Source organism: Tachypleus tridentatus, chromosome 6, assembly GCF_004210375.1.
Source record: "Tachypleus tridentatus isolate NWPU-2018 chromosome 6, ASM421037v1, whole genome shotgun sequence".
Taxonomy (NCBI): Eukaryota; Metazoa; Arthropoda; class Merostomata; order Xiphosura; family Limulidae; genus Tachypleus; species Tachypleus tridentatus.
Window position 1 is genome coordinate 74,118,961 of NC_134830.1, and position 110,413 is coordinate 74,229,373.

The 110,413-nt window shown below is 31.8% G+C and overlaps 1 protein-coding gene across 2 annotated transcripts; it reads right to left on the minus strand.

Moving 5' to 3' along the window:
• Positions 1 to 8,003: 8,003 nt before the first annotated feature.
• On the minus strand, positions 8,004 to 61,241 carry LOC143252811 (voltage-gated inwardly rectifying potassium channel KCNH6-like). 2 transcript variants are annotated; one of them, XM_076505532.1, is made up of 13 exons: positions 60,698 to 61,241; positions 47,164 to 47,583; positions 42,706 to 43,099; positions 39,022 to 39,221; positions 26,811 to 27,063; positions 26,030 to 26,223; positions 25,702 to 25,777; positions 23,526 to 23,765; positions 22,442 to 22,612; positions 19,554 to 19,908; positions 15,213 to 15,521; positions 13,605 to 13,764; positions 8,004 to 12,181 (listed from the first exon to the last, which is right to left on the minus strand). In XM_076505532.1, the coding sequence occupies exons 1-13, from the start codon at positions 60,785 to 60,787 to the stop codon at positions 11,981 to 11,983; spliced, it is 3,063 nt and encodes a 1,020-aa protein (XP_076361647.1). In that variant the 5' UTR covers positions 60,788 to 61,241; the 3' UTR covers positions 8,004 to 11,980. The 2 variants fall into 2 exon arrangements, with proteins under 2 accessions (XP_076361647.1, XP_076361648.1); XM_076505533.1 differs by having other exon boundaries at positions 22,442 to 22,606; positions 60,698 to 61,240.
• Positions 61,242 to 110,413: the final 49,172 nt, after the last annotated feature.

Sequence of the window (110,413 nt, forward strand, 5' to 3'; positions counted from 1 at the left end):
TTGCCATGATAGAAAAATATTTTTTCCAGTGCAATTAGCAGCGATAAAATTACCAAGAGCATCGGGTAAATAGAGTCAACAACCTTGGATGTCTTGCATATGATACTGAGGCTGTTTCTTTACAGAATATAGATCACTTATGAACTGTGCTAGCAGTATGCGTACACGAGCGACTATACTTCTGGGTCAACAGTATTTAGCTTGACAAGATCTTATGGACTGATGGGGCTCACTTTTCTCTTCAGCTGCCAGTCACATTTTCTCATGCATGCAAGCAATGGTGAACATAGTAGGTGATCACAGTGAATAGCACAGTGGATATGCACTTTTCACAATCAACAACCCCTGGTTACAATTATTTTCACACTCAAATCAGTTATTCCATAGTCTAACAAATATTGTAGTTCTTAGATAAGATGATACATTGTATAATAACTAAAAACAAATAGAATACGTTTTCCTTTTTTAACAACTACGAAGAAAAAGAAACCATCATAACATATATTATGATATATTCAAATAGACATTTGATCCATATGCTTATTTTTGTAGTTGGGAATCCTTTCTTCGTGCAATGTGACGATAGCCCACTTTTAGGTTTTGTACTGATAAGTAACACCTACTCACAATATTTTGAAATACAGTATCAGGGCAACTACCTGTATTGATAAATAAAGACACTGTCAAGCTAAATATTTTAACAATATTATTAAGTTTTCGCATATTAAAAATATCTACAAAACGACATTTATATTGGCAAAAAGGACATTATAACATTTTTTGTTGCTTTATAATATTATTTTTTCTCTCAAGAGGTGTTGTTATCATATTTTTCAGAGTTAAAAGCACACAGAAAAGTCAAATATTGGATTGGAACACACATGATGTATCACTAAAGTTTTAATAACGGTCTCCCGCTAGTACGGCATTGAGTCTACGGATTTACAACGTTAAAATCAAGGGTTCGATTCTACTCGGAGGACTCAGCAGATAGCCTTATGTGGCTTTGCTATAAGAAAACTCACACACTTTTACTAACGACCCCGGCATGGCCAGGTAGTTAGAGCGTTCGACTTATAATCTGAGGATCACGGGCTCGAATCACTGTCACACCAAAAATGCTCAACCTTTTAGCTGTGGAGTAATTAAAATGTTACAGTCAATTCGCTGGTAAAAGAATAGCCCAAGAGTTGGCGGTGAGAAGTGATTATTGGCTACCTTCCTTCTAGTCTTATACAGCTAAATTAAGGACAGCTAACATAGACAAACTTTATTAACGATAGTCTACGTATTCTCTAAGTACGTGATATGATAGATCTCTGAATAACGACTGAAATAGTGATTTTTGCAAACACTATCAAGAAGATCAGGTAGTTTGTTCTTGTAGCTATGAGAAGTTTCTCTATAGCAGCAGTTGATAATCTGGATCATAACCCGTGTTCAAGTACAGCCTTTGGGGCACGTTTCATTGATGCTGTGCGACTGCAAGGCACGTTCAGCTTGTATTTTAGAGCTGTGAAAGCTCAGATGTGGGAGTTTGATAAAGAACACATAAGTACTTTTTCAGAGGTCTGCGAGATGCTGTAAAGTGATATTAAAGATGAACGGCTGGTTAGAGAGTCAGTGTGATCTCAGTAAACATGGCCGGCGTAACAGGGGAAGACAAATTTTCAAGCTTTTAATATAAACGGTGAGACGAAAATCAACGTAATTCGCCAAACATTACGTAAACTGAAGAAAAATATTAACTTATATTATATGTCACAAGGAAAAATTTATCAAATCACAATATTAAACGTATTTGTTATATTAATTTAACTATGAAAGAGGGTCACGGGTTCGAATCTCCGTCACACCAAACATGCTCGCGCCTTCATCCGTGGGGGCATTATAACGTAACTGTTAATCCAACTATTCTTTGTTAAAAGAGTAGCCCAAGAGTTGGCGGTGGGTGGTGATGACTAGCTGCCTTCCCTCTAGTCTTTCATTGCTAAACTAGGGACGGCTAGCGCAGATAGCTCTCGTGCAGGTTTACGCGAAATTCAAATCAAACAAAACCACGGAAGAGGGAGTGTAAAAACAACACTACTGTTACAGCAAGAACAACAACTATTGTAACAATAAAAAAAACACTAAACTATGGGGGTACTGTGACAAATACAATGTTTTCTTTTTTTTTAAATTTGATACAGTTCTACACCTATGCTTAATAATGGTGGATCTTATACTTAATTTCAGCAAATTCTCATTTTCTCTGCAACATTCGTTCTTCTCGTTGTTAATGTTGTTTGCTAGAGGTTTCGTCTTCCCCAGCTAACGGAATGCTCTTCAAAAGTTAGTATTGTTGTGCAACTGTGACCTAACGAGCAAATCATAGATTTAAGTGAAATGACTAAATATTTCGCTTTTTTCTTTGAACTTCGCACAAGGCTACAAGAGGGCTATCTGCTCTAACTCTCCATAAGTTACCAGTGTAATACTAGAGGGAAGACAGCTAGTCATCACCACCAACAGCCAACTCTTGGGCTACTCATTTACTAACGAATAGTGGGATTGACTGAACCTCAGCTAAAAGGACGAGTATGTTTGGTGTGAACGGATCCGAACCGCGACCCTCGGATTACAAGTTGAGTGCCCTAACGACCTGGCCATGCTGGGCCTGTTCCAAGGATAAAAAAAGTGCTACGCGCACTTTGGTGTTACATAACACTCTTTTACGTTAGAAAAGTCCCCCCCTCCTGGTACAGCGGTAAGTCTACAGATTTACAACGCTAAAATCAGGGTTCGATTCCCCTCGGTGGACTCAGCAGACAGCCTGATGTGGCTTTGCTGTGAGAAAAAACACATACACGTTAGAAAAGTAAACAAATGTAACAATAAATGAGATGTGAAATATATGTCTAGATGTACCTGTAATTAGTGAACATTTAACACCTTATTCTTATTATTTTGAAAAGTTGTAAATCAAAAATAATCTAATCGCAAAGATGATTTTTGCATAACTGAAATTCTTGGTAATACGAAAGTGGGTTGGGTTAAGACTTTCCAGTCTATTATAACAGAAGTTTAAAGGAATTTAGTTTAGATAACTGTTTTGAAGTTAAGCAGAAAACTACACAATAGACTATCTCTGTTCTGCCCACCACAGGTATCTAAGCCCAGTTTCTAGTGTTGTAAGTCTGAAGATATACCGCTATGCAGCTTAGGGGGGGGCATTTAGATAATTTTCACAAAAAAAACTAATCTTTACCTAGTCCAGAACTAAACACGTGCCTGTTATTCAGATCCAATTTGCCCAGTCAGTAGAAGCTAATTTTGTAGACGCCAAATTATCTCATTTTTTATTTGAGCTGAGGTGTAGCAGTTTCCAGATTTCAAGATAACACTGAAGTCAGTATCAGTGGTTGTCACAAGGTGAACTCTAAGAGTACAATTAACTAATCTGAAAATATACAATTATAATTTAACTTATTCATTCACTTTCGAAAACAGAAGTATTATGATTGTTTTTTCCATTTTTAAATAAAGAAAATTCAGCTTTTTCTTATTGGTTATATATGATATTGGAATGACTACATTTTTTTAACATTGAAATAATTCTAACTTTCAATTTTTATGAATTCCTTAAATAGCTTTATTTCCGATTTTCCCATATTATTCTATTACTATATCTGTTAAAGTACTGTCTATAAATCATATAAACATACCTGACAATATTACAGAAATGAGCATGTGATATATTGCTTTTCAAATTTCAGTCTAGAATAGCTGCGACCTAAACAAAACATATTTCATATACTTTAAATTTACATTTTTATGTGTGTTTTTTTCAGAATAACATTTTTCCATATTTATTTTGCTCAGTAATACAGTTCCTGTAAGTTCAACAAAGCCTCTGAAGTTTCGATTGCAAGTCTCTTCGTTGTAAAGTTGTTAAGTTTAAAACATTTCATTCTCTCTGCTGCGTATTATAAGGCATCTGATGTATGAAAATGGCGGCTTCCAAACATCTATTTGAACACTTTGTAGAATGGACGGCAACTGCCTGTTGTGGAGATACAAGTGTAGAGGAAGACGTTTCAAAAGTCTTCCACCCTTCGTCTTGAATACCGTCAATTCTATATAGTTTTATCACGAATACTCTGCCTAAACAATCTATTAAAGAATATCTGTTTGAACAGTTGAAATGCAAAGAAATTCATAGGTATGCCGCCGAACGGAAGAACAAAAATACCGGTTTCTTTATTCAACCGTTTGAGATATATGTAAGATGACAAATATGTTGTGACTCTTATCACAATTCTACATGAAGATCTTTTTTTTTTATTATTATGTTATGTACTGTTGCCTGGGTAACAGCGACAGATTCTCCCCTTTATTTTGAGATCGTGGTTTCTATACGTCACAAGACACCGCATTTCGTTCACTACAGCAGGTCTCTTTCTGGATGGTTCTGATATCTTAAATCTTAAGTTTATCGATATTTTTTCTTTTTTATATTAAAAAAATAAAAGAGGTGTTCCAATTTTAAAAGTAATGGATCTCCGATCTAAGCACATCTTTACGATCTGATTAAACTTCTCCAAAGCGATCTGTTTTCGGTTACATCATCATAAGTACGTAAGCCAAATAATGTGAAAATGTAATTTTAAGGCTATGACATTAAATTGTTTGTAGTTATCAATTGACTTGTTGGTTTGGAAATTCAACATTGTGTTAATATAACGTACTCATACTGACTAACACATGAACTAAATGTATTTTAGAATATATTTAGTACTGCAATTAATTTGGAACTAATAGGAATATAAAAGGCACATATTTTGAAAACGTTCCCATTATGTTAAATTAAAAATAGTATAATCATTTCTTGATAGTTCGGTTTGTAATTAGTTATCGTCATTCAAACAATCAAATAGTAAAACGCCTGTCTATTGCCTATAAAAATGACTGCAATAATACTAATCCCAGCAGTAGTGTGGTAAATGTACAGATACGTCACTTGACAAACATTTAAAATCAAAGTTTTACCTGATGATGGATGCTTCAAGCAAAACGTTGAGGACATTTCTAATTTCATCGAGGGCTGTATGGAAATGTAGTACTGTTGATAGCTAAATTAAAATTTTCAAATGGGCATCCATAATATAATTATCAACACTCGATGTGTGTTTTCTTTCTTAAATTTGAATCTAAGATAAAAATTATATTGTAACACCCAACAATATCGAGTTCGAAGACAGTGAGGAGACGGTATTGAGGTTAAAGTATATCAACTATATAATAAGTTAGGAAAGTAGGAGTTCAGTGGTAAGCTTTAGGAATTATAATGGTAAAATTTGATCGTCAATTCTCGTGGCGAGCGTAACATATATGGCCTGGCATGGGCAAGTGGTTAGGGGCGCTCGACTCGTAATCTGATGGTCGCAGATTCGAATTTCCGTTGACACCAAACATGCTCGCCCTTTCAATCGCGAGGTCATTATAACATGACGGTCAATCCCATTATTCGTTGGTGAAAAGTAATCTAAGGGTTGGCGGTGGGTGATGATTATTATCTGCTAAATTAGGGACAGTTAACGCAGATAGCCTTTATGTTGCTTTGAGAGAAACTCGAAAACAAACAAACGTAACACATATAGTCGATTGCGTAGTTTTATGTTTAACAAAACAAGTAAACCTATAATTTATGTAGATATAATAAATTATTTTTATTTTCATGTAAGTGATATGTTAATAATATACAAACACACACATACACAGACACAGCAAGTGAAAGATCATGTACGTGAAACTAGCGGATGATTTTGGTACAAGACCATAGCACTTATTACATAGAATGCTTTAGCTACAGAAGAAATCAACTGCATAAGAAAATAATGGTTCATATTTTCTTTTTCAGAAATTCGTCCTATTATTACATCATCTCTTACTGGGAGAGCTAATACAATCGTGGACTACATCTCAGTCAATGATGTTTGATGTTAACACAAGAATGCTGATTTTTAATCATCATGCCATTTCCCCTTGGAAAGAGGCTGGTTGGGGAGGCATGAAGCATATCTGGTGAAACAATACCTGGAGATAAAAGGGGAAGATGTAATACTCGCAGGACTTTCTCCAAGAAAAGTTTCGATATAAACAGTAAAAAGGATCTATGGGTTTATGTGGTACCTGAGATGGTCAAACAATAGCTTAAATTATGGGGATTAGTACAAAACATTTGAAGTATTTTGTTATGTTTTGATAAATTGATGGTGTCATAAGAACAAAGTTGTACTGTTTTGTTTAAAACAAATACAACTTCTTAATCTTTTGTGTTTTCGGTAATAATGTAATGCGCTAATACTAACTTGACCATTTAGTTGCAATAATTCACTGTTTGTGACTACTTTATTTGAATCATCTGTGTGTTTCCATTACTGTTTCCATACATATATGCCAATATATATTGAACAGGAGTAAAAATCCTTTTGCAAAATGTTCCTTTTCTCTTCAGGAATAAACAAAAGAACGTTTATATTAAGTTGAGTCATTGATTTGAAATGTTTGTCTTCCTAAAATTCCAAAAAAAACAACAACAAATGCAAACATAACAAAATAAGAAACTAAAAAAACACAAGTAATCTCTAATTTGGAACTGGTAGATTACAGGAGACAGTTTGTCAAAATACCCACTGCCGACTTTTGGGAGAGATTAGAAAATTTAAATATGTAATATAAATCTTCAAAATACAATGTAAAAAAACAGTGTTAAACTTATCTAGTGTAGTTTTTCAATGTTATTTTAGAAATAATGATTTGTATCTATTATTAAGATACAAACCAGAAGGAAACAGCCTGTTCAGTGAATTTCGTACAAAGCTACATAAGGGTCTTCTGTGTTAGCTGTTCATAATTTGAAGTGATAGAGATAATTAAAACCACCAACCAACTACATATCTTTAAGGTAAAACATGTTCAGTGAAGGGTTACAAACCTGTAGGCCGCGAATCGATTGTTCTAACAACCAGGCTATGCCATGTCTGAAGAGAGGAAGAAAAACATAGTTAACCTTATGAAAGTATAATTTTTTTGGAAATAAGTTCGATAACAGTGACTCGAAAAGTTATGTGATAGCAGGTAGTTGTAACATTACAAAATAAGCCTAAAAAATAACACTTTTAAATCAAATACAATAAATTATGGAGTTAAAAAATCATAATTTACAGTTATACTTATTTACTTGCGTTTTTGTTGTTAAGAACTAATTTTCCCAAAAGGTTAACTGTACTATGCCCACTTCGGTTATTGAAACCTGATTTTTAGCGTTATAAGTCTTCAAATTACATACAAATTTACCTTTTCTGTTTAAACAGATAAAGAAGTTATCTAAGGAAGTGATATACAATGTTCCAGTAAGCTAAAACCCAAACCGTTTATTCACCCACTTGTTTTCTTAAGATAAAATAGTTTTTATCTACACTATTCTTAATATGTAATTTTGTGCAGATAAATTTCGCATTTCTAAAATATACATTATTAAATATATTAACTACATGTCTAGAAAGAAGTTAGATATGAACAATTTGCTATATAACAGCTTGTGTTTTCACTCACAACTTTATTTTTGACTTTATGAAATCTAAAGGAAAAATATCAGAAATGTACCAAACGTTATCACTAATAAAAACCACAACTCGGACAAATTCAACTGATACAGTTTACGTAAGCAAGCCTGTAAAAAGAGCAAATAGATTAGAAGAGTTGATGCCTTTAATATATTTTAACCTATTACATGTGAAGTTAAAACAGAAAGTGACAATATTAAAGAACTATTCTACATTTTATTATTATTAAATTAATTCAGACATGAAAAATTATTTTCACATGAAACAATAAATCTTACACATAGATATTTATTTCAACATTTATTTTCAAATTTACATTTAGTTCAAATATTTTTAAATAATATTTATTAAATTTATTGGTATTTCTAAGTTTTGTCTCAAATGGTTATAAAATGAAAACTTAAAATTTCAGTATTGAAAAGTTTCTTTTAATAAAATTTAATTCATACTTTAACTATGGTTATCACTGAACACGTTTCTTTTTAAAAGTTGATGTATCAAAATTATTTAAATTATCATATTCAAGAGAGTTTAAAACTTTTTAAAATAACTGTTTAAAGTTTCATTAAATATAGTCCCAGTTTTATGTACACTATCGTACATAAACAAGTTTGATAAATGTATGATTTACGCTAATTATTCCTCTATTTCTTAAGGATATTTGGAGAAAATTCAGTTTATATTAACTCGTTTCAAAATACTAATTAACACTTCATGTTGAAATGATAGTTGCTGTTAAATATCTTAAATTAAAAAATTGTTTATTTAGTTTATTTTCAATGTATATTAAATAACTTGTATGTTAATCTATAGCATATATAAAAAAAACGTGTTAGAGTTTTTATATTGTATTATGAAAAACAAACTAAATAAGTTTTGCAACATGTTGCTTACCAAGAAAAAAAATGATACTGCGCATCGGCAGTTATTTGAATGAAGATATATTATCAAAAACGAATACTTCGTTTGAAACTTATGATGATAGCTACCCTTTATTACAAAAGGTTGATGTTTGTTTTATAAAGAGTTTGTATTTTAACTTGAACAAACTTCGTTGTAAAGGTGGATATTTAATTAGAATTTGGCATTAGCTATATTAAACTTATGCATTACAATATATATATTACTACAGCAATATAATAACAAATTTTCAGAATAAGATATACTTCTTTATGTTACTTCTCAAATTACTAACATGCTTGAATATCGTTTACTATTAGTGAGATCTACTTATTGCATTATACGAGTAAAGAACGTACCAAAACGATCAGTTGAAATCATTCATTTTATATGTAAAATGCATTAATTGGATCTATTGCAACGTTAACGTTATAAATATTTTGAGTGACTCATATGATTTTATAAACCATTCAGCCCACAAATATATGGACTCACAAACAATTTAGTGTATAAATATTTCAGAAACGTGTTTCAAAAACAGTCGGGTTCCCTATGTACTCCATCGTAATTCTGGTGTTAAACAAATATTTTACCTAATTTTATCTCTTATATTTCAATGTTTCAAAGCATACTATGACATGTTTCAAGACGGATTAAAGACATATAACACTACTGAATTACGATTATAAAAATTGGTTTTAAATAAATTGTTTTAAATAAGAACATTTTCGTTTTAAAAATCAAACAATAAATATGTATTAATAGCTTGCTACTCAGTCCTGTTTTCCAGTGGTAGTATAATTTAATATATATAAATTTATATTTAAAACGCGTCATTGCTGCTGAAGAAAACATTTCATAATTCACAACAATTTAAAGATGGATTGTAAGAAGATAGGACATATATATATATGTATATATTAGAGTAAACTGTTTATACAAACAATATTATTGTATGAAAACTTAACCTTTCATTTATCAGTGTTTCGCAAAAGGTAGTTCTAAATGGATAATATAAATCAAGGTACTCACCCTCTAACAGCTACAACCTCGCTAAATATCAGTTAAACTTTCTAAATCTGGTTATATCGCTGAAAAACAATGTTTCATATACAATAATATAGGTGGAACAAAACTTCCATCCACAAGTAGTTACAAGACGAAATTATTTAACAAAATTATCAAAACGTGCAGAAAGAAGTAAACAGCTGTTTTGGTATAAAAGACAGTTATTTGTGATTAAGCTTCAATATAAGGATCACTATTTTTCGTATACAATCCAACCAAACCACAGTTTTAGGAGAGATAATTTCAAATGAATGTGGAAAACAATTTTTTTTCCTTACATGTTCCTTAACAATTTGATTTAGTGATGTATCTAAAGCATGTTAGTAGCATTAAGAAAATAAAGAAACTTTCAGTTTAGGTGCCTATTGACTGAGACCTTTACAGAAATAAACTCTGTCTCTAAGGTGATTAAGTGCATATTGTTGTAATATTAAGACAAATGTTTCTTTCCCTTTTTTTGTTAAAAAAAAGTATTTATAATACGTAAGAAGCGTCGTCTAGGACAGTGTTTTTCAAAGTTTGGGTCGTGAAGCTTTTCATATGGTGACGCCAAAAATGGGCCGAAAACAAAGATGCTGAATTAACTTTAATTCTAAATAAATAATAAGTCGACAAAATTATATTGAATTAACTAAAGGATGCAGTGATATTTTTCAATCACTATGCTAGAGTTATAGGTTGAGGGCCTCAAACATTTTTATTGACATTAAGGGAACTTCAGATTAAAAGAGTCTGAGAACCAGTCTTTCTTGACAGATTACAACGAAAAGAGTATTTGTACGCTCATTTAAAAACAGTGAACCTTCTAATTTCTAATGGCTCGGCATGGGCAGGTGGGTTAAGGCGTTCTACTCGTAATTCGAGGGTCGTAGGTTCGAATCCCAGTCGCACCAAACATGCTCGCCCTTTCAGCCGTGGGGGTGTTATAATGTGACGGTCAATCCCACTATTCGTTGGTAAAAGAGTATCCCAAGAGTTGGCGGTCGATAGTGATGACTAACCGCCTTCCCTATAGTCTTACAATGCTAATTTTGGGACGGCTAGCGTAGATAGCTTTCGAGTAGCTTTGCACGAAATTGAAATTGAATTTCTAATTTAAACATCTAAGTATGCTGTTTATTTGTATAAATTAAAGCAATTAAGAAAATTAAAGATTATTTCACAGGTGAACAACTAATACAAAGTCATAATTTTTAAGTTTGAAATAATTAGTATTCTACTTCGTCAAAAAAAGTGTTCGTTCCCCTGAGAAAATAGTAAGTATATTAAACAATGGAAAAAATAAAATAAGCAGAAAATTTCAAAACCGTACTTACGTATTGATAGAAATATCAAATTCTTTGTGCACGTGAATAATATAGTTATTGAGCTATTCAATTGAACTAGTAATTTTACAAGGATACGTTCAGTTTAATTACACATTTATAAAACCATCTTGAGAAGACTAGTTAAACATCTAATATTGTATATTTTCATTATCTGATATGTTTATACAACACTATTATTGAAACGTTTTGATCGACTTCAGTCTGTTGATAATAATAATACTTTTTAAATCATACTTCTAATGCGATTTCTTGTCTTGATTTCCATTATATTTGGTCACTTGTGGTGATCCAAACGAGCTTCATGTCACTTTTCAAAGAATATTTCTATTGTATAAGTTAGCCTTAATTTTTATTATACTTGCTATAACCTGAAGATACAGGATGCTTCTTTTCAAAAATAATTTTTAGTTCATAAACTAACCTTTATTTTTATTACATTTGCTATTACCTGAAAGAGTCACAGGCCATTCTTTAAACGTCCTCCTAGTACACAAGCTAACATTAATTTTATTTACATTTACTAATATACGTGAAGGAGATTCATGCCACTTTTTGAAAAGTACTTCTAATGCTTATTTCATACGCTAGCCTTCCTTCACGTGTGAGTTCCTGTTATTATTTGGTGGGGGCTTCATAGCCTAATGTTTGATATTTGACTGTGCGGCTGTTCTGCTAAACATCAATCTATCGCTGTCCACCATAATCACCTGTTTTCTTTCAATCTGAATTGTAACTCTAACAGTGTAAAGGATTTTAATTTATACAAATAATATTAATAAATATGAAGAGTGTTTTTATGACGTAAATCCATTCCTCTATTTTTTATATTTGATCTTATAATTAAAATGTAGTCGACAGTAAATTGAGAATAATGTTTTGCTAGTAGATAACCACTGTAGTTTTCATATCCCGTAATCACTAAATATTCTCGTAAGTGGTTATGGATAAGACACGTGACTTTTGTCTTCAGTTTTAGAGAATGTACACATTATTTCATGTTAAAAAATCAATGATAAATTAGTGGTACATTGGATAGTATAAAAATAGATTGAGAGGTAAACGAGCTACACATTTTTATACGTTTGAAGTTTTATAATCTCTTTCATGTTTCTGCATCATAAATGATTGCCTATCAACCATCTTACAATCTCTTCTAGAAGGTCTTCGGTTCATTCTTCTATCTGAAGATAAAGTGACATGAGCGTTTTCTTCCTGTTTTGTTATCCAGTTATCACTCTGACTCCTTGAAGTACGAACTGGCAGAATCATCCTTGACTGTTCAAAGAGAAAGGGAATAAAAGATGTTAATGCTTTTTAAATTTCAAACTTATTCATTATCTTCAATTTTTTATTCATTCTTAAGATCCCAAAATGCAACATCCTTGAAACCTTAATCAAACAGTAACAAATTTCAAGTCTTCGCATATTTGTTTCATTTACTGTAGTTTTTACTAACTGCTACATACTATATCGTGTTATTTTATGACTATAAAAATAAGCTCTTTATCTTACTTCAAGCCCTTAAAGTTAACAATGGCTACGTTGTTCTTAAATCTTTAAAAAGTTTTCAATCTTTTAGCGAAATTCTAAACAAACAATCAAATAAAGTAAATTCCTATAAGTTTTTTCAGAATTCAAGAACAATGATAAGCGTCAAAAACTCTGCAATACTGATCTACCTACAGCCCATAGTAGTAGAAAAGAAAGTCACACATAAATTGGAATAAGGTTAAAATGATGGGACACAACTCATACACTAAAAAGAAAATGGTACAAGGAGCATTTTACATCCAACTAAATGACAACATTTTCAGCCTGTCGAGTTTAGATGTCATCGAAAACTGGACACCCTTCTTGATTCCATGAAAATAGTTTATTGATTCTGATATTGTCACAGTATATAGACTCGATGTTGAAAGCACAGTTTAATAATTTTACTTGTTATGAATAAGCATTTTATCTTATAATATCTTCATTGCTATTATATAATATAAAGCTGTAATCATGTTGAACTGAACACTTGCTCCAATTTTTCTTAATACATTTTTGGAACATCTCACAGAGCTCTGCATTAATATTAAATGCACTATTCTTTTGTGCCTGTTAAGATTGCTTAAAGAGAAACTTCTTTAGTAATTTAAGAAAGAAAATATCAAACTCTGTACTTTGAAACAAATTAAATTTCAATTTATATTTTAATGTAACAATATTTGCTAGCGATAATAAATAAAACTGAAACTTGAAATTACACTCGTGCGGTATAATTCAACTGATGTTTTTGAAATTTTTAGTTGTACAGTTTCTTAAAATCTTCACAACTGTGTTATGCTTTTGAAACGATAAGATATCGTTTCTACTTTTGAATACCTATCTGTGCTTTCCTTCTATTTTATTTTGTATTAAATAAATTCATTTTCTTATCTGAAGAGTAAATATTAAATGTTATTGATGAAGTGACAGAGTTATCAAGTGAATATCTCCAAATAAAATATCAGGTACTACTGATGAAAGGGGAAGAGTTATCAAGTAAATATCTAAATTTGTAATATGCCCAACAACTGAGCGAATACTTTTTCAAGGTATAAAAGAAGACACAAAGACTTCATGACACCAGTATTTTAATTACCTCTAAAAATGTGAAAAACTACAACCAAGAAATATGTTAAAAGGTAATTAAGCTGGACAAAAATTAAATAACCTGGATTAGATCGGCAGGTTGTGATTGGCTACGCACAGGTATATGAGAGTCTTCATGCACAGAAGAGGACGCTATAAGGCGTTGTTCAACGCTATGAGCATTTAGTAACCCAGGAAAATCCAGGATAGGCTGATCTTCAAATACCGGGTTCGCTAAAGATCTAAGTAAAATAGATAAATATGATACCTAAGTTAATATCATGAAATGCATTTTCTAATTTATAATACAAAGATTATTACGATGTTTAAGTGTATCAGATGAAAACCTGGTTGTGAGATGTGCTTGTTTGTAATGTAAAGCTACGATGAACGAACTGTTCATTATCACAAGCTTGCATTTGGAAACTTTTTTCCTGCTGATTTAGTTTTAACACCTGATTATAGTTAATTCGATAACCCTGAATTCTGAAAACACTTCCTTTTTTCTCTATCAGGTCTGAGTATTTTACTAATTACATTTAAAAAAATTCACTAGCATAGTAATTTTCTATTGTACCTGAATGCACGATGACTGATTACCTCTGCTACAAGCCGGTTAGAATATTAAGAGATGAAGAAATAAAGGTGCATATTTGTAAGTGAAACCATGTACAAAGAAACATTTCGACGGTATATACTATACTATATGACTGTGTCTGCACTTTCTACAATGCATTATACCACTATACTTATTGCAGATAAATTTCAAAATTCAATCTGAAAAAACAGAAAACAAACTAGTTATTACTAGAAGTATAATTAATATGAAAGCATAATTATTATCAAAATATAATTAATATGTTGAAAGTATGAATATAGTATAATTAATTATAAAAATAAATGAAATTTGTCATTTCGTTTTCCGGCTTTTGTGGGAAAAACTTGATCTGACACTAAAAAAATAAAGTCATTTTTGGATACAGCGTACAATTTTCCTGTATAAACAACTGTTACTTTCAAGTCAACAAAAACTATGTAGGGCGGTGTTAACTATTGGAAGTGAATCTGTTAATTTCTGACACTATAAAGCGCACAATATGTATGAAAACATAACTTAGACCTCATATGGAAGTACAGAGAGACAATCTATAAAGAAAAATATGGGAACTGGTCAGAAGACATATGCTCATTGCGAGGATGAGATGTACTAGGGTAGATGTTTTTATGATCACAACCAAACGTGCAATTCAAACTTAGGTTGTTAAATTAAATTAAACATTCTTTAAGATCATGGATTTAGAAGTGTTTCACAAAATGTACTTAAGCTGTCTTACCTGTTTTCAGTAGTGAATAAACCAAATCTTAACGTCGGATACTGAAAGTTTCGCTGGTTTAGTGGTTTATTTTTCGCTTGCTATGTGAAACTTACTGTAAAATTATGTGTGTTTTTATAACCTTATGTGAATTTTTCTACATAATGATAAACTTTCGCATAAGTCCTACTTAAAATAAAATAGTGGAAAACAGAAACGATTTAAACGAGAAAATAATATAGAAATCGCGTTAGATTTATTTGGATCTTATAATACGACATATTATTAAATAAACTACCAGTATTAGTGTTGAATGAAATAAAAAAGCTGACTTTTATAAGCATGTTTCTCTGAAATGTTTCACAATTTTTACTAACCTTCCTAAATCTATACTCTGCGAGAAATATTTTACTCTATGCTTTCCCGAAGAGGAAGGAGTACATTGCAAGCTATTGACTCTCCTGCAGGGTTTACTTCTTACTCTGTCTGAAGCTAGACGGTTTTTAAAAGATTTTTGTTTTGGTATAAATTGAGATGTCGTCGCTTCTTTAACAGGCCGAACATTAGAAGAACCAACTGATGGTACTGTTATGTAAGAAATGTCAGAAGTTTGGAGCAGCTGTGACAAATGTTGCATTATTATCTTCATATCGTTCGTGACATGATCCTCTAAATTTTCAACATGCCTAAAAATAAGAGCGAAAAATTGTCAGTTTAGATAAGAGAATTACAGTGAAGTTTAAATAAAAGCAGTTTTAAACACATAGGAAACCAGTAGCAAGAAATGTTTTTTTTTTGTGTATCTAACGAATTTTATCATTTAAAAAGAACCTCTAACCATAAATTTATCAGTTAGTTTTATGAGTGCGATACAATAACATGAATTTTAAAATAGTTGGTTTGTTTGTTTTTGAATTTTGCGCAAAGCTATACGAGGGCTATCTGCGCTAGCCGTCTCTAATTTAGCAGTATAGAGCTAGAGGGAAGGCAGCTAGTCATCACTACCCACCGCTAACTATTGGGTTACTCATTTACCAAAGAAGAGTGGGATTGTCCGTCACTTTATAATGTCCTCACAGATGAAAGGGCGAGCATGTTTGGTGTGACTGGAATTCGAATCCGCGACCTTCGGGTTACTAAAAATTCAGGAAAAGTTTAATATTATTATTTGGGCAGTAGAAGACACTTTCATTATAAATTACACTGTATTCGCAGAACTGAAATGAATTAGTTAGTGAATGTATAATAAAATAAAACCAAACGTAATAAATATTAAACTATTTTTTCTATGGATAAAATGACTTAATATATTCAGTAATCAACAGCTTAAAATCCATTTGAATTTAAATGACTTTGTAACTAGAATATTTTAATCTAATTCTGCCTTCTGGCGGCTCACTGGTAAGTCTATGAGTTCGTCACACTAAAAATCGAGTTTTGATATCCTTGGTGGGCAGAGCACATATAACCCATTGTGTATAGTTATGTTTTATAAGAAACAAACAAATAAAGAACAATCTAACCCTTTCAGATTTAACAGAATGTTTCAAACATTACGTATTCAAGAAAATAAAGGATTGCATTAAGTCATGGAAAGTGTTAGTGATGGTTCGCCTAAATAAGTAGGGTTGCACATGACTCAGACTATTGCATAAAGTACGTCAGAATAAATCAGGATCTCGTACCTTTTGCCTACTTAAAATGGAATAGTGTTTCAGATACATGCCTACTAATTGCTTAAACGTAAAGGTTAAGTCTATATTATTAATTTAAACTCTGGATTAGTTGTAATGGTTGTCATTGTAGTGCAGTATATATTACTACTGCAGAAAGATATTAACTAGTACAATTTTGTGTTGCTTAATCTGTCACAAATTGTTATAGTATACCTCTTTCATTTTTTAGCAATTGTGGCCTTAAGCATGCAAATTTCAGTCATAATTATTAATTTTGGTGAATATTAATCACAGATGTAAGCTATTAGGCTCCAGAAAACGATATTATGGTATTCATGAAATTTTTTTTTCATTTGTATATAAGGATTGAGCATGGTTTAATCTTTAGAGTGTCAAATTGTGAATCTGATAATCTTAATTCGCGTGAAGATACCATTACCACAAGATCTCGTTCTTCATTCTGGGGCCTTTATTGTATTATAAGAATAAGTGTTGAATTCCACTATTCGAAAATGTAGCCTACCAATTGGTGTGACTAGGTATTGTTAACTGGCTGCCCTCCCTTTAGTCTGTCAGTTCAAAATTAGAATGACTAAATCATATAACCCTTGCGTCGCTTTGCATGGTATCAAAAATAAACTTTTTATAGATGAAGATTACACAAAGTAAATAAAATGACTTTCTTGTTAACAAACACACAAATCACAAAATGGTTCTAAAACCCACAAGAGTTACTTCTGAAAAAAATTAAGTTAGATTGTACTTTTTGGTCTAGAATAGCTATTGTAATAGAAATGCCGCTGCATTGTATTTCTTTCACAGTCATTTCTAAATAAAAAAGTTATCTGTGCCTTTTTTGTTTCTGATATCGTAACCAGAAAACAATTTTTCTGCTACTGTGAATCTTTCATAAGTATTGTTTTTAACAATAGCACGTCTAAACTTTATATTTCGCTAATGAATCGTTTTATTATGAAAACGAGTGTGGCATGCAGCTACTCTAATTTTTATTTAAGTATTAGTATTTCTTTATAATATTTCTTTACTTACATATGTACGAAATTGGTCTGGACAGAGGAAAAGGAAAACATTATATACAAGCAAGGAACATCCAGATATAATTTAAAGTATGTTATAAAAAGAAATAATCTTATTCATGCAAGAGAAGATTTGAAATGAGCTTTGTTTGGCAAAAAGTGGTACTACATTTCACACGTTATATAATATGTCGTAATATAGATGTAAAGCGAAGATGTTACATAACACACGTTATGTTTTCTGTCACCAGTTCAACAAGACGTAGCTGTTACATCAAAGTATTTAAACCACATCTATATAAAATTAATCCAAAACATTATTTACTGTATCAATAGATTGGCAGAAAATAAAAGTACAATGTTTAAAATATATCACTATAAAACAAGTCCACACAACTTACATAAGATGAAAATATTTCAGTAAGATTTATTTCAATATTTGGACTATCGTAAGATGTAAAAAAATGTCAGAAAGTATATTTTTATTGTAGCCTATTCATCACTTGTTTGTTCGTTCTTAAAGAAAAAGCTACACAGGCATCAAATTCAGATTTTTAGTATTATAAGTCTTAAAAATACCGCTGACTGGTTCAAATATTTCTGCAGAAACGAATGTGAATTTCTAATTTATCCGAAATACACTTTGAAAACGATTGATATTTAGTGATTATGTCTGTCAAAAAATACATTTAAATGTAGTGTATTATGTTTTCATGTAATTCCAGGCAATACGAGCATGATATATTTCTTCATAATTGTTTCAGAGAAGCTTTTTTGTGAAGGAAATCGTTACCTGACTGCTATTTTAAGAATCGATAAATTTTGAAACGGTCTCAATGCGGTTCCAATTTACATATTTTCTTAGTATTGTCTTTCTCTGTTCATTATCAGTAATTTTTGGCCATAGTTTTCGACTGCACTATTTCTAATAACGTAGTTTGATATAAGAATATATATTGCTTTTTGCAAGGACCCGGCATGGCCAAGCGCGTAAGACGTGCGACTTGTAATCCGAGGGTCGCGGGTTCACGCACGCGTCGCGCCAAACATGCTCGCCCTCCCAGCCGTGGGGGCGTTATAATGTTACAGTCAATCCCACTATTCTTTGATAAAAGAGTAGCCCAAGAGTTGGCGGTGGGTGGTGATGACTAGCTGCCTTCCCTCTAGTCTTACACTTCAAAATTAGGGACGGCTAGCACAGATAGCCCTCGAGTAGCTTTATGCGAAATTCAAAAACAAATAAAATGCTTTTGCAAGAATAGGTGTATCGCGAAAAAAAATAAAGATTATGCTATAAACGCCATATCGACACATTGTTTATTTCCTATTGTGCTGTGTTTATCAAATATTCTGTATTTTATTTTATACAAGTAAAATGAACTATATAATTTTAAACCAAAAATACAAAAGGCAGTACTAGGAAAATAACTGTCTTGACTCATATTAGGGTTTCTGTTGACAAACATTTGATCTCGTATTAAAGTACTTTTAGGAAATTCGAATAACTAGTGAATTATAAAAGTATTATTACATTTTTAACAAAAATGAATTTTGAGTAAATACCATACATATAGGGGTTTTCGTTATATATTGTTTGAGCTAAATCCTTCATTAAACGTGATAAAAAAGATTTAAGATGTAATATGAAGTAGAAACCCATTGCATGAAATTTAGTTTAATTTCCTAAATTGTATTACTTTTTTCAAAATATTATTTAAAGCAAAGAAGTTTGGGTGGAACTTGTACATAAAGAAAAGAATGTGGTAGCACATGTTATGATGTACTGATCTGTCTGACAGTCGTTCTTAAATGAAATTGACGCCTTAAATTATTTGCATAAACGATTAAGGTTTTGTAATGTGTTTTTTTTTTCTAAATTATACTATATTAAATTTAGTACATTATAATTTGCATTTTTATGGTTCTTTACTTAAATAACCAAATATTTAAAACTACGCTTCAGGATAAGTTTCTTAAGATCACAATTGACAACACAACTACCTACCTACTAAGAGTATCTATTCTTGACTCCAGAGTTCCTAAGTGACTCGAATATGGAAGATAAGGAGTAGGACTTTCGTCTTCGTGTGAATGAGAACAGTATGGAGTTGAGAATGTCATAGGAACGGTTAAACTGGAGCTCAACTTTGGACTATTAATCGTTGTCTGTTTGACGGCGCTGGTATTGTTAGAAGCGAGGAGGCCTGGTCCAGACCTGCATCTCTGAGTTGAAGGTTTTCCCGTAACTGAGGACGATAGAGGTGAGATAATGGAGTTTGTTGAAACAGCTAGTCTCGGAGCTCTACCTAATGGCATAGATGATGATCTTTTTATGGAAGTGAGGGCAGCTCTTCCTGAAACTGTAACACCAAGTGGAACTGATAGCAGTAATGATTATAGTTGAAAAAAATAAAACATTCTAAACAAAGAAAAGAGAAAATTAAAATACAGGACAGTATGTTGTTTCAATGGGCAATAAATTATTAGAAGATTTTGCAGGTTATCAGAAATAGTTAATATCCTGTTAGAAAAAAACAACACAACAACAGATTACTTTAATATTATAATGGGTATTGATCAATAAATATTTTTTTTAAGTTTAAAGTTAAATGATGCAATTCATTAATTACACCTATTGATAAAACTTATAATTCACGGCAAAAGGCTACCCCTGTATAATTGTTGGTTCATAACCTCCTAATTTACCTCAGCGATATGCACTATCGCTAAAGTATTGTTACTTTAAATCTTCGCTTTTTACGTTGGAGTTAGTGTTACTAAAATAGAAAAGTAATACAGTAAAATGACAAGAGCAAGATACAATTTTACCTTTCACAGCAATGCGCTTAACTGATAGTAACATAATGAAAATATTTTGGAATAAACAAAATGTGGTAACATGAAAACAGGAAGAGAGCGTTAGCAACAGCATGTTCCTGCATTCGTTAATATTCTACTTATGTGAGAGATGTATGAGCGTACGGATGAAAACAATGCTTTTAAACAACAACTCTGAATACAAAATTTCAGGTTCATTAAAGCTTGCGCTTATGTGTGAAAAAGGAGAAAGAAAACTAAAGCCTATATTTTGGTCCCTGGCAAGTGAGATGCAATGATATTTTAGAAAAAAAAATTCTGGAAACAAAACATAAAAAAATAAAAAATCAAGAAACAAAATAAAAAAATCAAGAAATAAATTATGTTTTTCTCCATCACGCGAAGTGTAATAAAGATGTAGAATGAGTTTTTAAATATATTTTTATAAGGACATCGAAGACAACATACGATCCAGTTACTAAGTGAAAGCTCGAAAGACATGTAGAACAAGATAGAAAACTTCAAAAATAATTCATAAAAAAGTTCATTTTTTTCTGCTAATACTTTAAACACGAATATTTTCATGAAAAGTTTAAGAGTGTTGTGATTACCTAAAATGTTTTTGAATAAACACTGTTATTTATATGAAATACTGTTATCTATTAGTGGACGAAAATAGAATGATTTTCATAAAACATGAAACCTAACTGTATTTTTTAAACAGATAACTCTATACGATTCGTGATAACGAGAAACCCAATTGAAGTAACAATATATCTGAAGACGGTTGGTATGAGTTTTAAAACTTTTCTTACAATTAAGTAGAGAATAACGTTTCGACTTTTTTAGTCACCTGAATAACTTTTGTAAACCTGAAGATGACCTAAGAAATTCAAAACGTTGTTCTCTGTTTTATTTTGATAATAAAAGTTTTAATATTCACACCAGCCGTCTTGAGATACGTAGCTCTCTTGGTTGTTGACTATTTAAAAAGTTCCTAAGATCTCTTATTATTGTAAACACTGCGCGTGTTTTTATCGACACTCTGAGGAAGGTTATAGAAAAGTTATATTACAAAAAAGTATGACGTGTGCTATCCCATTAAAAAAAATTCAGTGAAAAAATGAAAATTACGGCACATTCCAAGATAAATTATTGTAAAACTTGGAGGTGCTTAGTCATTTTCTTCAAATTATTTGCATACTTCTGAGGTATTTTAGGTGTTTGCCTTGCACTTTAAGCTGCGAGTGTTTTGCAAGAGTGACAGTTAACTTTTTAGCATGGGTGGCAAAGGATAGGGGGTCTGCAAAGCGCTTGCCTTTCCTCTGGTTAGTAGTTTGAAATTATGGTATACGGTATATAGTTTTAATAGCTTTGCCATACATACCAAAAATACAGATACAAACATTTATGCACATTTCACAAAGAGTCTCATGGGTATACATCATAGTCCGTTTTAATGTGGACTAAAATACTGCTTGAAAATAGCAGTCATCTTAAAATGTCTAGTTATTCCAAAGTCGAAGAATGTATAACATTCTACAACTATATATAATAGAACTAAAACAACACCAAAGTGGTAAAAAGTTACAAAGAGAACTAATTATAAAAAAATTAATATAATTATAAAAAATTATATTGCAAGAAATAGAAAGTCGGCAGATTTATTGAATAATCAAATAAAAAAGACGGATAAAATACAGACACAACAAATGATAATTCGAATAATTATAATTTTAGATGATGGCTAACTATTTTGCAGGTTTTTTTCTACATATTTTATACTAAAATGTATTTATGTTTACAGCTACGACTGTAGTAATATAATAAATAAAACATTAATTTATTAAATATTTTAATCACTGAATTTATTGAACACTATAAACATTTGAATTTATTCTACTATTTTAAGAAGAATTATTAAGTAATCTGTCCAAGAATAACTTGCTCTACTGAAATATAATTACTTAAATGCTTAATGCACAGACAATCTAAATAACATTTCCTCCTACGAAACTGAATAACAGTTTATTTAGATCCATGTATATTACGGTTAACTACAGTTCAGATACATACTTTGTTCAGAACCTGATACTGCAATCGTATTGTTGTCGATTTCTTTAATTGAACCAGTTCTTGACTCTAGTCTAAAGGCAGGGTTTATATTCTTTGTTCTTTCTTCTAATTTCATGGTGAGACTTCCAGAGGAAGACCGGTCATCGATTGTCTCATGAGCACCTCCTAAAACTACACTAGTTAGATTTATTACGCTACTTGACATAGCATCAGCTAAAAAAAAGCCTAAAATTTAAAGAAGAAAATTTTCACTGATAAGATAAATTATTACACGTTTTCGAAGTTTGATAAGAATCACAAATCTAGACAAATCTTCGAGTCTACTTATGTATTAATGAGCAAGTTTTCATGTTTGCCGATTTCTGTTCAGTTAATGTTTTATGAAATATTTAATGTATGAATCAGCATGATTGAACAAATGCAAACAATTATTTCTAAGTTTTGTAAAAACATTTAATACATCTTACAGAATTTTTTTTGCGTTTATAAAAAAAAGCCTCAACACTAAACGCAGAAACTATAAAATGCCATAAATATTATTAACTTTTAATCACAGCATGTGATTTACTTCTAGCAAAACTAAAGAACTTGCCAATCAGCTGAGTTAATTACATATACTTTTCTTTACTTGTGAAGATTAGAATGCTTTGTTTCATCAGTTGAGTCCCCTCATTTTTAAAGATATTTTTGAAAATAATCCAAATTATGTGTCTCGGGGCTCAGCCACGGTCCGTACTACAAACTTTTATGATCATACCATACACTTCCTATTTTTTAAAGTGCAACTTTAGATATGTAAATTACATACAACAATTGGTAAGTAAAAAAAGGGACTCTTTTTCTGTTTATTAGTTTTGTAAAGTAAATTGGTATATTGGTGATATAGTTTTAATTTATAAGAATAAGCTGTGCAATTTGAAATTTGTTTCGATGGTAAATTTCAAATAGCAACAAGATATACCATCGAATTTCATGATAATGGGAGTCCCACAGTTGCTTAAAAGTTTCATTCAGGAGCCGATTTCACACTATAAAAGAAAGGAAATTACACAGACAAATTGGTTGAAAAATTATTACTACCTACCGAAAAGTGATTGAAGTGTATTACGTTGCTTATTAGACCGATTATCAAACTCTAGATTTGCAGAAGTTATGTTTTGATTTGCTTTATATGTCGAAACCTCTAAGATCCCCATTCCACAGTATTTCCTATCATGTTCTTCATCAATTAGTTCTGTGATACATTCAGGTGATTGAGTTTGAGAAGCTTTTTTCCGCTTTCTGGGTCGGGGATATTGGTAAGCCTCAACACGTGGATCCTCCACTAGGAATAAAACACGTCAGCAGTCACATTCAAATAATGAAAACGTAATATTTTTAAATTTCATAATGAACATACACAATAGAGCATCAAACACATATTCAATTACTTCTGTCTGATATCAAGAATTTTACGATAATTATGTACTTCTACAGATGGTCATAACTCTTCATGTTATCAAAATATTATTAACATCTGAAAATAAACGCAATTTAATATTTTTGTGTGTTTAGGACAGTTTAACTGAATAAAATTGTGGCTAATTAATATTGAATAATGCGTTAATTTTTTGAAGTAATACTGAATTTTATAAATGTTGAGGGGTAAAATTTACGAATAGATTGTTTAAAGAGAATAAAAGCACATTCAAAATAAATGACATGCTGAACAAAGATACGAATTAATGTCGAAATTGCATTTAATTTGTCAACATCAGCCATAAACTACAAAAACTAACTTCAAATTTTATCCATTACGGCTTTTTTATTTTAGTTAGATAATTTTCAATATTACTTGCTACATAAAAATGAGAAAAGTGTTCCTTTAAATAGAGATATGTAGGCATCAAAGCGACTTATTTTAACAAAATAATGTAATTATATTATGTTATACAATAAGTACAGTAATTAAATGTAAAAGTGTATTATGTGTGACTTGTTTATAATAACTATGACATGTACCCGACAAACTTACTTTGTTAACCTGAAGATAACCTAAGAAGGTCAAAACGTTGTCTACACTTTATATTAATTAAAGTTTTAATACCCATACCAGCCGTCTTTAGAAAATAAAATAAACATAAATAATAACTGTGCAGTAAGACAGGGTACAGTACAAAATTGCTGACAGAACAAGTCAGGGAAAAGCATTGCTGTAACGGTTAAAATCATGAATTGGCAAAGTGAGAAATCTTTTGTGTTGAGACCCATTTAAAAAGATATTTATTTTAGATCCAGATTAATAATTTCAGAAAAATGTTTATTCTTAGAGTTAATCGTACTTTATAAGAACGACGTTCGAGGTTCTTTCCAGCTTTGGTTTTTTTTTTCTACATTGTCGGTCGTCTAATTCTAATAAACGTAATTATGTATTACCACTCGACAACTGAATATCGACTTCAAAGACCACTTCTAAGTATATTGGATGCGCAAAAGTCACTTGTAACTGTATAGCTGCACTTTATAGTTAGATACCGAATGGAAGTACTGTGATTATACTGTTTGTTGAACATATTTCACCTAAAAACTCGGAAGTATGTTTATTTTCACTGTTATAGATATTAAGTCGGAGGATACTCTTTCGCGTAATTTGCGGGTGAGATGTTGCTCTGAATTGGGATGACTGTGGTTTTGAAGCCAGTTGTTGCTACTGTGTTACAGTTTCCATTACCATAAATTTTGAACAGTCAATTTCACTTGCCTAATATTGCCATTACTTTATCATCTCTTAAAATTTCTATTGTTCCCCTTGCGATGAAATGAAGCGTTACCAGAACATCTCCACGATATGCTAGCATGGCACTATTTTGTTTTTTGTGGCATACTTACTGTGGATAAAGTATCGTGGCAGCATTACACTGTTAAATGATGAGAGAATTACCATAGATATATGTATATATATATAAAAAAGTTGCTAAAATGTCACTTATGGTGTCACAGATAGCATTAATTAAGCAAATCGTTTTTATAATCTTAAAGTGTAATTAACCTGCTGTTTATGCAAAAAGTTACGAGTATTCATGATCATGAATTCACACATAACTGTAAAATGATAAATAGAGGCTTTATTTAAGACTAAATTTCTAAAACGATCCTAAAAATGTTCATCAAACACGGTGTTTTTTTTCTAGTTTACTCTGTAGCGCTTTGTAAAATTTCATCTTTGATATCAGTAAACACGTACAGTAATAATTAAAAACAATAAATATATGAAAATACACCTTTATTAGTCGTTTTTACTTGGCCATAAGCAAATTCTCCTCTAAAAATATCTGGGTCAACTGCAACTTGTTCATCCTGAAAATACACAATTAATGACATTTAGGTTTCCTAAAGGCTGTCTATAAATTATACAAGTTAAATATATAGCAATCATTAACAGTTAATAGCAGTTTAGCACTTTCGTATTTATAATCAGTAGAATGTTATTGCAGATTTTAATGAGACAAAAACAGTACTATTTTGTTTTCTTAATACAAAAAGTGGAAGTATTATGTGAACACACAAGTCCGAGTATATTTCATTGAATTACCTACATTATCTACTTACATCTCGGAGGTTGAACGTGATATCCATGTTGTTTTTAATGGAATCGTAGAATTCTGGATAGAGCTCCAGAACGTCCAAAAGATCATCGCGGAGGATTTTATGAAGGTCACAATAGGTCAAAGCACGGACATTACAACTAGACTTTCCAACTGTTTGATAGATGCAAGGATTCTCTCCAAACACATCATTTTTCCCTATAATGCCAGATCAGATGAAATAATTAATTTAAAGAAAACTCTATCATTTCAATGTTTATAGTTTGACAGATATAATTGTTTTTTAGTATCATTTTATGTTATCTTTATCATCACTTTTTGTTCTTAGTTTGAAAGATATACTAGGGAAATTACCCCAAAAGGTATGATTTGGATTTCGTGCAAAGCTATACGAGGGTTATCTGCCTAGCTATTCCTAATTTAGCAGTAAAAAACTAGATGGAGGGCAGCTAGTCATCACCGCTCACTACCAGCTCTTGGGCTACTCTTTTACCAATGAATAGGGGGATTGCTTATCTCGTTATAAAACTCACGTAGTTGAAAGAACTAGCATGTTTGGGGAATAGAGATTTGGACTCGCTACCTCAAACTGTATGTGAAATGTCATAACTACTTGGACATGCCTAATATACTTGGTAAAGAAGAAATCATTATATTCTTCAACGAAACATTTTAGAAACAGTATACACAAATTATAGAACAAAAAGTAAAAACATATTTCTTTAAAGTAAGAAACATTATAGTTGATAATTTGCTAGAAATTTTGAACAGTCAATTTGACTTACCTAATATCGCCATAACTATATCATCTTTTAAAATTTCTATTGTCCCTCTTGCGATGAAATAAAGCGCTACCAGAACATCTCCACGATGTATTAGCGTGTCACCAGGTGGAGCATGTGTTGTTTTGAATTTCATAGAGAACGCTCTCAAACATCCAGGACTTACACTATTAAATGGTGGAGTATTTGCTAAGAGCTCTCTATTCAAGTGAAGGCATATGTCAGCTTGAAGACAGTCCGGAAACCCTTTCAGCACCTTAAACAAAAAGGTGTCCAAATATTATTTTAACTTATAAGATAGCATTTGTACCACTCTTTAGGATATCTGAAACAACGTTCAAAGCCCATTCTTTCGGTTAATTGTTTGGTATTTCATAGCGCAAAGCAACTAGGCTATCTGCGCCAAACAACCGGTAAAGAAATTAAAATAAAGTAAAATTATTTGTAAAAATTTGTAAACTTTGTAAAAAGAAATCATGTTAAGCCAAGACAAAGTCCATTTTTTGAATTAAAAACTTAAGTAGCGTTGCAAAAGCTAATGGCCCATAAATTAATTTAAAATATTTGTAAGGTGTACAATGTCACCATCATCAATGGCTATGGTTTCCCTAGATAGTAAATAGGGACAGTGGAAATCTCGTTAACCCATTCGGTTCCAAATGTCGGAGGTGTAGAGGGAGTTCATGAGACTCAATGTACAAACTCTGGTCTGTAGAAGTGCAGAAATCTCCTTTGCAGAGCCGAAGCCCCTGATGATGAATGAGGTCCAGCATCTTCAAAGCTGAGGTCCTGGCAGAGCCATAGATCAAAAACCCACAGTTTAGTTTTGATCGAATGAGAACACGAAATATCTTTAGCATAGAACATCGATCCGCTTCCCAAAAGGTGGAAGAGAGGACACTGAGAATGTTCAGTGTCCTTGTACACTTGACTCGTAGCTGCTTGATGTGTGATATAAGGGTCAGCTGACGGTTAAAGATAAGCCACAAAAGCTTTGCCCTAGAAACCATGGGAAGTACAGCTTCACCGACACGGAGTTCAGGATCGGAGTAAGAACCCCGTTGGTGGTAAAAGTACATGCAAATGGTTTTAGAAAGATAAAGGTTATAAGCGTTTGCTGTGGTGTACTTCAATAAGCGAATTGAAGGCAGTCTGTAGCTGCCACTCAATAAACCTTATGATTGATAACTGACACGAGATGTGGAAGTCGTCGACACGGAGCTCATTTGCAACACTAAGAGGGAGATGTTTAGTGATGGCATTAATCTTTATACTGAAATCGTAAGAGATTCCAAGTTTCTGAAGAAAAGAATTGGAAAGCGTCTAACCCACACGAACTTGGAATCGCGTACCCATTAAAATTGTTTTGGCTACGTAACCCATATAAATAGAGGTCTCGCAAAATGCTTTTCCTCCATGTGGTATTATAAGCCTTCTCAAAGTCAAAGAATACTGACACAAGATGTTGTTGCTTGAGAAAGGCTTCTCTGATCGACGTTTTAAGTCAAATCAGGTGGTCCACAGTGGAGCGTTGTCGTCAGAACTCACACTGGGTGGGCGAGAAGAGGTTGTTTCATTCGAGGAACCCAACAAGACGAGCATTAATCTTCCTCTCTAAGGTCTTATAGTGACAACTCGTCAAAGCAATTGGACGATAGTTTGAAGGAATCTTCGGATTCCTCCCAGGCTTAGAGAAACATAGGACAATAGCCTGGAGCCACGCATCAGGAAAACAGTCTCTTACCAGATCCGGTTAAAAACAACCTGAAGAATTGCAAGAGAAGCAAGAGATAGATGGCGCAACATCTCGTAGTGTATGTCATCAGGTTCGACCGATGTACTGCCAGACTGATGAAGAGCAAGCTTGAGTTCCATCAGTGTAAAGGGATGATTATAGTTATAGAAACGATCAGCTTGAAAGGAAACAGGCAATCGCTTTTCCTGAGTCTTGATGGCTGAAGGTGGAGGATGAAGCCAAAGTGCTAGTTATCTGGCAAAAGATTTCACCGAGAGTATAGGCGAAGCTCTGGGCATCAGCAACTTTCTGGCTAATAGTAGTCAATCACTATATTTTAATCCTTACGAGATCAAATTTTGTATCGAATTACTTAATCATAAGTGACATTTTGTTACATTTAGATATATTAGAAGGTCCGTGGGATTTTCGAACAAACCACAACCCACAGCCGCGGGTAAACGAACCGCAGACTTTAACGTTACAAGCTCGTAAACTTACTGCTATCCCACCAGATTACGTATATGAGAAGGCACTGTGATTATGTAAACAAACTCCATGTGTAGCAGCGGTTGGGCTTTTGATAGATTTTACTTGTCGGTCTTCAGATATCTTAACTCGTAGTATTCATAATTTTTAAAAAAATATTTAAAAAATCAAAATCTTCACGATGTTCATTTTGGAGGTGTTTGCTACACACTATTTTTAAAGATTCGTATTGCCAATATCAAGCTGTGTAAATACTATAAACAAATGCCTTAACTCTTAATAGTTAATAAGGTAGAACATTTCAGTTAGTTGTCACAAGCTCAAATAATTTTTTATAAGCATCGTGTCATGAACGTAAATAAAACGTGTCAGGCAGTTTAATGTAAATTTTATCTTAGTTCATAAAATTCATAATACACTGTGTTAAATTGACGTTACAGTCAAAGCTATAACAAATAACTAACCTAACCTGTTCGAAATTGTATGATAGTAACTATAAAAAGAAACAATTGTAGATATATAATATCAGGGACGTAATCATCATAAAACAATGAATAAAACCTGCTGAAAACAGCTAATTTTCTACCACTACCTTCACAGCTTAAAATACTGTTAAAATATAAACGTTGTAAAGGTTTCTACTAAGTGAGTTTTGTGAGGATTAAGGTTGTAAATTATTTTCATCATACTGTTTTACATCATCAAAATAATTCAATTTTTTATCTAAGTAGGCAATATACAAAATAATAATAAATACTTCATGCTCATGGCTAGATTTCAAATGAAATGTATCAGATTTAATGTAACCTTTATTATTTAAGATCAACATGTGGTGTATTAAAAAATATTATCCCGTCTAAAAATAAGTTCAACGCTTTTGATATACTCGCTAACACTTATTTAGCGAATGTTGCATATAATAAAGCAAAATCCCTCCGTTCACTTAGAATTTGAAAAGCGAGATAACTCTAAATAGTTCTATAAAAGCAATGAATATATTACGTTAAAAAAGGAACGTAGTTTGAGTAAATGGGCATAGACAAAAGTATGTAAATGTAAGTACACTGGTAAAAATGTTATTTATATATAACACACATATATAAAACTGGAATACTATAATATGCTAAACACTAAATTGATAATCCGTTAATCTATTAATCTTAAATAGTGAATAGGCCTAATACTAACGGTTGTCCTACTCAGATAACATTTTGAATCTGGTTAACACAAGAAACTATAAAGGCGATTATTTTAAACCGAAATTTTACGGAAAATATTTTAATACAGGACGTGTCCCTGTGATTAGCATGTTAATTGAGGATCAGATCTAAGGTGAGACCTCGAGATATTTCATTCAGGATGCTCCCAGTATGCAACTGGTAATAGTCATGTATAGCATAATATATATATATGTATAAGAAACCATGAGAAACAGTCAAACTATATTATAATTCTCAATGCCAAATATTTGTAATAAACAATATAGTTAAAGGTTTTTATATCTATATAAAAGAAATACACTACATGCAAAGCATATACCCATTATTTTATGTTTATCTTTACATCTAACTTGTTATTCTGTTTAAGTGCAAAGGAGCCCCCAATAGCATAGCGGAATGTCTACGGATTCACGCCTCTAAAAACCGGGTTTCGATACCTGTGACTGGCAAAGCGCACACAGCCCTTTGTGTGGTTTTGCACTTAACTAAAAACAAACAAACAAACTTGGCACAAGAAGAAGTGTTACTATGATATGCATTCAGATAGTTTGCAAGTAAACCTTCAGAGGGTGATGTATATCAATTAATACTTATGGTTGGCAGAGCACATATAGTCCATTATGTAGCATTGGGCTAAATTACCAACAAACACAAACAGTCTTGAAATCAATATTTTGTCTCATTTACATATTGTTGTGCTTATGCTTATTAGCACTGAAAGTTTTTATCACAACTAAATTTATGTTTCGTAATATTAAATATGTTTTAAAAATGTGGACATTGTTTCTAGAGGTTGATGATATTACTTGGCAAACTGTTTTATTAAGGTTAGTTCTACTGGGGTGGATGATGTTTCTATAAATGGATAGTTCTATAAAATGATGAGCTCATGATAGGATGTCTAAACACATAATTGCATTATCCATGTCTACATTTAATTATGATCCTTAAAAGTTACGAGTAAAACCATTATATCAATGAGACAACTATTATGACACTTATATATTATCTAGATTTATCCATTATTTAATGAATGTAAATATTATATCCAATAATTTACCTTACATACTTTTACAAATACCAACTGCTTTCTGTATAAAGTACTTTACTGATTTATTAGTTATTTAGTTTTCACTTCTATACTTAATGTTCTTGACATACGTTTTGCATTTGCTGATATTTTATTTGTATATTTATACTATGTATTCTCTGTTTGTACAGAAAAGGATACATACTTAAAATCACATATTTAGCTTTTCAAGTTGGTTTGTTCTACTGAACCTTAATAGATCTATGTTTAACCATTATTATTTTTATATTTAACAAATTTGGTTTCTTTAATGAATTAGGCATAATAATGAATGTATTTTACTAAAACTTGGCTGAACGGATATAAACGATTTTTCTTCTGTAATGGAAGCTTAGGACACAATACAAAGTCTGAGTCTTCCTCACATGCTTGCCTGACTGAATATAGTTGGCATACTCAATGAACTTTTATTTTAACAAATACGAAGGGTAAGCAAGAACGTCACTTAACCATGCCCATTTTAAAACTTCCCTGGAATTTGATAGTTTTGTAGCACACACATAGATATGCATGCGTAATATATACATATATACTACTAATTTGTAATGATATAGAGGAGACTAAAGTTATGGCACTTTCAAACACATATATTTCTAAACAAATAAGATATTCTATTCCTGTATCTTTTAAAATTTTAAAAGCAGTTCGTGTACATTATAATGATCAAACGTTTTAGTTCAATAATATACACTTTCATACACGAATGAACTTAATTTATAAATGATAATGTGCAGTTTTATATTTCAACTTCACTTTCCTAAAAAACAATTTATATACGCAGGTCATATACCGTATGAGCCTTGCATTCTTCATTATTCATATAAGTGTTTATACATAGCACTATTTCAATTCCTTTTAACTTATGAAAGTCAATTTGCTTTTTCATGTTAGATATTGACTTTTCAAAGTCTATTTTTTTTCTATGTTAGAAAACTTCCAATCCCATGTTATAACAGTTAATGAACATGTATTTTGAAACAGTTTTGCAATGGCTTAAATTATTTTTTACTTAACAATTATACAGATTGTTATTTTCAAGTTAGTTATCATATATCAAATAAAATCTAGTATTTCAGATACAACTTGTTAATGACTCTCAACTTATGACACATCATAAAGGTCAGTCTTGCGTTGACCAAATATATTTCATAATATACATGAAGTGGCCAAACATTGGCCTCTCATCTATATATAAACTAAAATCAAATTAGTCTGTAATCAGTTTGAATTTCAACATTCAAGCAATTACTTTATATTGTAGTTTTAATAAGGATAATTATCTGCTGTAAGTAATATTCCATATTTTTAAATATATTCCTGAATTAAATGAAACATAGAGCTATTTAGATACTGATAATACGTAATCAAGATACAATACATACAACTGTATACTTATGCATGATATAATCTCACTATACGCTAGCTGTTACAGGTGAGTTCCAAAAATGTCCCTACAATTAGACAGCCTCTAACTGTTGAAGATACTGCATATTTAGAGGTACTGAATATTATAAGTTGTCTTCATATTTGTTTATGAAATTATATTGCATAATACAATTTTCTACACTGATATAAAATTATCACTTTTACTTCTTTGTTATATAGACACCATATGATGAAGGTACTAGCAAATGCAAAGTTATCGAGGTGTCAAACAGTCATCTAGCAAAGAAGAAGATTTAAGTTTTCAATGTTTGTTTGAGCATAAATATTTACATATCTGAATAATGTAAATTTGTTTAACTTTCGTTGCAAAAAATATTTAGTAATACGTTTTTTTATACTTATAGTCATTTTTTCTGTCTTTTATAGGTATCTTTAATTAAATGTCTTTATAAGGAAGAAGGAAAAAATATTGTTAAAATATGAAATAAGAGTGTTAAAAATATAATACAGTTGCTGTAACAAACAACATATCATTTAATTCCAAACCTTTTGACATCCACTTACAAGCATTATAAAAATTACAAACACCCAATAAGAATAATCAGAACCTAGCACATGAGACAAGTCTTTTAAACAACAGAGGTAAAGTTAGGGTTTATGATTATTTTAATAACTTGGATAAACCAATAAGTACTTGTTTACAAAATAAGGAGTTGTTTTCACCTAATATGATCATAACTAATGCTGAAAAAGTAAATCAAAGTAAAAATGATATATCTATATTCTAGGCCGCTGCATTGGAATTCCCTGTTTGTTGTAGTAATTTTAAGTTATAAAAATATTTAGTCTTGATTAGGTAAAGAAAACAATCTTTTTTATGTAGAACAATAATTACCTTTGCTGTAGTAATAGCTTTTGCATCCCTTTGAAAAAAATCCCCAATATAGATTTATCATGTAATAACATTCAGCAAAGAATACTACTCAACTGCATGACTAAAAACTTACATGATTCATATATTTCTTTTTCAAGAAAAAACCTTGCAGAATAGAAAAAAATTTCAAAATGTGAAGATTACTTTAGGTAATTTGAAACGCATTATCCATAAAAGTCTTTCATATTTTAGAAAGGTTTTCCTTGATATCATGACAATGATTTTGATATTATAACTTCAATGACGAGATTCCTCGGGGTAAATTATTATTGTTGTGATTGCAACACAGCATTTGAAGGTGTAAATGAACATTATTATTTAGGTTATTATAATTTTTATTACAGTAATGAATGTACAATACGTCAACTCATGGTTTGTGCTCGTTTTTTAAATTGGAAGATTTTTACAACAGGCAAGGGCAAAGAATGGAAAACAAATGATATCTTCAACTGTATACTTACATGTCCCAAGTTGTTTTGTCTTTATAAGGAAGAAGGAAAAAATATTGTTAAAATATGAAATAAGAGTGTTAAAAATATAATATAGTTGCTGTAACAAACAACATATCATTTAATTCCAAACTTATAATGATAAGTTTACATGATTATTTGTAAATAATTTTTACAAATGATTGTAAAAGATTGTAAAGTTTTAATTGTAGATTCTGTTAAATGTATGGTGTTTACATTTTTACTGCAAAACAGTAAAACGCTAGCTCTAAACAGTAAAACAAATGATATCTTCATGTGAGAATTTTCACCAATGCAAAAAAAAAAACTTTCTCTTACTTTAGGTATTCTTAGTCAGATATAGATATACTTTGACGATAATATGTTTAATTAATTAAAGAGTTTTTCACAACATGTGTTCGTTTGTTTGCTTGTTTATAACTGAGCACAAAATACATTTTGGGCTATCTATCTTTGCTTTTCACGAGTATCGAAACCCTATTTCTAGCGGTGTGAGTCCGCAGACATAAAGACATATCACTGTGCTACTGGGGGTTTTACAACGTGTAACACAGACTCCTCCATTGTTTCTGTGTGCATGGCTGTATAAGAAAGCAGGTTTACTCCACCATGATAGATAGTTACAATTTTGATTCAGTTAGTTGTCCCAGAGCTAATAAATTTCATAAATTAACTGTCCAATTCATTATGACGAAAAAAACTTATCATTCGAGTGATAAAGAAGTCTCTATTATATCAAATATATCGTAAATATTATTAATAATTATATGTGTAACTAAATAAATGTATATGTTGTTCGCTTACACTGTTTTTGTCATTTATTCATCATGACACCTAGAGTTAAGCAAATCCAGGATTTGCTCTAAGCATTAATAAAGCTGCACATAAACAAGTTAAATATATGATTATTGGAACTAATAGTAATTTTATAACTTGCATTTACAAAAGTGCTTTAGGGATTTTAAAGAGTAATGTTTCTGTAATAAACATACAAAAACAGAAACTTAGAAACCTATCTAGACTAGAAGGAAAGAACTTGCAAGACAATAATCAAATATGAATATCTCACACGATGCTGTTGGAAATGTATAAAAAATGGATGTATATGAACAAAGAAAACTTGGAGGTGTGTTTGCTGGTGATCAATACCTGACCATGCAGCAAAAACAAATGTACTTTTTCTATGACGATTTGCGTCATAAGACTGGTAGTCATTGGGTCTGCATTTACTTTAGTTGAGATGAGAAACCAGAATATTTTGATTTATTAAGACTGCCTCCACATAACTTTAACATAAGAAAATTCATCAAAGAAAATTATTAAATGTGTACTTAAAACTTAAAAGTACTGTGAGGACAATATTGTATGTGATTCTTATCGTTGTCGACGTATGTCAAAATGAAAAGTGTTATCCAAATTTGGATCACAGAAACATATTAGTGAAATTTGTTTGCAATTTTATTTGCAAAACATTTTCATGTAAATACGTCTTTAATAGGAAGATTTTTTTCATGTAGATCCGACTGCAAAATCTTTATTGCGAGAAAATAATAATGTTAAAATGAATAAAGGACAAATAATACTAATACATCTAATCAAATACAGATATTAATCGCAAGTTGAGAAATTTATGACAAGCTCATCATCCTTGTGAAACACCCGCCTATACACATACTATCCTCTAAAAATGGAGATTAAAACAGTAAATTGTTTTACTGCAAAACTGTAATTTTGACCATTGTAGAAATTGTGTTATGTAATTTAGTTAAAATATATATTTTAAGTCTTTGATTTTTACTATAAGTTTGATTACACATTGAACTAGATCAGTCTCTTATGATTCGCTCATAAACTGTCTGTGCGCTCATCATATCAACACGCCCTCTGGTGCTACTTTGTGGCCCTAGCAACAAAACTCTAATTTGTGTAACACTAGAAGTATGGTGTTTTTTGGCATCTCTTCGCAACATGCTATCTGATAACAGACATCTTCTTTCGTCAAATATCATGGTAGCATGACAGCTTCCGCTCCTCAAGTAGTGCTTTTACTACTAACATTATGCCACTTAATAAACTTGTGGGCTGGCATGGTCAGGTGGCGCTTGAGTCATAATTTAAGGGTCGCAGGCTCGTATCCCCATCACACCAAACATATTCGCCCTTTCAGTCATCGGTTAAATGACGGTTAATCCCACTATTTGTTGTTCAAAGAGTAGCCCAAGAATGACGGCGAGTGGTGGTGACTAGCTGCATTCTCTCTACTCTTACACTGTTAAATTAAGGACGACCCGCGCAGATAGATGTCGTGTAGCTTTACACGAAATTCAAAACAAATAAACTTGTTGTACCAGTTTTGTTATATTAGACATAATTTACTTAAGGTGTTCTAATTTTAAATTTTGATAAAATATGTTAACATGAAAATCAAAAAGTTTCTTTTTGAATTTCGCGTAAAGCTACTCGAGGGCTATCTGCGTTAGCCATCCTTAATTTAGCAGTATAAGACTAGAGGGAAGGCAGCTAGTCATCACCGCCAACTCTTGGGCTACTCTTTTACCAACGAATAGTGGGAATGAACGTCAACTTATATCGCTCCTATAGCTGAAAGGGCGAGCATGTTTGGAGTGACGGGATTCGAACCCGCGACTCTCAGATTACGAGTCAAACGCCTTATTCCATCTGGCCATGACGGGTCGTTAAATGGAAGAACTAACAACGCAAAAAGTTGTGGTTTGATTTCCTACAGTGTATACAGCAAATAGACCAATGTGGCTTTGCCCTAAGACAAATAAACTGTTTAAATAATAGTTATTACTATTTGACTTGCTATTTAACTTTCAAATCACATTACTTGAAACACTAACCTAACACAGTGATAGAACACAACTTTTATTTATTTTTTAACAAAGTTTACTGATGCTAAATATTTTATTCACTTTTTTATTTTTAAAAATTACTTTTTTGATAATGTATGAACAAGCATACTACCTATACAAATTATAATACAAGAGTGTATTATTAGAAATACTAGCTAACTACCTGTAGTGCCAGTGCATTAAATCCGCGAGTGACGTATTCATGACATCATATCTGCACCATGAGAATGGAGTAAAATAAAGTTCGCACTCACAGTAAACAGAGGCGAAACGGGAAAATAGTGACCCTTATTTCTACTCTGCATGAACACAGGATAAAAAAAATTCGAAGTTGGGGTTTGCGTATTGCGTAATAAAAGTTTTTCCACTAACATATAAGCAAGAGTTCAATTATGATATGATATCGACTCGCAATGTTTAAAAATAGTTATTTGATTATATGATACATGTTGGTTTTGTGAATTATTGTAATGCTTTTTAAGTATAAAAGGTATATAAGTTATACAGTTTAGAACTAGATACTAAGAGGGCTGTAAATATTAGCTACACTGGCCATGTTTGACCAAATAATTACCAGAAACAGATACATTTATATTTGAATACTTGCAAATAAGTAATTTATATTGTACCAAAATAGAGAATGTTCTTTTAAAAACTTAAACGAGATTTTAGGGCAACTGTTTCTTGCTAAATGTTTTTTTTTCAATATATTATTTCACATTTCACTCAAATATACTCAAATACAATACATTCAGCCTTAACGTCCATATTTTGAAAAAAAAATTCTTCAAAGACTGTCAAATAATTCAGAAAAGTATTGTATCGGACCATCATATTCAGCATCACGTGTTTAAATGGCCAATAACTTATACATACAAACTGATCCCGTACTATTCTTAAAATTGAAAAGTTTGCACACAAATAAATTATATATGCATGATGAGCACTTCATTGTATTTTATTCGCGGCTATAAAAACATATATTTTAATATAATTTTGAACAAAAACAGTCCTTTTCATTGAAAATAAAAGTTTGACTATTGTAATAGAACCTTTATGATTTTTATCACTACACTTTTATGTAAAAGAATATTTTACATAAATACATATTTGTATTTTTCAACTCATTTATACTTTCACGTCAATATTAAAATAATAAATTTCACTTTAATATTTTTTATGTAAAAATTATTTCATTAAATCCATTTACCCTCTTTGATTTTATTCCGATAATTTACTTTCACCAAATACTTACGAATATTTCAGTTGAATTCCCTTAGTAAACCAAATCATGTACATACAAGCATTCGTTTCGTACTCATCCATTCAATTTATTTTTCTAGAATTAAATGACTTTTTTCAAATTAAAAGGAACAGTATTATTTGTTATAAGCAAATATATACTAAAACCTATAATATAGTATTCTTATTAACTTCCGTTTAATAGACTATATTTTATTTTCATTTGCAAGACTGGCAAAGTAAGATCTAAGTCGTATCTCTGTACTCTTTATGAAACCAAAAAACAAATCTGCTAAATAAACAACTGTGAAAAAACACTGGGTCTAAAAATATATTTACATTTGAAAAATCTTTTTAAAATATGACAAATATTACCAAAAACAGTGTGTTAATTATAACAGAGTTTTCCCTTATGAAGATAAAATACAAAGTACAATCGAATTATGCATACCACTGATATGATAAAGATATAATTTACAATTAAAATACAAGGATAAAGAGTGGAAAAGAAACAACTATAATGAAAAATTAATTAACCGATCGCAGTAAGTTAGAATTATGCCACTAATAGAGGCATTAAATGCAACTGTTTTTGTTTCATATGAAATCAAACCGTTCTTTAAAATAATTATAAACGAGTTTTATAATGGTATTTGTATCGAGGTTTTACTACAGATGAGGTAAAAAATTGGCATGAAATTAATTATATAATGCCAACCTGACTAGCTGCCATGTTCATATTAATTATAATATCATCTAACTAACAACATACCATATTCATGTCGATACCATTAGAGTAAGTCCAAGCGTGCTGAAAGTATTCTTCCAACCTCTGCCGAAGCGGGTTTGGGATCTGATGAAACCGAATAAACTCCTTCACCCGAAGTAGCTGAGTATGATAACGAGCGGTTCCAGAGTACAATCTCTGGATGATGGCAGATACATTACCAAAAATACTGGCATACATTAGGGCTGCAGAAAATATAGGTTTAATAAAAACCATTACATGATAGGTACCATTTACAAGAATAAAGACCAATCACCTTAATAGAAATTAGAGCTATGATACAGTTCGGAAATAAGTTCATTTCGAAGCTCCTCGAAATAGTACTATTAATAAATAAATAACTGTATAAAATGATTTGCTTTAAGGTACTATAAAAAGAAGCTCAAACGAATTTTTTTCTGATAGATATATTGTAATCAATAATTGTATTAACCAGGAAAATATTCTAATTAAGGCCTAGTCCAATCAAAAATTTACAAATGACTTTATCATTTTTCACAATAAATAAAAAATATTCAGTTTTTTATCATTTTCCTATTATTTTTTGCGTGAAAAATCTTTTGTCCCTAAAACTATTTTTATCGGTAAACCTTCATACACATCAGGAAGTTTACAAAACTATTGAAATATTTTAATGCAGCCATTGGTTTAACATTTGAAATTAGTAAAATTCCCTCTAGTAAACTGTTTTTAAACTAAGAAACATGGACGAAAACCTAAAACAGCATTGTGTTTATTTTCATATTGGTTTGCAAGAGCTTAATATTTGTTTGTTTGTTGCTAAACAAAAAGCTACACTATAGACTATCTGTGCTGTGCTGTGGTTTACAGTGTCACAAGGCTTTAAGTCGCCCCCGCTAGTACAGCGGTAAGTCTACGGATTTACAACACTAAAATCAGAGGTTCGATTCCCCTCGATTGGCACAGAAGATAGCCCGATGTGGCTTTGCTATAAGGAAAACAGACGCTTCAAGTCTTTTTTATTTTAGTTAATTTCTAAAGGACCAAACAACAAACCATGTTTTTAATCATAACACAAAGGCAGCATAATTTACGATATAAAGTATAACAAAACATTGTCAACTTTATTCTGCACATTTTGAGGAGACGTGTTTAGATAGTGATCCTATAAAAATGGCAGACTTGGAATTGAATAGCGATAGAATGAAAGTAAAATTAGTAGATATTTCGTAGGTGGATGAATTACTGCCAAATAGTGCAAAACGAAATACTTTGGCTGAATTATCGTGTCTGGTTTCAGATTATTGCTGAGCCACTATGGACAGGGGTATTTTAAGATATTTAAACATTTATATATGCCATTTCACTTTTATTTTGCAAACTTATGTTGGATTTCTATAATAACTCACCTCTTTATGATTTTATTTTGGGGAGGATACTTTTTAAGGATATTTCCATAATTTTTTGGCTCATGTTGTGATAGCTGTCTCAGGAATGTAAAGCTACTGAATATATTTCTGTTATTTCATAGCAATCCTAACAAAGTTAAGTTTTCAACGTGATCCATTTATACTTGTATATTCATTTTCCACAAATACCAGAGATGTTCGCTCAATTTCCAGAATATATGGTAAAATGATATTTTTATGTTATTGTATGTGTCGATAACAGGTGGTAAAATTTGAAAGTTAAAATAGCTGTTTATATGGATTTTCTTTCCTTTATGGCTGTATGTTGCATAATGGTTCATGTTGTGTCGCTAAAACTCAATTCACAGTTACAGTTTTGGAGCATATTCGCTATTCGGTTATAATAGTCACAAAGGTCACAAAGGTGGAAGGTGTTACTTTCTGGTCTCTTACCTAAAATCACTAGCTATAAGTTAGGGATTTCTGTGCCTGAACATCAATATTTCTGAATTAATACTTTAATCTATATACGGTATACAGAGTATTATTGTTCAGGATACCAAATACCCTCCACTGTACGTAAATTTAAGTTTCAAGGCAACTTTTACGAATAAACGATATTCACAAAAATCACTGAAGTTGCAGTAGGGTAGGGGACCTGAAAGGTATGCAATTGAATTGGGTTAATGTAATTTAAATTTTGTAGTCATTCTTGCATGAAAAAATGTTTTTTTTTTTTATTTCACTGAATGATTGTAATATTGTGAACTTTAAGCTTGCGAATCTTCTTCGATTTCCTAATCTTGCCTGGATATATATCTAGATTTATCACTACTGTATGGAATGTTATGTAGGGCATTGTCCTTTAATAACAATAATCTTCACTTTATTAAAAAGGACTTTATCCAGAGTTGATTTGGAGTAAAGTTTTATAACCTTTTGATGTCTACTCTGCGAGTTATTTTGATTTCATAAACAACATTGAAGGTTATCTTTTTAAAATATGTTCCTTTGCTATACACCCATTAAAATATCTCGTTATACTCTGTTTAACTCTGAATATGTTTACTCTGAACGTGTGTTAATATATGTTCATTCAACTATAATATTAACCTGGGGTTTTGCACTATAAAATTGTAAAAACCTAATCTTAAATCGAATACATAGGTGCTAATATGAATAGGTGCCATAGCATACATATATAAGTCAATTTTATAAAGCGCCATCAGGCATTTGTTTATCATCAATACATTCTAATAACATAGCACCACATAAGTTTGAAACAATCAGAGAATCTGAAGAAAACGATGAGAGACCATTATTTTGCCTTTGAGATAGGGGCTCATCCAATAAATTACAAGATATTTTAAACTGATGTAATATCTTTCGTGTATCAAAAAAAAAGATGTAAAATTCAATTCTTAACAAAGTAGCTAATATGTGGTTCTAAGTTTTGTATTAATAATTATTTTTAATTATATTATTTTATATATCGTAAACCTCAGACAAGTGAAATATCAAATGTCATACATCAGCATGGCGCTATTATTCGAAACAATCACAACCGGACACGGTAATTTGGTTAAAGTGTATTGTTTTGCATTATCTGACAGCAGTTCATTCAACTAGAAAATATATTCTAGATTTACTTTCATTGTTGTATCCCATTTCTGTCAGTTTTTATGGAATAAATGTCTAAACACGTTTTCTCAAATTTTGCAGAGCAAAGTCGACAATGTTTCGTTATACATATCTGAGATTCAAAATTCTGCTCTCTTCGTGTTATGAATGCAAGCTTTGTTTGTTGTTTGGTCGTTTGAAAATTAAAAGACAAAAATGAAAAAAAATTGAGATTGGTGGTGTGTAAGTTCTGCTATTTCAGCCAAATAACACAGTAAATAATTTGTAAAATACAAAGAGACAATTTTCATGGACAAAATAAACCGCCAAACACAATTACAACAAAGATAATATATGATACAGGGAATTGGTTATACTGCTTTGCGGTGTCCGACATCTCTAATGTAACGCATTTTTAGCTTACGGAAAAGTGACGACTATTTTACATATTTCAAGTATAGAACAATGGAAAAGAAAAATTCGCATACTGCTATAAAATCCTTGTAAGTTAAGTTCGTTATAAATTATGTAATAATTACAACAAGCACAACAAAACTTTTGGATACAATAAAATAAAGTAGAAAAAAAGTTGCTTAACTGTCCGCTAACTCCGTTTAAAGATAAAATTAAAACTCCCAAAATAATTACTGTAAAAACTCTTTATAAAATGAAAACTTACATCCGATAAGCATGATAAGAACGGCGAAGATTTTTTCCATGTTTGTGTTTGGAGAGACGTTGCCAAAACCCACACTCGTCAGGCTACTGAAGGTGAAGTACAATGCAGTCACATACTTGGTTTTGATGCTAGGTCCTCCATATGAGTTATTGTAGAATTGGTGGGTAGCATTAGCCAAATGGTCTAGCCAGCCTATCTTGTGGTTTAGAAGAGGGCGCTCAGCGTTGCCAATGGCATACCAGATGCAGGCTAGCCAATGAGCAATTAGCGCAAAAGTAGCCATGAGCAGAAGCAACACAGCTGCTCCATACTCTGAGTAGCGGTCGATTTTTCTAGCCACCCTCACCAACCTTAGCAGTCGAGCCGTTTTCAGCAGACCAGTCAGTGTAGTGGTCTGAACGTAGAGAAAAAAGAAATTGCCCATTGGTTTAAAATTTTATAATTTGGTCGATATATCTTACAACTGTTTTTATTTAAAGGTAGATATGGAGCAATGCGGCCAAAGCAGGGATTTGTTTTAAGCCTTTGATAAATTTTTATCATTAAGTAAATGTTCTATTTTGAATCTAAGAAACTAATTTTCCTACAATTAAAAACGGTACGCGAGTCGGCGATTTAATGCGTAGTATTGTTTCGTGGATGAAAACATTAAGCAACTAAAAACAAAAAATAGAAATGTTTTGGTTTTGACTTAAATTTAACGTCTTCGGTCAATCTTGCGAAAATTCATAATTCTACTCAGAAACATTACTTTCAAAAAGCAGAATTTATTGGTTTGATTTATGTTACATTGACACTAAAAGCCAATAGATATAATTTTTGTATTTAAAGCATGGGCAAAAATAATTTTGAAAATTGTATAAACTATCTTTATTATTTCTAGCTTTTCCAAGATAACAAAGCATGTATTTTTATTTTATCTTTCCCAAGCCATAAAGCATGCTAGAAATTTAGAAATGGTTTATACATTAAGAGTCAGCATGAAGAAGTTATTCGTGATTTCCAGACCCTCTTTTGGTTCTTATTAAACACAGAGCTGAATCTCAACATAATAAGTCGTCAATCTTATCAATTTAAACATTATAAGTCCTTAATCTTATGAATTTTAACATCAGAAGTTCCCAGTATCATCAATTTTAAAATCATAAATCTCCAATCTTATTGCTGAACTACTAAAGGGTTTTTCGAACGTACAGTTAAGTAATGAAGTGTTTACTGAACAAGAAGCTTGAACACAACTTTTACAAACTTAAAGTAATGTGGAAATATAATAATAAGCAGGAAAAAAGCAATTTTATTTCGCGTCTGGGATAGTTCGTTTGTAGTTGGCATTTTCAAGCTACTGAATTTATGCATGTGTATATATAATATATTTCGTGTATGATTAAATCATGCCAAAATACTAGTTATGGCAAATGACTAATGTTTAAGATATATATTGTTATTGCATTATGTGACGATCCAGATATTGAAAAAGCACACGTAATTTACTGACATTTACAAACGTTCAATATTTTAGGTGCTAAAACTTTGTTAGCGAACGCAGTCGTTTGTGTAGCACAATAAAACTGGATAAACGTTTTAGTTCTAAATAAACGTACGATCAATAACTCTCTAAGAAAATGTTTTAACATCATGTAGTCAGTATAATACTTATAGTCTGAATTTATGAGTGAAACCAGTGAAAATATTTTTCATTCGTTATTTAAACAAAGTTTTACAAAATAGTTTCTTTGTCGTTAATAAAGTTCGAATACAGAGTTACTAATAAGAAAAACATTAATTGTTCATCGTTCTTTGTAAATATTCTATGCTACTAATTAAAGTTATGCATGATCGAAACGTACAGACGTAAAGAAGTGATTGGAAATAAGCAAGTGAAGAGGAAACAATATCACTTTTTTTTTTATCAAAGTAGCAATACTACTTCTGCTCGTGGCTACTCCCGCGCTGATTGATTATGGGCCACCAGAAGCCACTGTGTCATGTAGATCAATTTCACCAAGCAGCAAAAGATAAAAAGAAGGATATCACACTGAACATTTTTGGAAGAATCTAGGATCTATGAAGTTCTTGGAGACCATTTTTCTAGCTAATATTGGATAAATCACTACGACAAAAAAACTACACAAAAAACACCACCACCAACAACAAAAACACCTGCATTAATGCAAGTAATTGAGACTGTTTTCATGCATGTGCCGGTACGCACTGTACTGTGATGTCGAAAGTTATCGTTATAGTTTCAATGCTTAATAATTCATAAAATTTAATAATTGAAAAGTACAAGTTGCCTTTATAATGGTATGTTAGTAGCAACTGAAAGAGAAAAACATATTATTTTCATGTATAATACTTTGAAAACCAGACTTAGTTACGACCAAAATGTAATGTTTTAGAGTGTATATCTTGATATATTTCTACTATAGAGCTATGTGGAGTAAAATAAATATTTTTATGTCGCGATCAGCTTATAAGTTTAAGTTTGAGCAAAGTATATGTTCGATCTTCAAGATCTTTTTGTTGGTTTAATAGAATAATAATTATCAAACACAATGCCTTTGACCAGGTGATCCAAGACATTTGTTGTGAATGTTTGTAAACAGTTGAAATCGATTGGAAATGTGCATTTCACAAGGAAAGCTATGGGCCCAGCATCTAGATACTGATCAAGATAGGAAACATTTGGTCGTGGAAGTGAAAATTAACAGATGACAGAATGTGTCCCTATTTTTGGTTCCTTCAGTAATGGTCAATACTTGACTATTTTTAATTGTAAGATACGAAAGGCAATGTAAGCTTATCATATAAGAATATAGAATCATTCCAATATTTCTTTATTATCATTATTTCTGAAATAAATAGAAAAGAGGGATTTAGTGGCGTTTAGAGCGCAAACTATAGGCAATAAGTTCAAGTATATGATGTGGTTTGTACGGAAGATATAGTAAATATTCTTGACCATAACCTTAATTTTGTTAATGAATATGCCCATTCTATACTGCTGAATTTCTACCATTATATACAAGGCTCTTCCAACGAGATAATATTCCAATGTCTTCGAAATAATATAAAAGTGTCTTTTTCATCTTTCTTGGTCAACAAAATGATCAAACTTCAATCTGATGAAGAACATTAACATGAATTTCAATGTCACTTTTGTTATGTAATTCTTTGCTGAAAATAGCAAATATACATTTTCATGAATAAACTATAACTGAACAAGATGCCGTCTACTTTCAAGCGGATTCAAAACCACACCAAGACCAAGCTTTTATCTGGATGTTACTTAGTGAAATCCGATACTAACTGAAAGATTTTGATTCAATGATCAACATAACTTTTTTCGAATATTTAATAAAGTTGAATATTTACATTAGTAAAAGTATGAATTACCTAAATTAGTAAAGAATGAAAATCATTATTATTTACAGTATGAAATTCATTCGTTAAATATTTTAGAAAACTTGAGCTTTTACGAAACACAAACTAAAATACTGTAGCTTAGTTTTGAAATTCATCAAACATAGGTTGCATTTCATAAACCTGAACAATAAGAAAGTTGTCCAGTTTATCTCAAATTAATGTCAAACAAATATATAATTATTGTAACATTTACACTTCAATATTATAATACTATTTACTTATTTTACTTTTTAACAGTTTTTAACTGACAAGAGCAACGTTTGAGTTTGTTTTATGAAACTTTCGTTATTGCAATAGCTGCAAGTGAAGTGCTCAAAATTGTAAAATTTTAAAAAAATAATCAAATTCCTTAAAAATGCAAATATTATACGAGAAGAAAAATGAAAGATTCAAAGACGAAAAACTGTTTTTAATATTCATTGAGAAATTATGCGAAAGTTCAAAGCGTAATAGAAAATAAGTTAATATGTTAAATCTTACTAACAATTAAAATTGTAATAACTTTCTGATTATTAGCTTTTATTAATTGAAAAATGCATTAATTTTCTCACAAATGCATGTATTGCATCTCTAAAACCATTTCTTGAAATTCTATCTTTCATCTTTTGAAAAAGGTGCTAGGTTAAAATGTTAATTATGAAGGTAATAAGTTCTCTTTCGTTATTTGGAATTATTACCATCATCTATAGCAAAGATATGTACTTGATTTTATTTTTTATATCGCAATATCTTAAAAACCCTCTAATTTCTCTGTATAACAGTTGATTTACTTATATTTAGATTAATGGTGTTTGTTCTGTTGAGTCAAAGGACTGAGATTGTTTCCATTTTGCTTTAACAACTGTGTATCAGTTTTATACCATGAGCCATTGTGATGTTTAAAAAACAATATTTTTACACATACTAGAATCCTTATTTCATGAGCATTATGTGAAATTCGGATGAGTTCTGAAGGTTTTTAAATATGGATACTTTATAAAGATGAAATATAACAAGTTCTATATACAATAATTCAGACAAAAATGAACTTACCTCGTCCGTTTCGGAGCCGAAAAGCAGCAAGTCAAAAGGAATTGCTGCCACGATATCAATAATAAACCAACCTCGTAGGTAGTGGACAGCAATCCGACCTGGATGACTGACGACTTCTTCATTTGAGTTGACGTAAGTTGTCCGAAAGTTGATGAGTATATCTATGATAAACATGACGTCGACTAAAAGGTCAATGATAACGATAGGGTTATCGCCGTAAGTTTTGCTACGTTTGGTCCTATTCTCATTTAGAAGAAATGCCGCAACGTAAGGTGTGAATATAGCGGTGTAAATGACTAACAATAGTATTATCCAGTCCCAAAAGGCCTTAAAAGGAGAGTAGTGAAGGATAGTCCACTTGTTGATCCTGGGCCTTTGAAACTTGTGCTCTGGTAAAGCGTCAGCGTTCAACGACAGCACCTGCTTAAAATCGAAAAAGAAAAGCTCGCACCAAAATATTTGAACAATTATTCAGTCTTTAACCTAGCTAATAACTTCTTTGGTCATCTACGAATAGCTGACTAATCAAACGTTGTTTTTCTTTCTGTATTGGAGCTGTAAAGACTAACAATGAAATTGACAATTATCAAACTATCTTAGTTTCAAATAACTATTATTCTAAGACAGTAGCTGTCTTTATACCTTATAATTACTTAAGGATGAATTTTAAATTTATTCAAATAAATATAAATAAATATATTTTAGCTTAAATCGACTCAAACCTCACTTACATTTACTTTGTTTCTTGTTAACCTTGTTCCTTTGTTCATGGTTTACTAATCCATGAAAATTAGGATCTTTTATGGATAAAATTGAGAACATTATAACGATTGTGGAATGTCGTAGTAATATTACAATCAACACCATCGTGTACAATGTTGGTCTATCTGACAACCGTGCTTTTTAACAATAACCTTGTCGCATAGTTTTGATTGCAAAAAGGAACCCTCATAAGGTTGTCACGGCTAACGTGTATCTATTGTCTTCACATGCTTTTAACTCTCTCATCATGGGCTCGTTTCCAAGGACCAACTTCCTAAACATTTTGGGTTTGTTATATTTTTCAGTCTCCATATCTGATTAAATTTTGTAAATTGTAAGTAAAAATATCAAGGCTTTTGTACACAAAATACTAGATTTTTGTAATGAGCTTTAATATTTTGTAAGTAATGACTTGCTTGTGCATTTTTTTCCTTTTGAATATTGATTGTTCAACATACAAAGAAAACTCGATTTTAAGATTAAAAGTACTTTTGTGCATCAGAAAATGTTCACGTTTCCCTTGAAAAAATTCTCTATAACCTCCAGATACTTACTAAATTTTCTTTTTAGAGAAAACTATGTAGTTGATCTGTGATGACGAAAAAACCCACTTGTACAGAAAATTATATATTTAAAAACGACTGGTATGAGTAAAGAAAGTACTAGTAGAGGAGCTAACAACGTTCCGACCTTCTTCGGTCATCGTCAGGTCGAAACGTTGTTCGCTTCTCTACTAGTGCTTTCTTTACTCATACCAGCCATTTTTAAATATATATGTAGTGGTTCTGTTATTTTCACTATTGTATCTCTGTACGAGTTTGGTTGATTTTATGAATCTCATAACTACCATAAAAATTAAGAAATAAATAAAAATAAAATATGTATTTTCATTCTAAAATGACTATACCTTATAATATTTAAAGATAAATGTTTAATCTAAATAGCTTAATTCTCATAACATTATACTTTTATAATCTATTATATTGACCTTTCAGCCATGCCTAATATTACAAAATTTGCAATGACGTAACATATGTGCACTCATCAGTATCCAATAGTTTAATAATCATCTAGTGGACAACAAGTCTAGCAATTTCACTAGTATATCGTCATACGAAATATTATTAATACCTATTTGAGTAACCATCTATTTGAGAAGTATTTCTTGGAAGCAGCTTGTTTTCAAGTAAACTGAGCCACTTTTTCAGAATGAGATAATTGGTTAAGTTGTCTTGGGCATATAATAAGCTTTTCCTCCTTAATTTGTGTTCATATATTCCAACCCCTTAAAAGAGGAATATTTAGGTGTTGTTTTGGTTCTATATTATCATAATACATACATGTATGCACCAGAACGCACCCACACTGACCACAAAACGCCATTTCTGTATATGGGGATACTATAAAGTCCTCTTCAGTAAACTGATGCTTATGGTCTCGCCTGCTGGCGAAAGAGATCAGGCTGGTAAGTACAATTCACCAGAGGTATCTCCAGTCTCTACTAAAGCTGGGATTTAGCTGCTCTAGCAAATGATTAGTTATAAAAACTGTAACATTATTTACGCATAGTTTCAGCCTCAGCATGTAATTTTCTCCCAGCCAAAACCTTTTACAACCCTATAAGAAAATTGAATGAAAGTTTTTGATGAAAAACAGAGAAGTGCTAGAAAATACATCCTGCGATCATGGCACTAAAATTCTTCCCTCCTCTATACTTGTGTTAGTCTCAATGCATTCATTTCCTTTAAAGTATTCAAACTGGACCCACACAATAACATGGGATAGGACAGGAAATAGTATGCAGTATTAAACTATAATTGACTGAGTTATGAATAATGAAAGATACTTGATGCATTGGAAAACGTGTAAAACGATCTTTATCCAAAACAAAATGATTAACTTGGCCAGAATGAACGAAATATCATGTCTTTATTGGTGGTTTTGGGGAAGACAATTTCTCTAGGTCACTGTGAAGAAATGCAAATCTCTTTAAAAACCATTAGAGAATGAGAAAACAAAGTATTGTATACACAAAACAATAATGCTATTCTTTCACAAAGTTTGTGTACTATGCACTTTAATGCTGGTCAATGCATCAGAAAATAATAGAAGTTATAACCTCAAGGTATCATCCATGTAGACAAAAAAATCGTTGTTTACTGTCACAGTATTTATTGTACTTTACAGAGTTCTCAGTGATGTCGAGAAACCCACTTATTGAGAAATTTATATGCAAAACGGCTCGTTTGGGTTGAGAAAATATTTTACATAGAAGAGCGAACAACGTTTCGACCTTCTTCGGTCATCGTCAGGTTCACAAAGAAGGAGGTACCTGACCGGAAGCTGACCACATGTTTGAAAGGGGTTGTGTAACTGTGTGTCGAAATGTAGAGGGCGGTATTAGATGTTTGAATATATAATTTTATTTATTTTATTATATTAATATAGGTATAAAGGCGTTCCTTTATATTGGTTTATTTTGGGTTTAAGTTGTTGTATAAGTAAGGCTTCTTTAATTTTGCGTTTGTTTATGTATTTTTCTTTATTTAGTATTTGAGTGTTTTCTATGGTTATGTTGTGTTTATTTGACTTGCAGTGTTCAAAAACGTGTGAAGGTGACTTTTTATGTTCTTTGAATCTGGTTTCCATTTTTCTACTTGTTTCTCCAATATAGAAGTCGTGGCAGTTATCACATTGTATTTTATAAATAATGTTGGTGTGGTGTTTGTCAGTGTAGTTTTTACATAGTATAGACCTCAGTTTTGTGCCTGGTTTTTGAATAAATTTGGTATTAACTGGAATGTCATATTTTGTTGCTAATTTTTGCCAAATGTTGGTTAGTTGTTTGCTGATGTCAGGAATATATGGTATACAGCAGTATATGGTTTCGTGGTTTTTTGATTCGTGAGCTGTATATAGAAGGTCGAAACGTTGTTCGCTCTTCTATGTAAAATATTTTCTCAACCCAAACGAGCCGTTTTTGCATATAAATTTACAGAGTTCTTTCCACATAATACATTTGAAAAACCATGATGAGAGGAACTCAGCTATTTATTGACAAGTACCACATACAATTATATTAACGGAAACTGTAAACAATAAATACAAACTTAGTTAAATAGAAGGGCTCTAAAACATCAATCATGTCTTTATAAAGCACTCCTTATGTGTACACGGCCTCACAGTTTGTTTGTTTGCTACTATATTATTTTTACTTGTCAAAGAGTAAAATAAAAAAAACTCTACCGGTCGAATACTATAACGTTTTCCCAGAGTTGGCTTTCCACAAAGGCAAGAAGCAGTTAAATAGATAAGTGCGCGTTTCAAGAAAGGCTTTTTAATATATTTGTATCAAAATAACAACATAAAACCTAAAGTAATAGAACGATTTTTATGAAAAAGTAAACAATAAGCCGTTCTGTAAATTCTATTTTTTTAAAAAAAACAAACCTAAATGAAAAACATTCAAAATTCTATAATATATTAAACTGCTTGCGGCACTGTTATAAATATCAGATGTGAGATAAAATTATACGAACAGGTTCAGTGAGGAAGACATTTCAAAATGTTGAATCCCGAAAACGCAGTATAGCAGTTTAATCTACTTGTAACATAATTATTAATAATTGTAACCTGGAACTAGTTAAAAAAATGATGGAAGATTAGTTAGTCTAAAGTTAAATATATTGAGAAATTACTAATGTTCATAAAAAATCTGAGGTTACAAATAATTTACTCAGGTTTTTTTTTAATTTTAGCGTTATAAGTCTATAGACATACTGCTGTCCCATAAGGGAACTTCGTATAAGTAATGTTCAAATAAAGAATAAATATACTGCTGATTAAAAATCCAGGGATTTATTACTTCTCGGATTGTTTCTGACTGAACCAATATTTATCAACTTAGCATGCAAAGAAACACACTTGTTCATGCTGTAAAAACACTTAATATACAAGTAAATTATGAAGAAAACCCTATATTTAAAATTATTATATCTTTAAATCAACTTAACAATAGAGAACGCAATTTCACAATATTCTAACCGAGGAGCAGAATATATAACATTTACAATAACGTATTTAAGAAACGGACTGATATACTGATTTTGAATGAAGCACTTTTAACACGTTTCTATTATCGTTTTTGAAACTTTCATGCGTGATGTTCTATAAAAATCTAATTTTTCTACAACAAATAAATTTCAGAGCTTATAATGAATTTAAGTATGAAAGTGTTTTAAATAATAATCATGTAAATTATTACTTTATCACAAAAAATTATAGTAAAAACACCTGGTTTCTGTACAAAAACCCATTAAATATAACTTAGAAAATATCAATCATTAATATCAGTAGATTTCAAACGTTATTTGTAACATATGGATAAAGAAATAATAAAACACGAGTAGTTGTTCTTTAATTAAAAGTATCCGATAAATTTTAAACAATGTCAATTGAATATAATGGTGTTAGACAGTAATGAAAGCCAAGAAAGAACATTTTCACAAAGATTCAGCAAACAGACGCTGAAATACTTTTGCAGAAAATCGATACATTTTACTTCTTAAACCAAAAAAACTTGTATGAACAACGTGTTTCCTGTACTAAGGTGCTCTTTTCGTCCTTCAACGCTAATTTTTCCATCTGTATATTAGAATAGTCTTTTTCTTTGTAACAGAAAAAACACACAGTGTGAATTAAGATATTAAGGAATAAGATGAAAACATTTTAACTAAAGAAACTGTATACTCACAAATTACATTGAAAAGATACGTTGATTTAGAGTTTTAAGTACAGATTCATTTTGATATAAGATAATTATTAAGCTTATCTGGGGCATTTATTTAAGAAACAAAATTTGTTTAAGGGATAACGTTTGATAATGTCCCCTTTGCTTCTTTATCTTGTTATTAAACGTCAGATAATGTCCCCTTTTCTTTTTTATTTCGTTATTAAACGTTAGATAATGTCCTTCTTTTTTATCTTGTTATTACATGTTAGATAATGTTTCGTATCCTTTTTTCTCTTATTAATAAATCACCAATGATCTCATCAGATGCTTATTGCACATTCTACTTTGTGAAAGGTGATAACTGATACGTTTAACTGAATAAGTATTTACATTCAGTCTAAAAAAGGTGGAAAATATGCCCTGTTTCAGGGTAATTACTCGAACAAAAACCCAATAGCAAAACAGCCAATGTTAGATAGTTTCCAGCTATCATACCAACTATTATAGTAATCGATCCAGCCAAATGTAATTGATAGATGCTAACACAAGTATATATTGGGTCAGCACTTTTCTGAAAAGTGTAAAAAAGTCTATCTTAAAACACTCATAGCACATTTGATCGTTTCCTTTAAAATATTATTATATAAATGAGTCATGATTATTTTACATACACAAACACAAAAACAAATAAACATTTTTTTCCAACTAGCAAAGTCGCAATACTGATAACGTGAACGATATTCTAAAATCATTTCAGATACCTTTGAATATTTCATGCTTTATAGAAGGCTGATTTTTGCTTTGGGCTTATCTTAGGAACTGATAGGTGATATGTTATGTTAAAGGCCTTCTTATCCAGAAGATAAAACCTCGTAATAATACTTTCAGATAAACGAATAAAGGGATTATATCTGGTCATCCCACAAGTAATGTCCGAAACTTTAATAATGCAGGTACTGCATCATTTCTCTCTTTGTAGAAGGCTTTAACGGATTAAATATGTAGTATGACGTGTATAAAAATGTTTAGACAAATAAAAAAAGTAACCCAACTCCACTTTTTTCGCATCATTAATCAAAAACCATTATGTGTCTAAGGAGCACATTAGGTATAAAAGGCTTTATGAGTTTAAGAAAGCAATAGTGTAGCAGAAGCTATATGAAACAATGAAAGAAAATGTCGAAGGTGGTAACATAAGCTCAAATCAGGTGACTACAGCTTAATTGATGCGTCACGTTTAGGCCGTCCTGCTGAGTTTAATGATGACTTGCTGCTGGCTACATGTGAGGAAGATTGTGCTGTAACATTTGAAGAACTAGTACAGAAGCTTAATTCAACCCATCCAACAGTTCACCGTCATCTGTAACAGCTTGAAAATGTGTCAAAATTTGGAAAATGTATATCCTGTGATTTGACAGACGCCAACCTTAGACCAAAAGTGGACATTTGCACTTCTCTGCACTCTCGTGAATGTATCTTATCTTTTTTGGACAGGTTAGTGACTGGAGATGAAAAATGGATATTTTATTAACATATTAAGCGCCGCAGATAATGGTTCAGTGCAGGTAACTGGCTAAAGCACACCCCAAAAATGGACCTCCACTCTAGGAAAATATTGTTAAGCGTTTGGTGGGATATTGTGGGAGTGATCCATTTTGATTTGCTGTCACTCAATGTAACGATTACATCAGACTTATATGTCAACAGTTAGAGCGCTTGAATGTTTTACTCACAGAAAAGAGGCCTGCTTTGATCAATCGTAAAGGTGCTATGTTAAACCAGGATAATGCACGGCCCCATACAGCAAGAATCACATCTGCAAATATTGTAGAGCTAGACTGGGAAAAGCTTCTACATCCTCCTAGTTCTCGAGAACTTGCTCCACCCGATTATCATCTATTTCGGAGTTTGCAGAACTATCTTGATGGAAAAGAGCTTGGAACACATGAAGATGTCAAAACTACCCTCTACATTCTTTTCCTTCAAATCCCAAGAATTTTAAAGAAGAAGCATTAAGAAGCTTGTGAATCGTTGGTAGGAAGTAATTAATAATAATAAAACATACATTATTGATTAAATAACATTAAAAGCATTTAAAATTATTTCTCTTTTTCTGACCCTTAAATCGGACGTTACTTAAGGGATGACCTGATAGTTATAAAATACCAGGAAACCTGAAAAACGGGAAATTTGAGTGAATGACTTCTTCCTTCATGTGAAACTACAGGACAGAGAAGGCAAATATATTTAAACCATGACAAATATGCCTTAAGGTTTGTAGAGTCATATAATTAATATATTACTTGAAAAACTTTATAAGTGTTGTTGTTGTTCTCACGAATGCCGCATTTTGTCACTGTAAATCTTTTCTCACTTTCTCAAGTAGACAAGTCAGAAGTCAATGTGTATTACAATAATAGTTTTTTAGCAAGCACTCAGAATTAACTGTCAAAATTATTATATTTATTCTTGATACATTCAACTAAGATATAATAAAAAGTATATTTAAAGATATGTGTGTATGTAAAAATTAACCAATTAGAGAATAGAAATATTCATTGCAAACAGCTGAAAATTCCTATCTGGTAAGCTGGCGTATCTCTCTCTCAATATATAATTACATATGAAAAAGTGGCGCATTAATTTCTATATGTGTAGTTGAACTATTTTTTAACTCTTCAGCCTATTATAAATGCCATTATTGTTGAACGAGGGCGTATATGTTTAATCAAGTCTTTAAATAAACCAACTAAAAATATATATATAAATACTCGTTAAGGAAGAAAAAATTGTATAAAGAATGTTTATAAATTGTATAAAGACATTTATCTGATGATGGCCACATGAGGAGTCAAAATGTCATAAAATATTTAAATAAAAATAAATTATCCACTCAAAAGTTGTATCTTTGGACTTTTAAGTAAGTTCTCCGCTAGTACAGCGGTAAATATACGGATTTACAATGCTAAACTCAGTGAACCTGACGATGACCGAAGAAGGTCGAAACGTTGTTCGCTCTTCTATGTAAAATATTTTCTCAACCCAAACGAGCCGTTTTTGCATACAAAATTTTGTAAAACACTACATTTTTAGGTGTTTTTAATCCAAATTTAGCAAAAAATCCTGAAACAAAGTGATCTATAACACAGTTCGACAGTGTCGAGTTACCAGTGTCGGTGACGGAACCCACCAACTCCGGGTAAAAGAAGCTAACAAATACACATTGATACAAAATCACGCATACATAATGTACGTACTTTTTAGAAAAGTGTTCTTGACATAAGATGTAGAAAAGAACTGGCATGCTAATATCATTATTTTCCCACCTTAAAACAATAAGAATAAACTAATGTTTAAATAAGAGTGTTTTCCTTTCAGGAAAGTCACATTGGGCCATCTGCTGTGTTCACCGCGGAGAACAGAACCCCTGAGTTTAGCATTGTAAATCCGTATATTTACCGCTGTACTAGCGGGGAACTTACATAAAAGTCCAAAGATACAACTTTTGAGTGGATAATTTATTTTTATTTAAATATTTTATGACATTTTGACCCCTCATGTGGCCATCATCAGATAAATGTCTTTAATTGGTTAAATACTGAGTGACCATTTTATACCAGGTTAGAAAACATATAGCAAGATACATGAGGTTTTTACTTAAATTAGATTTTAGTTCACGAATAAATAACGCTTCTATTATTTTTCTTCTATTGATGTGGTTCTCATTGCATAATATTTCGAAGTTGTTAATTTTAATGGGATGACGACTTTTTATGTTGTGTTTGTAAATGTGTGATGGAGGATTATTATGGTTTTTGATCCTTATGTTTATGTTTTGTCATGTTTCGCCTATGTAAGTGCTATCGCTTGTTTGTTGTTTGTATTTTTAATCTCGCGCAAAGCTACTCGAGGATTATCTACGTTAGCTGTCCCCAATTTAGCAGTGTAAGACTAGAGGGAAGGCAACTAGTAATCACCATCCCCCGCCAACTCTTTTACCTACGAATAGTGAGATTAACCATCACTTATAACGCCTCAACAGTTGAAAGGGCGGGTATGTTTAGTGCGACTGGAATCTTGACCCACGACCCTCAGATTAGGAGTCGAGTGCCTTAACCACCTGGCTATACTGTGTATAGTGCAATCGCATTGATACTTGTAGATACTTCCGTCATTGAAGTTGTCAGAATAAACTTTTTTTAGATAACCTTTGATTCAAGTGCTTGGTTTTTAAATCAAAGTAACTTTTATTTTTATATTGTGTTATTTTGATACTTGTTTCTAAATGTTTAGGATGTATTTGTTACCTAGCTATGATATGGTAAGATACATATTAGTATGACTGAGTTTGTTCATTTTGTGTCTTTCATGGAGTTCATGATATTTTCTTTATTTTTTCTGTTATTAAGTTTGTTTGTATACTCGGCTAAGGTGCTGGTGATAACGTGTTTAGGGACGAGACATTAGTTGATAAATGTATCAGATACTGAATCTAGTTCGTGCTGCGACTACATATGTTAAATGCTGTGTTGAAAGTGCTTAGTTACGTGCCAGTTTGTTGAGTTGTGTTTAATGAGTTCCATTTTGCATAGTTGTTGTCATTATCAGATTTATGAAAGTTTTTCCTGTTAAAATTGTTGGAGTTTCTTTCTGTTGTTATGTTCATATAATTAAAATCCTGGATTTCATTCTTTTCTTCACGAATGAATTTGGTGTTAAAGTGAACGTTGTTTACATATTGTAGAAATGACAATTAATGGTCTTTGTCTCAAATCCACAAAATACAAAGTGTAAAAGGGTGTAAAGCTGTGTTAATGGCATGAACGTAACAATAAAAAAAAACACCATAATGAATATATAGTTTACAAAAATACAAACAAACTGAAGAAAAAGGAAGAACACTGATGTCAAATAAATGGGAATCCTTTTTCTTTGTAAAATCTACATCTTTTACTCTGAAAACTATGTATTGTGGTAGTTTTATGTATTGGGTCTGGAGCTTTTTCTTTCAATATCCAGTAGTGTGATGTTCCGCCTTCCTTAATATCTCCTCTCCATTTTCCTTGAAACCTTTTCCCTTGCTCTTCCCTGACAGAGCAGAGATTTTAGGGAAATAGTCAATATGTGAGTGTAAGAAATAAACTTTCAAACTCATATTACAGCCGAAATCTTTTAATTTATCGAGCATGTTATTGACAATGTTTTCGTAAGTTGGGTCCTTGTTGTTTCCTAAGAAGTTGTCAATAAGGTCTTTAAGGTAATCCATGTTTTATTTTCAACTTTCTTCACTGTCCTCTCAAACTGTTCATCTGAAGGCAATTTCCTAAACTACGGACTAATAAAGAATTACCAGAAATATAACATATTACGTTTGGTGTATTTGCAAAATTCGTTGTTATTTTAGAGACAAATAAATAAATAATATTGTAATTATCTAGTGGCATAGCGAAATGTAGTTCACACCGCTAAAATTCGATTTTCAATATCCGTGGTGGGCAGAGCACATATAGCCCATTGTGTAGCTTTATGCTTAATTCTAAACAAACAAACTAAATAACATTGGAAAGAAAAATAATGTCAAAGTACGTATACGCAAAAACAAATACTATCCAGGATATAACGTCATAGGGTCTGTTATTTGTTTACATCCTAGCGGTTTGTTTTTCGTGGGTTTTAAAACAATCAACAAGAATCTACTGTCGCGTTTGGTCCAGGGAAATCTATAGCCAGTAGTTGTCAGCATTTTAAGTATAATAAAATAATATAATCCGATTTTAATGAAAATGATTCCCTTACATAAAAGTACGTAAAAGGTTTTGTAAACATAATGGAGAAAAATATATATTATTTTCGAATTCAGCGTACAGGAATAACTGTAGAACGTATAAGACTTTCAGGACAAAAAATGATCGCAAAATATTTCACAAAATAGAGAGAGTTACCTGATGATGGCCACATGCGTAGTAGAAACGTCGTAAAAATTAAATAACAATAAACAATCCTTTCCAATGCTGTATCTCTGAACACTTATTTAAGATATATAGTAAATATCCTCTCTCCACAACGATATGCTAATGGTTAGAATTATTATTTACTTATCATAGTTTACTGAAGTATTGTAAGCTTAATAAAATCTATTTTCATTCACGTGCTTACAAATAAAAATATAGTTTAAGTGAATTAATTAAAATTAATGTATGTTACAGAAATGCACATTGAAAGTAGTAATATCTAAAAAATGTAAAAAGTATTCGGTTTTAAAATGTTTGTGTGTTTTGAATTTCACCCACAACAGCACGAAGATTATCTGCGTTAGCCGTTCATAGCTTAGCAGCAAGTCATTAGCACTCACAGCCAACTCTTGGGTTACTCTTTTGCCAACAAATAGTGGGACTGACCATTACAATATAACGCCCCAATGATTGAAAAGGCGAGCATGTTTGGTGTGATTGGGATTCGAACCTGCGAGCCTCAAACTGCCCTAACCACCTGATCACCGGGCTTTGCTTTTAGAATAAACTTATAACAGCTTACATTAATATACAGAATATAAATAACTTGCTGATTAACCTCACGGTGCAAACAAGTAAGTATTAATACATTATGTTTCATTTACTATCCAACAACTCCCCAGTTGGTACAGCGGTAAGTCTACCGATTTACAATACTAAAATCAGTGGTTTGATTCCAACTGGTGGACTCAGCAGGTAATCCGATATGATTTTGTATAAGAAATAACACACATACTATCGAACAAACTTCACAATACATTTTAAAAGTCTAATAAAAATTAGACATTATTTCCTTTTATTTCGTTATTGTTAATCTTGAAATACTACCCATGCAAAGGAGTTTTCAATATAATTGTTCAAATATTTTCAGTAGTTTTCGAAATCAAATTATATAAGCTTAAAAATCAATCTCTACGAATTAAGTGCTCCAAATTTGTAAAAGCATTCTAAAATTGTTTGCGTCTACATTTATTGGTGAATACTGAAAAATGATATAAAGAAATGATAATATACATTTAATTATTTGTAGTTGATCTACTAATTCCTAAAATAGCCGTTCTAATAATAACGTAAAGAGCATTCAATTTTTAAATCAAATATGGCAACCGCAACGAATTTTTGATCAATAACTTTCAGTTTTGACGATAGTGAGAGAGTTCAATGATTAGTAGTAAAAACTGGACTGGAACTTCCCCGAATAATTTACCAAGACATTAACATGGTCCTTCTGAGTTTTCAGAATAAGTAAGAATCTGAAATACTTATTAGATAACTCTGCTATACATTCAAAATTAACCGTCTTAAGAAGAATATTCCCTTTATGACTTTTTCGTCCCTATAAGAAGCCTTTTTGTTATATCTTAGCCGAAGGCTACTGAAACAGAGTGGAATTCACTCAAACTGGAATAACTTTATGATAAGTGGTGAATCAAATGATAGCTTGAACTTCATACTTTTTTTAAGATTACACTTGACAGTACTTCAAGACGATAAAAAACCAGCTTTTATTTTCTTCTGCTAAGATTTGTCACGGAGTATAAGAGTTATAATTGGTTGAAACACTCGCTTCTCTGATCCTCTTTTTCTAAAATACTTTTTTTTATTTCGTTAGGATTGAAAATCTTCCCACCAAATATGAAGTGAATAATAGCGTATTTGACTAAATTATTATCCTAAACATTCACTTATACGCTTAATCAAGGTAATACGTAGCAATTTAGGCTTGAAAGTACAGTGATTAAATTTCACAGTCAGCCTTTAACTACTGTACGGTGTGTTTAACTTTCTCAGATGTCTGTCACATTTCTTATTATGTTTTATTGTGTTTTAGGTTTATCTATCTTGTGAACCTTTTGTCCTTTTTTTTTACCTGATTCTCAATTGGAAAAACACTTATATATATATATATATACATGCACTAATATTAGTGTTAATGCGATATAACTATTTTTAAATTCTTCTCTTTAACTACGATCTTTCATAACTTTTAATTGTCTTATTTACTTAGAAAAATAAAATTCACACGTACCGTGCCTGATGGTGACTGGGAAGACCAGGATCTGGTTCGTCGTGTTACGTGTTTCCAGTTTTTGATACTTTCCTGGACCACTCGGAACATTTTGTCCGTTGTTACGTAATATCTTTTTTGTTAATAAAGATGAAGGTTTTTCAGTATAAAGTATTCACATCGCTTCAGTATGAATTGTTTCTGCCTCTTTAGTATTAACGATATGCAATGGTTTATACTTATACGATTATAACACTCCTTCACTGTTTCACAGTTATAATAATTCGATAATCTACAGCAGGACTACAAAAGACAATGTTATGTTCCTAACTTGGATCACGTTAGCGACTATTGGACTGTTACAATATTCACGAAATATCTTGAGTAGCTTGTGATATTATTAATTATTTAATTTCTAACTAAGATGATAAATAATGAAGGTTTTACTGACCAAAAACTGTTCCAAAACCACTTTCCCATAACTCAGTATATGGAATAGGAGAGGCATTAAAACACTTTAACAATCAAAATCATGTTTCAAAATCATCTTCTTTAAACCTTTCAATAAGATATTATTTGAAATAAATTCTAAATACCCCAAAAGAATCAAAATCTTTAAAAAAAAAGCTAAAGTAAAACGAAAGTAAGGACATAAAATTAGTATTTGGTTTGTAAGACGACAGTACAGTCGTTAAGAAAGGAGCCGAAACAAAAGTAAAAATGTTCTACCTAATTTATGAAACGTCGCACTTCTATCAGCTTATCCTTAAAAAGTATAAGGTAGTATAAAAGACAGTAGTACTGATATTTTATATTAATGTTATATTTTATAGCTGTCAAATGCCAAAACATAATATTAACCACTAAATTAGAATGAAACGAACTAACAAGTAAAAATTAAGAGAAATTGACTTTGTGTTTTGTTCAACCAAATATTATTAGGAAAACAATGTAACATATCTGGGCAAGTGGTAGCATAACATGACGAATTCCTTTGATATATCCAGACCGAACTACGTGTTACTACAGATATTACCGAAACTTCTAGTGAAGCGCTGTTGTAATCCGTCGAACTACCCTCATGGTAACGGTCTCATTCAACGGCCAGCAAACATTTTCACAGTTTGTATCTGAAAAAACAATAAATATATCGCTACGACTTCTCCTTAGAGGTTGATATTTACGTGAATGCTTAGTGGCTCAAATATTGTAAGTATAAAACTGTCGTTGATAAAGATGTTCATTACGCTGGTAACAAACTTTTGCCTGAAAAGTCACTCTGGGCGCAAATGGAATCTGGAACATGAATCGCCATACTGTACATCCCCATCCGGCAAGGAACGAAGGAGTTGCCATGGAAACCTCTCAACCAGACTCAGTGATCATGTTTCTCATTTTTCAACGCTCTTCTTCTGAGAGCACAAAATTAAGCTTCTGTGATTAGATTAACAACATGACAATTCACGTCAAGAAAGTGTTATATTTTACTCCTAGTCAGTGATCTAGTTTCCTCAATAGAGGAAGACTAAAGACTGTTTCTCATATTATGTTAGCGTTTATTGTTATTTTTTATTTCTTGTGTTTGTACAATTAGAGTATACACTTTTAGTTGTAATACATATAATTACAATATCATTTACTAAAAGAAACATACACTTTCCTATTACAAAGCAAATTAAATGAAAATTATCAATATTTTAGTTTCGTATAAATATTTATTCTATTTTGCTTTTTAAACATCAACATTTAGATAAACTGCATGTAGATTGCTCAAAACAAGTACAAAATTATCATAATTTTCTATATTTTGGCTATGATTACTGTTATTTATTTACATCATTGACAATTGCGAATTAATCAGTACGTAAAACAAGTATCGAGTGGCTGACATAGTGATCTTATATACACACTTTCCTGGTTCAGGAAAGTGAAGGAATCAATTTGTTCTCACTTTAGCAGTTTGAGTAATAGCAGTACATGTATAGAGATATAGATTGATAGTAAACATAAATTAGACTGATAATCAACTTATTAATGTGAATAAAGAAGGATAAGGAAAAAAAACTACTGTTTATTTCGGATATTCGCAAAAAACTAGATTTGGAGTGGTTGTGTTTTATTTGTTTTTTGAATTTCGCACAAAACTACTCGACGGCTATCTGTGTTAGTCGTCCCTAATTTAGTATAGTAAGACTAGAGGGAAGGCTGAAAGGGCGAGCATGTTCGGCGCAATGGGGATGCGAACCCGCGACTCTCAGATTACGAGTCGCACGCTTGGCCATGCCGGGCCAAGTGGTTGTGTATACCCATCTCTGATTTTTTGTTGATAAACTAAAAAGAAGGATCGGCATGACCAGGTGATTAAGGTGCTCGACTCGTAATCCGAGGGTCGTAGGTTTGAATCCTCGTAGCACCAAACATGTTCGCCCTTTTAGCCGTGGGGACATTATAATGTAACGGCCAATTCTACTATTCGTTGGTAAAAGAGTAGCCCAAGAGTTGGCGGTGGGTGGTGATGTTTAGCTACCTTCCCTATAGTCTTACACTGCTAAATTAAGGACGGCTAGAGCAACTGGTGTAGTTTTGTGCGAAATTAAAGAACAAACAAACTTGATAAAAAGAAAAATCTGATTAACAATTAGTTCTTATGCTGTTCTGTAACGGTCTAAAATGAACATTCACAATAAAAAACACTCACAAATAATTTCAACACAATTATCAAACAAGTGCTTGGCCAGGAATTCACAGCAGTGTAAACAAACAATTAATTATGAATACCAATAAATCAGCATTAATAACAAAATTTTATTACATTCCCTCCGTAAAAGAAACATCAAATACAATATTCAAACAATACCTTTCAATGCCAAAATTAATATCGATACTAATATTGAGAGACAAACAGCACTAACTATACTGTCAGTAGCTGTCTAGTGACTCTCTCTCTCTCTCGCTCACCTTCCCCTGTCTACGGATTTACAGTGCTAAAAACCTGGTTTTGATAACCGTGGTATAGATAGCCCTTTCTATAGCTTTGTGCTTAACTTCAAACCAACTAACAAACCCACACATTTTCTCTCTCGGTGAAGCTTCGGACATGAGTACAACCTCATGTGATCATAAATTTACATGTTCTTAAGTTACATTAATTGTATCTGTTCGTCACTGCTAGTGAAACTGTTGAGAATTTTGTGATACCCTTATATATTTACTCAAAATATAAAGGATTATGTTGAAAGGTGAGTTAATGTTTCAGTGAAACTAACTAAAAATTCAGAGATAAACTAAATGATAGAATAAAATAATAAATGAGCGACAAACACAACCATAATCATAAAAGCAAGTAGGATTTGCTATCTCACAACTCTCCACGAATGATGGGATTTTATATCTCTTTTATATCGCACACAGAACTTTTAAACAGGGTAAATGGATCGTGGTCCATAGAATTTAGATCTACAGTTCAGTTCCTTATTGATAGGAACAACTAAAACGAAACTCTACAAACAATAATTATTTCCTCATTATTTTTCAAAAAACACTAAGAATAATGAGAAACGCTAACATAATAATAATAATAGCCCGTACGCTTTCGGGAATTTTTTAATTAGAAGTATTTTGCAAAAATACAGAAATACAACCTTTTTTCTCTTTTTTAAGCAGAAATAAACTAGTTTTAGTCAGTGTTATTAGTTGTTTTGTTACTCGTCTCTGTTGAGTTTATTTTCCACTTAAATTCTTTGCGTTCCACCAACTTAACCTGTGCGATAGAGATAGTTTCTATTTTTCCAGAGAGTTTTAATAATCCACCAAAGAAATGTTAGTAAAAATAATTTTGATATATTTTTTGAATATCGTAATTTTTATTAATACAATCGAAGTAAATCAACATACCTTTTGAATTATTGGAAATTTTTGCACTTTTATAAAAATCATGCTTAAAAAAATTTCTTAACAGATGATAATCAATTAATTACTTTACTTAATGTTTAGAAGAAGATCTAATCAAATTTTCTAAATAATCGGTTAAAATTTCATTTTGAAAGTCATTTAAATAATATTAGAAATAAGTAAAATTATGAAAACATTTTTGCTTTTGATTTTACTAATTTATAAAATAAATATTATTATTTAAACACCGAGATATAATAAAAAGTCTTTCTTTCATGATTCGAGTCTTAAAGTAATCCTTATCTTATTATCAGAAAATAACAATTTATACATGATAGAACATATTTGGAATAGTGACTTAATATAATAATTAATGAATTGTGTAATTCTGTATAAATTTCTTTCAGCTAAATAAATAGTTAAGCGTTGTTGCAATGATTGTGAGGAAAATTCTGCTTACAACTTCTATATTGGCAGTCTGTACCGCTCTGTTAAAATACTGATTTGTACTGTTAATCTGCCCCAAACAGTATTAAATTACTAAGAGAGTTAGTGTCTATTTAAATTAAGAGTTGATAATAAAAGCAGTTGATATTGTCTGCTTACAGACGTCTGTTGTAATGTATGAAAGTATTAAATGAGCAGTTGCAACCAGTAAAACTGTTTTTGCTAAATGCTAGTGAGTTATCCAAAGAAAATACTATTATACAGATTTCAGATTGCTTCAGACTGACTGATGCCTTTAGCAGTAGTTAGATTTATACGTTTCCTATTGATCTCTTGTAAAGATTAAAAAGAAAAAACAGACACGTCGTAGCTGCCAACCAACCCGAGAAAACTGCTAACATATAAAGAAGAAAACTCAGTTTTAAAAGTGTTTAAGAGTAACTTAGAAATATAATTAATGACGAGAATTGTGTGGTCAGTTTGACTAATGGACTAATACGCCATGTTACACTCTTTTCTATAGTGATGGTTGACTAGAATTATGAAGAAAATCACAAAAGCTACTTGATTCAGATTGTTGTTCTAAACGAAATAAAAGCAGATATGCTATAAGAGTCCTATTAAAGTAACATGCTAGCTTATCAGGTTGAGTTAAATATCAAAATATAATTGAAAGATAAGAGATAGAGAGAAAGATAAACATCTATAAACTACTATCTACAACTACACGTTTTAATAATATTTTTAACATACGTATATTGTCATAATAAATTATTCATTGTTTAAGAATTTGAACAAAACTAATATTTTAAGTAGGACGCTATCCATAAATGAGTTCTAATTATCTTCAATATAATAGGAAATAGCAATAAAATGTCTTAGATATTAGTATAAGTTAGATAGTATAGTATTATATTATATCCAACCTGAAATAGCCTTTAGATACTCGCTTTATCATAACATATGCACATATAATATTCTGCCACAAAGTTTTATAGTTATAAGAAACTGGAGTTAATAACTTTCTACTATAAAAATATATTTGAAAATGTAAGTGTACACGTACTCTTTTGTAATGTGGTGTACATTTTTATATCCAAAATTCGTTTCCTAGAAATAAATTATATACGCATGTATAACAGATTTATTTAAATTTAAAAAAAGAAATTTACCAAATTACACATTTAGTATTCATAAGTACATGATTTATCAAGTATTTTTATACAACAAAATTTAGTAATAATGAACTAATGTTTTCCACAAAAATAAAAACCAAATTTTACATCACTGATTGCAGGAAAGTTTGTAATCTAGGTATAGTTTGTTTTGTATTGAGCGCAAAGCTACTCGAGGGCTATCTGCGCTAGCCGTCCCTATTTTAGCAGTGTAAGACTAGAGGGAAGGCAGCTAGTCATTACCACCCACCGCCAACTCTTGGGCTACTCTTTTACCAATGAATAGTACAATTGACCGTCACATTATAACACCACCACGGCTGAAAGGGCAAGTATGTTTGGTGCGACCGGGATTCGAACCCACGACCGTCAGACTAGAAGTCGAACGCCTTAACACGCTTAGCCATGTCGGGCCACAAGGTATAGTAGCCAAGAAACAATTTCTTTGAATGTTAATGATGTATTTCATAGGAACTTATTTCGATGAAGTAAGAACTGGTTTTCAAATTATAGAGCTCTTTACTAGCACGTGAAATAAATAGTCATGGGTCAGAGAAACCCAGAATACTCATCCATAATTTTAAGCGTTTGACTAGAAGACAGCCAACACCATTCTTCGCCACTTGGGATTTATCTGACAAATTGTCTCAAATAATGAGTTTGACCTTTACTAAAATAACGTGCACAGAAATAAAAGCGCGTGCAATTATGTCGTGCTTCTTTGTCACGAAGTCACTACTTTTCATAAGTATTAAAAGAGCCCTGAAAATCTTCAGCTACAATAATCTTTCACCAGTCACATCCTTCCCAACCTCCCCTATAACACAGCGGAATGTCTTCAGACTTACAACACAAGAAACAGGATTTAGGGGTGGGCAGAGTCCATTATGAAGATTTCTGCTTAACTACAAAACATAAACCAACCACATCCTTTCTCATTTTTTTTTAGAAAAAATGAATGAAGCACAAGTACTGATATACTAGATTATGATGTGATTAAACTGCAAATGTAACATGGAACTTATATTCAGTTTCTATGAGGAATTTATTTTGATTAACCACATTTTTTTTCATTCTAAGGATCGGAAAATCTTAGAAGTCAGGAATAGTTTTTCTTACATTTTGAGCTATAGAAAAGAAACAAGACAATCAGTACCTCTTGTTGCCAAATAACAAACACAAAAATACTGTTATCAGTAACATTGAAAACTTTATTACATATGAAAACAGACAAATATGGACATGGAATACTGGCTTAACAGTGAATGTGTATATATATATATACCGTCACAATTTTTCATATGTAGTAAAAATATGTCTTTTTCTACAGTAAAAGCCACTGTAATAGGTCATAACTATCCACCAGCAAATCTTGGTCTTCTCTTTTACAAACAAATAGCTAGATTGACTCTCGCATATAATGTCCTCACTGTTGAAAGGGCAAACATGTTTAGTGTGACAGATTAGGATTCGAAGGCCCTAACTACTTGGTCATGTCGGTCCCACGCCAGTCTAAAGAAAAGAAACCTAGAATATGAAGTGGGTCATAACAAATATGATACTGCTACTGTCTAGTTTGCTTAGAAAATAGGACACCAATAAAAATAATTATTGCATCAGATATTATTATATTATTGCGAACCATATAAAATGTTTAATTGAATAAACGCTTATACTTGTTCTTTGATACGTTTTGAGTGAAAGCATATTAAATTATAGTATTAACATAGTCTTAATGTTAATATTATATTTTGTGAAAAAATATAGAATGATATTTTAATCTTATTAGCTTATTATACTATTATATCGAGATATTCGTAATTGAAAAAGCGCGGTCTTAGTAAAAAGAAATAGCTTTATATATGCTGGAAAGATTATAAAGGCAAATTAAAATATTTTAGCAGTAAACCTTAAGTATGCTTCTTTATTGTTTTAATTAGATGTTTCTCACTATAGACGCTTGTTAAAAATTATTAAATAGAAATACGTCACAGCTAGACAATAAACACCTTTTTATCAAAGAAAGGTGAGGAAGGAGGTGCGTGATGTATTGTCTTTTCTTCTATTAATATATAACTCAAGAAGATAAGGTTAGTGAAATTTTCCCATGTAAGCTTATTAGGTTTTATAAATATTGAATATTTTTGGGTTACATCTATTAGTGGTCGATTTTTGAAATCAGATTAATCTCACACTGATTATTACAGTTTTATTTATTCATGTAAAATCACTGAACTGTGTGAAAATTACTTTATATCACTCCAAATACTGAACTTCTTTTATGCAGCTAATTCAACAAATATCAGAACAGAAGGCTAAAATGCACTATCTAATGAAATGGTTTAAATACAGAAAACTCATAGAATGTGTTTATTTACGTAAGTAGAAATACCAATAACATTTTTCATCGGAGTTCAATCACACCTAAGAAATAGAGGATTTCAAGTGAAACCCAACTTATCTGAGGAATGATACTATTGTGACGGCTATTGATGTTTGTATAAACTTATCGTAGATCATCTTTCAGATTCGTCTAGGGTCATAGCATTTTTTTTCTATTTCTACTCATAAGGCTTAGCTTGCGACATAGAGTTGGTAGATCAGAGCGCTGGAGGTCTCTAGACTATTTCCTTTGGCTGTTGGCGACCTAGGGGCATGTGACATATATCCTCATGCAGGTTATTACTGCCTTTATCTACACATTATATTAATATCTGATGATGAGAAAAGTTTGTTTTTGATCTCAGTTATGATAAGTAAGGAACAGATAACTCTGCCATCCGTGTCTCTATTGCATTAATGATATCCTTTGTCCTAGGCGAACTCAATATATAGCTTTCGATTCCAATCTTTACACTCTCTACTGTGATGTTCAACTTCCTTTACACTTCTGTTACTCTTTATATGTGCTTTTGAGATTAAATTGCCGATACAAACTTTTCCAGAATTTTCTGTCTTTTTTTTAACCTTTACATTTCCTTTGTCGTTCAATATTTCTCTTCAGAATGTCTACGGTATCCGTGTTTTAATAACTTGCCCTTACATTTCTGTTTTTCCATTTTGCTCAGTTTTCAAGTCATTTGCTTTATCTTTATTGTATGTTTGTTATTCTATGTTAAGAAAATTAAATTTATTTTCTGTGTTATATTGAAAAGATTTCAGTTTCTTGTCATCATGATTACATATATGTCTTTTTGTTAGTCTTACCATTACTTGGATTTGCGTTAACTTTAACACATTTCGTTTCTTCTGTATTATTTCTATTGCATGTCACCTTCTTTGCGTTATTACACTTTTCTTCCATATTATTTATGCCATGCATTTGTTCGTCAACATTATTTTTAACATATCATTTTTCCTCTTTCATTTGTGGTAAACTCTCTGTAATTCTCCTGTTCCATTTTAATATTCTTTACTTTCTTGTGTTGTTTTTTGCTGCATTCGTCAACAGGGAACTGATGTAGTAAATCTCTTACTTGACTGGTTCTTACGATAAAAACGACAGAGATTTGCTCCTCCACCAGCTTGGTTTGTTTACTCCTAAGTTGATTTATAACACTTTACATAATATAGCAGTACATCTTTGCGATACATATGCCTATTCACAAACTTTTTCAAACATTTGCAAAAGACCAGTTTAGCGCAAAACGGTAATAAAAACCCGTCATCTCAAAGCGTGAGAACATTGGTAAAGAATGTCAACGTAAGTTATCCCTTAAGCAAACTTCAAATATATATTCATTTACACAATATTTTTAACCTCTTCCGTTTCGGCACATTATTTGCTGCAAGGGACAAGTACAGTTATTCAAAATACATAAGTCTAAAGCATAAAACATAGCATCTTTTTTTTTTAAGAAATAGATGTCATTCCAAACAAATAAATGCAAAGTTGATGAATTAAAAAAACATTTTAACTCACCTTATTAGCATTTTTTTCTTTATAATTCGTTGTCTCTAGTTAAGAATACCTTATTGTATACTAAAAAAACTTTAAAAAATCATTAGAAGAAATCGTAATATTTAATTTAACTATCTTCTACGCAAAGCCCAGAATAATAATATGCAAATTTTAATATGCAAAAGTATGATAGAGAGAGCATGCACTGAACCATAGACTCTACAACTAAGTTACAATATACGTCGAACATAAAGTTTACCCTATTTTGATTCAAGTTTACTTTAGCTGGATAAAAAGAACATAAAGCTCATTGTTATGTTATAGATTTTTCAAATTCGTTTATATTTATTCATATTATCAATGTTTCTTTGCAAAAATAAGATAAAGTAAAACCATAATTATTGAATTTGAACAGAATTATGATATTTGAGTATCATTTGCTGTCATCTTACTTTTTTTCACAGAAGAGAGAACGTTTCAAGAAACGTAAGGCTCTGAGAAACAAGAGCATGAATTATAGTTTGGACATCGTTGTGATGGACATTAAGAAGGAAACAAGGAAATTGATTTTTTTGTATCTGATATGATAGGTAATTAATATTAACCTAATGAAATTATTTATTAAAAATTAAAAGTAATATGTGTATTTTGTATGTGTTTGTGTTTTCCTTATAGCAAAGTCACATCGAGCTACCTGTTGTATCCACCAAGGGGAATCGAACTCCTGATTTTAGCGTTGTAAATCCTAAGATTTCCGCTGTGCCAGCGAGTGACAGAAGTAATGTAATTATGTAGTCACAACTGAATAGGGGGCCTTTTTTTCTGAAAATAACTCATACGTGAACAACGATATGACAAGTGTCAAAACGCTGTAAATATTAAAGATAGAACTTTCCTATTGTAAACGTAGGTGTTATGGTATTTTTAAATTAAACTCAACATTTTAACAAATAATCTCAAATATCACATGATAATCTGCTTTTGCATGATGATGAATTCTAATTTATAAAAGGTGCTAAACTGTGTCATACCCACAAATTATAGAAAAAAAATCAACGTAAAAATCGACAACAGTAATGGTTCCTGTGTCCAATTATTACAAATCGTTTGTCTTTTAGATAATTATGCCAGAATTATCATATAAAAATCGATCTATTTTTAACTGGAAAAAAAGAGTGATAGAACAAACCTTGAAGAACAAAAACGTACTGCGTTTGCTAGCTTAATTATAACGAATACTTTATATTTTATTAACTAAAAATGAAGTGTACATTTGTAGCACACAATTTATTAAAAAAAAAAGACAAATCATAGAAAAAATCTTTAAATCCCAGTGGTGCACAAAATCGGTGAGTTTTACTGTAAAAAGCCAAGCACATAAAAGACAAAAAGTGATGAAAGTGATTAACGGCTGAAAGATCATCTTCTAATTCCGGCATTCTTGATTTTGGAGCAACTTAAGCTGAAACCAAAGAAAATATGCCGGCCGAATAGAGGATGATGAAATACAAAGTAAGACTTCGTATGAAGGCCTAGTCCAGATACTATCTGATGGCCCAGCGCAATTACGAGCAGAAATGTGAACTTGTCAAAAGCAATGCCAAAGAAATAATTGGCATTCAATATCCACAAATAATAAAGTTCCTGGACGTTTTACAAAGGGAAACTCTTATATTTACCTGAAAGTGTAGACAAAATCCTTTGATCGTGGCTTGTGTATTCTGAGTCTTCAGATAAAGTGTGTTATGTATTATGTTCACTGAGTTAAATTGTAATTTTGATTTAGAAGTTAATTAAATGTCGATATGTGTCACATTTATGATATTTGCCATAAAGACTGATATACACAGTTTTCTTTCTTAAAACAAATATATTTTAACATACAAACACTAATATAATTTATAATAATTATTATTAGAAATAATGATTTATATACATAAATTTTACAAACTTTCAAACAATATTGAGTCTTCTTTCTAATTTGGAACTTCATTGATATCTTACCGAGGGCCCACGACAAGCTAATTAAATTTGGTTTGATATAAGTACAATTCATTTAACAGTGAGCTGGCTAATTTTTTGCTGATAAAACATTAGTTTTTCACCGCTAAAGGTATATAACATCTTCGCAAAAATGCTAATGTCTAATGTTATTCTGTTGAAGTTAAACGGTTTATTGTATTCGAAAGCTAAAAAAGAGATTTTCAAAATAAGATGACTACCTGAACTGGAATAAAATTCTTCAGGCTACTGTTGAAAACGTTAATCAAGCAAAGTATTATGATGTAATCACAGATAGTACACCAGAGGTCAGTCACACACAGCAATGGTTAGTTATACTGCACATTATCAATTGTGAATTTTTGACTAGTATGTCAATTTCCAAATATTTTACTGATTTATTACTATCTAAGTCGTTGGCCATTGCCTGCACAGCGGTAAGTCTTAGGATTTGCAACACGAAAATCAGGGGTTCTGTTCCTCTTGGTAGACACAATAGATAGCCTGATGTGGCTTTGCTAAAAGAAAAACACAAGCACACACATACATATAACCAACTACTAGCAATGTCCTATCTCAGACTCTTTTTGGATACCTGCATGATTTAAAACTAATAACAATGAGTGCAGAGAACAGAGTTAAAAAGACAGAAGTAATATGAAGGACGAATGGCAAGATGTGCTGCAAAGTGTGTTTGTTTGTAATTAAGTACAAAGGTACACAATGAGCTATCTCTGTTGTGCCCACCGCGGATATCGAAACCCGGTTTTTAGCATCGTAAGTACACAGACATACCGCTGACCCACTACAGGGGTCAAGGGTGTTGTAAATTAATAAATAAACACTGCTCCTGTTTCATATTAGTCATGGCTTGAGCTCAATCGTAATAGTTACTGTGACATGTCTTGAAGTGCTACGGCACATATTTGTTACATTCAGTTCTTCAATTCAATAATGGTTCATATTCAAAAACCATGTTATCTAAATTACTGCAAACAACTATCAAACATTTGTTGGGGTTGCTTTATTTAAATGTTTAAAATGTTTCATTATCAACTGAGCAAAGGGCATATTTTCCTCGGAGCTCTGGTAGATCTTGCAAATTAGAAAAAAAAAAGAGGACTGTATCAGAGGCATAAACCGTTGCGTAAGAGATCGCTTTAGCGTATTTCCTTTTCGACGTTTTGTTTCAAAGCAGTCAAGTAAACTGCTTCAGAGCATCAACCTAGGAATGGACATATTTAAAAGTGAAATTCACTCAGCATTTAGATTTGTGCAAGATTATAATGAAAAACGGACTTGCCTCATTCTAGCTTGGACTTCGAGATAACATTTCCCAGAATAGATAAATCGAAGAAAGAAAATGATGTTTGATTGTGTGGCCAAAGTACGTAGAAGAAGTTTAAGCAAAATGTTTCCCTTCTTTAGTTAGTACAGCTGTAACTAACCTGAATCAAACATTTTCTCAGCTTGAATAATTCTGCAGTTTGTTTGGCTTTCTTTTCAGTCACCAGCTAAATTAGTAAAACCATAGATACGAATATTTAATGTAGAAAGACTAACCATTTTGGTTTTGATTACTTGAAAGTCAAAATTCACTCATCTGCTGAGTCCAATTTGTTCCTGGAAATGCTTAGCGATATGCACACTGAAAAGTTGTTGGATATGTACACTAAATTTGTCTTGTATCATGCATCCTTTTAACTATAACTGTAACTGAGGCATCAAGAGAGAAAAGCTTTTCACGAACTGTCTGAATGACTAACTTCAAATCTTAGTTGCAAATTGTACTTACCGCAATTACGAGTTCTCTAAAATAATTGAGAAATCCTACTCGTAAAAGCATGAAAGGTCCACTTATAAATGATTTATGTTTAACCTTTTACCTCAACCAAATTTAATTTTTTTAAATTGCTTAATAATGTGCTGAAGGCAACAACACATGTTGTGAAAGCGGAATTATATACTTAAGCACGAATCATTAATATCTATGAAAACTGTCTGAAATAGTTCAATTTTAATTAAATTGCATTTTCAGTGCTTCTTTGTTTGGAGTTTTGATCACTGTTTCACTTGAAGAAAAACATAAAACAAACATTTAAGTTATAATTTGGCAACTGATTTTGCATTATCGTGCGTACAGATCTCGTATATTTTATAACAGTGTGAAGTGAATTTATTGAAGGAGTGCTGGTTTGCAAGGAGTTTTAAACTCTTAGTTACAAAAGCGTTAATAGAGAAAAATAAGTCCATGAATGCCCAAATGATTCCGGGTGAGTTTGTTATGTTTTCTGATTTTTTTCTACACTGCGAAATATTATATCATGGATGCAAATAAAAGTGGTTTATTAAGTGTTCTTTTATTTGTGTGGTGAGAATAAATCAGTAGTAAAAGTAACCAAACGTACAATGGAGGAACCCACGTTCTAGTCTCTGCTTTAGGTTCCAACAGCGTAACGGTGGTCTTGTGTGAAGCAGAGAGCGATCTGAGGAAACACTTGTGGTAATGACGATTCTTTACCATTTACGATAGACATCAATCAACTACATACACGTGGAACACGCTGTGTTTGTGTACATCAGACTTGTAAAAAACGTGTCGCTTGACGATTGTTCGATTAAATCACGACATTAACAAAGATATGAGCTTAGTACTTGTATTATTTCACACAGACTTGGAATTTTACCAGGCTGTCTTCTGGTACGTTGTAGGCTCGTTTGGATTTACTGCCATTATTAACGTAAACAAATAATAATAAGTTTTAACGTTTTTAGCTTTACCACACGTAAATATTTATGCGGTAGTTTTCCAGGATAGAAATAAACAAGACTGGAAAAGTATAAACCGCAACAGCCAGCAAGAAAAGTATATTTAAAACACACTAAAGCTTATGTAGTTTTTATTGGATCTAATTACATGATACAGAAACTTCTAACGCACTTCGAAGTCCACCGTTTCATTTAAGCATTGTTTATCAATTGTAACTGTCAGTTTCAAAGCTTCATGGATTTTGTTGATCAACCAAAAACTAATTCAAAATGTCACTTTCAAAAGTATGTTTTAGCTTAATTTAAAATTAGCTTTAGTTAGATAGAGTCAGTTGAATCTTTTCTCATATACATTTTTTTTACATCCTAAGAATTAAAAGATATTTTCATAAACATAAACTTCTTTTTAATTTTAGCTCGTCATCAGCATTTATGGTCAAAATTAATAACTTCAGTCTGTTCTCAAGATAATGACTGAAAAATAATAACTATGGAAAATATGATTTAACAATAGTTATCATGATTAATGCCAAATAATTCATTAGATAATTTTTATATAGTTATATATAAATATTTATTTATATATTTCATGTATATATAATATGCTCATGTTATTTTACAAAGTTAAGTAAAATGCTTTTTTATATATGTATAATGTCATGATTAAAGCCTATAATTTTAACACTTTGAAGTTAAAAACTTAGATAGTAGTACCAACGATGGTACCAAGTGGTAGCTGATTGTAAAGGATCGGAACTCTGTTTTTCAAAAAAATATTTTCATATAAATGGAATATTTTGGTATGCTTAAGATTTCTGGAAATTATTCCATTTATTGTTTTCTGTCCTAGTGTTGCAACATTCGCTGTTAGGACAAGGATGTTTTCGAATTTCACAGTCTTAAAAATATTCTTCTCCTTAGAAATGTTTAGATTTTCCTGAGCGTCCAATAAGAATTATGCTCTGGTAATCCACTATTCTCCACAGCATAGATTATTTCCTGGCATTTTAGAGCAGTAATTAATGCCTCAATTTACTCATTATTTTGTGATATTGTAAACACATAAATGAATTCATCATATCTTTATTTTCACGTATTTTGCAGAAAAATGTAAATTAATTGTAATAAACTCTCTTATTACTTTGTATTGTCTGAGCTTATTTCGCTTGACTTCGTGATAGAGTTTCTTCTATATATCTTCCGATTTCTCCCCCTGCAATAAGTGTTCTGACTCATTGTATTCTCAAGATGGCTGGTATGGGTATTAAAAATTTAATCAAAATAAAGTACAAAGTAACGCTAACCTGAAGATAACCTAAGAAGGTCGAAATAATGTTCTGTACATTATATTAATTAAATAGTTAATATCCATACCAGCCATCTTGAGAATACATTTTTACTTCAAATGGGTTTCTTATCATCGTGTCCTGGTCCATTCTTTCCTAACTCAGATTATTCGATGCATATCACACAGTTAACGCACCAGAAGGCCTTGGTTTTGAATTGTTATGCTAAATGTCTGAGCTCTACATGCATTGTAAAATAGCTATTGGCCTCTTAGACAATACATTCTTCACACATTCTATGAAAGAAGGGGTTTAGAGCACAAAGGAATATTAAATATCATAGCTGCCATACAGAAGTGTTTCACTAGCCATATTGCTACACAAATGTCAAGCAATAGTGAATCAAATACTTAGAGAAAAGGACAGCAAAAACAGAGAATAACAGATTACCCTGTGCAACAAATTTATAAACAATAAGCTTCAGTTCTTATGATGACTTCATATATGAAGTTCAAGTAGAGATAAAGTGCAATGCATTATTTAAAATAATCAGTTTTCCGTCTTATTGTCTGTTTTAGATGGACGTCTATAATTTTGAGGACATCCTGCAAAATTCTTTGACTATAATTTTATAGTCTGGAAAATTATGGATGGCTAACGCAAATAGCTGTCGTTCAGCTTTGCGTGAAGTTTGAAACAAACCAAAATGTTTGTTTTTCAAAAAAATATGTTTTGTGGCCTACAGTGCTGGTTTTACCCAAAACAAAATCAATATTTTAAATTAACTTTAAACGACACAGGAAAAACAATACTATTTCTTTTGAGCAAAATTTCGTGGAATTCTGATAAATAATTTTCTTCTAAAGTTCTTATAAAATTTTAAATCGCCTCTATCAATGGGCGAAGTTTAGAATGGCTTCCTGTATAAGCATGCGAGACTCGCAAGTTTTAATTGTATATTGACAGCTATTATTTCTTTGTAGAAACCAATATATTTGTTTTCAAGCTTAATTGATAAATTTATTATCTATAAATATTAGTCTATTTATTCGAGCACACAAAGTGATGAAGTAATTCGTGTTGACGAGAAATCTACTTGAAGTAAAAATGTATCTTAGGATAACTGATATGAATATTAGTAAAAGTGTTAACACTCATATCAGCCGTTCTGAGATACGTAACCAAAGTGTTCCCTGTTTTCAAGAATTTTTACTGTCTACAGTTTGATCATATGCTTCCACTGACGTTATATGAGCTTTGTAAGTGGTTTTGGCTGACTAGAAGGCTTTGTCCAGAAGCACATAAGTTTTGGTTGTTAATCACTATTGAAGTATTTTATTAACTTGTGTGTGTGTGCCTGGTGCTAATATAAGCAAGGATTATTTTGTTCTTAGAGACATTAATAACAAAGGTATGTGTATATAGTTAGAAATATAGGTATTAAAAACACGCATTTGTAGTTGTCATATTGAAGTTTGATTATTTCTATCGATCAAAATGAAATAGAAACCCTATAATCTCAGCGCTTTCGAAAGGTGGACCTTTTTTCTTTAGGGGCAAACTGGGAGTGGTAGTGTGATTGAACGAGTAATATATATAGAGGATGTTTTGTGAGCGTCTCATTTTCGGTGCAGTTTAGCTGATAGCGAGAGTGTATGTGAAAAGGTGTTAGTGATAATTTAATTTTGAAATGCTAAATGTATGTGTATTTTTTAAATAAAATGTTTAAGTGTCTAAGCAAAATAAAATAAAGATAACACCTGGATAGTGATTGAAAAATATGTTAAACTAATCAATTAAAAATTTCACCTTTGATATTTCATGAAAAAGTAAATGAAGAATAAAGTTATTTTTCTTTTTCTGACAGAAATGAAACTAATGACCAGAGATCACTGAATCCTGAATCGAGATTAATTCCAAAAGGTTGAACAGTGTTTAGCTTGGCAATCCAATTTGCTTCATTTATTTCTCTATCTGCTCTAGTTTTGAATCCTGTTTCAATCTCAGTGAAAGTAACATCGTTAATGGAATGACCCTATTGGTTGAAGTGTTGAGCGACAGGGAGATCTTTTTCGGTTTTAATAGAAGATTTATGATTCTTAAAACGTTCTTTAAGAATTGTTTGCGTATATCCTACATATTGATAATTGCATTTCATACACTGTATAAAATAAATGGTATTTTTTTGTTTCACAAGTGAAATATATTTAGATACATTAATATTCCTTCGATTGTTATAATTTGACGGTCAGTCCCGGTGTTCTTTGGTAAAAGAGTAACCCAAGAGTTGGCGGTGGGTGGTGATGACTAGCTGCCTTCTCTCTAGTCTTACATTGCAAAATTTGGGACGGTTAGCGCAGATAAACCTCGCGTAGCTTTACGCAAAATTCAAAAACAAATCAAATGTTTAGCCATTTCAAAATTAAAATATCACTAACACCTTTTCACATACACTCTCGTCATCGGTTACATTGCACCGGAAATGAGACGCTCGCAACAGTACATAGAGAAATAAATAATTCCCTGAAAACCGGATTACCCCTATGATGTCATTAAACACCCTCTCTCTATATATATATATCAGTAGTTCACACTACCATTCCCAATTTGCCTCTGAAGGAGAAATGTCCACCTTTTGAAAACACTCTGGTTATAGGGTTTCTATTTCATTTTTATCAAGACTTCTTTGACCTACGAGTTCTTAGAACATCATGATTTCTATTCATCAATGGTGGGCTGCTATTTGAAGCTTTAGAGCATCTTTAATAAATTAAACTTGGATACTTGTAAACATGATAATAAGGCTACTGATAATCATTGTATGCCACCAATATGGTGAAGTAATTGGAATATTATTGGAACTAATTCTTTACTGATGGTGCCGTTTATAGCATTGTTCCTCCTTTGCAGTGAGAACATTGAAAGTAACCATGATCCAGGTCTTTGTACAGTTTCTTTTAATCGTGAAAGCAATATGAATGTTTAATATCAATATGAAATTAGTATACTCATGTAGATATGTTGTTAGAAAGAAGAACGTAGTAATTTAAATGCGCCTATTAGATATTAGCATGTTATGTTTTCTGAATGTCCACCTGGCAAAGAGAGAAATGCTGACATTAACTCTGGATTTCCAGTGTAGCTTAGATGTGTATCCTTGTCAGAATTATGCAAACAAACAAACACCAGCAAATGAGCATTATTTAAGTCAACCTGTTCGAAAGGTTTTCAAGTGGGCTGATCATGGTACAGGTGCCATGTTTTTTTAGTTTTTTTTATGGAAAGATATGATATGTAAAATAAAAAAAACTGAAGATTTTGGCTGAAAGAAAAAGTGCACTCAAGGAAAAAGTTACTAGATATACAAAGATCGACTAAAATAATTGATATCAGAATGCGACAATCAATATTGTTGGAAACATAATTTATAGCTGCAAATAATTCATATTTGTGCTATCGTTAATAAAATGTAATCCAAAACACTTTAGTGAGAAAAAAGTTGTGGCTAATAAAGGACTAAGCTGCAACTAAAAGGAATTAATTTAGTTTCAGCCAAATCAGTAACTACATTTATAGGGTGTTTTTTTTACACAACTTAGGCATGATGGTGGTTAAAATAAAAAACTATTATGAATATTTATTGTAAAATTTTATTAATACTTTAAGTGTAGCTATCACTTTAACCGCCAATTTTCATTTCATTCCTTTAAGTCGCACGTTCAATGCTTTTTTGGCCTCACATTTTTTCACACTTAATGTGTTTTTTATAAGATATCGTAACTTTTTGTCAATACACACACATAAACTACAGCAAGCAAAACAGTGATACTCGATAGTGATTAACATTATCTTTAGGATCGCAACCCTAACATTCAGAACAGACCTATACTTTACAGAATTAACCAAATTGTTTGAAATGTGTGGTGGTAGCTTTTTCTAACAGGCCCGGCAAGGCCAGGTGGGTTAAAGCGTTCGACTCGTAATCCAAGGGTCGCGGGTTTAAATCCCCCTCGCACCAAACATATTCACCCTTTCAGCCGTGGGGGCGTTATAATGTCCTGGCCAATTCCATTATTCGTTGGTAAAAGAGTAGCCCAAAAGTTAGCGGTGGGTGATGATGACTAGGTGCCTTCTCTCTAGTTTTACACGGCTGGCGCAGAGAGCCCTCGTGTAGCTTTGCGTAAAATAAACAAACAAGCAAAGTTTTCTTCTGTAAAATAGTCTTAATAACTTAATTTATAGCAACAATATGGAAAATAGAATAGCAGTTTCTTGTCATCACTCGCATGCACTCGGTACACTCATATCAAGCGCATTATTAATGTTAATTGCCTATATTACGTGACGCTAAATGCTCATTAGTTAGAATAATTTATGCCTAAAATGACAATGAATAATAACCGATTATTTGTATTGTTATTTTGAAACTCTGAGCTAAAAAGTGCTAATCTAGTTTGCTTGATCTAACCATTACTTACATATGTACACGTACTTTCACTCTGTAGTTTTGTTGCTCTAAAGCATCTTTATTTAATCCTAATGGCAATAAAAAGTAAAAACGGTACATTTTCCTTTTTAGGTTAAGGTGTAGTAAAAATTATAGACCTTTACCTCATGTGACTTTTTTGCGTAGGTGTGTGCAAAAGTTTTGGTCTAAATTGGACGTTCTTTTTTAATAACTTTCCACAAGTGGATTATATTTAGATCAAATTCGAAACGTAATTGTATCTTTTATAGATTAATTATTGTGCCAAGTTTCAAAGAAATCCCTGAAATATAAATATGTTTTTCTATCAAATACATTTTCATCACTATCGATGTGAAAGAATTGAAAGCTAGTGTATTTATCAATGGATTGCTCTGAAATTTGGTATTTGACGTATGGATTCAGTACAGCATATCCGCTGAAAATATGTAATAGTTTGTAATAACATAGTTTAAGCCCCCCATTGGCTCAGCGGTATGACTGCGGACCTACAACGCTAAAAACCTGGTTTCGATAGCCGTGGTGGGCAGAGCACAGATAGCCCATTGTGTAGCTTTGTGCTTAATTCAAAACAACAACAACCATAGTTTAAGCTTTAGCAAACGAAAAATTGCTAAGCTATCTCTCTTGTTAGTGATACAAAGTTTGTCCTGCAGGTTGTTTAGGCTTCATGACACATTACAACGTGTCTTGATCATGTTTCTATAGCAATAAAAAGGAAAAGAAAGGTGATCAGTCCATAACAGTTGTTGTTTCAACAAATAATTTATGTGAATAGTGTTCTGACGAATAGTGTGTTTGTTGAGTCTAAACTGGTCCGATAAGCACTTTCTTGAGCAAACCGCATTCGATAATGAATGAACATGCTATACTCTAGATCATTACTATGTCAGCTCTATTTCCAGCCGACCTAAAGAGCACTAGTAGTAGACGAATGGCTTCATCACCATTGGAAATGATAGATGTAGTGTGGTTGGCATATTATAGCTTATTTGTCTTTGTTTTAGCTCTAAAAATTCGTAGGACTACGTTTGAAAAATGACATCTCAACCACTGTTTTGCTCCTGTAAAACATTTTTTTCCGTCTTATATTGCAGTAGAAGAAAAATGAATTTTTTGGTCTGTCTATCTATCTATGTATATATATATATATGTACATCATCACTTACCTTTTACTACAACAGTATATTTATATGAAATGCATACAATTAATTCAAGCGTGTCGCTCCTAATCCGATTGTACATGCTTTTATTGAATACACAATCTGGAACCATTTTGATTCTCTTAGAAGATATTTGATTATTATCTGAAATAAGTCGCCTACAAGTTTAAAGTTGTTTTTGAATAATTTATTAGTCAGTGAGGTCTTTAACAAAAAAAAAAAACGTGATTTATTTCAACCTTGATACAGATTGGAAGGACATTACGCTTATAACGTTTCTTTTTTATCTTTATACATTATCCTAAGGTATTATTGTAAAATAGAATTTAATTAGGCAAATAACCTACTTGTTATATAATTATTTTTTTATAATTTAATTTAAATTTTGTTTCGTGATGACGAGAAACCCACTTGACAAAATGTATCTCAAAACTGCTGGCATTGGTATTAAAACTTTTATTAAAAGCGATAAATTCATCCGTACACTCATCACTATACTTGTACAGATATGTTAGATTCACATCTACAGAACATATAGTTATTTTTTTCAACCACATTAACTCCATACGCTCAACATTAAGTTCATCTGTGAACAGGAAAAACGAACCAAATAGCATTTTTCAACCTAAAGATCACAATTCAAACAGAAATCCACAGAAGAATCACTCATACTGGAACATATATTCCCTAAGTCTCAGCACATGAAACAAAACAAAAACTCAACATATTAAGAAACCGAATAAACACAGCCACAAAACTAGTCACCCGATAAAATTATCGATGAAATCCATAAAATAAAACAACATTTTATCAACATCAACAAATTTTCTGAAAACTGTGGAAAAAATTATACGCACACACCAAGACCTACAACAAACAAACAACAATAAATCTTAAGATACAACAAACAAACAACAATAAATCGTAAGATATAAACACAACAAAAGTTTGCACTGCTGCATACTATATGTTCCCGGTATCAGGAAAAAGTAACCAACATTTGAAAAAACTTTTAACAAATCACAACATTCCAGTAAACACCAAATTTATTCAAAAACCAGGTACAAAACTAAAGTCCATACTGTGTAAAAACTACAATGTCAAACACAACACCAACATTACTTGCAAAATACAATGTGATAACTGCCACGACTTCTATATTGGAGAAACAAGCAGAAAAATGGAAACCAGATTCAAAGAACAAAAAAAAAAACCTTCACACGAATTTGAACACTGCAAATCAAATAAACACAACATAATCATAAAAAACATCCAAATACTTAGTAGGAAAATAAACATAAACAAACGCAAAATTGAAGAAGCTCTACTTATACAACAACCCAAACCAAAATTAGATCAATATAAAGAAACTCCTTTATATTTACATTAATTAATATCCTAATATATACTGTATCACCCCTTGAATCCCGTACCCGTTAACACTGTCGTTCCTGAGAAATGTGCCCGGCAATGGTCAGTTGCAAATTCTCTTTGTTTACCTGAAGATGACCTAAGAAGGTTGAAACGTTGTAATATACTTTATTTTAATAAAAGTTTTAAATACATTTTCAAATTTGTTTGTATGTTTTTGAATTTCACTTAAAGCTGCGCGAGGGCTGTCTGTGTCAGCCATCCCCAATTTAGTAATGTAAAACTATAGGGAAGGACACTAGTCATTACTACCCACCGCCAACTCTTGGGTTACTCTTTTACCAAAGAATAGTGGGATTGACCTTCACATTATAACGCGCCAACGGCTAAAAGAATGACAAGGATTCGAATCCGTGACTCTAAAATTGCGAGTCGAGCGACCTAACCACCTGACTGTGCCAGGCCTTGTTTGTTTGGAATTAAGCACAAAGCTACACATGGTATTCTGTGTGCTCTTCCCACTGCTGGTACCGTAACCCGGTTTCTAAAGTTATAAATTTGCCTGCATACTGTTCTGCCACTAAGGAGCAATATCAATTTAACTTAATTTGTAACTCTTTATAATTATTTTATTAAATTTTTAAATTTAAATTTAATTTATAATTTTCATACGTTTTTAAAGAGAAGGCAATGACGATAATCGATAAAAATGTTACAGTTCCATTTTATGTGTTCCAAACTCTTTTCCATAAAGATAATCCTGCAAACTTCAAAATAGATGTTATCAGATGGGGTAAGGCCTGAAGAATAAGGGGATGTAGAATTTTTTCCAGTCTAGCTCTTCAATCTTTGCAGATGTGATTCTTGCTGTATAGGGCCGTGCATTATCCTGGTGTAACACAACACCTTTACGATTGATCAAAGCAGGCCTCTTTTCTTTTTGTGAAACATTTAAGCGCTCTAACTGTTGACAATAAAAGTCTAACGTAATCGTTACATTGCGTGTCTGCAACTCAAAGTGAATTACACCAACAGTATCCCACCAAATGCTTAACAAGACTTTCCAGTTTACTTTCACTGAGCCATTGTCTGCGGCGCTTAATATTTTTATAAGATATCCATTTTTCATCTCCAGGCACTAGCCTCTGCAAAAAAGGTGAGTTACGTTCACAAGAGTGCAGAGAAGTGCAAATTTCTACTCTTGCTCTAAGGTTAACTTCTGTCAAATCATGAATCACACATTTTCCAAGTTTTGACACATTTCTGAGCTGATACAGATGACTGTGAGCTGTGTAATGGGTTGAATTAAGCTTCTGTGCTAGTTCTTCAACTGTTACAGCACAATCTTCATCAAGTGCAGCCAGTAGCAACTCATCATGAAACCCAACATGACCACCTAAACGTGATGCTTCAGTGAAGCTGCAGTCACTTGACCTGAAATTGTGAAACTAAGCTCAACATTTTCTTTTGTTGAGAGGCTCCGCACCTTAAACACTTTGAATGGTTCATGAAGTTTCTGCTTAGCTATTATTGTTTTTTTTTAATTCATAAAGCATTATATGCCTAATGTGCTCCTCAGGCACATACACCTTTATAAGAGTTTATTTGATTAATGATCTAAAAAAGTGGAGTTGGGTTGGTTTTCTTATTTGCCTGAACATTTTATACACGTCCTACTACATATTTTAGTCATTGAAGCCTTCTACAAAAACAGAAATGATGATGCATTTTCTGTATTAAATTTTCGAACAGTACTTATGGGATAACCTGATATATTATAATCACATTTAACATTATTTGATTGTATTTATTTAATTTCACTTAAATTTATTCAATGTAAGTGAATGGTCGCTGACCAAAGAAAAACATCCAGCATTTTTGTGGACAAAAACATCATGTTAAAGAGAGAGGACAAGGGGAATGGCCAGACTTGTTCAAACTGATAGGAAGGCCACAAATACTCAAATACCACTCTTTACAAACAGTGGTGTGCAGAAGGGCATTTCTAAATGCACACCCTGTCGAACCTTGAAGCGGATGGGCTTCAGCAGCAGAAGACCACTCGAGGTTCCACTTCTGTTAGCTAAGAACAGGAAAATGAGGCTAAAGTTGGCACTAGATCAACAAAATTGAACAATTAAAGATTAAAAAACGTCGCCTAGTCTAAATAATCTCGATTTTTGCTGCAACATGCAAATAGTGGGATCAGAATTTAATGTAAACAGCGTGAATTCATGGATCCATTCTGCCTTGTGTCAAAGGTACAGACTAGACGTTGTGGTGTAATGGTGTGGTGAATATTTTTTGGCACACATTAGGCCACTTAATACTAACTAGGCATCATTAAATTACCACAGTCTATCCGAGCATTGTTGTTGACCATGTGCGTCTCTTCATGACTACAGTCTATCCCTTTTCCAACGGCTACTTCCAGCAGGATAATGTGCCACATCACAAAACACGCATCAACTCAATCTGGTTCCACAAACATGATAGTGCCTTTAGTGTATTCCTATGGCTTTTACAGTCCCCAGATCTCACTCCAGTAGAGTATCTTTGGGATAAGATGGAACGTGATGTTCACAGCATGAATGTGTAGCCAACAAAGCTGCAAGAATTGCGCGATGATGCTATAGAGTCAGCATGGATCAAAATTCCTGAGAAGTATTTCCAGTACCTTGTTGAACTCATGCCACAAAGAATTCAGGCTGTCACGGAAGCAAAAGGTGTATCTAATAAAGTGGCCAGTGAGTGTAAGTTCCATATATCTCCATTCTAATTATCAATAAACTGGATTGCTTACTTAAAACTGTATAATAGCTCCAACAAACACATTTCTGTTAAATAAATGGAGGAACAATTATTTGATAATATATGATTGCACTAAGTAACAATGTATGTAAGGTATATCCTAAATATATTGAGTTTCTTAAACCATAATGTGCCTGTATTGGCATAATATCAATAATAGAACCGGGATAAAATATTATTATTTTTTAAAACAAAGATATAAATAACAAGTTTACTGCTAAAAATCTAACAAAAACAGTCAATACTTACCACAATAAATTATCTAGACACACAGAATGAAATGTCATGATTTAGTCATCTTTATTAATCCCTTAACTGCAGCTTTAAACTTCTGTCCTTCGTCCTGTTCTTTTCAAATCACCAAACAACAAAATCAGATGCACTTATCCAATTGATACATCGCATAATCTTGGGAAGAATAAATTAAGGGAATGTAAATGTATTCTCAAATATAAGTTATATATAACCTAAAGTATTATCTTTCTTCGATATCAAGACCAAAATTGTAAACACATTCCAAGTGAGGTCTAACTAATGACTTCTATAAAGATGTAATGACCTCTATTGAATTTTAATCGCTATATTTATAGATACACCAGAAAGTTCGATTAGCTTTACCATAAGTAATATAAAACTATTAATCACTGTATATAGTACTTTGATCCTTTTCTTCAGCAACGCTTTGAAGTAGTTTCTCGTTTATATTAAACATGTGATCCAAAGTACAATAACTCAACTGAATTAGCTTGTACTTACCAAAAGTCATTTGGCAAATGTTTCTTCAATTTATCAACTGTTCTATCCTGTAACACCTCAACATCCTAGAAACAGCTAGAAATATGAACTAGTTTAATATCATCTGTAAAATTTACTAATTTGAAAACCATGCCTTTATCAGTAATATTAATGTATTTAAGAAAATGGCCAAGCGTGTTAAGACGTGTGACTCGTAATCTGAGGGTCGCAGGTTCGCATCCCGGTCGCGCCAAACATGCTCGCCCTTTCAGCCGTGGGGCGTTATAATGTTACGGTCAATCCCACTATTCGTTGGCAAAAGAGCAGCCCAAGAGTTGGTGGTGGGTGGTGATGACTAGCTGCCTTCCCTCTAGTCTTACACTGCTAAATTAGGGACGGCTAGCACAGATAGCCCTCGAGTAGCTTTGTGGGAAATTCCAAAACAAACAAACAAACAAAACAAAATTTAAGAAAATAACAAATAGCTGACAATAGATCCTTAGAACAATTCACCTGTTAAACGGCTCACTTTGAGTGGATATCATTAATGAAAACTTTTTTTGCTTTATCTCATCCTCCCATTTTGCATTTAATTAACTGGGCTTTCATCATAATTTATTCCAACCTTATTTTCGTGCATAATATTATATGCACGAAATAATATAATATGATATTATATTCATTAATCGATTCCTGTTGGTGAACTCGGCAGATTGTCTGATGTCGCTTTGCTATAAGAAAACACACACAGCTTATCAAAAGTTCACACCATTTCCAGTATCCATATAACAAGAACACATCCTCCAAAAAGTCAACAAATTAATCTTCGTTCGTTTGTAATTAAGCACAAAACTGCACAATAAGATATCTGTGCTCTGTCCACCACGTGTATCGAAACCCGGATTCTAGCTTGTAAATCCGTAGACATACCGCTGTGACACTACTGAGGGCAACAAATTAATAAAGCTAAATTTCACCTATTCATATTGAACTTCTTCTATAACATTATATTTCTCGAAATGATTTTACAAAACTTCTTTTACGAAACTCTCTAGAATTATTCTCACTACAGATATAAGATTAACCGTCTTATAACATCCAGCGCAACTTTTATCAATCCTTTCAAAATTATTCTTGAACACACCTATCAATTTGGACTCATTCAGACGTCTGATGTATTTTATAAGTCGTTTCAGAAGTATTGTTCTTCTTTTTTACTGTTAGTAGAAACTAATGACGGAATATGCCCACTGGTTTGTTTCAAGTACGATTATATCTTTGAAATAAAAAAGCTAAAAATTATGATACAATAATAAATTTATATTGCAATAAGCAAATAAATATGGAATGCTACAGATACGTGTGTGGGAAATCTTAAGAAAGTGGTCAGTCAATACATCACATAACTTAGAACTACTGAATATCAGAAGCATTTTAGAACTTATGTTCAATATCATCAGATTATCGATGACTTAGGTAGTTTTGTTTTGTTCAGTCAGAACAAAGCCACACTGAACTATCTGTTGTGTTTACTGTGAATGTTTGCGTTGTGACTCCGGTGATCAGTGATAGTTTAGAAGCTGACATAGAGAACCTCCAACATCCTGCCGAAATGATACCTGCTTTACATAAAATAACTTGTTAATATGTCACATGATGTCAATATGAGGCCTTATTTTTTAACCTTCCACAAACATATATATATTTTAGGCCATGTTAATATTAGTATTGTTTTCCGCAAATACGTTTTTATTACTGATACAAAGAAATTTAAAATATGTCTGATCATATCTGCATTAGAGGTGATATCTTCAAACATGTGAAATGTATCTAATTATGTCAATATTAGATGTGTTGTATGGACTTATGAACAATTAAAATGTGTGAGATTATTTCGTTATCCAAAGTCGACAATACGAGCTTTATACATACGAACGTGAGTGTTTAGTATGACAGATCATGTCTGTATGGCATGCTATTTATCGCTCTTTTAGCTTCAATTCCACAATTTCCATAATAATTCAGAACATTGTAGTTCATTTACATTTTCCGGTTCCATAGTCTTCACAGAATGCTTAAACACTGTTCAATGTTAACGATCAGGAAATAAACTAAAGTAAATCGCTTTAACTGTGACACTGGTTGGCTTTTTAAACAAGTAGGAGAGGGCGTAACTGATATGAAAAGGAAGTATAAAAAAATCTGAAAGCTAAATTTGTCTCTTTATTAAATTTAAAGAGCTTGAAAGTATTTATATCCAGATAATATGCTGCAAATGTAATGTTATTGGTATGTTGTATGCTTAACTTTGAGAGATAGATTAAAGGAGTCGTTTTAACTAGATTATTATTAATAGATATCCATTCTTTAATATCATGAAAAAAACACAAATGTTATTTTCAAGAGTAAAACGTTAAGATATTTGAAAAACAGATACATAAACAAAACGCTTGAATGCTTATTCTTTATAAGGAAAGTTGTAGTTTAAATACCATATTATTAAAAGCAATAATGTTACTGTAAACACATAAAAAATAAATAAATTTTACAAACTTTTTAGTAAGTCCCTAGATGGAAGAGCTTTAACTTGGGATTCCCAGTTTTGTAACGCATTCTTGATGATTAAATTTTCGTTATATGATAATCCCTTCTTACCATATATCACTCTCATTACTTTAATCATGATTAACACTAAGATGTGAACTAGAAGCATAGTAGTTACGACATACTTAGATTCAAAAGACGGAATAATATCTTACTTTAGAAAAAACCCTTTGCAAGGTCGATCTGCGTTATATTAAGGCTTGCCTATCTGGCTTTTTGAGTTTGATATTTTTTACACACATCGTGTTTGTTAAAAAATAAAACACTTATTTTACGTTCTTTTTGTTTTTAAATACTGTTTACTTATTTGAAAACTAGGAAAGTTTAATTTTTGTAACACATGGTAAATAATTTAAAACTATTTCGGTTTAATCTTATTTATCAAATAAGATTTATTTACATCCTTCTCTAAGCAGTTTTGCAAGTGGTGTTGAGGAAACTAGTAATTCCTAGTATTATTCTGCATACTAGCAACACTATGTTTTTCAGGTATTAGTATCAATGAATACGTAGTGTGATAGATGCTATAGTCACTGTGCAAGACAGAGTTAACCTGACCTGTGTTCCTACTGGGTCATTCGTGGCGTAGTGTCCCCCCTCTGGTACAGAGGTAAGACTGGATTTACAACGCTAAAATAATTGGTTCGATTCTCCTCGATGGACACAGGAGTTAAACCGATGTGTCTTTTCTATAAATAAACATACACACTCACATACTCTTGTCGTAGTAATTAAATGCCAGACTAAGGTTAAGAAGTCGAAAGTTCGAGCCCCGATATGCTGTAGAAATGTCCCTCATTTTCAGCTGTAGAGGAGTTATAAATGTGACGTCAAATCCCACTATTCGCTTAAGAATAGCAGTTAATTAGTAGTTGGGGGTTTCTGACGAGTTGCCCTTCTACTGGAAAGCAGCTCAAAGTAAGTGAAAGTAAAGGAGAATGTAAAGCAATATGTTAATACACAATATCGGTCGAGTGTAGTCCCTACGAGGACTTTCAGCAACTACCAGGGCTCATCGGACCGACTAAGAATAGGACAGATAAGGTAGTGGTAGAAAAGTTATCTATATTATCTTATTGCATGAAGAACAACTATTTTCCAGTTTTCTTGGAATATTTCTGTTCTGGCTTTCAACCATGTGTCTGTTTTGGTTGTTTGTTTGTTTTGGAATTTCGCACAAAACTACTCGAGAGCTATCTGTGCTAGCCGTCCCTAATTTAGCAGTGTAAGACTAGAGGGAAGGCAGCTAGTCATCACCACCCACCGCCAACTCTTGGGCTACTCTTTTACCGTGGGATTGACCGTAACATTATAACGCCCCCACGGCTGGGAGGGCGAGCATGTTTGGCGCGACGCGGGCGCGAACCCGCGACCCTCGGATTACGAGTCGCACGCCTTACGCGCTAGGCCATGCCGGGCCCACCCATGTGTCATATTACTAATTTTGAAAATGTTAAATACCAAGCACATCAGATAGAATGAGTTAGATTTGAGTTGATTTGTTGCTGGACATTTAACTATATGTATATACGACACATAATTTATTTCTATGTTTTATCTTTTCATTCATGCTTTTTGGGATGTTATTGGATGTGTTATTTAGTTATATAGGAGTGTATGTATTTGAATTATATTACTACAATATTTATATTTATATTACTTCATTGTGTAGTGTTAAGATGTATTATATGGTTTATATTGTAAGGATTAATTGCATTGAAGAAATATCATCCTTTCATATATTTCTATATAGAGTTACTATACTAGAGGCATGTAGAGTTACTACTATTTATTGTCTCATTTTCGTAGATGCTGTTCAATAGATCAGCTCAAAACGTTATGGCTTTGAGTTTCCAGAACTTACCCATTTACACTGTTATTCTCAATTACTTGCTTTCCAGTTTTGAACCAGCAATTTGAAAGTTGATTGAGGATATGGCGATGCCAGGTGGCTAAAGCATTCTATTCGCATGCTTTTGGAGTGCAGGATCGGAACCAGTTGCTGAAGATATTCATCTTTTCAAGCGTGAGGCGTTGTAACTTTATGATCGGCCCCATTATTTGTTGATATGCCTTGCCTTTGTCAAGCGCTAAGGTCTTTGTTGTAAACAGTTTACTAGAATTATTTTGATTTCCTAGTTTGCACCTGAAGAAGAAAGGTCCACCTTTTGAAAGCTCTCAGGTTATATGGATTTTTATCATTTTCTATCAAGACTTTTTGGACCTAAATGCTTTTCTGATGTCATGAACGTACCATTTATTTTCACTGTTTTTACATTGATACATATGCATACAAGTACTCTTATATATACTTGGGAAGTTTTAGAATAATTTTCATGCATGAGCAAATTCATACTGTAAGAGATTTTAAATGAATTTGATTAAATTACTTCTCCCTTACAAGTTCTTCTTATGTTCAAACCGTAAGCCAAAAAATACTAAGAGTTAGTGACTTAGGTTCAAAGAAGTAAGCTTACTTTTCAAATATTATTTCATTTTGCCTTGCAGAGACAAAAGCTAAGACAACCAGACACCTTTAACTGAGTTGAAAGGATGAGTCTTACCGCAATTTGTCAATATAAGTTTGGTTTCACAGCACTTTCTTATCTCGATGTCTGTCCGTGAAGAAAATTTTAAAACTTCTTGACCTCTGACCATAATGAAACTTCAGGGGTTCGTGGGTATATCCAAGGCCTATGTAAGTTAGATGATATACTGAAAACAGTTTTATGATATAAAATGAAGAAACTGATCAGAAGGACAAACGTTTTGAACACGATTATGGCACCATTCAGTAAATCTGAGTGAATGGAGGTCGACACGCATTATCTTCGTGAAGCCAATGAAATAAATTGCGTGCGCAGCACAGGGACCGTTTCAGCTTTAGGTAAGTACTAGTGAACATTTTAATATGTTTCAGGTATGAATACATGTAAATCGTATTTGGAAGCAGGGCGCGTTGATCAGAAAGTAAGGTTATTAGAGCACACTAAGATGTTTCTTAATCCATTGCTTATTGACGTAACATAGCTTAACACCTTCACGTGAATCCAGCACTTGTGTCGTTTTGACTCTGGGGTGATGCAAGCATGTAATACGAAAATTTAACTACTTAAAAATAGGTAACTATGACAACCCGAGTGCTATAATCTCGAATTAAAGTTCTATTATATAACCTCAGCTGACGTCAGAAAGTATTCTTTCATGTTGTGGATGTGGATTCACTTTTAACACGTTTTTCTTTATGGAAGAATGTTTCTTAAACATGTTTAAGTATTTTTATCGCAATAAATAATGAGCATCTTAAATACTCGCTGTTTTAACTTTCCATGTGACAGTTAGCGAAAACGTTACGTATATCTCATATAGCTACTTGTAGCATAAAGTAGATCGTATATCAGATACTTAAGCACTAAAAATTATAGAAAACGATCTAGATTTTAGCATTCACAACTGGTTTTACCATTCATATTTCTCACTCTCTCACACACACATACACAAACAACGTTGTTTGTTTTTTAAAGCTAAGAAAATGCCAGAATATTAGACTTTTTTCTTTTATTAATTTCTTGTACCGGTTTCGAGACGTCAAACGTCACTCTTCAGCAAATAGCTTTACTGAGAATATACATAAAAACCATAGAAATATCGTTTCTCAACTGAACATAAATAACTGTAATTAAATACATATAATTTTGAAATATACAAATATATAATATAATTCATGTATAAATTAACTACGTTACAAATGTCATCATTATTGTATATAAATAAATATAAAAAATTTGAAACAGTTATTTCGTTTCTTTATATTTTTGGTTTTTGAGACACGTTTTTATAGCAATAGTAGATAGTGGTAACTAACATATAAATATGAAATTCAAATTTATTTATTCAAAATAATAGGAATCTTAAAACATTTTAAATTTTATAAATAACATTAAATGAAATAAAATAAAAGCATATATATATTTTTAAAGTAACGCAGTAGTAATTAAGATTCTTTTAAAATACCAGGGCTGTTCAAAAAATACGCGGACTGACGTCATAAAACAAAATGTACTTTATTTAGAAATTACCCCTTCAAAGTACTCTCCTCCCCAACGTACACACTTATCCCAACGGTGTTTCCACTTGTTGAAACAGTCCTGGTACGCTTCTTTTGTAATGTCCACCAGCTCCTTCGTCGCATTTGCCTTAATCTCGGGAATCGTCTCAAATCTTCTTCCTTTCAAGGGTCTTTTGAGTTTGGGGAACAAGAAAAAATCGCAAGGAGCAAGGTCAGGTGAGTAGGGGGGGTAGGGAAGAACAGTGATCGAGTGTTTGGCCAAAAACTCACGAGTTCTGAGGCACAAATTTCGCAACAACACGGTGCATCTTCAATTTTTCGGTCAAAATCTCGTAACAAGATCTAACTGATATACCACACTCTTCAGCAAGCTCCCTGACAGTCAGACGTCGATTTGCCTGCATCACGGTGTTGATTTTGTCGACGTGTGGGTCGTCAGTTGACGTGGAAGGACGTCCATGACGCTCATCATCTTCAATGGACTGTCGACCATCCTTAAAACGTTCATGCCACTTGAAACATGCTGTACGCTTCATAGCAACATCACCGTAAGCCGTGTTAAGCATAGCAAAAGTTGCAGTCGCAGATTTTTTAACACAAAATTTCACAGCAAGTCGTTGTTCCTTCAGGTCATTCATTCTGAAATCCGCCAAACGAAAAAATCGCACTTCACTTAAAACTGCGTAGCTAATACACAAATGAAGATATCTGCAATCGGGAAATGGCGTCGTAATCAGCTGATCTGTGCAAACCTAGCAACACCAAGCGGATTCCCCTGGAACCAGCTGGAGCCGCGCAATTCAAACAGTCCGCGTATTTTTTGAACAGACCTCGTATAATAGATAAATATTTATTTTCATAATAATAAGTGTAGAGAGAAAGGTGAATCAAATTTATTTACTTTTCTAAATTTTGTATTACTTTTAATTCATTATTTTAACGGAACTTGGATATTCATTTTATGGTTCGTATTTAGAAAAATCAACCTATTGTTAATCATAGTGAATAAAACTTATTATGTAACATTTCGAAAGGTGTTAAATTTGACAGATTGCTGCTTATCTTAGGATGCCATTTTGTATAGCCTGAATAGACTTCAGAGTGAATTTCGACAAAACGAAACTTGTAAAACATACATATTCGAATATTACTCATATAAATATACATATTTTACAAATGTTTTGAACTGTATAACTATTACAATAATTTTTTTCTATATATACTTTACTTTTATTTAGTCTTATTCATCTATTTTAGACTACAGATTCTCTGTGTCCTGTTCTATTTAATTTTCCATTATAAATCATTTTCAAATACTTAACTAATTTTACTAGACTTTAAAGTACGTGACTGAAATGTATTTTAGCATCTTAAATATTACATATTTTGTGTTTAAGTAAGAAAGTATTCCTGCGGGAAGTGATAAATTGAATTTCCTGAGGATTATTCATTAATCTCTGCAATGTAATCATAGATCCATATATATTAAGGCTGATTGCAATTTTTGAATGATTACAAATATTAAACTTCATGATGTCCAACAAGCTACGAAACCAGAATATTGGGTTATTAATATTAGAATTGTATCTACTATAGAATAAAGGACGTTATTTGTAAATAAAATAATTAAAACATGCCTAAAAACTGCAATTTGAGGTACATCATTTTTTGGAATGTAACAGCATGATAAAACTTTACTCTTTTCGATTACACCGTAAGAATCAACAATAAAATTACTAGCCTAACGAAAATTACAAGTCAATAAGGCTAAAGCTTATGTGTTTGCTTGTGAGACTTCCGATAGTAAGGTTTCACTATCGCAAGAAAGTGCAAAAGAAAATCGGATTTGATATGAATTTTAAAGTACTCTTTCATAAAAGCGAACTTGTTCACATAAGGATGAATAACTGTCTTGTTATTTAGGACGGAATAATTTCATATAAACGAAGCACAACGTAAACTTTAACTTACATTATCATTTCTTATTTAACACAAATTATTTTTACATTATACTCAATAACTCACCTCAGATAATGAAAAATTGCTGTGACTATTAGATGCACCTTGTAAAATATCAAACGATTTATCATGTTTGATTTGTTGAGGAATACATTCCAGAAGAAACATTGCTTACAACTGCAAGTTCGTATTAAATAAATAATATATAATTATTATTGATTAAGAAGTACTATGTCATGCAAGCATTGTAAATTAAATATATATAAATGTGTCTTTTCCTATATACTCCGCTGCAGGGACAGAAGTAAGTCTTCGGATTTACAACGCTAAAATCAGGGATTCGGTTTCCCTCTATGACTTTGCTAAAAAAACATAAACAAAGACATATCTATGCACTTACAACGCTAGAAACTGGATTTCGTTACCCGTAGTGAACAGAGTACAGATAACCTACTGTGTATCTTTGTGCTTAACTTTAAAAACTGACATTACATCTGGCATCTGAATATGTATTTTATTTGCTCAACTGTTAAAATATGTTTAAATATTATTCAGTTCCAGCAAAACGAATTTCTTGGATAACATATGGTTATTATTGTTACACGTGATTCATATCAATCAGGTATTTTACATATCAAAATAAAAGAATACACCGAATGAAAATGTAGATCAAATATTTTGTTTCGTAAATTCAACACAAATGTGCAAGGCTTAGCAAAATTGTCAAAATATCAAATACTTTCAAAATACTTTATTTTACAGAAAAATAAAATATCTGATAAAAGGTTTTTGACATTGGTGAATTAAAGATGATAGTGTATTAAATAAACATAGGAAGTAAGTTCTGGTATTAAACATTCACATTACTGTTCCAAATAGCGGCCAAAACAGTATTGCTGATTTTAACAGGTTTCAATAATACATAATATCAACGCAAAATATTCTAGTATGAAATCATTAATATCGTACCATTAGCACATATTGCCATGTTGATGTTGTTTTTCTGTGTGGAAGTTCTCAAAATATTTTTAAAAATGAAAATTATACAAGTTGTACAAATATGATCAAAATTTCTTTCGTGACACCTTAAAATGCTTAAATAGTTCATTAAATTTCTGTATAATCCTATCCTCCTTCGTAGTTACAATACCAAGTCTAATTTGTTTATTCCAACTATATTATTGAGCTATATAATGATGTTGTTGTCGTTTATAATTTAAACGTTTTCGATATATGGGTGCTATACTAGTTTATTTAAATAACTGGATAAGGCTCTTCATACTAGTATAATTCATTTACTGGGCTCTACTTTATGAGAATGAACATCTTACCGCATATAAAGGCTTGTTTGAAGTATGAAAACTAATAGTTACAGTATATTTAATGTACGGTGGTTGAGAGTTATACTAGTTAGTTTAGATAACTGGTTGTGACCTTTCACACTAGTATAATTCGTTTATTGGGCTACCAATTAGTGCCTTTCCACCATAATGGGGGCTGGAATGCTAATTTCAAAAGGTAAGTTTAAACTTACTTACCTTCAAACGGTAGTAATTATTTTTCTTATTTTTGTTTATAGTTATTTTTTCTTCTTTACTTTGGAGAGCAGTTATCTTTCCACAGTTGTCTGTAGGCAGTGAAGTGTAATATAGATAAAGGACATTGTGGGCTTGAGCACCAACATCTCGTTCTCTAATTTCTATTTCTATATGTACTGCTACGCCTTTATTTGAATTATTTATGTGAGACTGGCGAATGGATGTTAAGACTAATAGACGTTGTATCCCTACCGCAATGCGGGACCTACTTCTGCAGTCACCTCCAAAAGCTAGGATAATTTTTTTATTCCGTATTATAGCCTGTACCCTGAGATCTTTTTATTTAGTACAGCATTTTTGTTTATTAATTTTTTAATTTATCTTTGTTTTAGCTTGTTTTTAGGTTATAACAAGCACCAACTGAAAGGATCCCAGGGCTCAGGCTATAATGTGGGATATAGAATGCACCCTAGGTTTTGAAGCTGACTGAAAAATTATTCTCACATTGAGATGGGAATACACCGTCTATCAGTTTTAGCCTTCATTCGACAGTCTCGCATAAGGAAATAAAATAAAATGATTAAATAAAGGAATAGATATAAAAATAATAGAAATCAGGAGAGCGAGATGTGGGTGCTCAAACTCACAATGTCCCACAATCTATATCTCCTTTCTCTGCCTGCAGACAGTTGTGGGAAGGTGACTGCTCTCCAAACTAAAAAAAAAAAGAAGAGAAAATAAAAATAAAGTATTATCATTTGGGAATGAATAAGTTAAATAAACTTACCTCTTGAAGGTAGCATTCCAGTCCCCATTAAGGTAGAAAGGCACTAACTGGTAGCTCAGTAAACAAATTATACTAGTGTGAGAGGTCATAACCGGTTATCTAAACTAACTAGTATAACTCTCAACCACCGTACATTAAATATACTGTAACTACCAGTTTTCATACTTTAAACAAGCCGGTATATATGCGGTAAGGTGTTCATTTGCATAAAATAGAGCCAAGTTGTTAAATGACCTTATTCACAACTAAAAGTAGTTATCAAAAATTTTAGTAAATTATCTTTAATTATTATTTATTTATATTTATTTCATACATGCTTATATTTGTTACAAAATATTTTAATATTTTTAAAGTTTTTTTTATGAAATCCATACAAAATTTGATATAAAATTAATATTAAATGAATACATATAATCCATTATATGGATTACATATTTTATAAATGTAATAATGTAATAGTAAGAAACATTGAATTATTTGTTTCACTTGAAACACTAAATTCCTTATTACGATACCTAAAAACGTTTAAAGATATTTTACAGCTACATGGAGAGGTTTAAGCCTGGAATTTCAGGCGGATAAAATTAAAAATAAAAGTACAATAACACTGGTCAACAACATTGTTGTACCTTATTAAATAATTATTATTTTTTTGCTAATTTGAGGGTGCTGATTGCGAAAATGATTTTTTTTTTCACAATGGATACCGTTTTTTTTTGTATAATAGATACTGATACATGTGAGGATGGGGATAGGTCCAGGGTAGTGATCTTCATGCTTTATTTATATTTTTTTATAAAATCACTGTTTTTTATTGAGCTGAAAGAGCTATTTACAGAATTAAACATCCGTTTTGCATTGGTGCTTTATGATGTAATATCATACAATATTATAATTTGTCTCATTCATAGATATATTTTATAATGTCATAGGTTAATTTTATTTATATATTTTTCAAGTCTAATAATATTAATATGATTTCTTTAAGAGGTAGCTTAAATCACCTTGATTCATTCTATTATGTTTGTACTATTTGTACACTAAGCTCGCATTGCAGAAATAATACACCTGTTGTCAAGAATTCTTACTTCTACTACTTTGGTTGTCGTGTAGAGGATCAAAATAAAAGTTAGGCACCACGCATTGGCTCTAATTCTTGTACAGTACATCTGAAGGAATGATTCAATGGTAAAAGTAAGATCATGCCATTTGCAGTACCTATGACGTGACGTAAACCCAAGAACCATGTAAATGACGGTTACTTCTGTCAATCCATTATAAATATAATCGCAGCAAGGAATAGTCACAAAATTCAGTATCCAGATGTGGATTCAGTTATGAAGAACTTCCAGTTCTCACACCATCAACTGGCCAAAACATGATATCCTCGTCTTCTGATGAATCATTAAAGATGATAAGTTTTTTCTATGCTTAAACAAGGAAGAACTTCGTGTTTGGAAGTCTTTTAAAAGTTTGTGCAAAAATTATTAATTAACAACAGCTCAACAACTATCAGTCCTTGGTTAACGAAATGTTGACAGCTTTTAAAGATCTTGGCACACTGATGTAATTAAAAATACACTTTTTTGAACAGCCATTTGGAGTTTCCCTTGAAAATCTTGGTGATGTCTCAGATGAGCATAGTAAATGTTTTCACCAAGGTATTAGGAGAATGGTGAAAAACTACCCAAGATAGAAGTGGACTCAGCAATGATGGAGGATTACTGTTGAATGCTCAAGCTGAAAGTGACTTAGTATTCAAACGGAAATCACAAAACCCTTTCAACAGTTTTCAAATCTTGCTCTGTAATATTTTTATTCACAGAATAAAGTAAAATTTAATTATTAATTTTATTTTCATTTTTTACAAGCTATGTGGTATATGAATCTCAAAAACCCGATCCAATATTAAAAAGAGCATTATGATTTCCCATAATCCACGCCACAAAAATTAGTCAAACATAGCCATTTTGATAAAAGCTACAGAGAAAATGTTTTTGTTTCCCAGTTGTTACGAACGAGTCTTCGATATAATAGCCAAAACTTTTAATTTGGAAGTTACTTGAATGTTAATATGTATCAAATTTATGATATTTACCAACAAGATTGACACACATAATTTCCTTTCTGGTTCGTTTTGAATTTCGCACAAAGCTACACGAGGGCTATGTGCGCTAGCCGTCATTAAATTTGCAGTGTAAGACTAAAGGAAAAGCAGCTAGTTATTACTACCCACCGCCAACTCTTGGGCTACTCTTTTACCAACGAATAGTGGTATTGACCGTACATGTAACGCCCTCACGGTTGAAAGGACGAGCATGTTTAATGCGACAAGGATTCGACCCTGCGACCCTTGGATTACGAGTCGAGTGCCTTAACCATCTGGCCATGCCAGGTCAATTTTCTTTCTTAATACAAATATATTTTAATATACAAACAATAATTTATAATAACTGTTTTTACAAATAGTTATTATAAATAAGGATTTACATACAATAGTTTTATAAACTTACGAACAGTACTGAGTCTTCTATTTGCTCTAAAACTGAAAATTTTATCGACGGTTCACAATGAACGAATATTTCTATGTTGATATTGCTACACGTCTCCGTTTATACGCTAACTTTCTCCGACAAAGATATATAATGTCTTCGTAGAAATACTAAGATTCGAAGTTAATTCTCTGAAGATAAAACGTTTCTAATCCTCAAAATCTATAAACGTTCCTGGTCAAATATCTGTAGTTTTCCGATTATTAAGCGTGTATTCAGAATTATATCTTCTACGGTTTATAGTATACCGACTCTAGCAAACCAATAATACTAAATCGTCTCTCGGTGCGTTGATAAACTTTATAAATTTATAAACTTTAAGACGTCGTTCTCGAACGTTTACTTGCTAACAGTATTGATAATCATTAGTATTACACACACACACACACACACACACTACTAGTACATTGTTGATTCTTTTGCTCGAGAGTCTTCTACAAATTTTAATATCAGGCGGGATTTTCACAATAAACATTTAACAATATACATTACATGCAACTTTAAATACATATTAAAGTGAAAAAAATATACATATTAAAATAATATTAAATCCCATACATAGTGTGATTATCAAATTTGTTTGATTCTGAAACACTTGAAAGGAGTTTTCTTGTCGTTGTTTACCTATCCACGTGATGATAAAACTGAGAAGTTTCAACCATCTCTAATATTAATTGTGTTTACAAACTTAAAATGTGAACAACCATGAATAACTGAAGATAAAACATAAACGTAAAAACAACAATAAGAACAAAAAATCAGATTAATCGTTCTCTTTTAAGTCTTATGATTCATCAAATGACGTGCAGGAACTTATAAGAATGTTACTGGGATATCTTGGTACCACAGAAATTATTGGAAATTCAGTTACTTCAATCTTTTAAGGCTAGTTTTGTTATAGCTGTAAGCCGCGATGGTTTCCAAAATCCATCAGTAATGTTTTTATTAAGCTTTGTAATTAATGAGCGGGAGAAACACGTATACACATGCAAAGAAAGGAGCAACCACAGACCAAACTTCTATTAATTTTCCAGACAGTCTATTTTCTAAAAGCTGAAACCAGTTACAGTCACTCCAGTACAGATAACCCTTATTTAACAATTATATAAAGTTACTTTTTTAAATGAATTGTTTTTGTTCACTCAGTTATATATAATTACAATTTGTAAAACAGTGCTAATAATTTCTCATAGGCGTTTAAATAAAAATATTTTAAGTTTTGTTTAAATACACATTTTAAATATATATATAAACTCCAAATTGTTTGTTTACTCGTTAGTTATATTCATAATGTACTCGATTATTATTACATTTAATAGTCAGGGCAGCTAATTAAATGTATATTTATATCATTATGTCCCAGACTCGATAATCATTGATAGGTGAACATGGCTCACTATCTAGTCACTATCTGAACAATACTTAGATATAGAGATTAGAAAAAGTCATAAAGATTGTTAAAACGTCGTGCTCTACCTGTTATTCCTTTAGGCATTTATTGTGGAAGCCAATTGATATTATTGTTTGCTACTAAGCTATTAACCCATGTCATTACTTCTTATGCTCAAGTATCTCAAACAGGAACCTTGATCTTAGTGCATGTTAGTTTCCGTTACAAGAAACATGTTGTTCGATCATTCCGACATCCTGTTCCATTTATGTCATTCTCGGCTATATCAAATCTCTCCTCTGCATCTACTTCGCTAAAACTGCTTTCCTTAATGACTGATTGATTGCTCAGGAGATAGTGTACTGCTAATGGTCAATAACTCAGTCATTCATAAGTTTTAATCTCACTTCTAGCTAAATAAATATTTTGTGCAGATATATTTAAATATGGAGAAAGATAAAAAGAGAGGAAATCAAGCTGAAAACTTGATTGTATTCTTGTTGAATAATATATGTTGATCTTCACTAAATCTTGTTGACTTAATCATTTCATTGAAACTAATTGCATATCTGCTTCTAGCCAAACTAAATTCATGTTTATTATCTGTACAAATAGAGAACTACCTTCATATAATACGTAAAAAATAAGTAATATTGGACGATGAGATGATATTTTCAATTTTATTTTCAGAAATTTTAAACTGGTTTATAAAATTACATCGATAATATCGTATCTAGAGGTAAAAGATTCCATCCTAAAAGATTTTTTGTCTTAAAGCCCGTGGCTGGTTCTCCTTGATGTAATTTGTATGTTTGTTTTGAATTTCGCGCAAAGCTACACGAGAGCTATCTGCGTTTAATTTGTAAGAGCGTCTAATAAAAATAAGTTTAATTATTTTGGTGAAAGTTTAAAAGTAACTTTTAAATGAACTGATAAAACTAATCCCAAATCATAATAAATATAGAAGTATTTAATGTTAAAATATCAAAAAAAGTAAAATATATAACGATTAGAATACATAGAATCTTCAGTGCTGTTAATAATATTTTCAACTGTCATTTCATTGCTATCCCAGAGAGATTGAATTTCTCCAAGCCCCGTTCACTTTGCTGTGGTTTGGCTGGACAGTGGGAATCTCGTTAAAGAAATTCGTGTAGAAACATAATGAATAATGCGTTACGAAATTAAAGAGTACATTTTGTACTTCGACAAAAACTAATTTTAATTATTTCTAAAGTATTAATTTATCACTATTTTTAGTAAACTAAAACCATTCGCTGTTTTTCTCAAAAAGCTGAAACAGGTAAATTGCATTTATTTTAATTTTTCTTCACACGTAACATTGTTTAGTGGGATCCTAAAATCCACATAGCTTTCTGACACAGAAAATGTGAATTTAAGTAGAAGTTTTGTTTGTTTGTTTAGAAATTCGCGCAAAGATACACAAGGGCTATCTGCGCTAGCCGTAATTAATTTAGCAGTATAACACAACATGGAAGACAGCTAACAATCATCACCCACAGCCAACTCTTGGACTACTCTTTTACCAACCAATAGTAAAATTTACTTTTTACAACATAATGCTCCATGGTTGAAATAACAAACATGTTTGGTGTGACGGGATTCGAATCCGCGGATGACGAGTCTGGGACCCAGATCGCTTGACCATGCCTGGCTAACTAGAAATGCTCTAGTAGTAGTATTAACACACATAACACCAAAATTTGATAGAAACTATCCACACTCACACACACCAAACCAACAATAACAAAGAAAAAAAACAGCTAATTAGCTTCTCTTCAATAGAGTGTTACTAATGTTCTTTGTCTGATTATGTAGTCAAGCAAAGGCAAGTGCCTGTGAGAAGTGGTATCTAAACATACGTTATTCTTTCTGATACAGTTTAAAATTTCTGACATAAATTCTAGATATAATCATGGATACTGTCACGTTTTAAAATACATTTACATGTAATACATATTAATTTATTATGTAACAGTTTAATCAAAATTTGAAGTTAACTTAATTCTTATCTAAATAAACTATTGAAAAAATTTGTAATTATTTTAGAACATATTTATAAAATTATAAAACTAAAGTTAAAAAAGTTAAGTGTGTCACGTTACGCTGAGTCTCATTAAACTGTTAGGATAAAAGTCTCTTTCGTAGAGAGTTAATGTTGCGTCTACAAATTTTAAAGTAGAGTTTGAAACGAGGTGAAAAAATGGGCTGAATGCTATAACTTTTCTCAGAAAAAAGTATTAACTTGATCATTGTTCTATAAAAATCTATTTTATCTTAGAACGTATATACTAAACGTCCGGAAGTTTAAGCAAATTCCTAAAGAAACATTATAGCAATACACAGTGAAATCCTTGCAATTCGTAAAAACGATTTGTACTGCAAATATAATAGTGTGCCGCCATAAAAATAAGTCTTAAGTCCTTGGGAGGCATGTTTAGCAATTGAATATTTGGTTGACAGCGAACTTTTAACCATTTAAAATTGCAACCCTGAGGTAGGTATACCTATAATTAGAAGAATATTTTCTGTCATTTTCCAAGGAAGAGTATTTGTTTAGAGAGATTGTTAACTTGTGTAGAACGAAATAGCACAACATCAAAAATAGGCCTAAATGTCCACCAAGAAAGCAGATAATCTCTAGAGCTTGACGTTTACGACAAAAACAAGTTTAAAAAAACACTTTAATTCACTTCGTAATGACATCTTTATCCACAAATTGAGTACTTTGTTTATGAAAGAGAATCTTATAATCCAAACGTTTGTTACAATTAAGCTGGCTGTAGAATGTTAAATCAAAGCAATTTCAGTCCCTGAACGTGATTTTGGAAGTTGATATTCATATCATGGAGAATCTTTTACTAATGTGTGGTTTAAAAGTGACCTCACTGATAATGAAAGAAGTAATTCCGAGGGCAGCATAGAATGTGGAGCCATATTTTTTCAAAGTACGATTCATTCCAGTAATGTTTTCGTTTTCTTAAGAACTAAGATAAGGTTAATTATCTTTTCATTCCTTATTAAAACTCAAATATACAGTGAAAGGAACAAAGATGGTTTAAAGAGAAAAACACGTTTAAATGTTTTATAACTATCTCACACTTATCTCATATATAAAAATAGCATTATTTATTTTTAAGGCTATTTAAACAATTTTTGGCACACATACAATAAAAACATAGTTTATTGGTTGAACATAATAAAATAAAACTAAAGTTTCATTCAGTGCCCGTCCGCTACAAGAAGATAATTAAAACTTTGTTGTTTCCTGTATCTTGTTTTGTAACGACTTTTGAAAGAAAGGTAATTTGAAATACTTTTGGAGTTTTAACACTCTTGCGAAAGTAAAAGTATGGAAATGTTATTGAACAAGGCTAGAGGGAATGCTCAATACTCGCGGATGCAGAAATAAATGATTCCACAACTATTTATTACTTACTAGAATTAACATTCATACAATAAAATATAAAGAGCTTATTACTGAATATTCCAATGCATACTTTGGAGAATATGATGGGTTGTCACTGTTTGTTTGTGATCGAATCAAAGTTTGAACTGATAGACTGAAACACATAGAAAATAATTTTATATTACTCACCTAATTAACCAGATGAAATAAAGTTAAGGGCAATAAATTTAGCATATACTTCATCAAAAAGAAAAAGATAAAGGAAAAGAAAGTTTTGACGAAAAAGTTCAAAACAAGAAGCATTATTGATTTGTTTTGAATTTCACGCAAAGCTACTCAAGGGCTATCTGCTCTAGCCGTTCCTAATTTTGCAGTGTAGGACTAGATGGAAGGCAACTAATCATCGCCACCTACCGCCAACTCTTGAGGTACTCTTTCATCAACGAAAAGTAGGGTTGACCGTCACTTTATAACGCTCCCATGGCTGAAAGAGCGAGCATGTTTGGTGTGATGAGGATTCGAACCCGAGACCCTCGGAGTAGGAGTCGAGTGCCTTAACTACCGGGTCATGCCGGGTCAGCATTATTTGTTGATTTATAAAAATGCTATAGAAAAAGAGAAAAAGGGTATACGATTAAGAGGATTTTTAACAAATTATTCAATAATATCACATGAAAACATTAAAACTGATTGACTCTCTCTTAAACATAAGAAAGTGAACCTTTAATATTGATTACAGTGAGATTTAATGGGCCGCATACTCTTATTTGTGATGGGATTTAAACAAATGTGAGAGAAAAATATAATTTTGTTTGAGAAAAGCTGTGTTGAAAGGAACTAGTAAAACACATGTAGCTAAAGCACCACAAGAAATAAAACACATTAAATCTCTAAAATCTCCATTGTTAAACGAAGCTTATGGAATTAGAACGATTATAAAGAGATTCACAAGAGCAAACAGAAGGAAAAGAAATTCATGAGCTAATGGGAGTAAATCAAAACCATTAAAGGTAGTTTATTTTTAAAATTCAATAGTAACGTAAATTAATACACTGTTGTTGTTGCATAAATTTTGTTACCTTTTTATAAATGTTGAATACATGTCAGGATTACAAAAATGACACAAAGAGAGAGACTTACAGGTGTGGATTTTGTTGTTGTTGTTGAGATTTCTGTAGTGTAAAGAAATATATTTCCAATAATAATATTTATATTACATATAATTTATATTACATACATCGTTTATTGTTATTATTTATGTTACATTATTTATTTGATTTTGAAATGCTTGTATTAGCATAAGTCAAGGTTTTAGTATTTATAAAATCTTACATGTGTTTTAGTAAGGCTCGTCACATAGGTTCAGCCCTTACCAGAATCTTTATGCCATGGAAAATTCGGATTTAATGCGTATGTGTCTTTATTCATTCTCGTAATCGTGTTTGTTTATTTTTTTCCAAAAGCAGCTGGCTGACTTATAAAATGAAAAAAAAAAAAAAAACTTAAGAAATAAGTATTTATAGTTGGGGCAAAAACTAGTTATGTTGATAGTAAGATATTCTAATTGTTAAAGGTTAAAAGACGTAGAAAAATAAAATAAAATATTCAAAACGTAAAAGACATACCATACATTTTACTTCTTTAGAACCGCTTAAACAAATAAATCCTCTCACCAAACATCCTCGCCATTTCAATCTTATAAACGTTATAAGGTGAAGGTCATCCCAACTATGTTGGCTAAATAACAAAATATTCCACAGATTAAAAGGTAATCTCCAACATGAGAAGTTGACAACCAGACGATAAATAGGAATATTATAAAATCAAGAACTCAAAGAGGTTCAACCTATTTATTTACTCATTTACAAAATATTCAGCTGTACTGAGAACGACCGCAATATGATTTAAATTCAATACCACTGCCTTATAGTCCAGCAATCAGGTTTTTAACCCTGTGTCCTGCTGAACAGATATTGCATGATTTGAGCAAATATTTACATAATAAAACCATCCTAAATGACTCAACTATATACAAGCGTTCTGATTGTAGCTGATCTAAAATCAGATTCTAAATTTATCGATAACAACTTTAAAGAAATCTTAGGTTGTTTGTTTGTTTTTTTTGTTTTTTGGAATTTCGCACAAAGCTACTCGAGGGCTATCTGTGCTAGCCGTCTCTAATTTTGCAGTGTAAGACTAGAGGGAAGGCAGCTAGTCATCACCACCCACCGCCAACTCTTGGGCTACTCTTTTACCAACGAATAGTGGAATTGACCGTCACATTATACGCCCCCACGGCTGGGAGGGCGAGCATGTTTAGCGCGACGCGGGCGCAAACCCGCGACCCTCGGATTACGAGTCGCACGCCTTACGCGCTTGGCCATGCCAGGACAGAAATCTTAGAATTCCTTACATTAAGTGATGCGACTATTGGCACAGTCACCTGCTATTCTCAAAAACGAGAATACCAGTAATGTGAATTACCACATTTTATCCTACAGTTTTCGATAAATGGTTCTTCCATGACTCTAGAAAATAAAAATGAAAATATTATCTCGTTTATTTCGAAATATGTTACGTGCCAGATTTTAGATAAAAAGCTTATGTTCAATATTGCACAAAAGGGTATCTAAATACCTGTCTTACCAATAGAGCAATTATTACTTGCGATCAAAGAAAATCAAATGTAGTACTAGAAAAGTTTGCCGATTTAGTTTTTCAAAACATGAAATGGAAAATTTGTATCTTCTGAGTGTTGCATCTTTCACCAGAAGGAAATCGTTGATTGTTAGTCCACGCCTATATGATCTTCTGCAGTGTTATTAGCTTAAGAAGGCAATATAGATCAGCAATTTATAGGAGAGAAGTCAACAATTATAGATTGGTTGTTACAAAGTACACAACTAAAACAGAAAAAAGGTGTAACAATACCGCATTTACTGAGCTAACTTTTATTAAATCACTAGTTAGTTGTTTATAGAATGTTGCAGTGAGAAACTTTTCTCATCGTAAATGTGACACTATGGAAATAGTGACATATTATTGGGCTTACTACTCTATGACACATATCCAAATACTCTATTGAGATGTGTTGATGTAAACGTAATTCATAGTCGTAGAGGTAAGGATCGACACATTGTAACAGGATAACCTGAGAATTCTGATTATCTATAGAATCCTTCTTGAATTGGTACTTATTGTCCCAATATATTACCCGAGCTTAATGATACTAATCTATATGATTTTCTACCTTAGTATGGCAATGATCAAAAGAAGCCCAGAGGTAATGCTGTACTCCCCATTATGTTTCAGCACTTCTGATAAAAAGGGGGGAAACACAAAACAGTTATACAATTATTGCAGATGTAATCCACAACAAGAACAAGAGAAATATTTTTATTCCATGTTGTTGTTATTTAAGCTCTGCAGAAAAGATTATAACCTATGAAAAGACTGATTCAACTACACCAAGGCCTTTAATGCTAGCAAAGACAGGGTGTTGGATGATTTGAAACACCATTACCAATTGTTTTGTTTACGAGAAGCGCACACATAAGTATGTGAACTATTTCAAGAAAGTCAAGCACAGATGAAAACTGAAGATCAAAGAAATTGTCCTCCTGCTCATGGTTCATTGTACTACTTACGACGTTATGGTAGAATTTGAAGATGTTATTAACCATGATGAGAAAACAGATGTGAATGAGATAATTAAAAAGTTGAATGAGTACAAACTGAAAGCGTGCAAGTAGATGAGAACTACCATGAAGGCTCAAGGAAGTAATGATACAGGTTGCAATGTAGAAATACTTAGAAGTTTTGTTAATTGAGTTTGGTACTTTTGTTTTTAAAGGATCTTTTACTCTTACCGTCAGTGTTTGAAGGTCCAATGTATATTCCTCTCTCACTAGAGGCTGCTCAAAAGCGCACTGGATTTCTGGGCATTTATGGAGAACTGTGATTTCTATGATGAGTTGATGGTAAGCATGCAACAGAAAAAACAGCAACCTTGTTTGTATGCTATCCAGAATTTGTCTTGGTCATATTACCACTGATGATATACCCATTGTTTTACTAGAGAAACTTTGTGGACTAAATGTAACAAAATTATTTCCATAGGCAAAAAGAGCGTGCAGGCAAGAGTATATGAATATTTCGGTTCCTGATGCTAAAGAAAGCATACAAATGGATAACTTGTTTAACTTGATTACGGGTATTATAATTTTGATGAGGAATGACAGGGACAAGTTTCTAATTTACTGATCCTGAAAGCTGTGCATCTATTTCAACGTGTATTAGGTGGATCAAACATCATTTTAATTCACCAGAAACTCTATTTATAAAGTGTATTAGAGGTGGTGGAAGTTTACTTTTTCGAACCATGTCCTGAATACTAACTAGTCAGAAGAGCAATAATTTTTCACATGCTCAGCATGACCGAAGTACTTAAAACTGCTTAACAGAACTACTTAAATCAATACAAAGGTGGCTAGGACAATGGTGGGTAATATCTTGCACAGAATCAGATGGCTAGTGATGGGATATATGGCACTGGTTTTGAGGTATCTGTTTCAGCTTATGTTATGAATACTGTAGTGTACTTCTACAAGCGTAGAAAATATTTGGTTGCATGTTTTCTTCACGGAATTGATACTACTATACCAGAAAACATACATTGTAAGTCAATGTACATGTACCACACAAATGTTCATTTTGATGTAGTTGAGCACATGCACAATGAACGTGTAGTGTACTACGCAGGCACTTCAATAATTTGAAGGTATTTTTTATTTTGCTGGTTCTGTTTTAACAACGTTATTTTAGTGCATGTATGATGAAATATTTCAACAAAAAATTAATTTGTTTTCATATTGGTAATTTGCTTCCAATTTTTTGCACTCTTTCTTGGGTGGCACTACAGTGCAGTGTGCTATTTTGTTTGTAACTTAACAACTTGTGTGCCTGTTGTTTGCTTACTGTCATTATTTAAAGAACGTTTAGATAAACGGTTAATGATAAATTATATTTGATGTACAGTAATGTTAGACAGCAACTTCAATTTTTTAATGCTTATGTTTGTGTTTATTCTTCATTTATTATTTGCTTATTTAGTTTAGTTTATCTATGAATTTTTAGTTGCATTGTAATGCTAATTCACCTTCTAGTTAATCACTTGTATTTTGAGTAAATATGAATGTATGATGAAACTGGCACCGGTGACGTATAGACACTATTAATATACCATAAGATTATGTAAATTTATGACAATATGAAGTGTATTCTCGTGACCTACTTAATTAATAAATACCATTACAAAAGTCACGAGGTAGTGAGAGAACAATATACTTTGGAAAGTATTGCAGTTTATCACT

Coding starts and splice junctions, on each gene's coding strand:
- LOC143252811 (XM_076505532.1), bottom strand. CDS start 60,787: ATGTTCCGAGTGGTCCAGGAAAGTATCAAAAACTGGAAACACGTAACA. Junction 26,224..26,810: donor TATAGTTATGGCGATATTAG/GTAAGTCAAATT, acceptor CTGGCATTATAG/GGAAAAATGATGTGTTTGGA. Junction 25,778..26,029: donor TCACGTTCAACCTCCGAGAT/GTAAGTAGATAA, acceptor GTGTATTTTCAG/GATGAACAAGTTGCAGTTGA.